Source organism: Hylobates moloch, unplaced genomic scaffold, assembly GCF_009828535.3.
Source record: "Hylobates moloch isolate HMO894 unplaced genomic scaffold, HMol_V3 SCAFFOLD_15, whole genome shotgun sequence".
Taxonomy (NCBI): domain Eukaryota; kingdom Metazoa; phylum Chordata; class Mammalia; order Primates; family Hylobatidae; genus Hylobates; species Hylobates moloch.
This window is the reverse complement of record NW_026652290.1, coordinates 54,512,271-54,655,734: the sequence shown is the minus strand read 5'-3', so window position 1 is coordinate 54,655,734 and position 143,464 is coordinate 54,512,271. Positions and strand designations below refer to the sequence as shown.

General features: G+C 44.9%; 4 protein-coding genes and 2 non-coding genes across 12 annotated transcripts in view; 5 read left to right on the top strand and 1 right to left on the bottom strand.

Annotated features, from left to right (window-relative positions):
* GMCL1 (germ cell-less 1, spermatogenesis associated) overlaps positions 1-1,339 on the top strand; it is a 54,306-nt gene extending 52,967 nt beyond the window's left edge. The window contains exon 14 of one of the 2 annotated variants that reach the window (XM_032178999.2): positions 1-1,339. This exon is cut by the window's left edge and continues 1,128 nt beyond it. The gene's annotated coding sequence lies outside the window, so the exon portion shown is untranslated. The other variant, XM_058428529.1, reaches the window with a different exon arrangement.
* Positions 1,340-14,069: 12,730 nt separating this feature from the next.
* Positions 14,070-25,114, top strand: SNRNP27 (small nuclear ribonucleoprotein U4/U6.U5 subunit 27). Of its 2 annotated transcripts, XR_004252355.2 has the most exons (7): positions 14,070-14,199; positions 15,278-15,398; positions 16,606-16,718; positions 17,556-17,635; positions 23,061-23,125; positions 24,135-24,306; positions 24,393-25,114. XR_004252355.2 is itself a non-coding variant. In XM_032178051.2 (6 exons), exons 1-6 carry the CDS (start codon positions 14,166-14,168, stop codon positions 24,187-24,189), a joined length of 468 nt encoding a protein of 155 aa, XP_032033942.1. In that variant the 5' UTR covers positions 14,070-14,165; the 3' UTR covers positions 24,190-25,114. The 2 variants fall into 2 exon arrangements, 1 of the variants encoding a protein (XP_032033942.1); XM_032178051.2 differs by having other exon boundaries at positions 24,135-25,114.
* A 7,296-nt stretch (positions 25,115-32,410) lies between these two features.
* Positions 32,411-32,515, top strand: LOC116484398 (small nucleolar RNA U13). The gene has a single exon (XR_004252569.1). It is a non-coding gene; the product is annotated as a small nucleolar RNA U13 (small nucleolar RNA).
* Positions 32,516-34,344: 1,829 nt separating this feature from the next.
* Positions 34,345-60,317, top strand: MXD1 (MAX dimerization protein 1). 5 transcript variants are annotated; one of them, XM_058428757.1, is made up of 6 exons: positions 34,345-34,463; positions 35,815-35,914; positions 41,407-41,436; positions 55,028-55,142; positions 56,910-57,069; positions 57,779-60,075. In XM_058428757.1, exons 1-6 carry the CDS (start codon positions 34,448-34,450, stop codon positions 57,964-57,966), a joined length of 609 nt encoding a protein of 202 aa, XP_058284740.1. In that variant the 5' UTR covers positions 34,345-34,447; the 3' UTR covers positions 57,967-60,075. The 5 variants fall into 5 exon arrangements, with proteins under 5 accessions (XP_058284740.1, XP_058284741.1, XP_032033941.1 ...); XM_058428758.1 differs by having other exon boundaries at positions 34,370-34,406; XM_032178050.2 differs by lacking the exon at positions 34,345-34,463 and adding an exon at positions 35,002-35,088 and having other exon boundaries at positions 57,779-60,317.
* A 14,968-nt stretch (positions 60,318-75,285) lies between these two features.
* Positions 75,286-75,389, top strand: LOC116484397 (small nucleolar RNA U13). Its single transcript, XR_004252568.1, has one exon. It is a non-coding gene; the product is annotated as a small nucleolar RNA U13 (small nucleolar RNA).
* A 4,313-nt stretch (positions 75,390-79,702) lies between these two features.
* On the bottom strand, positions 79,703-81,305 carry ASPRV1 (aspartic peptidase retroviral like 1). The gene has a single exon (XM_032178049.2). The coding sequence runs from the start codon at positions 81,303-81,305 to the stop codon at positions 80,274-80,276; it is 1,032 nt and encodes a 343-aa protein (XP_032033940.2). The 3' UTR covers positions 79,703-80,273.
* Between the last annotated feature and the right edge of the window lie 62,159 nt (positions 81,306-143,464).

Here is a 143,464-nt window from a genome sequence, read left to right as displayed (position 1 = left end):
AAAATGGAACTTATTTTTGTCAAAAATGAGATGTACACTTGTCATGATTTATGTATGTTGACCTTTTGTGTTTATTACTGTTTTGAAAATAGCCATGTCCATTTTCTTTCCAGTTAGAGTAAGTACTTCTGTGGTTAATGTATATTTTTATTATGGTTTTTAAAATGGGAATCATTTTTATGTATCTGTGCAAATAATAAATGCCCATTTGGAAAAAGAGTAAGTAAGCTCTTACATAAAATGGACCAAAAAATCCCCCTTAATTGAAACCAAAATTTTTTTCTTTCTAGTTAGGTTTTTTCCCCAACTCCTTTTAACTTTTAGAATTTATTAATAATTTTTTTCTTTCTTAATGACATGCCCATAGGTTCATAAATTGCTTTTGTTCTTTTAAAATTCATCCATTTGGTTTAACTTAAAGGAATCTTTTAAATGCCTCACCCTTGACTCTCAGAGCTGGAATTTAAATGTTTCTAATACAGTGATTTGGCTGTTATCAGGAGGTTACATTTCAGCTGGGCATCAGCCAGGTGTGGTGGCTCACACCTGTAAGCCCAGCACTTTGGGAGGCCGAGGCAGGCAGATCATTTGAGGTCAGGAGTTAAAGACCAGCCATGACCAACATGGTGAAACCCCATCTCTATTAAATACACAAAATAAAAATTAGCCAGACATGGTGGCACACGCCTGTAATCTCAGCTACTCAGGAGGCTGAGGCAGGAGAATCACTTGAACCCAAGAGGCAGAGGTTTCAGTGAGCGGAGATTGCACCATTGCACTCCAACCTGGGCAACAGAGTGAGACTCCGTCTCAAAAAAAAAAAAAAAAAAGAGGTTACTTATTTTTATATTTGACTATATTAGGTCTCTTTCACGGGAAGCTGTTGTTTTCTTTCTGTCTCATTACTGTATAAGAGTTTGCTTACCCTTTATGTATTGAAAAATATATAAATGCCAAACTTAAATTATTTGGATAATTAAGTTTTTGCAAATCTTGGAAGTAAAGATAATGTTTTGAGCATATTAATGAATAAAGTTAACTGTTTCATTTCACTTATATAAGTTAACTGGCCAAATTGGAATTATATGTGGTTTCATCCATTGGTTCTGTGCTGGCCAAGTTGCTTATGTCATCCATAGACAGGGTAATTCTTTCTTCAATCACAAGTAGGTTAATGTTCTTATTTGAGAAGTTGATAATTGTCAGCTAGTAATTCACATTGGTAGTAAAAATGTGCTTTTGTTTTCTTACCAAATATTTTTATGTGTTTGCAGAGTTCTTTTCAATAGAAATATTTTCAATAAAGTGTTAATAGTGTAAGCTAAAGTATTGTATAAACTATGGTTTGTGAAAGCTTTGTGTTTTGTCAGCTTTTGTCTTACAGCCTCTACTATTTTTTTATGCTAGAGCTAGAAAACAATATTTATATTTTAAGAATGATTTGTGTTTGTCTATTAGTAAGGAAGAGGTCTTTAAGAGAATATGTCCTAGAGTTTCACGCTAAGTTATTAAGAAGGGATATGAATACCTTTCCTTTAAAAAAAATGGTTTGGCATGGAAACTTAGCAAGATAGGCAAAACTGTGTGGAGAACAGTGGTAGTCACTGTTTTGTTTTGTTTCGTTTTTAAGGCGGAGTCTCGCTGTGTCACCAGGCTGGAGTGCAGTGGCGCGATCTCGGCTCACTGCAACCTCCACCTCCTGGGTTCAAGCGATTCTCCTGCCTCAGCCTCCTGAGTAGCTGGGACCACAGGCACGCACCACCACGCCCAGCATATTTTTGTATTTTTAGTAGAGACGGGGTTTCACCATGTTGGCCAGGAAGGTCTTGATCTCTTGACCACCATGTTGGCCAGGAAGGTCTCGATCTCTTGACCTCGTGATCCACGCTCCTCGGCCTCCCAAAGTACTGGGATCACAGGCATGAGCCACCGCCCGGCCTGTTTTGTTTTGTTTTGTTTTGTTTTGTTTTGTTTTGTTTTGTTTTTTTATGAAGTGTTTCACAGCTAACATTTTACCTAATTTCAAGTCTTTCAATAGGATTACCATCATATGTGAACAATTTTCAACATCAAATGCAAAAATAGGGTTACTAGGGGCCGGGCACAGTGTCTCACACCTGTATTCCCAGCACTTTGGGAGGCTGAGTCGGGCAGATCACCTGCGGTCAGGAGTTCAAGACCAGCCTGACTAACATGGTGAAACCCCGTCTCTACTAAAAATACAAAAATTAGCTGGGCGTAGTGGCGGGCACCTGTAATCCCAGCTACTCAGGAGGCTGAAGCAGGAGAATCGCTTGAATCTGGGACGCAGAGGTTGCAGTGAGCCGAGATCGCACCATTGCACTCCAGCCTGGGTGACAGAGTAAGACTCCATCTCAAAAAATACATTAAAAAAATAGGGTTACTGAAGATCACTGTGGCCACTTAAGTGTAAGTTAATTAAAATTTAAAGAAATTTAAAATGTACTCCCTCAGTCACACTAGCCACACTGTAAGTGCTCAGTAACTCATGTACCTGGTGGCTACCATATTGGACAGTACAGGTATAGAATATTTCTATTGCAGAAAGTTCTGATAGCTGATATAGAATATTGGACTGGTAATGGTTAAACTGTTTAAGATGAACCTGTGTAAAGAATAGAAAATAATAGAGCTGGGGTACAAATGATAAGCATAGATGACTTGTCAATCTCCTGAAATATGTTCAACCAATATGGACCCAATCATGTGACTGGATTAAAATAATTTTTAAAAAAAGGGCATGACACAAATTCTCCTCAACCAGAGAGTTTTAATTCTTCCCAAGGTCTAAGGTACAGGGGCACAAAGAGCAAAAATCCTCAAAGGGCATCAGTCATTATTTACTAGTGGTCAGACTATCTAATTATGGAGCAGAATTATTCAACAGCGTGCATTCATTTGTAAACTACAAAAGGCTGGGCATGGTGGCTTATGCCTGTAATCTCAGCACTTTGGGGGGCCAAGGCAGGAGGATCTCTTCAGGCCAGGAGTTCTGAGACCAGGTTAGGCAGCATAGCAAGACCCCATCTGTACAAAAAATATTTTTTAAAAAAATAGCTGAAGCCAGACGCAGTGGCTCACGCCTGTAACCCCAGCACTTTGGGAGGCTGAGGAGGGTGGATCACCTGAGGTCAGGAGTTTGAGACCAGCCTGGCCAACATGGTGAAGCCCTGTCTCTACTAAAAATACAAAAATTAGCCGGGCATGGTGGCACATGCCTGTCATCCCAGTTACTCAGGAGGCTGAGGCAGGAGAATCTCTTGAACCCGAGAGGCAGAGTTTGCAGTGAGCCAAGGTCACGCCACTACACTCCAGCTTGGGCAACAGAGTGAGACTCCATCTCAAAAAAGCAAATACATAAATATAAAAATAATAAAAATTAGCTGGGTGTAGTCCTAGCTATTCAGTAGGCTGAAGCAGAGGACTGCTTGAGCCAAGAGTTCAAGGCTGCAGTGAGCTATGATTGTACCCGCTATGCTCCAGCATGGGCAACAGAGTAAGACCTTGTCTCTTAAAAATAAACTAGAATGCTTTTGTAATGGCTGGTAATTTTATGTGAACTAGGACTGGCAAAGGTTAAAAAAAAAAAAAACTTCCTGGCTCAGAATAAAATTTCCTGGGTCAACAAAGACTTTGCTGTCAATCCCGCAGGTTAGATGTGCATTCCCTTTAACTAACATTTAAAATTGACCACTTTGCTCTCCTTAAAAGGGAATCTTCTCTTAAACTTCTCTGACATCACACTATTTCTATTTCTCTGGCCACTCCTTGGTCTCATTTTGTTTTCTTCCTCTGGCTGTTTCCAGGGTCTTTTCTCTCCTGAGCCTGCACCAGGTGATTTCATGTACTCATGGCTTCAAATGACCATCTGTATTTTGGTAATTCCTTTTCCTATAGTTCCATCCTAGATCTCTCTTCCAAGTTCCAGATACACATCTAATTGACATCTCTTGAGTGTTCAAAATAGCATCTCAAGTTAGCGTGTCCAGATCTGCATGCATCTGCTTTCCCCAGAATTTGTCTTGTATGCCTCATGTCAGCAAATCACGCTACTCAATTGTGCAAGCCAGAAACCTCGATGTCATTCTTGAATCTTCCAACTCCCTCATTCTCTTCATCCAGAAATCACAAAGTTCTTTTGGTTTTACCAACTGTATCTCAAATACAGCCACTTCTCACCTTGCCCACTGCCACCATTCTAGTATAGACCATGATAATTTCCAACCTAGATTCTTGCACCAACCTCCTGTGTTTCCCCTTCTAATTGAGTCTCCACATTACCCATTATCTGCATAAACTCAAATCTCTATGTATTCTCCTATCCTTAAAATTCTTTGAAGGTTCCCCATTTGCCCTCAGGATAACTCTGTACAATAGCTAACAAGTCTGTTTCAGCCTTGTCTTCACATCTCTGCACTCTGCCCCCAAGGCGGCTGTCATACTTTTCTTTAGTTCTGTAAAGAGCCCATCCTGTCCCTTGCTTCTCGCCCTTGCACATGCAGTCTTCTCAGCCTGGCCAATCTCTTCCACCTTTCCCCACCAAAGATGTCGCCCCATTTCACCTGGCTAGTGTCTGCTCATACTTTAGGTCTTGTTTGGACATTATTTTCTCCTGGAAACTTTTCTTCACAACCCTCCCATGGTATGTGCCATCTTAATACTCTGTTCTTTCCCCATTAATGCACTTTCACACTGTTTACTTGTTTGTATCCCCCACTGGACTGCAAGCTACTCATGACTTGTGTCTTTTTCATTGTTTAATCCTCTGATACATGCGTTGTGCCATAAATGCGTGAATAATGACAAACTGTAGTAACATGCCTTTTTATTTGCTGATGTTTTGACATCTGAGTTCTTGCTAAGACTTCTCTTCCTAGGACTAATTCCTAGAGATTGCAAAAGACTCCCATTGGAGCATGCCTTACATGTACACCCCAGCCAATCCAAAGCCTGTATCCCCAACTACCTCCTTTAACAAACTCTCATAAGCCAAGCCAATATTCCCATCCCCTAATCACCCCAGGGCCAGCCTCTCACCTGAGAGCCTGCTGAAATTATTCAAACCAGCCAGTCTTAGAAGCTGCTTAACCTGCCTCACCCATTCCTTCCCATGACAACCACAGTAAAGTCTCACCCATGCTTTCCCCTCATTCCCTTCACCTCCTGGTCAACCCTAGTGCTTCCCTGTGTGGGATGACATGCCTTCTGCTTCTAGGAAACTGTAATGTTTTACCCAGTTAAAAACATCTTCCTTCGTGACACTCATTTCTGTGTCTCTGTCTTACCATATGCTGTGGTTTGAGTGTGTCCCTCAAAAGTTCATAAAATGGAAATTGAATTCCCATTTTAACAGTGTTGAGAGGCAGGACGTTGGAGAGGTGATTAGGTCACAAGGGCTCCACACTCATGAATGAATTAATGCCATTACTGTGGGAGGGGGTTTCTGATGAAAATGATGAGTTTGCCCCCTCCCCCTCTTGCTCTCTGTCGCACGTACTTCCTCACCACACAATGCCTTCCACCATGGAATGACCCTCACCAGATGCTGGCAGCATGCTCTTAGACTTCCCAGTCTTTAGAACCACGAGCCAAATAAACTCTTCTTTGTAAATTATCCAGTCTGTGGTATTCTGATATAGCAGTAGAAACAGACTAAGACACCATATCTGATTAAAACATTCCAGATTTTTAAAACACACATTTACTAAGGGCTATGTGCTATTATTCCTCACAGCACTCTAAAGTATTAAACTTTATTATTCCTACTTTAGAGAAGAAAAACCTGAAAGCTTAAAGCCTAAGAACATTGTCCAAGGTGGTAAAGCTGTGGAGCAGTGGAGCTGAAAGTAAACTCAAATCCCACAGCTGTTTTCCTTTTAAAAAAAATTGTGTATGTTTAACGTGTAAATGATGTTTTGATATACATAGTGAAAAGATTAGGACATGCAGGCAAATTAATATATCCATCACCTACCACTGTTACCTCTTGTTTTGTGTGGTAAAAGCACCTAAAATCTACACTCTTTGTAAAACTTTAATATACAAGATTAATAACTGTAGCTTTGTGGCACATTGGATCCCTAGACTTATTGATCCTACATAACTGCAAGTTTGTACCCTTTGACCTACATCTCCCCATTTCCTCCTCCTCTCTGCCCTTGGTAACTACCATTGTACACTATGTATGTGACTTTTTTTGGATCCCATATATAAATGAGATCATGCAGTATTTTTCTGTGTCTGGCTTTTTTCACTTAGCGTAATGTCCTCCAGTTTAATTCATGTTTTTGCAAAGGAATATTTCCTCTTTTAAGGCCAAATAATATTCCATTTTATATATAGCACAATTGATCCATTCATCCATCAATGGACACTTACATTGTTTCCATATATTGACTCTTGTGAATAATGCTGCAATTGACGTGGGAGCCCAGACACCTCCATGGTGCTGATTTTATTTCCTTTGGATATATACCCAACAGAGGGATTCTCTGCGTCATGTTGGTTCAATATGAGCAATTCATGTAATTTACCATTTTAACAAACTAAAGAAAAATCACATGATCATATTAATAGATGCAGAAAAAGCATTTGACCAAATATAACACTAAGAGGTTTAGTAAATCTTGGCCTAAACCTTACACATTATACAAAAATCAAAATATCATTTAAATATAAAATGTAAAATTATAGAACCTTTAGAAGATTACATAGGAGAAAGTCTTTGGACAGTCTTAGTCCATTCAGTCTGCTAGAACAGAATCCCATAGACTGGGTGGCTTTATAAACAACAGAATTGTATTTCTCACAGTTCTGAAGGCTGGGAAGTTCCAGATCAATGCATCAGCAGGTTTTTCATTTGGTGAGGGCCTACTTCCTGGTTCACAGAACAGAATAGTGCCTTCTTGCTGTGTCCTTACATCATGGAAGGGGAAAGGGAACTCCCTGGGGTCTCTCTTATAAGCGCACTAATCCCATTCATGAGGACCCCATCCTCATGACCTATTCAACTCCCAAAGGCCCCACCTCCTAACACTATCACACCAGAGGTTAGGTTTCAACATATGAATTTTGGGGGAAACAGACATTCAACCTACAGCAGGATTCTGGGCCTTGGTGACAGTTCTTAGGCATGACACTAAGAGTACAATCTGTAAAAAAGATAATAAGTGGGCTTAATCAAAATTTAAAACTTTCCTCTGTAAGAGATCCTGTTAAGTGGATGAAAAGATAAACTACAGATTGGAAGAAAATATTTGTAAATCATATATCTGACAAAGGACTCATATCTAGAGTATATAAAGAACTCTCAAAACTCAACAATTGGCCAGGCATGGCGGCTCACACTTGCAATCCCAGAACTTTGGGAGGCTGAGGTGGGAGGATCGCTTGAGTCCAGGAGTTTGAGACCAACCTTGGCAATATAGGGAGACTCCATCCCTACAAAAAAAAAATTTTAATTATCTGGGTGTGGTGGCATGCACCCGTAATCCCAGCTACCTGGGAGGCTGAGGTAGGAAGATCACTTGAGCCCAGAAGGTCGAGGCTGCAGTAAGCTGTGTTCACACCACGTGGGTGACCCCATATCAAAAAATAAAAAAAAATTAAAAAACTCAACAGTTAAAACCAATAATCCAAACAGAAAATGGATAAAAGGCATGAAGAGACATTTCACCAAAAAGTATATATGGATGGTAAATAAGAACATGGAAATATATTGAGATAGCCATTAGGGAAATACAAGTTAAGACCATGATGAGATATCACTATCTACCTATTAGAATACCTAAAAAATAGTGACAACACCAAATGCTAGTGAGGATGTGTCGAAACTGGATTTCTCATACATTGCTGGTAGGCATGTAAAATGGCATAACCATTTTGGAAAATAGATTGACAGTTTCTTTAAAAAAAAAAAAGAAAGAAACTAAACAGGCACTTACCATAAAGCCCAGCAATCACACTCCTGGGCGTTTTTCGGTAGAAAAACCTGTATACAAATAGTCATAACAGCTTTATCTGTAATAGCTAAAAGCCAAAAACAAGCAAAATGTCCTAAAATTGGTGAATGGTTAAACTGTGGTACATTCATACTGTGGAATACTACTCCACCACAAAAAGGAACAGATTATTGATACAACAACTTGGATGATCTCAAGGGCATTGTAATGAAAAAAGTCCATTTTAAAAGGTCATGTATCAGCCAGGCACGGTGACTCATGCCTGTAATCTCAGCACTTTGGGAAGCTGAGGCAGGCGGATCACTGGAGGCCAGGAGTTTGAGACCAGTTTGGCCAACATGGTGAAACCTTGCCTCTACTAAAAATACAAAAATTAGCTGGGTGTGGTGGCACATGCATGTGAACCCAGCTACTTGGGAGGCTGAGGCAGCAGAATCGCTTGAACCTGGGTGACAGAGCAGGACTCTGTCTCAAAAGAAAAAAAAAGGTCATGTATCACATGATTCCATGTATATAACATTCTCAAAATGGAAAGCTACAGAAGTAGAAAAAAGGTTAGTGGTTGCCGCAGGCCTGGGGTGGTGAAGGAGAGGTGGATGAATGTGACTACAAAGAGAGATCTGCAGGCCGGGCGCGGTGGCTCACGCTTGTAATCCCAGCACTTTGGGAGGCCGAGGCGGGCGGATCACGAGGTCAGGAGATCAAGACCACAGTGAAACCCCGTCTCTACTAAAAATACAAAAAATTAGCCGGGCGTGGTGGCGGGCGCCTGTAGTCCCAGCTACTCGGGAGGCTGAGGCAGGAGAATGGCGTGAACCCGGGAGGTGGAGCTTGCAGTGAGCCGAGATCGCGCCACTGCACTCCAGCCTGGGCGACAGACGAGACTCCGTCTCAAAAAAAAAAAAAAAAAAAAGAGAGATCTGCTCACCTTTTCAGTCGTCACTTCTTTCACTGTGTTGAGTTGCCATTGTCTTAGGTATGATTTTTCTGGTTGGGAAATTCCTCAGCTTCTGGTCTGCTGATGGCATCTTCCCTAATGTCCCATGCTGGTATGGATTTCAGGAGTAGGAAAGATGAATGTAATTCTTCATAATTTGTCTTACCTACTCTCCCCAAAAACAACTTTCAGCAAGTTCACCAATGGCCTCTATAAAGATAAATCCAGTGGACAGTTTTCAGTTCTTATTTTAAAACAGAAGTCCCCAGCCTTTTTGGCACGAGGGACCGGTTTTGTGGGAGACAATTGTTCCACAGGACGGGGGCAGGGGATGGTTTTGGGATGAAACTCTCGACCTCAGATCATCAGGTATTAGTTAGATTCTCATAAGAAGCATGCAACCTAGATTCCTCGCATGTGCAATTCACAGTAGGGTTTGTGCTTCTATGAGAATCTAGTACCTCGCTGATCTGACAGAAGGCAGAGATCAGGGAGTAATGCTGGCTCGCCAGCTGCTTACCTCCTGCTGTGTGGCCCGGTTCCTAGCAGGCTGCAGACCCATACTGGTCCATGACCTGGGAACTGGGGACCCCTGTTTTAAAGGATTCCCTGCTGCATTTGACATAGCTGATGGTATTAGTTTCCTGAGGCTGATGCAACCAATTACCACAGACCTGATGGCTTCAAATAAGAGAATCTCTTACCATTCTAGAGGCCAGAAGTCCAAAACCAGTTTTACTGGGCCAAACCCAAAGTGTAGTAGGGGTGTGCTCCCTTCAGAGTTTCTAGAAGAGAATCTGCCATCATTCCTTGGCTTGTGGCTGCACCATCCAATCTCTGCCTCTGTGGTTACATTGCCTCCTTCTCTCATGTATGTATCAAACATCCCTCTGCCTGTCCCTTATAAGGACATTAGTGATGGCATTTAGGGTCTATCTGGATAATCCAGGATAATCTCCCTATCTCAATATTCTTAATCACATCTGTAAACATTTTCCCATAGAAGGTAATAGTCACAGGTTCCAGAGGAAAGAGCCAGCTATCTTTGAGTGGCCATTATTCAGCTTGCTACACTGACCATTCTCATTCTCTCTCAAAACTCCACCCCTCTGAATTCTGGCACATTGTTCTGTACTCTTGTTTTGCTACCTGACAATTGCATCTTGGCTTCTTTGGGCCTTTTCTTGTCTGTTTAATCCCACATGGGGGCCATCCTTGGCTCATCTAGCACACTTTTCTCACTGGGACAATTTCATGGACTCCTGTGACTCATCATTCCCCCATCTGTATCTTTTTTTTTTGAGACGAAGTCTCCCTCTGTTGCCCAGGCTGGAATGCCATGGCACAATCTCGGCTCACTGGTGCAAGCTCCGCCTCCCGGGTTCATGCCATTCTCCTGCCTCAGCCTCCCGAGTAGCTGGAACTACAGGCTCCCGCCATCATGCCTGGCTAATTTTTGTATTTTCAGTAGAGACGGGGTTTCACTGTGCTAGCCAGAATGGTCTCAATCTCCTTACCTCGTGATCCGCCCGCCTCGGCCTCCCAAAGTGCTAGGATTACAGGCATGAGCCACCGTGCCCACCCCCCCATCTCTATCTTTAGCCCTGATTGCTTCCCTAATTATCAGACTCAGTCTGTAGCTGGTCAGATGCTTACCAAAAATATATCTATCTGGATGTTCCTCAAGTCCCTCACACTTAATAATCTTCTAAAATGAAATTCATATTCTCCCTCTCATCAAAAGCAGAAATGTAACTAGGTTCTCACTCTTTGGAGCAAACGTGTACAAAAGGAATTCCCCTGAATGGATATGGGGGGATCTAGGGGCAGGGAAGGGTCCATACTAATCACGGACAGAGGGGCTCTCACATATTATTGCGTTCTCCACTGTCTCCCACATGGACTCACCATTGTGTCTCAGCTAAGTAGTAAACTGACAAATTGTGACTTTCTCACTTGAGTAGGCATCACTATGAGATACACTTTTTCCTAGGCCCAGTGCAAAATGGAAATGCAGAACCTCTTGTTCAAAGATTAGTAGGAATTTCAAGAGTAGCAAAAGCTGGGTATTAAGCCCTTCTATGCCCAGGATCCTGTGTGACTACACAGGTCACATGCCTATAAAGCTGGCCCTGCCTGAAAGTCGTTTCTTCTCTCTCTTCCCACTGCCTGGATCTAACTAGCTTCCAAGACCTGCCATCCTATTCCTCAAACATCTCCTGATTCTGTTCTTTCTCATTCTCTTCTATCATTGCCTTAGTGCAACCCCTCATTCCCTCCACTTGTTCTTTCTGGCTCAGGTCTTTAGATCTGGCATCCAGATAAATCATCTAAAATGCAAATCTGGTCAGGTCACTCCCTATCCTGAAATGCTTCAGTGGCCTCTCATAACCGTAAGGATAAAGTCCCAGGTACTTAGTAAGGTCTGCCATGATGAACTCAAAGTGATGATAATATCAAACCTCTTTCAGTGCTTATGTACATCATAGTGTGACACATCTCTGTGCCTTTGCTATTGCTGCTACTCCTACTCTTTACTTGGACAATGTATTCTTTTGAGTCTCACAGCTCAACTAATTGTGTGTGAATGTGTGTGTACATAAACATTTTTATAACAGTGCCTGGCATATAGTTAGCACAGTATGTGTTAGCTATTATTATTCCAGGAAACCCTCTTGGACAAATTAGGCTGAATAGCCTTCTTTCATGTCACCATAGCACACTGTGCATATTTTAGCTTACCACATTACCATGAAGAGGTGTCTTCCTCTGTATGCCTCCACAGCTAGAGTGCAAGCTCCTTGAGGCAGGGACCATGTCTTACTCATCTTTTCAATCTAGTGCCAAAGGGGTATAGTGTCCTGTGCATCATATGCATTCAAAAACTCTTTGTGTATTCAACTGATCCCCAGCATACCTTCCAATCATTTTTAGTCCTAGAAGGATTTCTTTTTTTTTTTTTTTGAAATGGAGTCTCGCTCTGTCGCCCAGGCTGGAGTGCAGTGGCAAGATCTCGGCTCACTGCAAGCTCCGCCTCCCAGGTTCACACCATTCTCCTGCCTCAGCCTCCCGAGTAGCTGGGACTACAGGTGCCCGCCACCACCTCTGGCTAATTTTTTGTATTTTTAGTAGAGACAGTGTTTCACTGTGGTCTCGATCTCCTGACCTCGTGATCCGCCCACCTCGGCCTTCCAAAGTGCTGGGATTACAGGCGTGAGCCACCGTGCCGGGCGAGGGGTTTCTTAAAAAGCATTTTCATCAGATGAGACCCCAGCCCTGAGGGGAGAAGGAGAAAGAAGGAGAAAGAAAGAGTGTTTTCAGCCACCACCTGAGGCCACCATGTTCTTCCTCTCTTACACATCTAGTACATACCCCCTTAGGCTTCCCATAAACCCCGTCTTTCCTGTGGACAATTTCTTCAATCATTAGTGGTGTGCTTCTTCTTTCTTTTTTTTTTTTTTTTTGTTTGAGACGGAGTCCCACTCTGTCGCCCAGGCTGGAGTGCAGTGGCGCAATCTCAGCTCACCGCAACCTCAATCTCCCAGGTTCAAGCAATTCTCCTGCCTCACCCTCCCAAGTAGCTGGGATTACAAGCATGTGCCACCACGCCTGGCTATCATTAGTGGTGTGTTTCTCCAATGATGTCCCTAAATCTTCTTCCCTGGGGTCTGCACCTCCCTTGAACCTCCCCATTCTACACCTAGTGCATGCTTTTCCAGGGTAATTCCAAAGGCATCTGGGGGTCTGGGCTGGTGGTAGAAATCCTAGATGTCATGGCTGGTTCTTTCCTGGAAGTTTGGGTTGGGACAGGTATTAAAGAGGCCACTCTGAATGTATAAATCTAATTAAAAATTTATGTGATTGGTGGGCATTTTTTCCAACCTAATAAAGTCCCTTTCCATCTCCCAGCTCTTTGTATTTTAAAAGCCAGGTCGCTAGACTTGATAATTCTAGAGAGAGCTGACTGAAAAGAGTTGGTTTGATTAGAAATAGAGGTTCAACACTTTTACACTGTTGGTGGGAATGTAAATTAGCTCAACCATTGTGGAAGACAATGTGGTGTTTCCTCAAAGACCTAAAACCAGAAATACCATTTGACCCAGCAATCCCATTACTGGGTATATACCCAAAGGAATATAAATCATTTTATTACAAAGATACATGCACGAATATGTTCATTGCAGTACTATTCACAATAGCGAAGACATAGAATCAACCCAAATGCCCATCAATGATAGACTGGATTAAAAAAATGTGGTACATATACACCATGGAATACTACACAGCCATAAAAAGGAACGAGATAATGTCGTTTGCAGGGACATGGATGGAACTGGAAGCCATTATCTTCAGCAAACTAACACAAACAGAAAACCAAATAGTGCATGCTCTCACTTATAAGTAGGAGCTGAACAATGAGAACACATGGGCACAGGGTGGGGAACAACACACACTGGGGCCTGTAGGGGGAGGAGCTGGGGAGAGGGAGAGCATTGGGAAGAATAGCTTAATAGATGCAAGGCTTAATGGGTTGATAGGTGTAGCAAACCACCATGGCACACATTTACCTATGTAACAAAACTGCACATCCTGCAAATGTACCCTGGAACAAAATAAAATAAAATAAGAAATAGAGGTTTGAGTCTTTCCTGGTAAGCATATTTATGCTCTACCACAGATGGTTCAGCCTTGGGGCAAGACAATCTTTCTCCTAATTTTTATAGTTTTGAACATTCTAAAGTTTTTGTTGTCGTTGTTGTTGTTTTCCCTGAGGACAGAGGCAACTTTGGGGAAGTACTTTGTCAGGTAGGATGGAATTTGGGGCCTTTAGTTTTCCTTCCAAGAGCCCATAGGAAGTTTTGGGTGCCTTCTCAATGCTGGCATGAGAAAATATAAAGCAGATGGACAGTGAACTTTGGTATATTCACTCCTTATGAATGTTATGTGGAAAAGTGGAAAAACATTAGCTGTTTGTCTATGCTAAGTTTACAATTGGTTTGCTGTATGTTGTGCATGTGGACAAAAATGGGGGAAAAATGAAAGCTGTGTTAGGATAATGGGTATACGGCTGAATTTTCCAGGAATTTCTATAATAACACCAAATCGCATGTTTTAACGCCCACCGTGAACAAAGAAGACCGGAACCCTCGCGACTCGTTTTGACGTTTTCTGGTCGGCGGTAAAAGCTCGGTTCCCGGCCCTCCCGGAAGTTGTTGCACAGTTGTTTCCGGGAAGCGGGACTCCAAATGGGTCGCAGTCGCAGCCGCTCTCCACGGAGGGGTGAGTCCTGTAGCAATTCGGAGGATATGGGGCTCTGTTGGAGGCCCGTCCCTTTTGTTTTATTTTGTTTTGTTTTTGGTAGCCGGGTAGCAGAGAGGCGGGCCCTTTTCCCAGGCGGAGAGCGAGGGGTGAATAAAGGAACGTAGACCTGGGCCCTGCCCTCTTCAGCCCGCCCTCGCCGGTTTGAAGGCAGTTGTTTGTCTCTGAATTAGTTTCATTAAGTCTTTGTCACCTTCATACAATAACTTTTATTACACTGTGGCCGGTGGGTTTAGAATTAGACCTCAGTTCCTTTGCTGAATTTCTGGGCGACGGTGGGCAAGTCACTACTCAGCCTTTCTGAATCGAATTCCCAGAATTAGTCATTGAGGGTAGTATTGCCAACTTTTAAAAACTGATGTGAGAATTAATGTCACATCCCATAACATAGAGTATGTGATTCTGCCTGCGTCTTAAATACTTAATAAATGTTAGATTCCTGCCCAGGTCATTACAGGGAAATCGATATTAAGAATTTTGAGTCCTGGGAGCTCACTTCGTAATGTTTTCTGGCTACCAGCCCCATAAATAAGGCAGCGCGACGTAAAGAACCCTGGACTTCCATTAGGAGATCTAACTTAGACCCTCGGTTCTGCCCCTGATTCGTTTTTTTTTTTTTTAATCAATTTATTTATTTTTAATGAGACAGAGTCTCGCTCTGTCGCCCGCCCAGGCTAGAGTGCAGTGGCTTATCTCAGCTCACTGCAACCTCCACCTCCCGGGTTCAAGCGATTCTCTTGCCTCAGCCTTCTGAGTAGCTGAGATTACCCGTCCGTGCCACTACGCCTGGCTAATTTTTGTATTTTTATTAGAGACGGGGTTTCGCCGCGTTGGCTAGGCTGGTCTCGAACTCCTGACCTTGTGATCCGCCTGCCAGCCTCACAAAGTGCTGGGTTAACAGGCGTGAGCCACCGCTCCCAACCTCTTTTTACCTTTTTAATGTGACTAGTAATGGTTTGCATTATTTTTCTACTGGACGGCGCAGCTCCAGATATTTGAGGTAATTATCAGTTCTGCAATTTGTGTGCGTTTGTATTAGAACGTAGGCGTTCCCGGTCCACGTCCCGGGACAGAGAACGCAGGCGCCGAGAAAGGTCCAGGTCTCGGGAGAGAGATCGGAGAAGGAGCCGCTCGCGATCCCCGCACCGAAGACGCTCCCGGTAAGGGCAGAAAATAAGCCAAGAGTTTTATTTACCAAAAGTCCCTAAGAAACTGGTCGCTGCTCTTAACTTTGTTTTCATCGCTTATAAGGGGATTTACGGTTTCCTGAAATGGAGGAAACTTAATCCAATCTTATTCTAAAGCTAACATTCACCTTGGTTAAATGGGGCTACATCACAAAGTTGTCTTGAAGAGTAAATAAGAAATAATGCATGCAAACCCCAAAGCATGGTGCTTGGCAAGAAAAAGAAATAAGTATTTTATATTTTTGTTTCTTTCTTCCTTTCCTTTCCTTTTCTTTTCCTTTTCCTTTCTTTTCCTCTTTTTTGAGACAGAGTCTCGCTCTGTCACCCAGGCTGGAGTGCAGCGGTGCAATCTCTGCTCACTGCAACCTCCATCTCCCCTGCAATCTCTGCCTCCCCTGGTTCAAGCAATTCTCCTGCCTGAGGCTCCCAAGCAGCTGGGACTACAGGCACATGCCACCACACCCAGTTAATTTTTTTTGTATTTTTAGTAGAGATGGGGTTTCAACGTGTTAGCCAGGATGGTCTTGATCTCCTGACCTCGTGATCCGCCCTCCTTGGCCTCCCAAAGTGCTGGGATTACAGGCGTGAGCCACTGCACCCGGCCTTTTGTTTCTTTTTTATTAACGTTTTGGTGATAATGATTTATTCAAGTATGTAATCAAGAATGGATGATCTTGGAAGAACGTTAGAAATGGGCTCTGAGTCTTTTTTTTGGTTTGTTTGTTTTTTGAGAGAGAGAGGGTCTCCCTGTGTTGCCCAGGCTGGTCTTGAATCCCTAGGCTCAAGCGATCCTCCTGCCTCTGCTTTCCAAAGTGCTGGAATTACAAGCATGAGCCACCAAGCCCCACCTGGCTCTGAGTCTTAATAACCATCAGTTGCCATTTAAGTCAGCTTTTTTGTATATTTGTGTGTGGTTGTTAGAAACTTTTAATTTACATTTTTCTGCCTTCCAGAAAGCTTTCTAGTCCTAGTTGTACTGAATACAACTGATGATTAAACAGTAAACTACATTAAAAAATTTTTTTGTTAACAATCAAGGCCTTGGCAGAACCTTTTTCCTCACTTTGCTATAGGGAATGACTCATGGTTCTCTGTGGAGCTCGGCTCATGTATATCTGTGCTGATTGATACAAAGTTGATATGTCTGTCTGTTTCTAACATCTTTGCTTATAAATATTAGATCCCCAAGACGACATAGATCCACATCTCCTTCTCCTTCTCGACTGAAAGAAAGAAGAGATGAGGAAAAGAAAGAAACAAAAGAAACAAAGAGCAAAGAACGGCAGATTACTGGTAATGTTATTAGATAAATAACTGTAGGAAAAGTACAGTGATGATAAAATTATAAAAGTTTAATCTTGAACATTTAAATGTTAAGGCTTTTATAGTATTCACTGCATATGGTTTTGAGTTTTGTTTTATTTTTGTTTTTTTTTTTTTTTTGAGATAGAGTTTCATTCTTGTCACTCAGACTGGAGTGCAATGGCACTGTCTTGGCTCACTGCAACCTCCACCTCCTGGGTTCAAGCAATTCTCGTGCCTCAGCATCCCAGAGTAGTTGGGATAACAGGCACCCGCCACTATGCCCGGCTAATTTTTGTATTTTTAGTAGAGATGGGTTCTCACCATGTTAGCCAGGCTGGTCTCAAACTCCTGACCTCAGGTGATCCTCCCGCCTCGGCCTCCCAAAGTGCTGGGATTGTAGGCATGAACCACCATGCCCAGCCTGAGATTTTGTTTTAATTACACCCTAGCAAGTTGCTGGTTATCTGTGGTGCCCCTGATACAGAAGGGTAGTTAAAAACATGAGAATATTCTATTTTGGAAGTGTCTTCAGAACTATATCGTGTCATGCCTGATATTAAATGTAGTCCTTAATATGAAACCCAGATTATTTTTTAAAAAGGTAATCCTGTCTAAAGGCTTCAAGGAGAGGACGTTTTTTTGTACCATAAGTTACATTCTGTCCAAATGTAAGAGGAATTTTTTCATTAGACTCATCTTCAGCTAATTGTTTTGTGTGTTCTCTGCTAGTGAGGTGGAATGACTATTAATCTGTTACCACCTCTCTTTTTATTTATGTATATATTTGAAATGATAGAGAGGTCACAAAATTATTCATTTTTGCAGAGGAAGACTTAGAGGGCAAAACAGAGGAAGAAATAGAAATGATGAAGTTAATGGGATTTGCCTCCTTTGACTCCACAAAAGTAAGTAAAACGTGCAACATTCTCATTTGCACTAATCTGTTACGACTGTCCTGTCTTTCCATGTTCTTTTCCATTTATACAAATTTATTTGGTTATAAGACAATAACTATCTGTTTGAAGGGCTTTGAGAATACAAAGGAGGAAACAGTGAACTGCCATTGGAATTCAGGGAGTGGTTGCCAGGGACGATGTTTGAATTAGATCTTAAAGGGCAAATAGAAGTGATCAGACAAAGAAGAGGAAGAAGATTATTTCAGGTAGAGGGAAGAGCTCATGAAAATGCCATATAGGTGTAAAGGAGCATAGTGTATTGTGGGAATTTCAGATTTGGCCAGGGATAAAGGGGTGCTGATGGGCTAGTGACTTAGGCTAGAAATAGAGGTAGGAGGCAAATCACAGAGGGCTTTTGATGCCCTTAGTCATGCTGAGGAATTCAGAGTTGATTCTTTAGGTGTTGAGGAGAGGAAGTAGTGATTTTTAAATAAGGGAGTGGCATGGTTATATGTGTGTTTTGGAACAGTGACTCTGGGGGCAGCATGGAGGACAGATGGGAGATGGTTAGACTGGAGGCAGGGAGAACTGCTGATTTGTGCAAGTGAAAGATGATGAAGTCCTGAACTGAGTTGAGAACGATTCAGGAGCTGGGGGAAGTGTGAGTGAGTAGTTAGTAATGCCTCTTAGGTGTCAGGCTGGGACCCTGAGTGATACAGTTAACCCAGAACAGAGTTTCTGGAAGGGGAACTGCTGGGAAATGGAAGAACAAAATCCATCTGCCAGATAGAGATGACATTGGGCAGCTGCATACATGTCTCACAGCTTAGAAGCGGGGTAGATAGGGGAGTGAATGCTGTCTAGCCTTCATAATAGCAGAGAGATGAGAGAAGAGGACAAAGAGGGAGGGATTATGTAAAGGAGGGAGACCATAGAGAGAGAGATGGGGGAAGAGAGAGATGGGTATAGAGAGAGGAAATGAAAGGAAGAGAGGAGAGGGGATGGAGAGAGGGAGGGTGTGTGGAAAGAAAAACTATATTTTTCAAAATCTCTTTTCTAGAATTTTAAGTCTTTCCATTTAGTTTTGCAAATGGAAATAGAGATGTTTGAGAAAAAATTGTCAAAAATAATCCACTTTCTCAAGTCTTGTATTCCATTGAGTTGCTAATGGAATGGGGTAATCGCAGTTGCTGTGAGTTTCTTTCTAACTAATGTGACTGTGTAGGGCTCACATGTTTTAAAATGACAGTGTGTAACTTAGGAGTACTGAGGCATGACTGTTTTGAGGTGAGAAATTAAGGACAAGCTCTTGTTCTTGCAATGGTTATGTGAACTCTGTTTTGGAATTTAATGAAGTTTATTTATCAGCTTTTTTTCCCTTGAATGCCCTAAATTCTTATTTATTTTCCAAAGAGTATTTTATAAATGAAAGTTTATTAATATATATGTTGGGTGAATAAAAATACATCAAAAGTAAAGCAACTGTAGTTTTATTGTCTTTAGAAGAATGGGGAGGGAACTTTTTCCCCAAAGAAAATGGAATTATTTTCTTTGTTTTTTGGTTTTCCTGTTGCTTGATGTTGGTTTAAAGTTCCTGAAAGTCAGATCTAAGGGTGGTGCCACCCATCACCTAAATGTAGTCAGTGATGAAGATGTTTGCTTATAAAGGAAAACTTAGGTGAAAAGTCATAGATCTTATAAAAATTATGGAGTACCATCACACTAATTGATGTCAGTTTTTTAAAATGACATCTACAAGGATGTTAATTTAGTTTATATGCAGTTGGCTTCATGGCTGTCAGTTATAAAGTCAGCTCATTTGTGTTTTTAAGTAACGTTATCTTGTGATGTTTCATCATTGATCTATTGTGGGACCTTTTCATATGCCAGTATGGTCACCCATTTTCCTTTCTATTTGATTGTATTTTCATTTTTTAATTTTTATTACTTTTTATTTTATTTTATTTTATTTTTTTGAGACAGAGTCTCGCTCTGTTGTCCAGGCTGGAGTGCAGCAGCGCCATCTCACTGCTACCTCCGCTTCCTGGATTCAACCGATTCTCCTGCCTCAGCCTCCCAAGTTGCTGGGATTACAGGCGCCTGCCACCACGCCTGGCTAATTTTCATATTTTTAGTAGAGATGGGGTTTTGCCATACTGGCCAGGCTGGTCTCGAACTCCTGGCCTGAAGGGATCCACCTGCCTTGGCCTCCCAAATTGCTAGGATTACAGGCGTGAGCCATTGTGCCCAGCCTCGTTTTTTAGAGACAGGTTCTTGTTTTGTCACCCATACTGGAGTACAGTGGTATGATCATGGCTCACTGCAGCTTGACCTCCTGGGCTGAAGCAATTTCCCTGCCTTAGCCTCTGGAGTAGCTGAGAGTAGGCACATGCTGCCATGCCAGGATAATTTTTTTATTTTTTGCAGAGATAGGGTCTTGCTGTGCTGCCTAGATTGGTCTTGAACTCATGGCCTCAAGAAATCCTCCTGCCTCAGTCCATTTTTTTTTTATTTTTGAAGAGACAGAGTCTTCCTATGTTGCCCAGGCTGTACTCAAACTCCTTGGCTCAAGAAATCCTCTTGCCTCAGCCTCCCAAGTAGCTGGGACTATAGCCTCACAGCAATGTGCTTGGCTTTTCCCTTTCATTTTATTAGATGGGTGTGAAAGTAATTACAGTTTTTGCCATTGAAAATAATGGTTAAAACTGCAATTACTTTAATAACATTCTTCTAGGTAGTTTCAAAGTTTGGTTTTGTTTATTAATGGATAATTTTCTATGCCAGCATGTAAATAAATGAGGATAGGGCTAATAATATGCAACTCTGCCAATAGTTTCCAGAAATCAGTAAACCTTTAGGAATCGAACTTTGTAAAAAGGTTATCATCATTTACTTTTTTGTGCCCAAGACCAGTCTTTCTAAGTCATGCTTACTTCCTATTATTGGGAGTTCAAAATCATATACCTCAAGTAATTTGTTCAGAGCATACCTTCCACCCCCCAAAAAATACATGAAAATAGGAATAGAAAAGTAAGACCAAATACATTTATTTTAGCCCCACTTCAGATATATTATTCATCTGTGTATGCCTCTTGGCCAGTGGGTCAGAATCGGTTTTTGCCCTGACACCAGTATCTAATTAAGTACACTACACAGATAGGCTAATCTTGCATAAGTAGTAATGGGAGAGGGAGGAGGTGGGGGTCACTTGTATGTGTCATGACGTTAGCTGATGATACTCATCTAAGTCATTTTCTGAATATCTGGGAGTGCAGTGACCTAGGATGTGAGAATGCAAAGGTGACTCTCAGACATATCCCTCCATCAAGAAGCTTGCAGTCTCTTAGGGAAAATAACTTTATGATGTACATCATGGTTTTATAGGGTAGAAAATAGAGGGTACACTGGGCTGGGTGCAGTGGCTCATGCCTGTAATCCCAGCACTTTGGGAGGCCGAGGCGAGAGATCACGAGGTCAAGAGATCAAGACCATCCTGGCCAACATGATGAAATCCCATCTCTACTAAAAATACAAAAATTAGCTGGGTGTGGTGGTGCATGCCTGTAGTCCCAGCTACTCAGGAGGCTGAGGCAGGAGAATCACTTGAACCCGAGAGGCGGAGGTTGCAGTGAGCCGAGATTGCGCCACTGCACACTAGCCTAGTGGCAGAGCAAGTCTCCATCTCAAAAAAAAAAAAAAAGAAAGAAAGAAATAGAGGGTACTGTGAGGAAAGCACAGTTAACATTTTTCAGCAGTCAGAGAAGAGGGCACTTCCTGGCAACTGGAATGTTTGAATTGGGCCTTGAACAATGGATAATAACCAGATAGTTCAAGTTGGAGGCAGGGAAGGCAATTCAGGCATGAGGAACAACATGGGGGAAAGTGGGTATGTTGAGTTGACTTGGCTGATCAGAAGACCTGAACAAGAATTTGTGAAAAAGAGGATGGGTGCTACATTCAGAAAGGTCAAGATGGAGTGACACATAACAACCTAGCATTTGTGTCTGTTATTCTGTTCTAATTTTTGATTTAAAGATCAAAATTGGGCTGGGCACAATGGCTCATGCCTGGGATTCCAGCACTTTGGGAGGCCAACGCAGGAGAATTGCTTGAGACCAGGAGTTCAAGACCAGCCTGGGCAACATAGTGAGATCCCATCTCTACAGAAAAAAAAATTTAAAAATTAGCCCAGCTTGGTGGCATGTGCCTGTAGTCCCAGCTACCCGGGAGGCTGAGGCAGGAAGATCACTTGAGCCCAGGAGTTTGAGGCTGCAGTGAGCTATGATCACGCCACTGCACTCCAACCTGGCGACAGTGAGACCCTGTGTCTAAAAAATAATAATTTTTAAAATGAACAAAAAATTGCAAGGGTTGTACAAGAAATGGGATTCCGATGAATGGCAACCTTTCCAGCCATGATATGAGAATATTATTAGCTAAGGTTGTAAGTTAAATTTTGTGTGAATGTGAGTTTTTCTGGAGATTATACCTTTTATCTGGTTTCAAAGTATTCTTTGACCAGAAAAGATTAGATTCTGCTACCCTACTTTCTCAGCATGCCTTGCACATAGTATATACACTGTGAATGTTTGTTGGTTTGAATATTAATTGCTTATGTACGACTGTAAAAATGTGAGGAGAGAGTTATACCACTTGGGAGCTCATAGGATCTGGAAATTATCTCTCCCTCATTGGACTCTCCTCCTTCCTCCTTCCTCCTTCCTCCTTCCTCCTCCTCCTTCCTCTTCTTCCGCTGCTGCTGCTCTTGCTGCTGCTTCTGTTTGTGCTGCTTCTGCTGCTGCTGCTCTTGCTTCTTCTGCTGCTCCTTCTGCTGCTCCTTCTGCTGCTCTTGCTTCTTCTTCTGCTTCTGCCGCTGCTGTTTCTGCTTCTTCTGCTGCTGCTGCTGCTTGTGCTGCTGCTGCTCTTCTTCTGCTTCTGCTTCTTCTGCTGCTCCTTCTGCTGCTCTTGCTTCTTCTGCTTCTGCTGCTGCTGTTTCTGCTGCTTCTGCTGCTGCTGCTTCTGTTTATTCTGCTACTGCTGCTTCTGCTTCTTTTCTTCTGCTTCTTCCGCTTCCGCTGCTGCCGCTGCCGCTGCCGCTTCTTCTGCTGCTTCTCCTCCTCCTCCCCCTCCGCCCCCCCTTCTCCCCTACTTCCCTCTTCCTTCCTCCTTCTTCCTTTCTCCTCCTTTCTTCTTTTTTTTTTTTTTTTTTTTTTTTCTTTTGAGACTGGATCATGCTCAGTTGCCCAGGCTGGAGTGCATTGGTGTGATTATGGCTACTTGCAGTCCCAAACTCCTGGGCTCAAGCAATCCTCCCACCTTAGCCTTCCCCCAAGTAGCTGGGAGTACAGGTACATGCCACTGCCACCACACCTGCTTTCGTATCCTGATTTAATGTATCCTTCCTGTTTTTTGTTTGTTTATTGTTTTTCTTCAGGGTAAGAAGGTGGATGGCTCTGTAAATGCCTATGCCATAAATGTCTCTCAGAAGAGGAAGTACAGGTATGCATAGCCCCCATTATTATGTTTGAACTAATCAGTTTTGTACTTCGAACTTTATTATGAGATAATCATGTTTGTAGGAAATGTAGCAGTTTTCCATACTGTTCCTTGTATGAATGAAATATTATCTTCATTGCTTATATTCTGGCATGTTAAAATTGTTTTCCCGTTTACATGTAAGCTAATAGCTATTAGAGAGAGGGTAGTTGGCTTAAATATTTTAGGACTATAGATAGTATTTCCTCAGAAAAGCGTAATTTCAAGTCTATGGGCTTTGATTTCATTATAATTTAGGTATAAAATAGATCCCTCCTAAACTAGATTGATTATGTAAGGATTTCAACTGTAAATATATTCTTCTGTCAAGTATAGGCATATTTTATTTGTATCACAGTTTTGGAATGAACCAATCCATACATGAAATCTCACTGAATTCCTAATGAATGAAAAAGTCAAGATATTTTCAAACATTGCCTTTCTCTCTAACTTTGTCACTGATAAAAGATTAATAGTCCAGTTAATTTAGATTATGAATCATGTGATTGAAAATACTATAAGCTAAGGTACTAGAATCATCTTGGACAGTCTTTTGTAAAATTACCTTCCAATAAGGTCTTATGGGGAGAATCATTACAGTGTGCAATTGAATTTGCTCAATGGGTGCCTGTTTTGGAACTCTTCTCTATTTCTAAATTATATGTTTCGTGTTACCTAAAATAAATAAGGATTTTCAATTGATTTTTTTTTTAAGTCTGTAAATCTTCTCAAATAATTTCAAAATTAAACTTCCATACTGCTATTTGGAGTTAAAAGAAATCTGAAAGTCTTTGGTTTATTTTGAAAGTAAAATAATCTCTAAATATACATTAAATTACCTTGAATAGTTTCTACCCTAGACTTTGCTATTATAAAGATGGTTTATAGGTTTAATCTCTGACGCATGTTTTTTTTTTATAAGAGGAGTATAGGATTAAAAAAATAAACAATGAATTTTCTCTTCTCATCATAGGCAGTACATGAATCGAAAAGGTGGATTCAACAGACCTTTGGATTTCATTGCATGAGAGTTGAAGTGTTGAAGGATGATTTTTTTTCCCCTCATCTTGGTCAGAGAGTGGATTTTGTATTTTGTATTTAACTTGCATTCAAAAAACAGGATCTCAGTTCTCCCTTCTTGTAAAGTAAGAAAATCTTATTTATGATGTATGCAGTTAACTTACCTTGCCTCAACAGAAGAAAGGTTAAATATTACATTTTTTTCTTCTAGGAAATATCATTTGTGGCAGGCGTCAACCCCATTTTATTTGTCCTTATTCCTGTGGAAGCAGTATATGTTTTCTTCTTGAATGCTCATTAGGACTTCTTAAAAAACATGAAAGTAATTTGGAAGTAAGTTTATCCAATAAAGCAGTATTTCTACCCTTTTAGATTTGATAAATATTTTTATTACCAAAGAATCTCCCTAGACATTTTCTTTTTTTCATGCATAGATTTAAGTATCTTGATTGTTAGTAGTCTAAAAATGGGAAGAATGAAAAAGCATAACTAGATTTTTCTATCTTCTGTGGTCGCCCCCCCCCCACAAAAAAATACCATTTATGGTTCTCTCCACAAGTATAAAAGCATTACATGCAAAAAAAAGATCTCAGAGAAACCAAAAAGTAAAAGAAAAGCAGAAAATCACCTGTTATCTACTCGCAGAAATAATCAGTTTCAACATTTTGGTATATGTCTTTCCAGGCTTCTTTGGGTTGATCCCACCTATGAGATCAGAGTATGTATGCAGTTCTTTCTTTAACCCTTTTTTCTCCCATGTACTGTGAACATTTAAAAAGTACTTTTAAATATTCTTTGGAAACTTAGCTTTTAGTAGCTACTTGGTTGTATCATAATTTATTAACTAATGTTTTATTGGTAAACATTGGCTTGCCTCCCATGACTTGCCATTATAATTAAAACTGTGACTACTATCTGTCTCCATTACATACATATTTTTGTATGTTTCATTATTTCCTCAGGCTCTGTACTTAGACGTGGCATTGCTGAGTGAGATTAAAAGGGCTATGTATACATGTTTTAAGACATTTGGTATCTCTGGCTAGAAGGTAACAGCCAACTCTATCCAGTAAAGCATGAGCATTCTTGTTTCAGATACATGTACAAATATTAAGTGTAAAATTTGTTTTAAAGTTTCCTACCTGATGGGTAAAATAATGGTACTATTTGGTTTTGTATTTTTGTTTCGTTTCCAGGGAGGATGAATATTTTTTAAATGTATTAGCCATATTTCTTTTGTGACATGCTAATTTTAAATCTTGGCTCTATTAATATTTGTCTTTTGGCAAGCTTTTCTTTTTTTCATTTGAAGAATGCTCTTTTTCTATTGAAGATAATAACCATCACCCATTCTGTTGTAGACTTTGCTGGTAGTTGAGGCTGTGTGGCTACGTTTTAACTTATTTTCCTGAGTAAGTACTACAAACGTGGAACAAAATTCAGATGATACAAAGAATATCTAGTGATGCATTAATTGTATATCCTTTCAGAGATATTCCACATATATACAACCATATATATATATATATATATCTTGTATATAAAAATAGAAGCAAACTCTTCATACTGTTCTGCACCTAGTCTTTGTTCACATTCATCTTACACATCTTGTGATGGTTTCTTATCAGTACCTGTAAAATTGTCTCAGTTTTTTAATTACTTTTTTTTTTTTCCTTTTTGAGATAGAGTTTCACTCTGTCACCTAGGCTGGAGGGCAGTGGTGCAGTTTTGGCCCACTGCAACCTCCCCCTCCAGGGCTCAAGCAATTATCCTGCCTCAGCTTCCTGGTAGCTGGGATTACAGGCGTGTACCACCACGCCCGGCTAATTTTTGTATTTTTGGTAGAGACAGGGTTTCACCATGTTGTCCAGGCTGGTCTCAAACTCCTGACCTCAGATGATCCACCCCCCTCGGCCTCCCAAAGTGCTGGGATTACAGGGATGAGCCACCATGCCTGGCCTTATCTCTAGATTTTTAAGGGCTGCTTTATAGTCAGTCCATTGTAGGATGGACCATAATTTATTTAATCCCCTGTTGATGGACATTCAAGTTATTTCTAAGTTATTTCTAATATTTTGCTACTTTAAGCAATTCTGTAATGGTTATCCGTGCATGTACATTTTACAAATCTTTAACTAGATTTTAAAATCCTTATTGTATCTGAAATTTGACCACCTATTGTAGTTCTTTTTTTTTTTTTTTTTTTGAGACAGAGTCTTGCTCTGTCGCCCAGGCTGGAGTGCAGTGGCATTATCTTGGCTCATTGCAACCTCCACCTCCTGGGTTTAAGCAATTCTCCTGCCTCAGCCTCCCGAGTAGCTGGGACTGTAGGTGCATGCCACAATGCCCGGCTAATTTTATGGATCTCACCACGGAAGGGCACAACTCACTCACTGCAACTCACCTCCAGGTAATGATTCTCTGCCTCAGACTAGTAGAGATGGGGTCTCACCATGTTAGCCAGGATAGTCTCAATCTCCTGACCTCGTAATCCGCCCGCCTCGGCCTCCCAAAGTGCTAGGATTACAGGCATGACCACCATGCTCAGCCTCAATTTTTGTATTTTTAGTAGAGATGGGGTTTCACTATGTTGGCCAGGCTGGTCTCGAACTCCTGAGCTCAGGTGATCACCCACCTCGGCCTCCCAAAGTGCTGGGATTACAAGCGCGAGCCTCCATGCCCGGCCTATTGTAGTTCTTTGAAACCTTTCCTGGCACGTTAGTTCCCTGTAAAGAAAATAATAATGATAATGACTACATTGCATGCTACAGAGTGCAGAGCACCTTGATTCACTTAATTCTTATGAGATACATAGAACAGGTACTACTATCTCCCATTTCCCAGATGAGAAAGCTAATGCTATTCAGCATAAAGGCAGAAACTCTTGATGTTTATTCTACCTACTGCCTTCAATGTTTAAATATTTGAATGTTGTACATCTTTGAAGTACCCATTGCACAACTGTCATCACCCTAAGCATTTGGATTATTTTGCTTGGACTTTTTGCCAGCTGAGCTAAATAGTTCCCCATGCCTCTACCCACCAAAATACTATATATCTGTAAATAATCCATGAGAAGGACTGTTTCTATTTTTGTGTACACCTAAGAAAAGCAGACCTAATTGTTGTCTTAATAGTGAAGCCAAATATTCTAGGATAAAATAATATACTCCAAACCAAATTATTGCCTTATCATTTTATTGCTGTTGTGTTACTAGAGATTTGACTTGAAATCCTTAAGGCAGCATACTTTGCAGATAAATAATCTGAGATAATCTGGCAGGTCAACAGATCTGCTGTCTTATGAGCTAACACTAAAGAAATAGAAGAAGAGTAAATCTTTGGAAAATGGAGAAAAGACACCTTTGATCCCAAAAATCTTGGTTTGAAGGAACTTTTTATCCATTAGATCATCTAATTCTGGAAGAATAACCAAAGTGCAGCATCCTTGTATTCTTCGTCTAAGAGGCTCATCCTCATAGGGGATGTAAATTGAGCCAAGTTTTCTAAGTGTCTAAATGTTAAGTGCTCCAGGGCTCAGTCCTTGGACTCTCCAGTCTCTTCTTTGGTGAACTGTCCATTTGTGTGGCTTCAAACACCTTCTGCCATCTCTCTCAAATTTATACTCTTCCTGTTGGACCATTTTACTGAGTTACAGTCATGTATATGCAACTAGACTATTAGGCACCTCAAATTTAAGATTAACTAAACTGAACTCTGTCCAGTCTTCTTTTTTGAGGCTTTCCCATCATAGTAAATGGCCCTTTCATTCACTCCTTTGCTCAGACCATGGTCCTTGGGGCCATCTTTGACTCTTTTATTTTATGCCTTACATCTGGGTCGTTAGCAGATTCTTTTGGCTTTAACATCAGAGTGTATTTTGAATTTGACCACTTTTCACCACCTTTGCTAACCTAAGCCATCTCTCTTGCCTGGACTACTGCAGTAGCCTCCTAACAAGTCTCCCTCCTTCCACTCTTGCTGCCTGTTTATTCTCCACCCAGTATCAGAGAGGAACCTTTTAAAATGTACATCAAGGCTGGGCGCGGTGGCTCCTGCCTGTAATCCCAGCTCTTTGTGAGGCTGAGGCCAGCGGATCACTTGAGGTCAGGAGTTTGAGACCAGTCTGGCCAATGTGGTGAAACCCCGTCTCTACTAAATATTCAAAAATTAACTGGACGTGGTGGCATGCGCCTGTAATCCCAGCTACTCGGGTGGCTGGGGCAGGAGAATTGCTTGAAATCTGGAGGCAGAGGCTGCAGCGAGCCAAGATCTCACCACTACATTCCAGCCTGGGCAACAGAGCGAGATTTTGTCTCTAAATTAATTAATTAATTAATTATGCGACTAGTCATATTGCTCCTGGGTCCAGTGATTTTTTTAAATCATTTAGAATAAAGTCCAGTCCTCAGTGTGGTCTACAGGGCCTCCATATGACCTAGACCCTGGCTTTCTACAGCCTCACTCCCTTGCTCACCACACTGAGCTATACTGGCTGGCCTCCTTGCTGTTCTTTCAAAACAGGCTTGTGTCTACTCCCAGAGTCTTCTCACTTGCTCTTTCTTCTTTCTGGAATGTTCCCCCACCTCCCCGATTTGCACGAGTAGCTTATTTACATTGTTCAGATCTCTGCTCAAACTAAGGTCATTCCTGACCACCCTATCCAAAATAGCAAACTTTCTTCCCCGTCTCTGCACCCTGCTTTACTCTTTTTTTTTTTTTTAACATTTAAAAAGTTGAGATAAAATTTATACACCATAAAATTTACCCTTCTAAAGCTTACAATTCAGTGGTTTTTAATATACTCAGAGTTATGCATCCATCATTCCTAATTCCAGAATGTTTTCATAACCCCAGAAAGAAACCTTATATCCATTAATAATCACTCCTCATCCCCCCCACCCCTAGAATTCACTAATGTACTTCCTGTCTCTACAGATGTACCTATTTTGAACATTTCATATAAATAGAATAATACAATAGGTAGCCTTTTGTGTCTGGCTTCTCTCATTTAGCATAATGTTTTCCAAGTTCCTCTGTGTTGTAGCATGTATCAGTACATCCATCATTCTTTTTTGTCTGCAAATAATATTCCATTCTATAGTTATACCACATTTATGTTTATAATTCGTCAGTTGATGGGCATGTGAGTTGTTTTCACTTATTGACTATTAAGAAATAATGGTGCCATGGCTGGGCGTGGCTGGGCGTGGTGGCTCATGCCAGTAATCCCAGCACTTTGGGAGGCCAAGGTGGGCAAATCACTTGAGGTCAGGAGTTCAAGACCAGCCTGGCCAACATGGTGAAACCTTGTCTCTACTAAAAATACAAAAATTAGCCAGACATGGTGGCGTGTGCCTGTAATCCCAGCTACTTGGGAGGCTGAGGCAGGAGAATCGCTTGAACCCAGGACGCGGAGGTTGCAGTAAGCAGAGATTGCACCATTGCACTCCAGCCTGGGCGACAGAGTGAGACTCCATCTCAGAAAAAAGAAAGAAAGCAGGAATGGTGCCAGAACATTTGTATACAAGTTTTTGTATGAACATGTTTTCAGTTCTTTTGGGAGTATGCTTAGGAGTGGAATTACCAAGTCATATGGAAACTACGTTTAACTTAAACATAAAGCACTGTCAAACTGTCTTTCAAAGCTGCTGCACTATTTTACAGTCCCATCCACAATATACGAGGGTTCCAGTTTCTCCGTGTGGCTCTCCAAACCCTCCTTTACTTGTCTTCACCGCATTTATCACTGCCTGACATACTCTATATTCTTTTATTATTGTCTGGTTCTTCCATTAGACAGCGAGCTCGGAGAAGTGGGGGATCTCTTTGGTTAGCTCTGCAGCCCCAGCACCACACAGTGGCTGGCACAGAGTGCAACGCTCAATGCATGTCTTGAATTTGTGAATATAGTTCTGTAACCTTTTTTCACTAACCTAGTCCCTTGATCTTCATTTTACATCTGATTACCTTTAGTTAACCAAGTACTTTATTTTGTATTTAACTTGCATTCAAAAAACAGGATCTCAGTTCTTCTTGTAAAGTAAGAAAATCTTATTTACGATATATGCAGTTGACTTATCTTGCCTCAACAGAGGAAAAGTTAAATATTATATTTTTTTCTTTTAGGAAATATCATTTGTGGCAAGCGTCTTTCTTGTAACAGTCTTAAAACATTGTGACAAAGCTAAACTCCTTTCAAACAGTACTCAGAATGATATTGCCCATTCTTACTGCTAATCCTTTGCTTTGTGTCTTTTGTCCATGCCTGTATGTATATAACAGAGTAGGAAATTGGGAAAATACATAGTTTGGGCCTTTAAAAAGAAAATGCTGTAAGGGTTATTTTACAATGTATTTACTCAGTGCTGTGCCTTAGGGATCTTTTCTTGCCAGTATATGTAAATCTACCTTTTAAAAAGCTGCTGCATAGTGTTTTGTGTGATGTGCATATGACAGTTTAGCCATTGCCTTTTTTTGTTTGTTTGTTTACCCACTCTGGCTGGAGTGCTGTGTGGTGGCGATCACGGCTCACTGGAGCATCAACTTCCTGGGCTCAAACAGTCCTCCTGCCTCAGCCTCCCAAGTAGCTGGGACTATAGGCCGCACCACCACACCCAGCTAATTTATTTTTTGAGTAGAGGTGAGGTCTCACTATGTTGCCCAGTCTGGTCTCAAACTCCTGAGCTCAAGTGATCCTCCCATTTCAGCCTCCCAAAGTGTTGGGATTACAGGCATGAGCCACGGCCCCTGGCCATTGCCTCATTTTCTAAATCACAGATTTGTAGAGTGACTAATTTTTGCAAAGCAGTGTTTTTAAAAGTTTTTACAATTTAATATTATGATGTTAGGTATCATATTAGTGTGTCCAAAATAGCCACAAAGAAAGAGATGATACTGTTGAACCAGAAACTTGAAATCCTGATTTATATACTTCGAGGAACAAAATCAATTCCTTAAAACCTTATAAGACAAAATTTATTTTAATATCATAGTAGTTAGGAGGTATCAAACTCAGTTATAAATAGGGGGCTTTAATTCCCATAGTGATAGAACTTTTTAGGCACTTCAGGATTATAATACGGTAACAGTTGTCTTCCCTGCCACTCTGGGGTGCTCTCTGAAGCGGCATCTCCGGCAGAGAACTCCATAGTGTGTGATGAGCCTGTTGCTTGCTCAGTATTGGCATTTACCTCTTAATATACTGTCCTATGCCCATCTGGAGTATAAGCCCCCCAGAGGAGACTGGGCAGAGATTTACTTGGCAGTAAAGATTATCTGACAAGTCTAATATTTTATGTCTTTGTAATTCCCCATTTTCAAGTATATATCTCAATTAGTTTATCTTGATATATGCTCAAAGATATAAACTATTGTCATCCCATGTTTATGCTATTACACATAGCTTTTTATTTAAAGTTTTGGTCATAAAATTCAGGTTCAAACATTCTAGAATTCCCAACTTCTATTTTTGGAGCTGTGACTCTCAGTCAGTCAATGCTTAGGTCATGCCTTTGAGGCACTAGGTATTGAAAGTCACCACTTCTTCATTATCTTAGGATTCTCAGTTCTTTCTTCAAAACTTATACTTTCAGGTTTTCTTAATTAACCAGTCATTCCATACATTTGTGTAAAATAATTTCTAGGAAAACTCCGAATCTCAAAACCTTTGTTTTATACTTACTACTTCATTTCCAGTAGATGGCACCAAATACCCTTTGAAGTTCTTCATTATACTAATTCCTAGTTGGTGTTGCTAATTGATAATTTCATCCACCACCAAGGAATGAACATGGTCTGTTCTTTAGTCTGATTCTCTAATTTTTATATAATGTAGTATTTTTGTTTGGAGTCTAAGCTAGACTTGTTGGCGTTTAAATTATTTGCTGTTTCTGGCTCAGATTTCAACCTTTTTTCCCCCTTTTTAAGACAAAAATGAGTGTGACTTTCCAGTCAGGGTGACTGTAAAGGAAGGGTCATGATACTGAAATAGGACTTGGTTAAAATAAAGAGTTGAGAGTAAGAGAATAAGGACATATGCCAAATGTTTGTAATAAAATCAAAGAGAAAATATAAATATATACAAAATCCAAAATGTTAGGATAATGAAATCAAAGCACTTTTAGTATTATCACTTTGGGTACTTTAGTAGAATTGCACTCATTTATGATTTTCAAGTTTGTTTTACAAATAATATCCAATTTAAAAATACTCCTTTAAAACTGTTAGATCCTTTTGTAGTTCATAAACATAGTAATTAGGTGTTCCCATTGCATGTGTGAGATGTGCCTCCCAAAGAGCTTGTTACAGCGTTGGTACATTACCTATCTGATGTGGAGAAAAAAACACTGTTATATTTCTACCTTCATTTCCAGCTTTGTATTGTGCTTTGAAAACCTTTACCTTCAGTGTGTTTCATTAGTATTTTCATAAAGAATCAGTTTTTAGATCCAGTTAACCACTGAAACCAGAATATGCCTATATGTCAGGCATGATTTACTACATGTTTATTCTATTTACTCTATTGAGTTGATTTAATTTTAGTGGGTTTGTGGACATTAAAAAATACATGTTTAATATTTCCCACCATAATTACATTTACACCTTTGTCTTTCTTTTTCTTCAGTACTTGAGTTGTCAGTGTTTTGTGACTCAGTCTGGAAATCTGTTTAAACTACCTTGTCTTTATACAACTACCAACAGGAGGATTAGTAATTTGGGCTCTGGGTGAGACATACATAAGTTCAGTTTCCATGTCTGCAGCTGAATGCGTGACAGGGAAAATCATTTAGCCTCCCTGGGCCTCAGTTTCTTCACGTGCAAAATGTAATTAACACAACCTACCTCATGGGGTTATATTGAAGATTGGAGATAATGTAGGTACGATACCTACACGTAGTAAGCTATTATATATTGGCAACAATAATAAACTTTTAAAAAAAGAAATATGTTCATGCTTTACTCATTTGTATTTTGGGGACTCAACCTACCAAGAACTTTATTTCTACTTTTAAAATTGGAGATGTCTGTCAGTACATTGGCAGTGTAGCTTGGTTTGCCAGATAGCTTTCATTTCAAAAATTTTGATAGGTTTAGGGACCGATCTTTAAACTTTTTAGTTCTGTATACATAACATTCTATTAAGCATTTATATTGGTATCACCTCATGCGGAAACACACCATTTGCAGACGTCTTAAAGAGTATTCTTGGCCCGGTGCGGTGGCTCACGCCTGTGATCCCAGCACTTTGGGAGGCCGAGGCGGGTGGATCACCTGAGGTCAGGAGTTCGAGACCAGCCTGGCCAACATGGTGAAACCCTGTCTCTACTAAAAATACAAAAATTAGCCGGGCGTGGTGGTGGGCACCTGTAATCCCAGCTACTCAGAAGGTTGAGGCAGGAGAATCGCTTGAACCCGGGAGAAGGAGGCTGCAGTGAGCCGAGATCGCGCCATTGCACTCCAGCCTGGGCGACAAGAGCAAAACTCCCTTTCAAAACAACAATAATCTTGTGAGTGTTTTCATCTAGAATTAAAAGGGAGGAGAAAACCCCAAAAGAGATTTAAGTCAAAGAATCTTAGGGTTTAATGCCATTCTGTAGGTTCAGGAAGTTTCTGAGCTTTAAAAAGCCGCTCGCGTGGAAGTAATTAATTATTCCATCACTTCCCGGGGGTGGAGGGGGGTGCGGAAAAGGCGCATGAGCTCAATGCTGTATACTGCAGCCCGATTCCAGCTCTTTCTTAAGGGCTGAAAAAACGCCGGGCGGCGAGCATTTAACAACGGCCAGGCTTTTCTTCTCAAGCCTCGCAGCAGCCACGTGGCGCCTGCCCCAGCTCCCGGCTCACCGGCCACTAGCCTGCACAGCTCTTCGGGAGGATTCGCGGCTGGGCCCTCGCCAGCCCGAGTTCCGCGAAGCCCGGAACCTCCAGGGCCGCGGCCACCAGACCCAGGGCTCCGGCCCCGAACCCAAGCGGGGCAGAGCGCCCAGGCGACGCGAGGTGCCAGCCTTCCATTCGAGGGACGCCTGGCAGGTCCCCGGAAGTTTTCCCCAGGGACAGGTCTTGGCAACAGGTCCGAGGCGAGGCCGGGTGGAGCAGAGCTCCGTAGCGGCTGGTGAATCAGCGCCGCCCAGCGCCAGACCGGCCCTCCCAGCCAATGCCAGACCTGGTGAGGAGTAGCCAAGCCGCTGACCATCAGCCACTTAGGGCTCGCCTGGCCTAGAGAAAGGTGACATCATCGTAGCTGGGAGGTTTCCGAAGGCTTCACCAATGGGAGACCGGCGAGGTGCTTGCCTTCTACAGCTCTTGGCCAATACTAACAAAGCAAAAGGGGGCCCGGGTTGTTGGTATAGAACCAATGGGAAACAAGGAAGGAGCACGAGGCGGAGTTGCAAATCCTGTCACCAATTGGAAAGAGGGGGTGGAGCCCGGGCCTTGTCAAGTGTGACCAACCAGCGAGAGGAGCGGACTTTGCGGGGTGGAGCCGTGAAGCCCTCTCCCAATCGCACAAGTGTAGGGGCGGGGCATTCCTTGGGGGGCCCAATGAGGAACGCGGCCGAAGCTGGGCTGTCAAGAGAAGGGGCTGGGGGCGGGGAGATGGTGAGTCGGGGATAAACACTCCGCGGCGGTGGCGGCTGCTGCTCTGCTCCGGGTTCTGTCACTGTGTCGGCGGTGCCCAGCTCACTGGCCCCCTCCCTCTCTTGTCGAGCGTGGTTGCCAGAGAGGCTCCCTCAGCCCTGCTCCGCGGGGTCCACAGCGGGCTCCACAGCGGTCCGGCGGCGGCAGCGAGCCCGTGGGCAGTGGGGGTTGGTCCCGTGGCTCCGGCCCCCGGTGCAGAATGGCGGCGGCGGTTCGGATGAACATCCAGATGCTGCTGGAGGCGGCCGACTATCTGGAGCGGCGGGAGAGAGGTGCACGGGGACGGGGAGGGGTCCACTCGAACCTAGGCCGGGGGTCATGTGGGGCCGGCCTCAGGTCCGGGCGCCCAGCCGCTCCGGGGGTGGTTGGAGGCGGGGAGACCGCGAGCGCTCCCAACGCCTCCGGCTCACCCCACGCGCCGTCCGAAGGGAGGCCGCCGCTGCCCCAAAGCAATGAATGGGGTGGAGAAGGGGCTGCCGCCCGCCGGGGTCCCGAACGCCGCCCCTTCCCCAGCCCTTCACGAGTGGGTGGCCGGGGCCCCCTCCGATAGCCTCCCTGGTTTACCTCACCCGGGCTGGTCCCGGCCGGCCCCCAGGTGGGCCTGGCGCCCCCCGTCTCCTGGGCAGAGTAGCAGCGCCTCCCCGTCCCCGGCTCACGGTGCTTGCCCCGCACCTTCGCCTGAGCTGGTCCCACTTAACCCGCACCAACCTGCTGGATGTAGCCAGTGGGGAACCCAGACTGCGTGAGCTTAGCCACTACTGTGGCTTTCTCAACAATGAGCAGCTGGAATCCTCCTTACACCTGCTCCGAACTGACGATATTCACACAATGTTGTTTTTTTTTTTAAAATCATTGTTCTCAGAATTCCACCTTACTCCATTTAATTATTTCCACAATATTCTTTTAAAGATAAATAAAGGAAAAAGGAAATACTGTAGAGAGGAGAGAGTATTAAATATTCTGGGCCCATTCATTAACTGGATCCTCCTGTTTTCTAGAAGCTGAACATGGTTATGCCTCCATGTTACCATACAATAACAAGGACAGAGATGCCTTAAAACGGAGGAACAAATCCAAAAAGAATAACAGCAGTAGCAGGTAATTTGGTAAATACTTCTTTCTGTCTTTTAGATTATATTGTAGGTGACACAAACTGCTGAATGTAAGTTGCCTGTTGTGATTATAACCCTATAAATTTACATTGTGGCCGTCACGATTCAGTAATGTACACATGGACTTAAGCCATTGCAGGAAGCTGTTTCTGTTTGGGTTGAGGGAACTGAAAAGAAAAATAGAAATGTTTTACATTTCTTTGTGAACTTTATTCAAAATTTAATTTTGCTTTTCTTCCCTTTTGGAACAAAAAAATCTGTGGAAGCTTCAAGTGAGATTAGCAACGGTGACAATATTTTCCCTTCAGAAGTTGCAGATTCAGGGCAAGTTTTCTATAAGTCAAAATGCTGGACATTATCCATTTCTTTTACTTTTCATAGTAATGATTTTATAAACACGTTAAAGTACCTGACTTGGCGTAAGTGATAGGATCTCATACTAGACATGTAAATTAAATACAGTAGTTTGTTTGATACTCTAATTTGTCACCTCTATTTATAATGGCAAAGAGGAATGATTAAGGTTAAAACCTACCTCTTTAGTGACAGAGGAATATATAATACCGAAATATTAATATGCTACAACCTTTCCATGTTAGCCTTATAGATTATCTTATACTGTAGTTCTTAAAAGCTGTGAATCTCACCGGAGATTTGGTTCATGGTCAGTTAAATCACATATTAAAGTCCTATGCATAGTTTCTGGTACATATAAATAGTCCATCAATGTTACTGCCCGTTTCCCCCCTTCTTTGCCCTTAAAATATAGTTGGCTAGGAAATTTGTTCTATTAGATCCCTTCAACTATACCTTTCCTGCCAGTAAATTAAAAGCATCGACATTTTCGTCACTGGTTTAGAATCCTTATCCCTCACCCTCATGAATAACTCCTTGCAAGTATCTACTTAGATATCCTCTGTGGCTTAATACAGACCAGGGATTTCCCACTTAAACCTAAAAATCACTTGTTCTTGCTGCGTCTTCTGTACTTGGTTCACCTCTTTAGTATCGTTAGTGGAACCACAGGATGTGAGCAGCATTACTTGTGCCATGCCCTTGAATAAAAATGGCACTTGAAGGATCCACCTGGTAATTACCTGGTGGGTGTTGCTGGTCCTCCCGCCTGAGCATTGCCTGAAGGTGGTAGCCAGTAGTTTTGTGCATGGGTATGAAGGCACTTTAAGAAAGATGTTAATACTGACTTGTAATATGCAATGGTATAAAAACAAGCTGTGTTGCATTTTGTTACAGTATTTTTTAAAATTTTGTTTAGAAGAATTTTGAGGCCTTTCAGTTAATTTTTCTGGAAAAGCATCATCCATTTTTGCTTTTATTATTGTCCACTAATTATTTGAGAGGAATTGTCCAAGTTACTTATTGAGGCTTAATACCTTAACACTTTATTTTTTTCCTTAGTTTCACAGGAAGGTTGTAGGGGATGTTTACTAGTGGGGATAAGAAAATGAGATGTTGAAGTGGCTTGGTCCCAAAAGATGATTAGGAAAGAAAAATAATAGTAGTTAAGAATCTTAAGCCAAGAAATGGATTCTTTCTAGTATCTTCTCTTTAATAATCAGTACTATGCCAAAAAAAAAAAAAAAAAGGCTACAAATCCTTCTGTTAATGGGTTGGTTTGCTTTCCATGGTTAGAGACAGGGGATTATCACAGTTGTCCATATACCTGACTGATAGTGAGTTAGTGTAATATATTCAATGGTGTAAGGATTTCTGAGAGACCATGATTAAACCTAGAGGTAGCACCAGCCAAACGTGTGAGGCAAGAGCAGGTAGTTTTCTTTCAGTGTGATCATTGCCTTCATGACTCATTTGGAATAGCTCCTTTTCTGAGGAACAAGCAATCATAACCGAGAAAGCAGCTTGACCCCATGATTTGAATCGGCTTTATATCCTCAGCCATGTATGGTCAGAATTTTGAACTGAGGTAAAGGATAGGGAGAGATTACTGCTGGTTTACATAACCCTTGGATAACAGTTTATTCTTGTTCATACAGGTTGAAATGCTATGCTTTTTGCTTGTAGAGTCTGGGGAAGTACTTTTCCTTGGACAATAAAAGATAAGATTTTGCCACATAGGAAACTTCTTGGGAACTGAAACTGCAGATCTTATTCACGTTTCTCTGGTTGCTTATTAAAACAACAAAAATGAAAATGAAATTGTGAATATCAATTGTTTTTTGAAATTATCCATAGAACTGCTGGAATATGGGAAGATGGAAGTTTATTTCCTACTGATTTTTGAAGTCAATTACTAACTATTTAGAATTGAAATCTAGAACTTTTTAAAAGTGTGTTTTGTTCAATGAGTAAAGCAAGCTTTGGCACTCATGTGAAAGAGGAAGTTCAGGACTTGCCACCCAGTTGTTTTATAAGACAGTGGCTAGAGTGACCTGACATGAGGAGTGTTTTTGAAGCCAAGGATTTTTCCTGGTTATCTCAGATATGCCATAATTTGGCTTAGTTTTTTTTATTAGAGTGTATTTTTAAATGGTGAAATTTGACCTTTATCAGTGATTCCAGAGTTATCCATTGTTTTCCGTAATCACATGGAAAATAGTTTTGACACAAGGTATCAGTGTGTTCTTACAATGCTTTAATTAAAAACGTAAATGTTTACCCATCAATGGAGGTGGCTGGCAGTCTCAGAACTGATCATTTTTGAAAGGGCTGCTTTTTGTTAATAACTCAGTAAACTAGATACACTTCAGTAATGCTCTAGCCGTTAGGTATAAGTCCCCTTTAAAAAGCACCATGTGTTTAACACTCAAGTAATCAAATAAAATCTGTAGTTTTAAAAATTTTGTTCAAATTTTGGAAGAAGTTGTGCCTCCTATGGAGTTTTTTTAAAAGTTTATTTTGGGGATTCAGAATTTTGTGTAAGTATATAACTCTATTTATTAGTTTATCTATATATTTTCAAAGAATCCAGAAATATTTGGTAAGAATTTCCTGTGTGCTGTTATTTTCTACTCTCTTCTCAACCTATTCACTTTCCTCTCCTCCACCTACAAGGGATGGTCCTTGTCTACAGTTAAAGAGGGTAATCTCAACCAACTCTTGGCATATACTTTCATCCATTTTATTTAATTTATTTATTTATTTTTAGACAGTCTCACTCTGTCGCCTAAGCTAGAATGCAGTGGTACCATCTCGGCCTACTACAACCTCTACCTCCTGTGTTCAAGTGATTCTCCTGCCTCAGCCTCCTGAGTAGCTGAGATTATAGGCGTACGTGACCATGCCTGGCTAATTTTTGTATTTTTAGTAAAGACAGGTTTTCGCCAGGTTAGCCAGGCTGGTCTTGAACTCCTGACCTCAAGTGATCCACCCACCTCAGCCTCCCAAAGTGCTGGGATCCCACTGTGCCCATCTACTTTCATCCATTTAAACAAATCTGTCAGGGTTTGAACTTACTAGTCCCGGTTAAAGTTAAAATGCCACGTGCTTTAGAGCCAAAGCTTTGCAGTATATGCCAGATTCTTGTTAACTATAGTATCCTGTTGGCCACTGAAGGCAATAAACCTTCAGAACAGTGTGACTGGAGAATGCTCAGGGATAACCAAGTGAATCAATGTAAAGCTTTTATTTTTTTTTTAATTGAGATGGGCTCTTGCTGTGTTGCCCACACTGGTCTCCAACTCCTGAGCTCAAGCAATTCTCCTGCCTTAGCCTCCCAAAGTGCTGAGATTACAGGTCTGAGCCACCATGCCTGACAATTTTAAAGTTTTGTTTTGTTTTTTTTGTTTTGTTTTGTTTTTGAGATGGAGTCTCCCTCTGTCGCTAGGCTGGAGTGCAGTGGCACGATCTCAGCTCACTACAACCTCCGACTCCCTCGTTCAAGTGAGTAGCTGGGATTACAGGCACGCGCCACCACGCCCAGCTAATTTTTGTATTTTGGTAGAGACAGGGTTTCACCATGTTGGCCAGGATGGTCTCAATTTTCTGACCCATGATCTGCCTGCCTTGGCCTCCCGAAGTGTTGGGATTACAGGTGTGAGCCACTGCACCCGGCCTAAAACTTTTAAATTAACCAATTTTGGCTTGGTTTGAATACATGAGGTCCATGTATTGTTTACCTAGAAAACAAATATTCTAAGCTTAAAATACTGTCATTTTCTCATTTATTTTTTCTTCGTGAATAAAAATTGCTTCCCAAGATCCCTGTGAAAGAGAAGTTTAATGCTAGGTTGGAAATTTCTCATTTCAAGACAACGTCCTCACTTCCACTGCCATCCCCCCACATTCACTGTCCTTACCCCCATTCTCTGATGAGTGAACTTGGTGGTGGTGCCCCTGATGTAAATGAGTGGCTGAGCACTCTTAAGGTGGTATTCCTCCATGATTGCTGTGAGAATTTATCTCCTGAGCCCAGTAAGGTGCTGATTATGGCCCCACAGAATTCATGAGCTGAACCAGGGAGTAAACTCCTGAGCTGCTTAAATTCTAGAGAATTTTCATAAGAAAGGTCACGATTCAGCTCCTTTATAATGCTGGTGACTTCTTCCAAATTTATAACTGGTTAGGAAGGGGTTGTGTGAGGAGGACACTAAAGGGGCCACATTGACTTCTTATGACTTTATGGTAACTTGTCCATAAAGTCTTAGGCCAGACCTTGTCTTTAAGGTCAGCCATAAATACACTAATCATATGGTTTCATATCCATCACACCTTTCATCCAAGGCTGTCTAATCAGTTTTACAGCTGTTACCTCATTGGTGCATACTTGTTCAGTACATAATTGGTAATTATTTTTATTCTCATTTTATAGACAGGTTAACCAGTAACAGGATAGTAAAGAATTTTATTCATTCCACAGTATATCAGTGGCAAAGCTGGACTTCACATTTCTCTAACTTCTGCTTTAACCAACTTATCATCTTTATATTGAGCTGAACTTTGGAAACCCCTTCCTAAAATCATTTGGTTGCTATTTAACAGTAGCATCTTGTACATGATAGTTACTTCAAGGAGTCAGAAGATTGGGGAAGGGGGTTATTTTACTATTTAAAACAATATAGTCAAGCAACTTTACACAAAATTTTGGTGTATGCTACCCCTAGGGAAAACTGCAGGGGTGGGGTAGGGATGCTACCTCCCCTTTTCTACCCTTAGCCTACAGAAAGCTTTGTCGTATTATATAACGCAAATTCACATTGCATCGTGCAGCTGTTTTTGTATAAATAGACCCCTTTTATTTCTTGTCTTAAAATGGATTATTTTTCCACTAGAGAAGGCATGCTTCTTGGTTTGTCGCTTTACCTTGAACTCTATTTTAGGATTTACATTTATCTAACTCTTCAAACGGACTAATTTTTTTAGTAGAGCCCAGTTAATTTTTCTCCCTTTCTACATCTCTCCTATCAACTTCAGAGAGAAAGAAGTTAAAAGAATTGAGTTGGTGTTGAAGTAGTTCTTTAAGACAAAAATATCTTATTCTTCTCTTATTGTTCCCTCTTTCAGATCAACTCACAATGAAATGGAGAAGAATAGGTGAGTTGGGGATTTGGGAGGTGGAATGCGGGGAGCTTTGTTGCATTCTCTGTTCATTAAGTTCAAACTTGGTTGCTCTTTTTGACTATTCCCACTAGTAGCGCCTGATTTCAGAATTCACCCAGCGCCCTCTAAGCAGCATTGCTCATAAATTACTTAGGTAGATGTAGAGCTTGCCAGTTAAAAGACCACACCCCTAACCCTCACCCCCACCAGCCCATTCCTGAAGAAGGCCTTTGAATGACCATTCCACAGACCAAAGCATTTTAGTCAGAGGCAACATTTCCACAAATAGTGTTTTTTAAAAATTACATGCTACTGAATATAATTGGCAGTGTTATCTAAAATATGTATAGACAGATATATATACACAAACATAATATACATGTATGTATATATTAACACGTGTATTAACATGTGTATGTATGTGTATTTGCAGTTTACTTGTGAATGAAGGGTCTCAAAATTCAGGCAAATGTGTGCATGACAGAAATTGGAGATGGTGCCTAACTAGAGGAGGCCTGCCGCCCTCACTGGGCTCCATCTTGCCGCAGCCTGAGTGGAATCTCTCTCACCTGGATTGCCTCTTGCTGCTTACTTAAATCTTTATTTTCCAAATCAAGTTACCCCTCCTTCAGTGAGGCAGCCAAGTGGTTCTCAACTCTGGTTGCACATTAGAATCACTTGCAAAGCTTTCTGTGTATTTTTGAACATATTTTTATATTAAGCACATTATACACATGCACTTGTATATTTTTCTGGTGAGGGTAAAGAACAAAGGTTTATTTCTGCTGATTCTATAAAATAACTTTTTATTATAGAAAATTTCAAATCTGGCCGGGTACAGTGGCTCACACCTGTAATCCCAGCACTTTGGGAGGCCAGCCTAGCCAACATGGCAAAACCCTGTTTCAACGAATAATACAAAAATTAGCCACGTGTGGTGGCACATGCCTGTAATCCCAGCTACTTGGGAGGCTGAGGCAGGAAAATCACTTGAACCCTAGAGGCGGAGGTTGCAGTGAGCCGAGATCCCGCCACTGCACTCCGGCCTGGGCAACAGAGTGAGACTCCGTCTCAAAAAAATAAATAAATAAAAAGTAGAGTGACTAATGTAATCAACTCCTATGTATCCATTACCCGGCTTCAGTAATTATCAACATTTTGTCAGTCTTCTGTAAGCAAAACCACCTCTTCCCATGAAGTATTTTAAAGCAAATTTTCTTGTATCTCTAGTAAACACCAAAAAAAAAAAAAAAAAAAACCACATAACACCCGAAACAACAACAACAAAAAAAACCGCTTGCTTTTACCATACTGAAAAAAAATTAATGATAACTTTTTGTGGAGCTTTTAAAAGCCAACAGACAAACAAAATTAATGCCCAAACGTTACCCTTAGCAATTCTGATTTAATTGGTTTGGGTTGAGGCTGTGCACTCATGTGTTTCAAAGGCTCCCCAGGTGATTCTCATGTGCAGCCATGATGGAGAACCATTGAACTAGCCTCATTCTGGTCTCTGAGCTCCCATCAATTTGAAATGCAGGCTACCCATCCAAATTGAGTGCTTTCTCAGTGCCCTGCATGAACAAGAAAAGGATGTGTAATGATGGCTCTGTAAAGACATGTGGTTATTTCCTGCCAACCCTCTTTGAAAAAGGAGCCTGACTCTGAAAGTCAGGATCTGAATGATATTTATGTTTAATCAGCGAAAGGGCAGAGTAAATTCCCAAGCAGGTAGAATCCGGGAAGAGGGCGGTTAGCTTTACTCCACTATGGAATTTTGTGTGTGTGTGTGTGTGTGTGTGTGTGTGTGTGTGTGTGTGTGTGTGATGGTGAGTGTGCCTCACTGCACATACGCTTCTGCTCATCCCTTCATCTTCCCTTTTAATTGTTCTGTGATTGTGACTGACCATGTTTTAAGCTGGAGCTTCCTTTATGCTTTAGCTATTTACATATCATGAACTAGAAACTCAAAAGTATCTCTTCTTAAAGGAGAAAGGTAGTCAGTTATGGCTTCTGTTTCTCATCTTTAGATTTTCTCTTCAGATTCTCTCCCTTCTTCCTGCCTTTGCAGTGATTTGGGTAAACCAGGACTATTTCTTCTGAAGAGTCTTCTAGTTCTTCACCCCTCTAATACTTTAGTTTGGTATTTATTTTTATTATTATTAAAATTTGATCCCTTCACATAAAGACTTACTAAAACTTTGTGACTTTTGCCTCTGCAGGAATGCCACAGAATGTCAATTGTATTATTAATTTTAGCATCTCAGGGATGTTTATTTTCTGTCTATGGTGGCCCCAGAACTTGTGCGTGTTACTGGGTATTAAATGCGTTCATAGTAGGGTATTAGATCAGCAAGGTCCCCATCCCAGATAAATGTGCAGTTGTCCAATGGGAAAGATGCAGAGACAGTTTCAGTTAATATACTAAGTGCTAAGATTGAGATGTGCAGAAGAAGCTAGAGGTAAAAATTCTGGAAAACTGGACATGAAGTCACCACTAGGCAAGCTGCCTATAATTGAGCTTGCTTCCATATGACCAGTCAACTTTTGCTTGTTGAACGGTTAGTTACCCAGTTTCCTTCTTTTCTTTTTTTTGGAATTTGGTCTTTTAAGGTCTTGATAAACTTTCTAGTCTAGAACATGTGAACAGAAGAGAAGGAAAATCAGGACTTAGTTTACTTAATTTAAGCAAGCATTGGTTGCTTCAGTTCAGGGGAGGTTAAAGTTGCCGGGCTCCTCTCTCTTATTAGTGTGGATGCTTAAGAACTTCAGGGTTTGGAGGTCAGTTGAACAGCTGTTTTTGTACTCTCCCTGGTTTTAGTAGCTGAGTTCTATAAAAGAATACCACTCTGGTAAATGCTAATACACTTTAGCCATTTTTTACCTGATAACATTGCATAAAAAGATTATCATGGCTTTCATTGCTTCTCGGCCTTTTGGCTAAAATCAAGTGTGAAAAGATTGCCATGGCTCTCAAAAAAAAAAAAAAAGAAAAAAGAAGACGAAGAAGAAAAGGCAACTTAGCAAAAGAACTTCTAACAATGGGATTTTCCCTTTTCTTGATATTGCAGAGTTGATTATACTTGGGTTAGTTTTCTTGAACGGAAACCTTTTCTATGGCACTTTAGAGATTCTAAATAGTTAGTGTTACTCTATGTTATCAGGACTCCACTGTAAGGATATTATACCCAACACCAACACTTTGAAATATCTTTGCATTGGTGGGACAATAAAAGAAAAGACTTCTGGAATGGTGGTGGTAGTATTTTCTACTCAACAGAATAGGTGTTGAGCATCTAAGATGCTGTGTAGTAGGTGCTGGGACTACAGAGTCCAGTAAAGGCTACACACTGCTGTGGAGGAGCTCAGATTAATATCACTCTGCAGGGGGTTTGTCAGTCAGCACATGGCCTGTGTTTCTCTGCATTTTAACTAATTTTCTGGGTCTGATCTCCTAAGAAAACACCCTTGGGAGGGTGCGGGGTGCGTGTATGTGGTTTTTCTTTTCTTTTTTTAAACTAATCTTGCAGAAAATTTTGAGAAATATAGAAAATAATGCTAAACATTTAAATTGTCCATAGTTCTAGCACTCAGAGAAAACCAATGGAACTTGGAAATATATCTTTCCAATTGTTTTGGAAAAGAACTGAAAATATAGTTTTGTGTAGAAAGTTAGAAAATTCAGAAAAGCACAAAGAATGTAAAAATCACCTGTAATAGGCCTCTCAGAGGTGACACCTGCTAACATTTGTTCTATATCCATCTAGACTTTTGTGTGTACTTTTTTTTAACCAACATGGGATCGTATAGTAATAATTTGTAGCATCTTTTCCAGTTATAAACATTTTCCAGTCATTAAATCTCCTTTTCCAACATTAATGTCCAATATTATATTATATGAATACGTTAAACCTCATATAATCAGTCCCCTAGTTTAGATTCTTCCCAGAACCTAAACAATGCTTTCTTAAACCACCTGTAGAAAAATCTCTGTCCAACGTCGTAATTATTTCCTTAGGATAAATGTATAGCTATGGAATTGGTGGTGAACACATTTTTAGGATTGCTGGATTGTCCACCAGGCAGGTTACAGGCAGTATTTTCCCTACACTTCACAAGTTGATGTTATAACTTAAAACCTTTATGAGTTTGATAAGTAAAAAATAAAAAAAAATACAGGCAACTTGTTTTAATTTGCATTTCTCATACTACTAGCATAGTTGAACAATTTTTATGTCTTTGACTCTGTGTGTCTCTTTGTGTGAATTGTCTATTAAATAGCCTTTGCCCAATTTTCTACTAAAGAATTTATCTTTTTATTTTAAAAAGTTTCCATAATATAAAGGACATATATGAAAGATATGGACACTTTTTCTATCACATAGCTGTCCAGTTTATCATTTAGCTTTACAGAATCAGTCTTCCCTCACTGATTCGAGTTGCTGCCTTTGGTGTATACTTAATTTTTGTTTATGGCTAAGTCTCTTTCTAGACTTATTCTTCCAGTCCATTGATCCATCTCTTCTTCCTATGTCAATATATACCCTTTCATTCTCGTTTTTTTTTTTTTTTCCATGCTCTTATCTATTTTCACCAGTTTATTTTTCCTGAAAAAAATTTTAATCTGTGAATTTCCCAACCCCTGAATTCTTTTGGGAGTTTAAAAATTGACATTGCATAATTCCAATATAAATTAACCTTTAAAAGTTCATGCTTATATATTAGATCTTTTCATCCAGGATTTGATGTGTGCCTTAATTTATTCAGATCTCTCTTCTGTCTCTAGCAAAGTTTTGTAGTGAAGTTTTCCACACAGGTCTTTTACATGTCCTGTAAAAGGTATTCCTGGATTTATATATTTTTAGATTGCTATTGGTTTCCCATTTTAGTTAACTAATTGATTATTGTTGGAATATAAACATATTTGAATCTTTTGTTGTTACATACCCTTTATTGATGATAATTCTGCTATTTCTCTTAACTGAGAATTCCTCCAATTTAAAATAAAGCCTTTCAATGAACCCCTCAGCAAATGGAGACTGAGCAAACACATGTAAGCTACAGCCAATAGGTCAGGAGCCAGGTGGTAGAATAGACTCTTTTTTCAAAAGATGGCTCTGGCATCTCCTTTAATAGTAGACATCCATTTTTCTGGAATGGTACATATGCAGCTCTTGCTAGAATTAGGTGCCTGGTCTAGAGCTACTACCTCTGCCAGAGTCTTCTGACCCTGTGACAAAAGATTTCCATGTGTGCTCCATGGGGAAGACTCCGCAGCCCAATCTAAGCTGTTATTTCCATTTGGTCAAACAGTATTTCAGTGGCATCTGGCCTGGCATGAGAAATCAATTCAGTCAGGTCTCTTCTGAAAGAATATTCTAATTGATTACAGGTCCCTATAGTTGTTCCTTTTGGGTTTTGATTTTTCAAATGACCAAGTCCCTTATATGGAAAGGGCTGGGGCCTGACTTTTGCGCTGGTCCTGAGTTGTGGTATGCATTGCATCACTCTTATTGTTTCTGAACTTTCTTGACCACATTCAGATTTCACTCTGGGATGTTGTAACAAGTCCATGTTTGTTGCAACACTGGGTAAGGTTATTACGAAGGAGAGACACAGCGATCAGTGTATAAATCCAATCTATATTGATGGTCTGGAGAAGAACTCACATTTGTACCACAAGAATCATCTTCCTTGTACTATAACCCTTGAGTAGATGACACCTGCCTTTGGCAAGACTTGGAGGAGAGACACATGCTGGTCATTTGACCAATTTCCAGTCTCCTATCTGAAACCCTGGGGCTATTCCCTTACTTTTTGTCATAGGCATTAATAGTCAAATAGTGGGATAGAGCCAACAGGTATGATTATAATATATATGTTGTATTTGAAAATTAGGCTCTGAAAAGGAAATATTAATGCAGTGTACTTATATATTTCATACTTTAATAATGAAGTGATCTTATCTCTCCAAAATGTAGCCACTGTGAACTGCTATTTATGTATTATTCACTGAGTATATTACTATCTTTGTATTTTCTACAAAGATTTATCAGCACAATTGTGAGAAATATTCAAAACCTTTTAGGATTCCAATTAAGTTGGTAATAATGATGCGCTTGGCAATTGTTTAGAAAGGGATCATTTTAGAAAAAGGAGGAAAGTATTTTTTCCCTCTTCAAAGCATGACTTGTAGTCTTCACCTGGATTTTTTTTTCTGTTTAACCCAGTAGGGCTTTGTTCTCAATGCAGAATCTCTTGTGACCCTTGACATTTTAAGGGATTAATTTTACAAGTCCCATTATTTAAACTTGTTCCTTCTTACTCTATACTAAATACCTGCTTTTCCTTATTATACAGCTCATACATACCCATATCTAAAATTATTTTTGTTCAACCTCCAATTATCTTATAGGATTTAAGATGCTATTTAATTGGGCAAGTCTGTGCCCACACCAAGATAGGTGATAAAATGGTGAAACCTCAGAGTTAAACAGGCTACCCTGTTGAGGGTGATCTATTTGGAAAGGAAAAGAAGGTTATGATAGGCTGTGAAAACTTGGAAAGAAGTTAAGTCAGATGGGATGTTTGAGGGTGAGGGAAAAGAAAGAACGTGTTTGGTAAGAGCAAAGGGGAGCCCATTCTATAACTTTAGGTGAGAGCTGGTATCTATCAGTGTTTGAATATAGCTCCTACAAGTCATTCTGCAATAATTCATCTACATGTTTGAGCACTCCAACTAAATTTCAATTACCTCAAAGGTAGGGACTTGATCTTACTCAATATTGTATCTCAAGACTTGCTGGGGGCGCTGGCTCACACCTGTAATCGCAGCACTTTAGGAGGCCGAGGTGGGAGGATCAGTTGAGCCCAGGAATTCAAGACCAGCCTGGGCAACATAGTGAGACCCATCTGTACCAAAAAAAAAAACCTGTAGTCCCAGCTACTCAGGAGACTGAGGTGAGAGGATTGATTGAGTCTGTGAAGTTGATGCTACAGTAAACTGTGATGGCACCACTACACTCCAGCCTGGTTGACAATGCAGAAAAAAAAAGAAACAAAATATAGCCTGGGACCTAAGAAAGCAGCAGAACATAACATAATAGTTCTCCCTTTTTTTTTTTTTTGAGATGGAGTCCTGCTCTGTCACCCAGGCTGGCGTACAGTGGCACAATCTCAGCTCACTGCAGCCTCTGCCTCCCAGGTTCAAGCGATTCTTGTGCCTCAACCTCCTGAGTAGCTGGGATTACAGATGTGCGCCACCACACCTGGCTAGTTTTTGTATTGTTAGTAGAGATGGGTTTCGCAATGTTGCCTAGGCTGGTCTCGAACTCCTGGCCTCAAGTGATCCACCCTCCTCGGCCTCCCAAAGTGCTGGGATTACAGGCGTGAGCCACTGCGCCCGGCCCAGCCTGTTACACTTTCAATAAAGAGAAGTAATCACAGATAACAGTGCTTCCTTCACACACACACATACCCACACGCCCCTCATTTGGTACCACTTCTGGTCTTGATTACATCCAAGTCAGGAAGAACTTTAAGGATAGTATATTAAATGCAGGAGGCACTATCTACAGATAGCACCATCTACCTAATAATCCTACTCTGTTGAATCTATTCCCCAATTTGCAGATCTACTAGCCTGAGAGAGATCCATAGATAGAATCAAGGAAGCATTGTCTGGAGGCAGAAATAAGAAGAGCTACAGTCAGAATTGTCTGAGACACGCAGGTTAGCCCAGGTGCCTTCTATCAGTGCCAAAGCTCTGGTAGGAGCTGGTGCCTCAAACAGCTCAGCACCTTCTTCATTAATAACTTCCTTCACTTGGATATTTACTTTCCATAATTCATGGCTGGCAAGAGTTAAGGAAAACTAACAGCAGAAATACGTGGTATCTGAATATATTTTATATTTAAATCTTTAATCTGTTTGGAATTTATTTTGATGTTAACCTCCTCACTCTCTTGCCATTTTCTGAATAATCCATTCTTTCCCCAAGGATTTACGGTGTTATCTCCTTTATGTGCTGAAGTCCTATCTATTCTTAGGTCTGTTTCTGGGGATTTCTGTCCTATTCACTTGATTTGTCTGCCTATTCCTGTATTAGTACTACACTGTTTTTAATTATTGAAGCTTTATAATACAATTTAATATCTGGTACAGCACATTCCTCCTCATTATTCTTCTTTTTCAAAAATTTTGGCAGTGTCACACACATCTATTCTTCTAGATGAAGTGTAGTCCCAGCGTTAAAAAGAACACTGTTGGGAGTTTTTTTCTTGGAATTGTGTTAAATTTGTAAACAAACTGAGGAACATTGACATTTTTTGTTTGGAGGATTCATATCCAGGAATCTGCTATTTTTTTCATTTACTCAAATTTTCTTGTATCTTTCAACAAAGTTTTATAGTTTTCTTCCCATAGATCCTTCCCAATCTGTTTTAAATTTGCTCCTCAATATGTTATACTTTCTTCTTGCTATTGCACATGAGATATGTGAAGATCTCTGTGCTTGGACTTCCCAAGTCAATACATATTTGCCTCTATTTTTATTCTCCTTTGGCCATTGCAGTCAAGATCAAGGAGGGAGGCCCAGACTCTTCAGGACACTTGCTCCTGCAGCAAGCAGAAGTGAGGCAGCTGCTTCCCTCCCAACCTTGGAATCCTTTCTACCCCTGCCTCTCCATGATTTGAATAGGAAATAAAGGAATCTTTTATTTTGCATTCATTGGCTTTATAAAACCCTTGCTAATTTTGTAAATGTAAAGAAATAGTACTTTTAGCATAAGCACTTTCTGTGTTTCCATAGAAAATGGATTAGATTTTCCATTAATTATTTTAATGACAAAAGATGTCCATTTTCTTCAAGAAAGTATTCAGAAAAATGGATTTTGCCAGATAGCCTCTGTCTGCCTAGTGAGACATTTTCGAGTACCCTATTGATTGTAAAAGGAATATGATAGTGCTATTATTATCTGTGTTTGCTTACAGCAATTCTCCTTCTACAGAGGAAGCTAGGATTGAAAGAATAACTGCTACCATATACAGAGTACTCCCTGTCAGACCCTGACCCAAGGGCTTCCATACCTTGTCTCAGTCAATACCCATGACGGCCCTCCCAGGGAAGCACTTGTCACACTCATTCTACTGATGAGGAAACTGAGGCTACACAGAGTTAAGTAATTTGCTCAAGGTCACACAGGGAGTAAGTGACAGAGCGAGGAACTCAAACATTTACTCTTTTTTTAATATTAACTTCATTTTTAATTTTCATGGGTATGTAGTAGGTGTGTATATTTATGGGGTACATGAGGTGTTTGATACAGGCATGCAGTGCATAATAATCACATCAAGTAAAATGTGGTGTTCATCCCCTCAAGCATTTATCCTTTGTGTTACAAACCATCCAGTTCTACTCTTCCAGTTATTTAAAAATATACAATTATTTTGACTATAGTTACCCTGTTGTGCTATCAAATACTAGGTGTTATCCATTCTTTCAAGCTATTTTTTTTTTTTTTTTTTTTTTACCCATTAACCATCCCCACCTCCTGCCCACCTCCACTACCTTTCCCAGCCTCTGGTAACCCTCCTACTCTCTATGTCTGTGAGTTCAGTTGTTTTGATTTTTACATCCAACAAATAAGTGAGAATATGCAATGTTTGTCTTTCTGTGCCTGGCTTATTTCACTTAACCTAATGACTTCCAATTCCATCTATGTTGTTGCAAATGACAGGATCCCATTCTTTTTCTGGCTGAATAGTACTCCATTATGTATATGTACCACATTTCTCCAGACATTTACTCTTAATGGCTACATTAGTATTTGGTTGCATAGTGACTGAAAGAGAATTTTTTAAAAAAATTAAAAATAAAAATCAACAAAATTTGGGATACTTAAAACTTACTGAAGAGAATCTATAGTTGTATCTAAATTTGTTATTACTAGTTATAGGCCATACTCGATTCAGAGCATGACTTATTATAGTTCAAAGATTGGTTTCTTTATGCCACTGTAGACCAAAGGTATATCAGCCTATTCAGAATAATTAAAGTTATATTTCTGAAGAGTCAGAAGGTGAAGTTGGTTAAAGTCCATGGCCTAGGTACAAAGCAGTGTGGATCAGTGCCAAAGGAAGAGGCAGCTGGGTGCCAGGAAGCTGGGAGGTAGCTCTTGGCAACAGAGGGAAGACCGAAGAAGATGTGACGGGAGGAGAGTCAACTTCCCGGGTCAGATTGAGGTGTCGGGTGGCTTCCTGTTGAGGATACATGGCAAAACCCCTGCTAGTTCCCCAAATGGGAGTTTGACCTGGTTTAAAATGGGACAGCAGGGCAGAGGAGCAGTCAGAACTGAGAAAAGAGAACTGAGACGGATGTTTGTTCTGCTTGTTTTGGATCTGGGAGCTCCGTGGGTACTCAGAGCTGGCAGAGGGATTCTGGATCCCAGGAGTTTGTGTGTCTGTATGTGTGTCTGTGTGTGTGTCAGGGTTGGAGAGCCTTGGTAGGAGCTGTACATAACAGAGGGGTCTGTTTGCTTTTTTATCTGGTTCGGGGATTGGATTTCACTACTATATGATGGAACTGAGTCTACTTAATATATTTCATTGCTCTCCTGTGGTTGGCCCGGGCACCAGTGTGGGGATTTCTGCAGGCAGTGGCATGTGGGCAGGGGGCAGCCATCAGGCTGCAGCAGTGAGGCGCCGGAGAAGGCCAAGGCAGACACTGCCAAAGACAGAGTTGGCTTTGGGTCTCTGCAAAAATTCAGAAAGAATTCTGGTCCTATTTTTGTAGAACTGGGCCAGAAAACACTGAATGAACAAGTATTAGCCTCAGCTGGAATTAGTCAAATGGCTTATTTCTAGTTTCACAACTAGGAGTGTTCTTTGGAAACCCACATTTGGGTAGTGAAAACTGCACTTTCTGGGCAAGACTCCTATAAGGCTAGAAATGACAATGCATCAAAAGATGACTTTATTATATTTTTATCAGTGGACAAACTTCCTAAAAAAATTCACACACTCATATCTGCGTATAAACCAACATTGTAAAAGTACTAATATGACACTGTTCTGAATCATGCAGTCTTTGCAAATAACAAGCTGGCTGAAAAATATCTAAATATAATTTTAATTTTTGAACTTTTTCTTCTAATTTGAAAATTAGCTCACATCTGTAATCCCAGCACTTTAGGAGGCTGAGGCAGGCAGATCGCTTGAGGTCAGGAGTTCGAGACCAGCCTGGCCAACATGGTGAAACCCCATCTCTACTAAAAATACAAAAATTAGCCAGACGTGGTGGCGGGCACCTGTAATCCCAGATACTCGGGAGGCTGAGGAAGGAGTATCTGTTGAGCCTGGGAGGTGGAGGTTGCCGTGAGCTGAGATCATGGCACTGTACTGCAGCCTGGGCAACAAGAGCAAGAACTCCGTCTCAAAAAAAAAAAAAAAAAAAAAAAAAAAAGGAAAAGAAAATTAGTCTATAAGTTTTATGGCAAGAAATAAATTAGACAAATTTATAAATGTATAAATTATACTTTCTCATGGTGTTTCTAATAACATGATCTATTTTCGTGGCTCTTTTTGAAGAATATTATCCAAGATGAACAAGTATATTTTACACACAAGTTTTCTTCCCTTCCCTTGTCCCACCACATGAAGTAGTGGGAGGAGCAAACCTGTAATGTGAGTCTTTGCTGTGACTCTGCCACATGGACAGGTTTTCAGAACAAGTGAAAGACTTACAAAATAGTAAAGCCCTTGTCCCATTACCTCTTCCTAGCTCAGAAATGAATGCTGTACTCCCCAAGCTTGCCAAGCCTTAGAGCACCCTTGGAGAGTTTAGGACAACTTCTTCATGACCTAGAAGAAGCAGGAGGCTCAGAAGGAAGGAAGTCTAATGCCTCGCTTACTAGCCCTGCCTTGGGGGAACATCCTGAAGTCTCCCTGGAGAGTGTGAATTGACTTCTTACATTAATATCATGCATATTCACCTGTCCTATAGCTTTCTGAAGCCATTTCCTTTTTTTGGTCTACATTTTCAACTTTTGCTATTACAGTACAATTCTTAAGAGGAAAAAGGGCAAACCTATAAGCCATTGCATTGTTTCCCAATTCAGCTGAAGGGGAGCCTCCTAGATTCCAGGGAGCTCTGCTCCAAGTAGGTTGTGTGTAGGCAATGAATGTTATCTAAAACCTGAAGACTCTGAGCACTGCTGAAGAGATGGACTCTGTCCTCTAGAAGCTTAAAGTCTAGTTGAATAGATGACATAATCCATTCAGCAAACACTTATTAAGCATGTGTGTGTTTGAGGCACAGTGGCAGCACAGCAATGATTAAGCTGCAATCCTGACTTTCTAAGGAGACTGCAATGAATGGTTAAGTAACAAATACAAAACAATTCAGGCAGTACAGTGAACTTCCCAGTGAATAGTATAAACAATTAAGTGGTGCTCAGAAAATAGAGGAATCACTGTGAGCTAGGATGGCTTGGGAAGGCTTTAAGGACGTGGTAAGCTTAAGCAAAAACCCCAAATCTCAGCTGCTGCTTACATTCACAGAAGATTCTGTGAATAAAGAATCCAGGTTCTAGAATAAAGCACAAACCATTTCAAGGAAATGTAAATTTCTAAATTGGAGCAACTCTCGTGCTCTCTCTTCAGTCAGTTGCCGTGACTGCTGCTTCATCCAGCCCTTCTCCTTCTCCCACTCTGTGCCATTGCATCAGTCTGACATACTCCAAGAACAAAAAGTATAAAAAATGACTCAGTAAAACCCCCCTCGCTTCCTTCCTTATCTCTGTCTGACTGTTCCTTGCCTTCTCCCTGCCCAGCCAGTTTCTTGTGTGTCATTCCAGAGTTTGTCTACATACAAGAAAACATGAATATAGATTGTTGTTTTCCTCCATCTTTAAGATAGCATGGTATACTCACAGTTTGGAATCTTGCTTTTCTCCACTTAACAATATATCTGGAAAATCTTTCCTAATAGGACATAAAGCACATTCTCATTCTTTTTGATAGCTACATAGTACTCCACGGTGTGGATGTAGCATAATTTATTTAACCACTTCCCTCCTGGCTGGTCATTTGAGTTGTTTCAATCTTTGCTATTACAAATAAATCTTCAACAAATAACTCCACAGATATATATGCGCCTTGACTTATGATGGGGTTATGTCTCAAGAAGCCCATCTTAAATAAAAAACATCCCAAGTCTAATATGCATTTAATACTTCGATAAATTCATTATAAATTTAAAAAATTGTAAGTTAAACCATCATGAGTCAGGGACCATTACTGTATATAGTATTTACACATGTGAATGACCATATAATAGCAGATATCATTCCCTACCCCAGCACTTGTATTATCAATAGACTTAGCTTCGAAAACCTTGGATTTTGCTTCTCATTGGTTTTCACCAGAGTTGTCTGGTTCAAAATATGTTTATTCAGCCAGAGGTCATTGGTAGCATTTGCCATCGCAAAGCCTGAGCAACTTCACACTCTTTTAGAACTCATTCTGCCTAGGGTGCTTCTGGCCCACTGTGAAGCTCTCAAATGCTACTGTGGTCTTGTTTTCATAGACGGGCTCATCTTCGCTTGTGCCTGGAGAAGTTGAAGGGGCTGGTGCCACTTGGACCCGAATCAAGTCGACACACTACGTTGAGTTTATTAACAAAAGCCAAATTGCACATAAAGGTAAGTGTATTGTTGGGATGCTGCTCTATCTTTACCTGTTCAGTGAGGGTTTGTCTGTTGTTACATCTCCAGGACAGTCCTCTCCCCTGAACTCCTCCAGTCTGGCTATTGGATGAATCACAGGTACCTCAAATGCAACATATTCAAAACCCAACTGAGTGTTTCTCACGCCCATGCACCAGAGGTTAAATGGTCCATCCAACTCTCCATCCAGTTGTACAAGCCAGAAACTCAGGAGTCCTTGATAGCTCCTGCTCCTTAACCATATATCTAGGCCATCTCCAAGGCGTAAATATTTTACAACCCGGTCTACTTCCATCTTCACCCCCACTGTCTACTGCAATAAAATCCTCAGAGGTCTCCTTATATCCCTCTGGGTCCCTCCCATCTGCTTTCCATGCTTCCTGAGAACAGTCCTTCCAAGGCACAAATCAACATGTGACCTTGTTTAAAATTCTTCTGTGGCTCAGGACAAGCTCTGTCACCCGGCCTGCCCCAGGCTGTGCCTTGCCTGGTCCTCACTTGCCTCTGCAGCACCATCTTGTTCCCCAATTCCCCTTTCTCCAGCCCTTCTTCCAGTCCCTGGCACTGTCATATTGTCTTACTTTAGGGCATTTGTCCATGCTGTTCCCTCTGCTTGGTACACTTTCCCCTCTCTTCTTCACCTAGAGGACTTCTACTTATTCTTCAGATCACAGTGCAAGTCTCTGTAGCTCTGAGAATCCTTCGCTGACTTTGCAAATCAGTGACCTCCTTCCTGTGACAGGTGGTCCCGTCACTGGCTATCTCTTAGCCCTGTCATAACTGACATTTGACAGTGGTTTTGTGACCATTGGGTTGTCTCAATCCTTAGACTGTACACTCCACGACAGAGGGGACTGGGTCTTTGTGCTCACCTCGCAGCCCCAACACCTCCTAGGGTGTCAGGCACAGAGTTGACACTCTCTATGCTACCTGAATAGCAAAGGGTAAGGGGAGTTAGATTCAAAGTCTTGAGAGCCACAGCCAAAATCCCTGTTTGGCATGTTTGTATAATCATATTATAGTTGGACAAATGTTACTTTAATTATGGTTAGAAGCCTGCATTCATGACAATTCTGGGAGAAAACCTCTATTTAAAGCAAAACAGCTACAATTAAACAATCTTCTTAATTATCTGAAGAATATGAGAAGCTAGGGGGCAGATTTGTAAAAATGAGTATTCTATGGAAATGTGTTTTCTAAACTCTTCTGTTGGACAAATTAGAATCAGGACATCAAAAGGGACTATTATTTCCTGCTAACAAACAGAAGTTAATTGAGATTTGGCATGACACAAAAAGTGCTTGTGTAATTGGGACATGTACTTGAATAAACATAGTTTTAAATGGAAGCGTGTTTCTTAAGCTCCCATCACGTGCAGTTTTCTAGTTCAGAGATCAGGTGTTCAGGAGATCGCTGCAAACAAGGGAGATCAGGTTGGGGGCTGCTGCCTGCAGTCTTTTTGATACTAAAACTGAGGGCTACCAGGGTGCCAGCGTGTGAGAGCTCACCCCCAGAATCCCTGTGACAGGACAAGTACCCCCAGCACTGGCGATGCTGAAGAGTCAGACGAAGCCAGGAGTCACTGGCCAGTTGACTTCCTGTCTCAGGCAGAAGCTTGACGAGTGGCACCGAAAGGCATCTGAGGAAGTGTGGCGCATTCCACTGCTAGAGGGAAGATGCAGGGGCCATTGCCCATTTAGAAATCTCCCTGTGGGGCCCAACAACTACCCCTTTAACTTGCAGAAACTTGAAGATTGTGACAGAAAAGCCATTCACCAAATAGACCAGCTTCAGCGAGAGCAGCGACACCTGAAGAGGCAGCTGGAGAAGCTGGGCATTGAGAGGATCCGGATGGACAGCATCGGCTCCACCGTCTCCTCGGAGCGCTCCGACTCCGACAGGGGTGAGCCCTTCTCGCTCTCCTCCCTGTCTCCCTTGTCCTCTCCCATCTTCAGAGCAGGGGTTCAGTGCTGCAGACAGGAGGCAGAGTGTAAGAAGAACTAAGACACTGGGTATGATGTAGAGAAGTCGAACAGTGTGACCTCCAGTGACAGATTCCTCCTCCCTGCTAACACTTAGGTGACAACCCACAGAAGAGTTTGATTGGGGTTGGTTTTCAGCCTAATTTGTTTTGTTTTGTTTTGTTTTGAGACGGAATCTTGCTCTGTCACCCAGGCTGGAGTGCAGTGGTGTGATTTTGGCTCACTGCAACCTCCGCCTCCCGGGTTCAAGCGATTCCCCTGCCTCAGCCTCCCAAGCAGCTGGGATTATAGGCACGCACCACAATGCCTGGCTAATTTTTGTATTTTTGTAGAGATGAGGTTTCACCATATTGGCCAGGCTGGTCTCGAACTCCTGACCTCAAGTAATCCACCCACCTTGGCCTCCCAAAGTGCTGGGATTACAGGCGTGAGCCACCACGCCTGGCCAAATTTTTGTATTAGTAGAAACAGGGTTTCACTGTGTTGGCCCAGCTGGTCTCAAACTCCTAACCTCAAGTGATCCACTCGCCTCTGCCTCCCAAAGTGCTGGGATTACAAGCATGAGCCACCGCGCCTGAGTTTTCTGCAGAGCGCTTTCATCAATGTTCTTCTCTCTTGTCCTCCCTGCAGAAGAAATTGACGTTGACGTGGAGAGCACGGACTATCTCACGGGTGATCTGGACTGGAGCAGCAGCAGTGTGAGCGATTCTGACGAGCGGGGCAGCATGCAGAGCCTCGGCAGTGATGAGGGCTATTCCAGCGCCAGCATCAAGAGAATAAAGCTGCAGGACAGTCACAAGGCGTGTCTTGGTCTCTAAGAGAGTGGGCACTGCGGCTGTCTCCTTGAAGGTTCTCCCTGTTGGTTCTGATTAGGTAACGTATTGGACCTGCCCACAACTCCCTTGCACGTACACTTCAGTGTCCCACCTTGACCAAAATCAGCTTTGTAACTGTTTTCAAGGAAGTGCTTAGGACTGTGGGTTTCTGATTGCATCCACTAGCTTCTCTTTTTCTCGCCATAAAAATTTGTCTCTGAGAGACTATACATTCCAATCAATTTGAAGCATCCAAGAATTCTTAGACCGAATAAGCAATGTCCGCATCTCAGCAGTCCCCCTCTTTGCTCTCCTCGTGTCCTCTCCCAGACCTTTCTTCCAGTTTTCTGGCTTACTATGTTACTTGCCTAGGAGGAATGTCCAAGTGTGTCTTGTACTTAGGAAACTGAAGGAAACAAACTTTTGAAATTGAGATCCTGATCTCAGAACTCCAAAGTAAGCTTTGAAAGCGGCATTTAAGAGCACTTAACCATGGACCTCACCACCAGTGAGGAAGTCAGGAATACCTCTAGAAAACACGCCCTTCACAGCGCGCATGCTCATTCCCCCGACGCACCGCGTGTGGATGGGAGCAGTATTTCTCACTTTAAAATGGACACCTTGATAGTGTGTCTTTGGAGTTGCACAGCTCATCAAAGTTCCAAATTGTTTGTTCTCACAAACAAAACGGTACAATCTATTTTTGTGCGATGTTCTTGGGACCTCGCTGTGTTCTGCTATCTCGAGGCACATTCTCCCCTCCAACTTTGTTAATGCTACTTGTCTCTGGAACATTTTTTTTTCCTACCTCAGAGATAAATGAGATCTCCATTTCCCACTTAACACAGTGATTATCCTTTTTTCCCCCCAAAATAGTGACATTTGGTCCAATTATAATCTATTTTCCTATTGAACTTTCAGCAATAACTGAGCTGTGGCACTAGCAGAGCTAGTAGCCATTATCAGTGAAAGGAAAAGTCCACGTTTCTACTCTCTGTTGCGGGTGAACTGGAGAGGATGGTACACCGTTACTAGAACTCCTCTCCTTATTGATTATTTTTGGACACACCCAGAAACTTCTTTATGGAGGCTTTTGGGTTGATAGTTTAAAAGGCTGATTTTTCTTTTTGGTTATGATTTCTCCCTCAAGTGGTCTCCGACTTTGTAGCATTTTTATTTAAGCTAAAACAGAGCACATGTATATGTACATAAGACACATTAAATCTATAAATACTATTTATTCATTTTATATAAACTAATGTAATGGAAAATAAATTCTTATGACTTTGTGCTTTTATAGATGTTCTAGAAACTTTGTATGTAGGTATCTACAAAATTAGTTCATTCCCCTGAATATTTTTGCATTCATATTTTTGAGGTCTTGATGTTTTCAGCCTCTGGCGAATCTTTTTCATTGAATTTGAACCATTTGTAAAATCTGTGATGCTGAAGCAGAGTGTGTCACAAAGTGATGAGAACATTCCTAAAATCCATGGACGCACTGCGACCTAAGGGCTCAACGGCTGACTCGGCAACGGGCAGCCACCCCACGCTCCCCTGTGGTCACTTGCACACCACAGCCTGAAGCTCCCCCAGCGCCTGCACCTCGCACACAGCTAAGGTCAAAGTTCAAATGCACTCCACACGGAAGCTCATTCTATACCCGAAGAGCAATCTCAAAAAGCAAGATTACTTTTGTGTTTTTTTAAAAATGATTCTTTAAGGTATTTTTCTAAATGTTCTAATTGGAAGTAGCGGACTCCTAAATGATTCCAAAGTCATCTGTAATTCTTCTGTTTTTGTTTTGTTCTGTTTTTGCTTCATTTCAGCTTTGGGTGGGGGGAGGGGCAGGTGACACAAAGGATTTTTTTTTTAATTTTTGGAATCTTTTCCAATAACCAGCTAGAGATTTGCACTGAAATACAACTTGTATGCCTTTTGCATTTTTAAAGCCTGCTTCCTGGATTTAAGCAGAGTGATAGTGTTCAAAGAGCCAGTTCAGCCTGTAACATATTTGAAAAAGATATGCCTGCACTTTGAGGTCCCTTTTGAATGCCATTCACTAGACCTCTCAAGCGTTTTGTTTCACTGCTACATCCAAGCGCCTCACAAGTCCACGATGCGGGACAGCATCAAAAGCTCAAGACTTTGGAAAAAGCTTGTGGGCTTGCACTGGGGGAGGGAAGGGAACAAAATTTGTGTACTTCTTTGTTTAATTTAGAAATAAGGCATCCAAGAGATGCCATTATTTTCTGTTTCAATTGTTGTGCCTTTGAGTTAAACTGCATTTTTGTCTTTTGGTTGAAATCTGAAATGTACTGTCCCAATATAAAACAGTAATTATTTGACCTTTGCACTGTTTGTCTGGTCCTTTTCAATTTGATTGCATATAAATGTGGAACTTGATCTCTATATTTTTAATGCACTTGTGATAAACTGGCAGCAGGGTTAGACATTACTTTCAAAGCTCGAGGTAGACCGAGTCAGCATGCTAGACAGGCTTCTCTCTCTAACCAAAACTGTAATCTTCAGGACCAGCAAACTCAGCCCAAGGCAGCTAATTCCCCCAACCCCATCCTCCGCGCCCCCCGTGGCTGATCGGCAGCCCTGATTCGCCAATTTGTCCTCTCTCATTCACTGATCCACCAGCCTGACTGCTAAGAGCTATAGTCTTTTTAGTTGTTTTGTCTTTTTAAGCAAGATGAAAACCTTTCTATTAGGGATTTGGGGTTGGGAGGGGATGGGCAGAGATATAAACCCCAGCCTTTAAGACTTTGACAATTGTACGTAAATACAGATGTGTATAAATATAGGCACATGCATATTTTTATGTGAAAGTTGATTTTAAAAAGCTAAAAAAAATCTAAACTGCACTCTTATTGATACCATCATAACGCCAAGTGGGAAAAATAAGAGTACGCAGTCTAATTTAATTTCATGAAGTGAGAAAATATATATGTGTGCTTCTGTAACATCCTGAAAACGTAGCTTTCCATCCCCTGTTGGCTTTGAATGGTGGGCCGAGCACCCAGGTCGTCGTTATTTTGGTTTTCTTTTGCTAAGCAGAGATCTTGAATTCTTCAAGGTGCTGATAGCAACTGCTGGCTCCTTTCTGTAGTCACACACCTAATGCTAGTTTAGTGATTCAAAATGCATCACATTTTTAGGCAGGACCTAGATTCTCCCTGTCAACCCAAGATGAAAATAATGTCAGTGTTGATTCTGAACTGAACATTAAGTAGGCCCTCATCCTGCAGTTGGCCACTTGAGTGTTTTTTGTTTTGTTTTTATTTTTTAAGGTGGGCATTTTCCTTTAACCTCTACTTTCTCAAAAGCAACAAAGGGGCCTCAACCTGAGTTTCCTATGGGCCTCTCTTCTGCATCCCCAAAGTGGCCAAGAGCAAATCCTGGGGGGTAAGAAAAAAGAAAAAAGTGTAAACTAGGTAGGATTGTGATGCTCAAAATAACCGTCTAGCAATATCTGGGAGCTTGAGAATAGATTTTGTGGGCCTATTTCTTCTTGCCTCTTCCCCATCCTTTCAAGAGAGAACTTATTTTTGAAAAGTATCTATACACACACACACACACACACACACACACATACACACACATTATTATTTAGGTTTTTATACCATACTGTATTGGCAGGAATACCACTATCATTGTCCTTTACAGTCTATTTCTTCCCCCAAGTCTTGGTCTTTTTTTATTTTTTATTTTTTCATGAACCACACAGGAGACTTTAAAATCCTGGTCTTTTCTGTTTCTTCTTTGTTTCCCCAAGTTTGTCTGTCCGCCTTTGCTTTCCCTGAGTGTTGAACATCAGGTAGTAAAAGGCTAAACGCAATTTCCTGCATGTCAATCTATTTTTCTATGTTTGACTCCGATGCAGTGTGTTTAGCGTGTCTAGTAGCTGGCTACTCCTATTTAAAAACTCTTCCTGGTAGAAGACAACCCAAAGACCCTTTTCGATGAGGTGGTTTTCTCATTCTGCATCTTCTGATCTCTATAGACTGTAGGATGCTTTGCTTTCAAAGATAACTGGGTTAAAGAGTGGGGTGTGCAATAGGTGATTTATCATGATTTTTTTCATTATCAATATTATATGGATGATTTTCTCAGATTCTTCTGAAAGAAGAAATTGACAGGCACTGCTAGATTCAGCTATTGAATGGCTGAAGAGATTGAGTATTTGACCTTCTCTCAAAATCATAAAGTAAGAATTCATAAGGCAGCCAATGTTAAGATTTATCCAGATTTTTACATTTTGATTTCTTCTCTCTGGGGGGTGGCAAGTTGAGGGAGCATTCTTCATTTTAGCTTTTACCTGACAACCAAACTTGCCTTTACCCCATCCCTAGAATTGGTGCTCTTGGAATATTGCTGTTACCATCATTTTTGGGGGGCCATCTTCCTAATGCTACACACAGCCTGACAGGGGAGCAGCAGATGGAAGGGTATGCTATTCTGTTTCCAGATGTTTCTTTATGTAAATATGATGCCAATGTAAATCCTGTGTCAAGACCATAGAGAATGGTGCTTTTTACTACAGTTAGCACATGCATTTTTAGAAACTACTACATGTTTTAGAGAATCTTTGCTGTGTATATGTAAACTGTATTGTTCAACTGTTAACAAATAATAAATTATTTCATTATTAAAGAAATTTTGGTCTTTCTGATGTTTTGTATCCCAATTTACCCTTTCATGGTTGTCCTTGCAGAACTGCGTTCATCAGATTTCTTTTTTTCTTTTAATTTAAGGGAAACTTGACTAGCTAAAAGTTTTCAGCCCTTGGAGCCTGTGATGAGGATTGAGATTGTGTGGCTCCAGTTGAGCCCATTTGTTGATCAGAATTAGCCACAGTCCCACCCTCTCCACTGCCCCATCATCCCACCTACCGGTTTCACCTGCTTGTTCACTCATTCTTGGCTGACTTGCCCTTTGTTTTGGGTGCCTCTAATGATGCAGGCTATAAGCACTGCCAAGACTTCTGCGTCTTTCGAGCAGCCTGTAGCCTGCTGGGAAAGATACGCACACAATTTAATGCAGTGTAATTAGTTGTGGAATAAAGTTGTACGGGAAAGCTCCATGAGAATTTAGAGGTGGTGCATTCGAGCTGGGCCCTGGAGGAAGAGTGTTTGCTGGGAAAGGAGCATTACTGGGAAGGAGAACATCCAGGGCAGTGAGGCAGGTGCTCAGGCAGGGTCCAGCTTCGTGGGGCTGCGGTGTGGCCTGGAGGCTGGGGCATGTCAAAGGAAAGACCTCGTGTATTGCACAACTCACTGAGAGGAGAGAGGCATTGGCTGAGGATGTCCGTTCCTTTACATACTAACCCATCTGGTTAGTATACATTTATTCATTCACTGAACAAATACGGCTTGAGCACCTGCTCCATATCAGGCTGTGTCCTAGAGGTGAGGACACATCTAAGAACAGCACACAAACCCCTGCCTCATGCTGCCACCTTTCCAGCATGAGTCTCACTGGTGCTCAAGTCCTCATCTTGGCAGGTTCGCCAAGTGCAGTCTGTCTTCCTGTTTTTGTTACACCAGAAGAGCACTTTTTCAGAATCAAGAGAAGGAAACAGTTGTCTTTCTCCTTGTTGACCAATGACTTCTTATTCTAAAAACCACCTACAATTTTTGAAAGGTTTTTATGGTGCCCTATAAGTTAACTGCATTGGCATTCTGCCTGCAGGTCTGATGAAAAAGGAACTTTCTGGTACTTCTACTTTGGAAAGTGGCCTACCTTGTCTGCTTTCTCCAAAGAGTAGGGGTGGCAGCTGGGCCCTTTTAGGATGTGTGATTCTAGGATCCATCACTGTGGACAAGCTCCAAATGGAACCCACCTAATAGTGCATTGGTCACAACCTCAACAAAAGCTATGTTCTCTAAAGCATCAGGATCCCTTGTTTACTGTGGTTGCAGAGAGGAAGCTTTGAACTGTAGATGATTAGAAAGACAGCTTTCACATAAAATAGCCTCCCCCACAAGATGACAAATCTTATTTCCGAAGTTTCCTGACTTGTTCACAGTAGCTGGATGAAAAAATATCACTTGTTATGCTGTATGGGCCCATGTCATAACGAGGGTCAGCCCACATTTACTGAGTGCTGACTAAGGGCTGGGTGCGCCACTGCAGGGCCTCCGTGAACCTTCACATTGGCCCTGGGAGAGGAGCGCTAGCATTATCCAAACTTTACAGGTGAGGAAGCTGAGGGAGAGAGAAGTGAGGCATTTTGTCCCAAACCCACAGAGCTAGTGAGGGTGGGACTGGAAGCGTCAGCAGCCGGGCTGCTGAGCCCCACACTCCCTTGCCCCAATTTTTGCAAGAGCTGTGCCGAATTGCCATCAGTCTTCCACATATGGCATCTTTTCCTTTTTAAGCCTTTGAACGAGGCTACCTATTTTCTTTGGAGGGGACCTTAGATTCCAGACAGTGGAGCAGAAAAATGGGAATTCACAATACAATTACTAGGTCATGGCTCTCCTCTCAATCTCAACTTCCCTCTGTGCCTATTGTGAAGAAGGACCCCCCACTGCTGATCCTCCTGGGGATCTGGTGGGAATAAGCCAGCATGCTCTCAGACGAAGACACTCTCTCTATCCCATGTCTTCTTGGTGGCAAACCCTGTGACATCACTTATTTATTCAACCAGTATTTACCATACACGACTTCTACTTAGGCTTGGAGTCCCCATTACCCACTGCAGCTTTGACCCGCCTCTTCGATGTCACTATGACCTAGATGAAGAGGGCCACACCAAGGCTCTCTGCCAAGAGACTATGGAAGGCCCATTGCCCACTTAGGCCTTCCCATCAATAAAGGACACATAGGCCTGTCGTCCCAGCTGCTCTGGAGGCTGAGATGGGATGATGGGAGCCCAGGAGGTCGAGGCTCCTTTGAGCTATGATTGTACCACTGCACTCCAGCCTGGGCGACAGAGAGAGACCCTGTCTCAAAAAACTAAAACTAAAAAAACAAACCCTTGTAATCTGCACATGCACCCCCTGAATCCAAAATAAAAATTGGAATTATTTTAAAATATATATAAAAGTAAAGGACATTCAGCTTCCAGTGGCCAAGGGTCCCACAGGCAGGGTCTCTGCAGGAAGTATTGTTCAGGGCTCAGCCCAAAATGGGTGGCAAGGCAGCTCCCTGCCCACTCTGTTCCATGCACAATTCTGGGGTCATTGCCTCTGCGAGTGCCCTTGTGGAGACTAGATGAGGTAGATGTGGCTGTTAGCTGCTGGCTGGGTTGAACATGTTGCCCAGAGGAAAGGGAAGCTTTATGTTGGGACAGAGTGACTTACCCCCTTTCAGGCAGACGGCAGGGTAGGCTCTAACTGGCTGAAGCTTCCGGGAGCCTCCCTGGCTGTGGGTGAAGGCAGCGTGTCTGGTGACGACAGGCTAGGGATGTAATGGGACAGGCGAACCATCTCATCCAAAGGGATGACCACAGGAAGAGCCAGGACGGAGGCCAAGGGCATGCACCTGAGGCCAGGTCCGAGCAGGTGGACTGGGGGTATTGGAGCTAGAGAGGCCCACTCAGGCCCTGGAGAAAAGGGCAGGGGCTTTTCTAGGATGCTCTTGGCCTTGCCTGGGGGCAGAGGTGAGGAAGACAGTCAACGCAGGGAGCTCTGTGTCAGAAATACGTCTGCCTTCAAAGAAAGCAGCCATCCTGGAGGAGAAGGCACCTGGGAGGGCCTTAGGGATAGGGGAAAGAGAGAAAGGCACTGGCCAACCAACACCATTGGCCAGACAGATGGCCGGGCTGGGTGACACCTGGAGATAGCCCCCAGCCATGCACAGGGGCCAGTGGGCATGGGAGAACCAGCATCTGTTTAGTTACAAGCAGAACATCCAACACACTCGCCTTGCCACACTGATACTGTCATCCCCCAGAAGGTGGAAAACACCATTGCTGTGACGCATTCGAGCCAATACTGACCAACAGAGATGAATAGGCTGGCCAAGTTTCTACTCGGGGGAGTGCCCATGTCCCCTAGGTACCCCGGAAGACGGTCCTGGGTGATGGTCACGTGCACAGACTCTGGTCAAATGGAGCTAAGGGTCGATGCCAACTCCACCCTTACACCCTCGGTGACCCCAGGCAAGTATCTGGGACTCTACTGACCCTGTCTGTAGAGTGAGGATAATAACAGCATGTACTTCCCAGGGCTGCTGGGGGATTAAGTAAGGTAAAGTATGCAAACAGCTTTTCCCCTTGCCTGACATGCAGAAAGCATTCAGTACATATGAGCAATTATGATCATTTTCCCAGCCAAGGAGAGAACGTTCGAACACTGTCTGGCATGTGACTTGGATTTTCAGAATACAAAATTCCAACACTCAGAGAAGAAATAAGCTTGGAAGGGAAAATTACATTAGAGGGTGGGGAAGTGTTAAATATGTCATTCTGACTGTGCTGTTTAGACAACAAACAGTGGGCAGGAAGTGGTCAAACCAAAAGGGGGAGCAGAGGGTGATTCAGGGACAGAATGTGGGCATTGACAGTGGAGGGGTGGGTATTTTCCAGGTAGTACCTCACCTATGTGCTGTTCGGAAGGTCAAAACGACCTTAAGTCCCCTCCAGCCCTACAGGGCAGCTCCTCTCATAGGGAGACCCGGTTGTACAGACGTGGCTCAGAGAGACAGACGGAGGGAAGCCCTTGCTAAAATGCCTGTATGTTGCAAGTATCTCATCAGAAGAGGGCAAGATGACTTCAGTTCCAGCATTCACATGCACCTTTGCACTGCAAATTCAGAACAACCGTAGCTAGAGTTCTACCCAGACAGGGACAACTCCACACTTCAAGTATGACCTCTGAGCAACTGCAGAGGTTGTGACAATTCTTGGCTACTTTGCGGTTAATAACTTTGGTCGAAGGAGCTACCAGTCAATGCAGACTAGCACAGGGCATGGAATAGCATGTGGCCCAGAAGAGGTATCAGTGGAAGTGTAAAGAGATAATCAGGATAGAACCTGGCCCTGCTTTCTCGTCACCACACTTTATAATGTCAGGGAAAAGTATTCTTTTGGAACTCATTGCAGCAATCCCATTGCTTTCCCCTGAAAAACAGGTGTGTTTACCTCAGGGAAACAGTGAATCATGCAACAGATCATCTTTCTCTTCTTCCTTTGGCTGCCAGGAAACTCAGAGCCAAATTCACACTTCATCTTTAGTAATTTTGTGAGAACCTGTAATTTGCATGTTTGTGACCCGGTTTCCCCTTAGTCTCTTCTCTGGCCTTGGCTTTTACTCAACATTTTTCCTGTTTTAGTATTTGTAATTTTGGAAGTTACTTCTGATCCACCTTTGTAGAGAACAGGAGGATACTGCCATGCGGAATCACTGTGTAAAACAAAAAATGCTTTGCAAGCAGAGGGAAGTGAGGTTGAGTAAGCAGGAGTGAGGTTATTGGGGTCAAGGGTGTGGAGAGGGAAGGTGAGTGTGACGGAGGGGTTTTGGGGTTTTTTGTTTGTTTGGTTATGGAAACAAACTTGCCAAGGACTAGGAGGGAGCTGCCCCAGGGCTGGAAATAATCCCTCCTGTCTAGAAGAACTGGGGCTCCTCTGGGGATTTCTGCAGAGGCCAGAGGCAGTGGCAGTGCCGACCTGGGTCTGAGTCCCCTGCCAGAAACAGGAAGGAATGCCACCCATTCTCCTCAACTGGAGAACGTTCATTGGATTGCAAGTAAATGAGAATAGTGGTTCTATGGAACTAGCTTTGAATCCGCTGTTACAGATTTTTTAGGAGTAAGCCTGGGAGACAGAGGGAGACCACATCTCTCAAAAAAAAAAAAAAAAAATTAGCCGAGGTGGTGGCCTGTGCCTGTGGTCCCAGCTACCTGGGAGGCTGAGGCGGGAGAATTGCTTGAGCCCAGGGAGGTGGAGGTTGCAGTGAGCCACGATTGCACCACCGCACTCCAGCCCGGGCCACAGAGTGAGACCCTGTCTCAAACAAACAATCAAAATTAATTGCTTGCAAATTTCAGTATTTTATTACACCATCCTCGGCCCCACCAAGGTTTGATTAGCAGAGACAGGTCACGGTAGGAAGCTGTCCAGCGGCATGGAGGGGACCCTGTCCTCAGCCTGTTCCACTCAACGCCAAAACAGCCATTTGCAGTCGGGTATGGATGGCACATTCTCTACATCTAGGGATGAACCCGTGGTTGCCAGATGGCACTGAGGGCCTGACAGAACCAGGATCCAAAAGTGCTTGACAGGCCGCAGTGAGGGCAGCTTGGACCAGATGCCTTTAGGAGGGATCAGTGGAGGCTCCGGGCTGGCCGGGAAGGCTTGCAACCACGGAGGGCGGTGCTGAATACGGCAGCTCGCCCTGGAGGAAAGGCGGCTGGCTGCTCCTACAGAGTGGCGCCCTTTGGTCTCAGGAAGAGGCCCCGAGGGAGGGGGCTGCCCTGCCTCCGGGGCCACCGGCCCCCACGGAAGCCTCCGAGCTCCTCTCCCTGTCTCCTGCTCTGCCCACGCCCCCCGCCTCCCCTGTAAACCCTGCCCTCCCGCGAATGCCGTCCCGCTGACAGCACTCAGGCCTCCCCCGCGGCGGGTGCCCACCTGATCAGGCCCTGGCCACCCCCCACCCCTCTCTCACTCACTCTTCCCTGGACATCTGGGGGCCCCCACTTGGGGCGCCTTCCTGGCCGCTCCCCCGGCACCCTCGCGGCGGACTGCGCTTCACTCAGGTCTCAGTGCAAACGTCCCCGTGTCCTTGAGGACCCCCGACTCCACCTGTATAAAATCGCAGCTCCCTGGTCACTTTCTATCCGCTGTCCCCGCAGTGATGCATTTCACTTTCTCTTACCACCACATTACACCTTGTATTTTACCTGCTTGATGTTCACACGGAGCTCTGCTAGAGCAGATCCTGCAGGCCCCCTGCGGCTCTGACCCAGTGCCCAGGACCATGCCTGTGGGTGCTCAGCGATGGCCACTTGCGGACGGATGCGCGAATGAATGAATGAATGAATGAAGGAATGAATGAACAAATGAACGCTTTTTAAGAGAGACAGAGGAGAACTTTAGGCTCAGAGATAAGGCAGGACAAGAGTCTCCAGTATCATATGGCCCCAAGCAGAGGTGATGAAACACAGCCAGTGAGGTTTTTACTAAAAACTAAGGACTTGATCACCATCGGAGTTGTACAGTACAGTGAGGGCCACAGAAAATGCCTGCGTTTTGGAAGAATCCAGGTGACTGGTTCAAAAACAAAAGCAACTGGACAGAAAACAATTTGGTTGAGAACAAGTTGCAGAGGAAACAATTCAGCCCAAAGGACAATTTGGTCTAAAAGTATACTCCACATTATTTTTCAAAAATTAGAATTTTAATGCAGCATGAAGGTGAATTGCATCGTTTTGTGCCTTTTCAAGTATTTTGCTTACATTTCGGCATATTTACTTTTACCCTGTGCTTTAAATTTCTAGTTAATTTTTTAGTTAACTATTTTCATTCTGTTCATTTTTAACGTTTTTTATCATGATTTGGCACATGCATATATATTTGTTTGTTTGTTTGTTTTTGAGACAGAGTCTCACTCTTTTGTCCAGGCTGGAGTGCAATGGCACGATCTCAGCTCACTGCAACCTCTGCCTCCTGGGTTCAAGCAATTCTCCTGCCTCAGCCTCCCGAGTAGCTGGGATTACAGGCGTCTGCCACCATACCCAGCTAATTTTTGTATTTTTAGTAGGGATGGGGTTTCGCCATGTTGGCCAGGCTGGTCTCGAACTCCTGACCTCAGGTGATCCACCTGCCTCAGCCTCCCAAAGTGCTGGTATTACAGGCATGAGCCACCACGCCCGGCCAGCACATATAGATGTAAAAGTGCATAAAACATAAAGGTGCTGTTTAATAGTTATTATAAAGTAAGCACCCACAAAAACACAACTGGTGAAGAGCCAGGACATCACTGGCCCCCAGGTACACCTGAGTGTCCTTCCGAACACAGCATCCTTGTTAGCCCTGAAGGACACAGCCACCCTGCTGCTAGGGTAACCGTGTCCTTTTTGCCTTTGTCCTTTTGCCTCCTAAGAATGCATCTCTAAGCCTGGGCTTTAGGTTTGCCTATCTGTTTGAGAATACTACACAAATGAAATCATATTGTGTATGTTTTGGGTCTGGCTTCTTTCATTCAACACTGTGACATTCGTTTTTCTTGTGTGGTTGCAGTACATTCCTTTTCATTACCATACTGTGAGTTTTATAACAGCAAAAACGATCTAAATGTTAAAAAAAAAAAAAAAAAAGAGGGGGGGAGGCTGGGGGCAGTGGCTCACCCCTGTGATCTCAGCACTTTGGGAGGCCAAGGTGGGTGGATCATTTGAGATCAGGGGTTCCAGACCAGCCTGGACAACATGGTGAAAACCTCGCCTCTACTAAACACACAAAAATTAGCCAGGCATTGTGGCTAGCGCCTGTAGTCCCAGCTATTCTGGAGGCTGAGGCTAGAGAATCACTTGAACCCAGGAGGTGGAGTTTGCAGTGAGCTGAGATCACATCACTGCACACCGGCATGGGCAACAGAGTGGGAATCTGGCTCAAAAATAAATAAATAAATAATAAAAAATGAAATAGGGGACTGGTTTAGTAAAGTATGAAAGTTTACAAAACAGAAATTACCATGTAATCCTATTTTTGTTAAAAGGAAAGAAAGAACAGGCAGGAACAAGAGAGTGAAAGAGAAAGAATGAAAGAAAATACATTCATATGAGTGTATATAGAGAAAGGTCTGGAAAAATACACCGTGTTTGACCTAAGCAGGGTGAGTGGGTTCAAGTTTCTGATATATGTATACAAAATATGTGAATGTGTGGCCCAGGCCAGTGGCTCACGCCTATAATCTCAGCACTTTGGGAGGCTGAGGCAGGCAGATCACGAGGTCAAGAGATCGAGACCATCCTGGTCAACTTGGTGAAACCCCGTCTCTACTAAAAATAAAAAATTAGCCGGGCATGGTGGCAGGTGCCTGTAGTCCCAGCTACTTGGGAGGCTGAGACAGGAGAATCACTTGAACCCGGGAGGCGGAGCTTGCAGTGAGCCGAGATCACGCCACTGCACTCCAGCCTGGGCGACAGAGCAAGACTCTGTCTCAAAAAAAAAAAAAAAAAGGTGTGTGTGTATATATATATATATATATATATATATATAATATGTAGATCTAGATATAGACTGACCAACGTTTCTACTTTTCCCGCAAGGCTCACTCATTGCTTTTGTAATTAAATATATATATATATATATATATATACTGAAGGAATTTGAACCATGAAAGAATAAACAAAGCAATAAAAATGAACAATCAAAAAAGGATTTGGAGTTTTAGGGGGGTTTTAGGGGTTTTTTTCTCTCCTAGTTTATTTTCAGCCAATTATGTCTCCTCTACTTATTTGATGATTTTTTTGGTGAGTTTTTTATTTTCATAAATTGATTTTTAGAATGAATATTTCCAACCACAGTTAACTGTTTTTGAGTTTTGTTAATAACTTAGGCACTGCTTAGTTAACCAAGACCTAGTTGTTGGTTACTTTAGCTTTTCAAATTCATTTTCATCCACTTTGTCTTGCCTTGCTCTGTTTAGAATAGATGAAAACAACCTAAATTCATTTTAATAAAATCTTTGTTTGACCAAACTGTTCCAGCTAACTAAATTGAGTGCTCCAAAGTCAAGCCAGCTTAAATTCCATTCTCAGTTCAGCCACTTACCATTTGCACAAACACTGGGCAAATTAACCTCTCCCAATCTCGATTCCCTCACCTACTAAATGGGGATAAAACCTACTTTGTAGATGTTTTGTGAGAATTAGAAAGAAATTGCCTGGCCGGGTGCAGTGGCTCACGCCTGTAATCCCAACACTTTGGGCGGGAGGATTGCTTGAGCCCAGGAGTTTGAGCAACATGGCAAAACCCTGTCTCTACAAAAAATACAAAAATTAGACATGGTGGCCCACGTCTATAGTCCCAGCTACCAGGAGGCTGAGGTGAGAGGATTGCTTGAGCCTGGGAGGTCTAGGCCACAATAAGCTGTGATCGTGCCACTGAGCTCCAGCCTGGGACGACGCAGCAAGAGCCTGGAAGAAAAGAAAAAGAAAAAGAAAGGAAAAGAAAAGAAGAGAAAAGAAAAGGGAAGGGAAGAAAAGAAAGAAAAGAAAAAGAAAAGGAGAAAAGGAAAGAAAAGAGAAGAGAGATTGCTCATAAGCAAGCTGTGAGTTACTTCATCTGGGGCTGGATAATTCTTTGTTGTGTGGGTTGTTTGGTGCATTGCAGGATGTTTTGCAGCCTCTGACCTTTACTCACTAGATGCCAATAGTCCTCCCCCCATCCCCCGGCCCCTGGAAGATGTGACAACCAAAAATGTCCCCAGACATTGCCAATACTGCCTTAGACCTGTCCCTCTCCCACCTCCATAACAAATGCCCCCAAGTCCTGTTGGTTCCTCCTTCATGTTACTTTTGGAATCAGTTCCCCTTTCTTACTAGCTGGCTTAGCCCTTCAGCCCGTACCAGAGCAGCACAGAACCCCCGGGGCAACCTCCCTCCATCAGGCCTTCTGCCCTGCCTCCCTCCAGGGGCTGCACAGCGGGGTGAGACATGAAAACATGAAGGTCTGCTTTTGCTCTTTGATTTTCTCCTGTTTCTCCCCGCTCAGGCAAGTAGCCAGGACTTTCATTTTACTGGGCCAAAAGCCAGTGTTGCGTGTAAGACCCAAGACACTTTTCTTCCCCATCTTCTGTACCTGCCTAAACCATGGATCAGTGTATGTCCCAGTGCTCTAGACAGGGAGTCGTGGGTGGTCTCAGGATGAGTAAGGGAATACGCAGAGGGCAGATCTGGCTTGACAGGCGATGGACAGTGGTCAGTCCTGGGGACAACTGGCACCCACACACCTCTCAGCAGCCTTGCTCCAAGCAAGTGGCAGGACATCACAAGGGGTGGGTGCCTGGCGTCCCTAGAGAGGGAGGACCTAAGACAGGGCCTCCTTGTGCCTGTGTATGGCACAGAAGGCAGCACAACCTTGTGGCCGGAAGGGCTCACATGTGCAGGGATGCTGGGCATTTCCATGGACACAGTGTGACTGCGACTGGGCAGTTACAACCTGCAGGGTCCCCTTTCTCCAATGCTTCATTGCTGCATAAGTTTCTGGGACCTTTCCCCCAATCCAGGGTAAAAAGAGCTCATCAAAGTGACTGAGAATGAATTTCTCAAATGCCTGGCTGAATGGGGACTCAGAGTTGGACTTAATTTTCTTTCTTTTTTCTTTTTTTTTTGAGACGGAGTTTCGCTGTCGCCCAGGTTGGAGTGCAGTGGTGTGATCTCGGCTCACTGCAGGCTCCGTGCCCCGGGGTTCACACCATTCTCCTGCCTCAGCCTCCCGAGTAGCTGGGACTACAGGCACCTGCCACCTTGCCCAGCTAATTTTTTGTATTTTTAGTAGAGACAGGGTTTCACCATGTTAGCCAGGATGGTCTCGATCTCCTGACCTTGTGATAAGTCGGATTACAGGCTGACCACCGGCCCTCCTTTTTTCTTTTTTTTTTGAACAATTTCATCCTGTTGCCAAGGGTAGAGACAGGTTTCACCATGTTGGCCAGGCTGATCTCGAACTCCTGACCTCAGGTTATCTGCCTGCCTCTGCCTCCCAAAGTGTTGGGATTACAGGCATGAGCCACCATGCCTGGCCAATTCACTTTAATTATGGAAAACTTTCTTAAATGACATCTCTCACATCAGCATCTATGAGTTTGTAAACCGAGGTTCAGATGCATCTCATGATGCAGATGCCATCAAGTCACTTCCCTGCCTCCAACTCTGCCCTGGCTCCCCATTACCTGAGAATGAAGGCTCCTCATGGCCCACCACAGAGGAAGCAGGGGCTCAGCTTCCACTCCTGCTTCCAGGCCAGACATCACTAATCGATCACGGCATCTTGCTGGCTGTGTCTGAAAACAGTCCCAGAATCCTTTGCAGCACTGCCCACTAGGCAGCCACATGGGTCTGAGCTGGTCCTTGAGAAGTCAGGAAGTTTCTCTATTTTACCCCCATTTCCCCATTTTACTGCTTCTTAGATCCAGAAATACCATTGGCAGATATGTTTACATTGCAGAGGTGGTGGTTGTTTCCTCCAAAAATATTAATAAACCTAAAACACGTTTTTGAATTGAGTGCATTTTAGAGCTGAAATAAAAGCAGCATCTCCTTCCCTGGTCTCCTGGAGTTTCCTCAAAGGCCGTATGAGAGGACCCATGCTGGCCCCTGTCTTCTCCTCCTGTCTCCGTTAGCCGACACCAGCAGGCTGGTCCTTGCCTCCCTGTTTTCTTCCCTTTCCTCCCTCTACCCCAAATATTCCTGGGAAACATCCATTCATTTGTCTTTCAAGACTCAAAGATCTCTAGGGAGCTGTCCCTGACCGCACAATGTCCCACCCAGCACAGGAGTGGGGAGGAGGTCACAGCACGGGGTCACTCTAAGCCCTGCCTGCCTCCCTCTCCCAGACTGTCCTAGAGGACAGGGCTCCCTTCACATCCTTCCTAGTGCAGGGAGAGGCTCTGCTAGGAGCTCCTAGAGACAGGAAGAGTGCCACATGTGCCTTGGAGAAGTCACCACAGTCCATCTCAGAGTTACACAGTTCTCCAGGCTTGGGGGCTACTGACCCACAATATCAAGCAGTCAAAACTTGAGAGCCAATTGATTAGCCCACAGTGAAAAGCATAATAGCTTTTCTTGCTACCCAGCCAAGAGGCTTCCTTACCCGAGGTTACTTGGCAACAGTGGACTCAATACAGGAGCAGTGACTGATGGGCCTGGAACGTGGGGTGGCATCAGCTCTGACAGCTGCCCCAGTATCCCCTCAGTGGTAGAGGACCAGGTGGGCAGACCAGGTCACCTCCCTGGAGCGTGGAGGCTGGCCCTTCCCTCGCATGGCCACAAGGGCAGGACTCATGGCCTTGACTCTGTGACTCCAGCTGCCCTCTTGATGGACACGTCGTGTCCTCAGATAAGGACACACCTTCACACTGGTCCTCGAGGCACTCCCTGCACACCTGGGAGGCCTCCACTCTCCCGCCAGCGGCTGCCCTCGGCTTCCTCATTTGTCTTTCTCATTTGCTGCCAAGGGCCACCCACGCCTGGCACTGGGTGGGAGATCTGAATGACTGGGTGCTTCTGGGCTTCCCTTCCGTAGGTGCCTGGGTTAGCAATTCAGAAACAACTTTCTGGGTATTTTAGAACTGGCAAATAAGTAACCTGGAGCCAGGTTTCTCATTATTAGAGAGAGAAGTCGCAAATCTCAAGGGGAAGGTTACCATCCTTTTGCAGCTTGTGAGTGTGATGATTGGGTGTTTGGGAGAGCGTGTGTGATGTGCCACCCTCGCATCTTGTTACAACATTGGCACATTAGCCGTGTGACTTGAGAAATAATAAATAAAGGGGAAGGTTAGACTAAGCCCTAGAGTGTGGGGTTGGAATTGGAAGTATCAGCATGAACTCATATTTTAATATATAGAGAGAGGGAGAGAGAGAAATATAGAGAAGTGTACTCTATGGTTTTCTTCTTAGCTCTGACCACTGAGAGGTCCTAGGAGTGATGGCATGCCAGTAGCAAGAAGCACACACACCTGACACCCAGATCCTTGTTTCTGAATATCAGACCCCACTCAAAGGAACCAGGACTCCTGGAGAAATGGCTGATCCCAGGGCTGGTACAGGGAAGGGACAAGATGAGCCTGGAACATCTTCTGCCAGAAAATAAGGAAGGGCTCTTATGATGATGGGGACATGTCCCAAGGAAACAGGAGCCAGTTTGAAGCTGCTCCCATGGCCAAACCTAAAACAATCTGAGCATCAAAATAAATAATGATTGTAAATGAGTATAACTCATAGAAAAATAAGAATCTCTAAGTCCACATGGTATAAATCAACCAATAAATGAGTAGGGAAAGCTCTTCTGTAGAGTTAAGGGCCAGCTAATAGGTATAGAAGGATAGAATTAGTCCTGTAAGCCCAGCTACTTTGGAGGCTGAGTCAGGAGGATCACTTGAGCCCAGGAGTTTGAGAACAGCTAGGGCAAAAAAGCAAGACCCTGTGAAGAAGAAAGAAAAAAGAAAGAAGGAGAAGGAGAAGAAGAAGAAACAAAAAAAAAGAGGAAGAAGAAGAAAAAGAAGGTAGAGGAGGAGGAGGAGAAGAAGAAGAAGGAGATTAGAAAATCACCATCATTTGGTAATTTGGTAATATCACCGTGATAATTCAGGCAAAGATCATCAATGGATGCTGAGGCTAGTGGTGACAGTCTTATGAGAAACAGGATATTTATATGGCTTCAGAGTGTCTCCCCACAAGACACTTACTCATGACGGGGGTAAAATAGTTATTTATGGAGTAAAAACCTGGCAAACAGCACTTTGACCAAGTGATGAAACAAGTCGGCAACATGTGCCTCCTGATACGATGTACTGAGGACACACCATCACTTCTGGGTATTCCTGCCCGAAACACACAGCCCGAATCTCACCACAACTGAACATCAGATTCAGCCAAACGGAGGAACATTCTACAGAATAACTGGCCAGGTGTCCTCAAAACTGTCAGGGTCATGAAAACAAAGAGAGGAATTATTCAGATTAAAGGAGATGAAAGAGACATGGCAACTAAATGCAATATGTAGCTGAATTCGGTCCTGGACTAGAAAATAATTTGGGGGCCAACGATGTTCTTGTTGGGATAATTGGAAACATTGGAGTAAGGTCTGAAGATCAGATGATAGTGGTATTACATCCGTGAACTTCCTGATTTTGATAACTGCATCATGGTTATATAAGAGAACGCCCTTGTTGTTGTTATTGTTTTCCCCTAGGAAATATACACTGAAGTATTTAGAGATAAAAGTGCATCATATTTTCAGTTTTCGAAGGTTCCTATACATATAGATACAGAGAAAAAGAATGAGAATGAGAGAGATGATGAAGTTAATTGGTAAAATGTGAATATTTGGGGAAACTGGGTGAAACGTGGAAATTCTTTGTACTGCTCTTGCAACTTTCCTGTTAGTCTGAAATTAAGAGTTAAAGGTTTGCTGGATAAAAGCATGAAGAATTATCTAGTATGGTCTGGGGAACTGGCATGCATTCAGTTTGTGGTGGTCATTATTAGAGAAGAAGGCAGCTTGTAGGGGACCCTTAACTAGAGGTATTACAATGTTCTAGGCCAGGGCTGTTCAAACTCATGTCCCCTAGAATCACCTGGGGATCTTGCTCACTGCAGATTCTGGTGCTGGTCTGGGTGAGGATGGAGAGTCTGTATTCCCAACAGGCTCCCAGGTGATGCTGATGCCACCTTCCTGCTGGTTCATGGATCACCCTTTGGGCAATACAGGGGTAGATGCCACTGGAATTTAGACCACGGGTTTCCAAGCCTGCTGCACTTTGGGACCACTGGAGGAACTGATATTCATGGGTCTTCTCTGGTGATTATCATGTGCTCCAAAGGCTAAACCTTCACATTGATCCTGCATCCTCCTTTCCATCATCGCAAAAGCAGACCTTAAGTCTAAGGACTGCCATGGTGTCCAAGCAGAGCCTTTGCTGCTGCTTTACTCCCTCCTATACCCAGAAGCCAGATGAATCTTCCTGCTCTCCCATGGTTCAAACACCCACTGTGGGAGGCAGGTGTGAACTCCTCACCCAGGCAGCAAGCCCTCTGTGGTGTGGCCACAACCCACTTTTTCTGGCTTCTCTCCTGGGCTTCTCTGTTTTTGATACCCGACTTCCCAGAGAGCAGCTGCTCACAGTCCTGCAGCCGGGTTCCACGCTGATGCATCTGCAGCTGCGATCACTCTCACCCTCATGCAGCAGCGGTCTCAGCCTCACTCGGGTCTCCCGGTAAGAAGCACCACATGGTCCCTTCCTCCATCGGGGCCATGCTTCGGATATCACAGACCCCACTCCTCACTGTGCCCTCTCGGGGGGCCCACATTTCTCTAGGAGAGAAAACTGGCTGAGAGCTGGAGACCTGGGGGCTCAGACAGGCTCTCCTCACTCAGAGCAGGGGAAGAAGGTGTCTGCTGCTGGGACACAGCATCCCATTCGCAATCACCCAGGACAGGGCTCCGCTCCATGTGGTGTGTGGCAAAGGGCAGGGAGGCTGGGGTATTGCTCTGGGATTCTGGCCTGGCCACCAATTCCTTAGTCCCCTCCCCAGCTCTCCACCCACCCACTTACAGACTCTTTGTCCTCCCTCCTTCCACCCAGCACGTGGCTGGGATCCAAAGGACCTGGAGGAAAATAGGTCACAGGGAGGTGCCACCTGCATTGTTCCCTTGGGAGAAGACTCGGCCCATGAGAGAGCAGCATGTGTTAGGCCACAGAGAGTGGGGCTGAAAATCAAATTTGAGAAGGGGGATGCAGGACCTGGGAGGCATCCAGAGACCACCCCTTCTCCAGTTCGCCCATCACCTTCTCCAGTTCTCTCATCCCCTTCTCCAGTTCTCCCACCCACTTCTCTAGGCATCACTTTTCTGGAAACAGATTTCCTCCTGATCCCACACCTGTCCTTCCCTCCACGTGCCCTGGGGCTGATGGAGCTAATTTCAGTTAAGATGCTTGGCTGCCCAGGGAAGGGGCCTCAGTAAACCCCTGGGATTAGGGGCTGAGCCATGCCTCAGTTCCCAGGAGAATCACAGCTGGAATTGGAGGGAAGAAGGGGCCAGGGAGGGGCAGTTGATCCTGGCTCAGATCAGCTTCAAAAAGTCCAGGGGCTTCACTCCTGCCTTCTCTCTCTCCCTCAGGAGCTGTCCAGGTGGGAACTTCAAGAGGCTCATTCCACCCTGGAGGATGGAAAACCTCCTTTACGGCTCCATCAAGAGATCCGGGATCCCCGCATGTTCGAGTCTCTGACCTTGCGCCAATCTTCCTGGGCCCAAAGTTTGGAGGGTGCAGGCCACCCTCCCCTGAGAACAGGCTCGCCTGATGTGCTTGGTGGGGAGGCCTGAGATTTGGAACAAATTGGCTCCTCTGTGGAGACTTTTGTCCACTCAGCTTCTCCCTTTGAGTTTCAAATTCCCAGCCCTGCTGCATTCCAGAAAAAGAAACAGAAATTTGGAAGCAAATACGAGGTGGACCCCTAAAAGAGATGCACACCCCACTCCCAGATCTGGGAATGTCCTCCCCTCCATCAGGTCGCTCTAGTTTCAGGCTCTGTTCCAAGTCCCTCCAGGAAGAAGCTGACCTCCCACCGCCGGGACTCTGCCTTGCTGCAGCCTCCCCTGTCCTCCAGCACGCCCTTGAGCTGCCCCACGCAGGTCAACACTTGTCTCCTGGCCCTGCTTTCTGCCTCCAAGTTCTCGCTCCTGGACAGCTGTAAGAACCTATTTGCCCAGCAGACACTTTCCTGTTTGTTTATCCTAACCATAATTTCCCAATCCCCAATCAAGACATCTCACATAAAACTTTAGGGTCACTTTTGGGTATAGGGGCAATTTGTATGCTAAAATACTACAGATTGAAATAAGTAGAGGAATTATGACGATTCAAAATTATAAGAGTAGTTCTGGAGGGAATCAGTCAAAATATTTTATGCTGAGACTGTCTTAGAAAATCCAAGACCTGTCATCCCTGTGGGTATGTTCTTCTACCTCCCGCTAGGCACTCATTACACACCTGAATCTCCCTTGTCTTTGACGTCGACTCCCTCTCACATTACTCTCATCCTCAATCAACACATTACATGGTTTTTCCATGAATCAATCTTTATTGGTGTTTGCAGCAATAGAATTATTGGCACAAAGCACAATGGGCTTCAAAGCAAATGACAGAAAGAAAATACCATTGTACAGGTGGAAAGGCTCTTCAGGGAGGTGTCTCAGAGCAACTGTGACCCTCACAAAGACCCTGCAGCTAGGACCCAGCCCAGCTAAGACAGGCTTTGAGAACCTGAGAGGGACCAAGCCATACCTCAGGGGATCTGAAGGGGTCCCACAGTTCCTTCAAAGACAAGCATTTCTAGCTTCCTTGGGAACTCTTCCAGCCTTCGAGTCTTTGTCATCAATAGCAGCTTGATGACCATGGGGACCCTGTCCCTCTAAGCCAGCCTGCTCTCCCTCACCTGTGCCTGTTCAGTGGAAGCCTCCCCAACCAGGGGCAGATTAAGGCCCCTGCAGAGGGAGGCAGAGTGGAGGGAAGAGCAAGAGTTGATAAGCAGACTGGCCAAGCCCAGTGACCCCCATAGGATATGCACCACCCCCCCCCCACAGCAGTGGGTCTTCCCACCAATATTTAGTAGGTTAAAGAAAACGTGGCTTCTCAATGGGATAGCTCCTGCCGCCCTTCTTCTGAGGAGGGGTCCTCCTCTATGAGCTCCAGGTCAAACTCATCTTCCAGGGACCCTCCCACAGGCAGAAGGCGGAACTTCTTCCCTTTCAGGGTGCATGTGCGGTGCTCAAAGTCCAGGACAGCATTGTGGTCCTGGAGCACATCAGTGCCAATGATGGCTTCCTCGGCACTCGCGTTGGCCACTAGGAACTGTGCTTTCAGCTTCAGCTTGCCTAGGGACACCGCTGTATCCCAGACACCCAGGATCTTCATTTCAGCACCATTGGCCACCTTTACCACGTTCTCAAAGGGCCGCAGGGTGTCCAGATCGCCATCGGTGACCTCCTCCCACAAGTTTGGGTGGACCACAGAGACCTGGGCCCCAGAGTCCACCAGGAACCTCACGGGCACTTTGCCAATCTTCCCCTTGAGATAGTAGCCCTTACCCATGCTGTTGGCAAAGACGATCTCTTTGGGCAGGTGGCTGGGGGCAGCCCCAGGGACCCCAAAGGCCTTCAGGAGGGTCTCTTTCACAGTCCCATAGTCTCCCTGGTCCTGGGGACTGAGCCTATGGTAGACATCCAGGGCCTCTCCTCTGAGGGACTCTTTCAGGAACCTTAGCTTGGTGATATGGTCCCAATGGTTGAGGTCATTGATGACTTCAAAGCGGTGCAGCCAGAGGTTTGGGACAACATTGGCCCCATCAAAAGGTTCCAGGACAAAGGCATGCTGCCGGCGGCCTTCCTCACTCCTAGCTCCGCTCCCGGCCATCCTGCTGCTCTCCTCTGGAACCTCAGCAGCAACCCACACCAAGAAGAGAAACCCACAGAGCAGTGTCGGCGCAATCACGCTGGAAAACGGGTCCTCTGGAAGCAGATCGGGGATGACTTGCCCGGCCTTGGGCAAGCAGGAGGGAGCAGGCACCGTCGGCTGGCTGACTGCTGGGGCAGAGGCAGGCAGTGCTGTGGCCTGTTCACTCTGCAGAGCCTTTTTGATGCCTAGGCTGGCCCCTGGGCTCCCCATTCTCCTTTGTTCTGGAAGCTCCGCCCCTCCCCACCCCGCCCTCCTGCCAGCATCCGGCCCGACTAGCAGGATGGGTGCCTCACCCTCTGCATCCATCCTTGGACCAACACCAGCCAGCCCACATCCCAAGAAAGGCCAGCCTCTGTTGAAGGGGGACTACCCTGTACCCTCCCCAGCCTGTGTTCCAGAATAACAGATGAGGACACGGAGGATGTGATGACATTCAGGTATTTGTCATCAGCCAGAGAAGGAAGGGGGAGGCAGGGACCAGATGCCCATCAGCTCTGAGACTGGGGAAGCCGCTGTTGGCCTCTCCAACAAGTGACTACTTTGAGTGGTCAAAGGAAAAGAGTTTACATGTACTGAGCTCCTACCACGTGCCAAGCACTGGGGAGTGTCTCACACACATTCTAAAGCAGGTATGGGATCCTACGGGATTTCCTGGAGAGGGAGGCAGAGGAGGGTCCCAGAATAAAGAATGCACAGAAATGGTCTTTTTTAAGTGAGTGAGGACACACACACACACACATGTGCACAATCATTTTACGTGGACTCAGTTGCTGCAATAATTTTCCTTCATTGATCACCCCTGATTCAGAGGCAGAGGGGTGGCCGAGCAACTCTGGGTAGGCCCCATCCTGGACTCCACGAGCATTGTCTCCACCCTCTCCACCCCTCTCCGTTTCCAGGATCTGTTCCAAGGGTCCCTTCCCCAGGCACTGCAGCCCTTCCTCTCCCACTCCCCAAGCTGGTCATTTGTGGAAAGATCATGGAGAAATTTCACTCCCTTTTCATTCTGAGAGAGAAAATGTCCACTATGTTGGTGATGCCAGTGGTGAGGACCTGGGGGGCTCTGGCTCTGTGCCCCTCCACTGCAGGGGTAAAGGGTAGCACGGGAGGACCTCCAGTCATCTACGGAGGAGATCTGTGAGTCCAAGGGCTGGAGGACTGACTTGGGGCTGTGCAGAGGCTGTTGAAGGAATCCACTTTTATGTCCCCATTCAAAGATCACTCCATGAAGCCTTCTGCTTGTGCCTAGAAAGGGCACCCACTCCTGGTTGAGCGTGTTTTACAGTGTGATCTGGTGGTTTGTTCACAAGTCTGCCTCTTGCTATGAACCAGAGTCTGGGGCTCACAAACCTGGCATTTGTGATTGTCTCCGGCCCCCAGAACAACTTCCTCTGGGACCCAGGGGCTCTTTGCTGGGCTCCAGGCCTAGCTGTGTGCTGTCGCCAAACAGGAGTGATTAAGGATGGGAGAGGAGGAAGACTCGATGGCACACCTGTGGCTCTGGGGCTGTTTTCCCTGGCCAAGAGCCTGTCCCTCTCCAGCTCCCCATGCCATGCATCACCCAGTGCCTGGCGGAATCCCAGCAGTACCCCGCCTTTGGACAGTCCTGCCTCTGGATGGCCCAGGTCCCCAACCACAATGCAAGACTGTGCTGTCTCCAGCCCCTTCCTCCTGATTCAGTGAGCCAGCGGAGAGGCAGTTGGGTCAGCACCTCTCATCACAGCTGCCTGGCTAAGGTGGGGCCATTGTGGCATTCCAGGAGCACAGAGGAGGGGGAAATGGAGTCACTGAGAAGGTGTTGAGAGCAGGTGGTTCTTTGAGAAGATTGTATAATGAAAAACCTGCATCCAGAGAAATGGCCCAGCCACACACAAGACCAGGAAACCCTTTCTGCAGATGGACTTTTGCAGATAGCTTCCCAGCTGCTGGGATGAGTGTTGTTCTGTGGCTCAAAGAACTGATCCAGTGGTTTCCTGATTTCCCTGGTATTCATTACCTCTGCACATCTGGTCCTCCGGAAGTGGAAATGAGTGAGGAGGTTAGCATGCGACCAAGGGAGGAGTGAGGCAGGTGGCTTGTCAGGTGACAAGCTGAGACTGCCAAATGCCCTGAACCGGCTTTTCAAACCATAGTGGTGGACATTGAATTCCGATCTCCCCACTGCCCTTAGACTAGAAATCGGTGGTCCCTTGGGACCTCATTTGAGTGGGTTTGGTGTTCACTTTGGCAAAGCATTTCACACACATCACCTCCGTGAGCAGTAGAACAACCTGGGAAGCAGACCAGCTCTGCTCCAGGACCCTGGAGCACAGGAGCTTCAATGGCCTCAGGTCCCAGGCTTTCCAGCAGCCAGAGAAGGGCATTCTGCAAGGACAGGGAGGTGAAGGGCTCGGCTGGGAGAGGTATAGCATAGGCGCTGGGGCAGGGGTCTGGTGGGCAGTGGAGAAAGAGCTGCTTGTTAAATATTCAGGAATTTGGTCAGTCAATTGTTAAACCAATTGGTACTTGAAATCAGACTTGGTGGAAGTATTTACATCACCAAAATTGGCAAATGCTAAATCGAGACATTTTCCCCCTCTGGAATGCCAGTTCCATCACACCCCTGCATGGAAGCCTTGGTCACACTGACTCTCTAGGGCAGGCAAAGCACTGTGGCTGGTGATGAACAAGTTTATAGTAACCTCCACCCCTGCTTAGCTGCTTGGGCCCAAATCACCTCTCTCACCAAGGAGCCCAAGCCCACCTTGGCCCCATCCTTCCCCAGAATATTTAGACTGCTGTGCTGCTGTGGCTTGAGGCAGATGGCCCTTCAGACTGTGTCTGTCCACACAGTTCCCTCTGGGACCTCCACAACGGAAGCACGCAGGGGCCTCATGGTTACCGTGAGAGCTGGAAGGGGTCGGCATCAGCCTCTGGCCGAGTCTGGGAGTCTGTCTCTGGTTAGGATCAGGGACATGGGTAACGGTCAGTTCTCAAGTTCCCCTATGCCTTGGGAGGTATCCATCCCTAGAACAGCCTGGAAGCACACAGAGACCTTGAAATGGCTATGCCGGAGGTGCCCCATGAGTTAAACCAGCCAAGGCAGGCCAGGTGCCACTACCTCCTCCCAGAACCTAGGAAATTGTGGTTAATTATTGACAAGTATAGGTATTGGGGCGGGACACCCTCATTATCACCCATTAGCGTCTCCTGGGTGTACCCTGAAGCAGGCACACCGCACTTAACCCTGGAGGAGCAAAGCAGGACAATAAACAGGAAGGAGTGGGGCTCCCTACCCTCCACACCTCCTCACTGAGATTTCTGGGCTGTGAGCTCAACCAGCCCAATTCTTTCTCAGCTCCCTGGTTCCCTTTTGCCGTTTCTTTTCTGTTGTTTATTTGAAATTGTTTCACTTCGGATATTCACCTGGATCCTTTGCCTGCTTTAGTCTCCCTCAGGCCAGTTGGGCAAATCAGGACAAGCCCAAGACTGGGCCCATCGGGCCTCCTGAGACCTGAAGCCCTTGGTGGGCAGTGAGTTCACTCCAAACACTTTATTATTTATTTATTTATTGAGATGGAGTCTCACTCTGTCACCCAGGCTGGAGTGCAATGGTGTGATCTCGGCTCACTGCAACCTCTGCCTCCTGGGCTCAAGCAATTCTCCTGCTTCAGCCTCCTGAGTGGCAGGGATTACACCACCACACCTGGCTAATTTTTCATATTTTTAGTAAAGACAGGTTTCACCGTGTTAGCCAGGATAGATCTCTTGACCTTGTGATCCACCCACCTCGGCCTCCCAAAGTGCTGGGATTACAGGCATGAGCCACCACGCCTGGCCCACCCCAAACACTTTAGACCAGGGGTCCAATCTTTCGGCTTCCCTGGGCAACACCAGAAGAATTGTCTTGGTCCACGCATAAAATACACTAACACTAATGATAGCTGGTGAGCTAAAAACAAAACAAAACAAAACAAAACAAAAAAAACTCATAAACTCATAATGTTTTTAAGAAAGTTTACAAATTTGTGTTGGGCCGCATTCAAAGCGGGCTGGACACGTTTGCTTTAGATTGTTCCTGCGGCCTCACGACTTCCCAGAACACAGTGGCAGCTTGCAGAGGAGACTTTTTGAACCAATAGCCCAGGGCAAGAGACACCTTACAGACTGGGGTTCCCCTAGTGAGGCCCAGGCTGGAAGAGGAGGGTCGGGAAAGGGTAAGACCAGCACAGCCCTCAGCCACTCTGCCAGCCCACCTTGGCCACTTCCCCACACTGCCAAGGTCAAGGCCACCCTGGGAAGCTGGTGGGGAGAGAGCAAAGGGGGACCCAGGGGCCTTCCAAAGTGGCATGGGAAGGTTGGAGGGAGACAAAGAGGTGCGCTCCTCCGTGGGCGTGAGACCCACCCTGTGCTCAGAAAGGCCCCAGTTTGGGGTGATGCTCTGTTGTTTCTGTCTTGAAATTCCTGGTAATTTTGAATGAGGGCCCCATGTTTTTCTTTTACACTGGGACCCTGCAAATTAAGTAGCTGGCTCTGTCCCCACCCAATCTGGTGGTGGAGTCTTCTCTTCACACACATGCACGTACACGCAGACACACATGCTCCCTACTACACACCACATACATGTCCATCCGCAAAAACACACTCTCCCACACTGTACACACATCCTGCACCTGTAAAACACACATGGTACCCACAGTCACACTACAGTTCTCAGAGCAAAACGTCTGAGCAATTGTGTAACCTGCACATATAATTCAGATCCCACCTTTCTTTTCATGTATTTGCATCCATATTTACATCAAGTATTAAAATCCTGTTTATTGGAGGCACCTGCTGTTTATTAGCCTCTGGACACACTTGCTGCTTCAGAAGACCAGGCAGGTCCCCATGGCCATGGCTTACAAGCTAATGAAAACAGGATCTAGATGTTTAACAGCCAAGTTTTGAAGAGTTTAAGACCAATGTGTATATGCGGGCTGACCCACTTAAAGCAGCCCTCGTCACAACCACGCTGCTTTGAAAGGAGCCAGTCTCTAAGTGGGTCAGCCTGCCTCCTGCTCCCGCCACCTAGTGAGGGCAGGGACTGAGGCCTCCATCCCCCGACCCCCCCAACCCCCCCACCTCTGGCCATGGCAGCCAAGACCAAGGCCCCGGCCATTTGCCCGCCCCTCTCCTGCACAACTGGGCCCCCCAGCCCATCCGAGGCCCCCGGCCCAGAGCTGGTGTGAGTGTGTCTGGGGTTGGTGGCACAGCTCCTCCGAGCACCGTCCATAGCTGCATTCTGCTTCCAGCGTTCCACATCAGTAGGCTTATGGCACCAGGTCTTCAAACTGAAAAGAGACATAAAGAGGTGAATTTGGCACAAAAATCTGGTCAGGAATTCAGATCAAAGCTGGGTGGGCTTTGACCAAAGCAAGATACATTCAGAAATCCAAGGCACCTGCAGTTTCCTTATCCCCAAACCTAAACCCCCAGACCACCCATGCCTGCTCCTACCACGCGGGTACCACCCAGCATTCACAGTCAGTCATGGCCAAGGGCACACGGGCAGGACAGCTTGACCTTGCCTGGACCCCCATCTTGGTCCCTGCCAAACCTCCCCAACATGAGCGTTCCTGCCACACGCCTCACCCAGTAGGCCAGTGTCGCTGCCGAAGGACAGAGCTCTCCTGCCTGCAGGGCCCTTCCCCAGCTTGCCACTGTTCCAGAACCTCTTCTTTCCATTTGGGTCTCCCTCCTACCCTTCTTTGCCCCTAGCTCAGAACCCTGCTAATCGAAGTGGCCCAGTGCAGCCCACCAGCCAAATCCACTATGTCAGGAGGCAGCAAAATGCTTAATGCGAGTCCCAACCCTGGGGGGTCCTGGAGGTGTTTGGGGAGCAGTGGTCCTGGCCCCAGTGCCATTGCAAGCCTCCAGGCCTGGGGTCAAGGCCAGGACCAACCAAGAGTTGGTCAGACCAAGTTTCTGACTAACTCCTAGAAGTCCAATCTGCCAAAACTGGTTCTCTCCTGTTTTTATCTTTCAATCAAATATGAAGATTACTAAGATGTCCTGAAGACCTTCTCAGTCGCCTCCTCAGGACCCAGCCCTCCAAATTGGGTTTCTGCCTTTTTCCCAATTGCTGGTGCCCCCACCCTAGACCAAGGCTTCATCCCTTCCTGCCCCATCCTTGCCACGGAGGGCCAGGGCCCTGCCTGGCAAGAGGGGCTGGCTCTAAGGAAAGACCCTATGCAGATTCCCTTCCTCCCATCCCCTCTTCAGGGTCCCCTCCACTTAACTGAGGTTGGGAGTGGGACTTGTAACACAGGTCCAGACAGCTTTGGGGACATTAAATCACTTTTGACAAACACCCCTGCAATTAGTGAAATATTCAGGCAATCAAAACATACAGATTGGGTAATCTCCAACTACAAGTGGGCTTCTAATGACACCAGGAAATTTGGCTTAGAGCTGAACACATGGAGGGCTTCTGTACAACTTACATACCTCAAAGGCAGCTTTGAACTAATCTGGAAATAGTTTGAACTGTCTCTAATGATAACTAGTACTGTGAGCAATTAAAACCTATCAAATATCCTCAGGGCAGGAAGTTGCATCTTTTCAATCAACTGCCAACCTAGCTTTGCTCTTAACATACAGAAGATGGGGGGCAGCGGCAGAGAGGGGGTACCTTCCCTCTAGCATGTCAAAGTGATCCAGAACATGTGGGAGAGACAGGAGAGAGAGAAAGGGAAAAACAGCAGAGCCCTTACATGTATAGAAATCTCCAGGTGGCTGGGCGCACCATCCACACACATTTATTGAGCACCTACTGTGTGTCAGACACCATGCTCGTGGCTGTAAATTAGTGTCAGGCACTCGGACAGTCTGTGGCATAGACAGGAATGGACAATGCCAAATAGGTGGGTTGATTTAATTCCATACATACTTACTGAGGCCAACACCGCCTCACTTTGAGAGATGAATCAGACCTGCGCCCTACCCTCACAGAGTTCACAGATAAGTAAGAGAGACAGACTCGAACCTAGCTACTCAGGGATGAGCATAGGAGGTGTGGGGCACACCGGAGGCTTCCGGGCAAGATGGCAGCCCAAGGAGCCTCAGGCAACTCCCGCAACCAGATATCAGCCAGTATCACCAGAGAAAAACAAACATGAAAGGAATATTACAGGGGAAACCTGCAGTAGCCCTGAAACCAGGGAACGAGGGCATCCACAGACCAAAATCTTGGGTTAATTTTTGTTGCTAAAGGCAAACCATCTGAGGGGGGGATGTTGATAGTGAAGGCCCTGAGAATGAGTCAGTGCACGTGGACACACAGGATAGAATGCCTCGGGGGGATTGGGATAGTCTCTGGGTAAAATGGCAACTGTGTCTATGAACACAGAAAAAAGACTAGGAAGAAAGACACCAAAACAATGACAGTGGTTATTTTGGGGTAGTAGAATCATGAATGATCTTAACTTTCTTCTACAGATATTCTGTAAATATATCCTCTAATAAGAAAAAGTTATTTCAAATTAAGAAAACTTGTTCTTGCCATTTTCTGTAAGCTTAAAATTGTTTCCAAATAGGCCAGGCATGGTGGCTCATGCCTGCAATCCCAGCACTTTGGGAGGCTGAGGCGGGTGGATCACCTGAGGTTGGGAGTTCGAGACCAGCCTGGCCAACATGGTGAAACCCTGTCTCTGCTAAAAACTACAAAAATTAGTTGGGCATTGTGGCACATGCCTGTAGTCCCGAATACTTGATAGGTTGAGGCAGGAGAATTGCTTGAACCCGGATGGCGAAGGTTGCAGTGAGCCAAGATAGAGCCACTGCACTCCAGCCTGGGCGACAGAGCAAGACTCCGTCTCAAAAAAATAAAAAATAAAAATAATTTCCAAATAAAGTTTTTTAATGGGAATAAATAGGAAACTGTACCTTTCACTCAGTTTTGCTGTGAAATCTAAAACTGCTCTAAAAATAAAGTCTACTAAAATTTTAAGTTTTTTAAAAGGTGCTTTAAAAACTGGTACATTGACCAGGCATGGTGGCTCACACTTGTAATCCCATCACTTTGGGAGGTCAAGGTGGGTAGATCGCTTGAGGCCAGGAGTTCAAGGCCAACATGACAAAACCCCGTCTCTACTAAAAATACAAAAATTAGCAAAGGATGGTGGCGCATGGCTGTAGTCCCAGCTACTTGAGAGGATGAAGTAGGAGAATCACTTGAACCCAGGAGGTGGAGGTTGTGGTGAGCCAAGATAGCACCACTGCACTCCAGCCTGGGTGACACAGTGAGACCCTGTCTTAGAAAACAAACAAACACACAAAAAAACTGGTCCATAAATAAGATTGGCAATATTAATCATTGTTAAAGCTAGAAAATAGATCTAAGAGGGTTTAACTGAGTTTCTCACCACTTTGAGGTGTGTTTGAAAATTTCCCATAGTAGAAAGTAAATAATAAGTAAGCAAAGGCTCTGCGCCAAGACCCTCCCCAGCCTGGTCTGCTCAGCTCTTGGCCCACTCCTGGGCAGTCTGCATGGGCCTGAGTCTCAGGCACTGGAACCCCTGGTCGCTGGGGACAGGCAGTCCCGACTGTGGCTCAGTGTCCCTGGTCTGTGTGGCAGCTGCTGAGCGGACTCTCCCCTGCAGCACAGGCCTCTCCCAGGGCAGCCGCTCCAGCCTTGCACCCTCCCGCCTCGTGTCCTGTACTCTCTTTTCCTGAATCTCCAAATTCTCACTCTCCATGGATTCCCTGCCTTTATCCAAATTAGCACACACGAGACTTTCACATCTTAAAAAAGAAAACCCTCACATGATCCTGTATCTCCTTGGTCAATGACCACTTGTCGCCTTCCTTCCCAGGCAGTTTCTAGAAGTGTTGGTCCACACTCACAGGGCCAAGGTGCACAGATGCCCCACTGTGGGGCAGGTGGAGGCTGAGGCCTAGCCTGCACTCCTCTTGCCAAGCCTATGTGCCAGAATGAGGGGCTGAATCTGCCTGGAGGAAGGGGTGCCCCTTTCTAATTTGCACATGGTGCGACATGGTCCGGGGCAGCCCGCTTACACTCTGCCTCGTGGTGATACCTCCGTTCACTCACAAAGCCCCACTGCCCTCTGCCATCAGCCTTGCCAGGGACATCCGCGGTTCCCTGAGGCTGCAGTCTGGCCCTCTCAGCCTCAAGGACTCTGGCCTTCTGAAGCCCTCGCACTGCTGCTTTCCTCCTAGGACTTCTCTGCGCCTTTGGTTTCTGTGGCCCAAGTTTCTGGGTCTTCCGCCACTACGACCACTCCCCTCTGTCCTTTGTGGGTTCCTCTCTGCCTGGATACTCACAGATGTGGCTCCCTGAGGCTCTGTCTACAGGTCCATTCCCCCTCATTCCACACACTCTCCAGGCGAGTGACACCCTGCTCTGCAGCGCTTACCCATCCTCTCCCCGCTGCCCCAGCTGCCCACCTGACATGCCTGCCTACAAGCCCACTTCCAACAGTGAACGTGCTCTCTTCTCACCAGACACCCTCTGCCTCCTGTTTTTTTTTGTTTGTTTTGTCACCTAGGCTGAAATGCCATGGCTCCCTGAAGCCTTGACCTCCCGGGCTGAAGCAATCCTCCCACCTCAGCTCCAGTTCCACCTTAGAGGGGATCACAGGTGCGCACCACCACATCTGCCTAATTCTCTTAAATTTCTCTTAATTTTTTTTTTTTTTTTTTTTTTTTTGGTAAAGACAGGGTCTCCCCACATTGCCCAGGCTGGTCTCGAACTCCTGGGCTCAAGCAATCCTTCCGCCTTGGCCTCCCAAAGTGCCGGGATTACAGGCATGAGCCGCCACACCTCGCCCACTGTGTTCTTTATCTGGCAATGGCACTGCTATCTAGCCAGCCCTCAGAGACATAGACACAGGGGACTTCCTCACGTCCACCCCTTTCTCATGGCCCCACCTGGACTGGTGGGTCACCAGTGCCCTCAGCTCTTCCTCCTGAGTCTCTCTCCCGCCTCCATGCCTCTTCACACCCTGGCCTCAGGGCACCCTGCTGAGGTCGGTAGTCATCCTACAGGTCTCCTTGCCTCCTGCCTCCTCTCCATTAATCCACCCTCCTCAGGCCACCAGTCATCTTCCAAAGATGTAAGTCTGCTCATGCCATTCTTCTGCTCAAAATTCCTCCATGGCTCTTCATCCCAAAATAAAATTTTGACACCCAACAAGACTCACAAAGTCCCCCTCCCTAGTTCATGCTCTACCCACACAAAATGGCATGTAGCTCCCCAAACAGGACGGGCTTTCTCGTACCTTTTCATAAACCACTCAGCCAGATGAGCCCTCTCCAAACCCCTGTTCTCCTGGCAAACGCTGAGAAGTCAACTAAGACACTACCACCTCCAGGAAGTCTCCTTTGATTTCCCTAGCAAACTCAGGGTCTCCCTCCTCTAAGGTGCTATCACAAGGGACTGCCTGGCCCAGCTCCTCTCTGAGTTGCAGCACTGGTACAGTCTAAGCATGAAAGTCCTGGTGTTTCTTGGCCTTTGGTCTCATCCACAACCTGCACATCCTCCAGCCCAGCCTGTCCTCACCCCTTTCCCATGAAATATTGCCTGATCTTCCTCAGCAATTGCTTCTGCCTGGATGGCTTTGAATGTCAGGCCTGGCAGTGCTGTCTTTATCTGCAGATAAGCAGCATTCAAAGTTGCCTTTTTTTGGCCGGGCGCAGTGGCTCACGCCTGTAATCCCAACACTTTGGAAGGCCGATGCGGGCAAATCACCTGAGGTCAGGAGTTTGAGACCAGCCTGGCCAACATGGTGAAACCCTGTCTCTACTAAAAATACAAAAATTAGCCAAGTGTGGTGGCAGGCACCTGCAGTCCCAGCTACTTGGGAGGCTGAGGCAGGATAATTGCTTGAACCTGGGAGGTGGAGGTTGCAGTGAGGTGAGATCATGTCACTGGACTCCAGCTTGGGTGACAGAGTAAGACTCTGCCTAAAAAAAAAAAAGTTGCTTTTTTTACTGTACTCATAGTAAGAAAGACATTTTTCATCATAATCCAGTACACATATGCATGAAAATATATGTAGCTAAAACAAAATGTATTTACTATGTGTAATATATTCTGATATTTTCTATCTGGGGCCACTTCTTTTTTAACTCTTTTAATGACGCTGAAAACTAATCTCCCAACCCACTAATTGATCCCCACCTACCATTTGGAAAACTGCTGTAGCCAGTAGGGATCACTAAAGACTCCCAGCAATGGATCAGCGTGATTAGAATAGCACATTAGGACCCTGCCTCTCAAATGTTCTAAGGCGCGCCGGGCGCGGTGGCTCACGCCTATAATCCCAGCACTTTGGGAGGCCGAGGCGGGCGGATCACGAGGTCAGGAGATCGAGACCATCCTGGCTAACACGGTGAAACCCCATCTCTACTAAAAAAAAAAAAAAAAAAAAAAAAATACAAAAAATTAGCCGGGCGAGGTGGCAGGCGCCTGTAGTCCCAGCTACTCGAGAGGCTGAGGCAGGACAATGGCGTGAACCCTGGGGGGCGGAGCCTGCAGTGAGCCGAACTTATGCCACTGCACTCCAGCCTGGGCGACAGCGACAGTGAGACTCCGTCTCAAAAAAAAAAAAAAAAAGTGTTCTAAGGTGTAGGATCGTTTTGTAAATTTCCAATCTGTCACGTACTTTACTATTTAAAAACATAATAAGAATGAATTATCTGAAGGTAAAATAACAAAGATATTTAAAAATGCAAGTCTAGATTCATTATAATTAGATTCAACAGACAGTGCAGCGTGCTAAGAGCATCAAGTGCAAGAACGTTTGGGGAGACCAGAGATGTGAGGCGGCTTTGCCAGCCTTAGGATGCCCACGAGCCCTTGACACGTAGCCACGCCTGCCCTGCCAATCTCCATCCTGGAGCATTTGAACGTGCATCATCTGGGGGAGCTTTGCTGAGGAGAAAGGTGCCTCTGTGCAGTCTTTTGCCTTGTCAAGAGGGCCAGGCTGCCTAAATTCAACTCCTGACTCAGCCACTAACTGGCTGCAAGCTGTGGATAAAAGACTTAATTATTCCAAGCCTTGGTTTCCTCCTAGGATTGTCCTGGGAGATTAATCAAGCAATCCGTACCATGGGGCTTAGCCAGTGCTGCACCTGGTTACACTCGACCCTCTTGCACTCATGGCTGTGATTCGGTTGCTGTCTTCTGGGTTTTCTTTCTTTACCATTTTTTTTTTTTTTTTGAGACGGAGTCTCACACTGTCACCCAGGCTGGAGCGCAGTGGTGCGATCTCAGCTCACTGCAACCTCCGCCTCCCGGGTTCAAGAGATTCTCCTGCCTCAGCCTCCCCAGTCGCTGAGATTATAGGCGCCCACCACCACACCCGGCTAATTTTTTTTTATTTTTAGTAGAGATGGAGTTTCACTATGTTGGTCAGGCTGGTCTCCAACTCCTGACCTCGTGATCCTCCTGCCTCAGCCCCCCAAAGTTATGGTATTACAGGTGTGAGCCACCATGCCCGGCTCTTTTTTTTTTTTCAAGATGGAGTCTTGCTCCGTCGCCCAGGCTGGAGTGCAGTGGCACGATCTCAGCTCACTGCAACCTCTGTCTCCCAGGTTCAAGTGATTCTCCTGCCTCAGCCTCCCAAGTAGCTGGGATTACAGGCTCCCGCCACCATGCCTGGCTATTTTTTGTAATTTTAGTAGAGACGGGGTTTCACCATGTTGGCCAGGCTGATCTGGAACTCCTGACCTCAGGTGATCTGACTGCCTCAGCCTCCTAAAGTGCTGGGATTACAGACATGAGCCATCCACCGGGCCTGCCGTCCTCTCGGTTTTCACGAGTGTTCTGCAGTCCTCCTTAGTCTTCCTCGCCCTCCCTGATCCCTTTTCTTGGCCCCACACTGACTACTCAGGCCAAACCTTCACCCTTCCTCACTTCTCCACCTCCTGCTTGCAGAAGATGGCTTGTGTCCTGCTTGGCAGAGAAATGGCGAGCTCTCACTCCACCCTACCCCAGGTTTTCTTCACTCCTACATCCCTTTTCAGGGACTCTGTGCCTGGTCAGGCTAATCCTTCCACCTGAGGTCCCTCCAACCTCCTCAGTAGCCTCTTTCCATCAGCCATTCCCACCCTCTTCTGTGAATCTTTCCAAAGAGTCAAATCTCTGGCCACTCTTCAGACAAAGGCAACCTGCCCAGTAGTATGCTGGTAGATGTTTAATTAACAATGAGCTCTCTGGGGAAAATGCATGCATATATACACATACATACATTTATGATAAATTTTATTGACATAAAGGATGGCTAATAATTTACAAATAATAAAAAATATATACTACTCTTTATTGTAAATTGCACATAGCCAGTTGGGTCTTACAGAATGCTTTCATTGACTTTTGCCAACCTGCTGAATCTATAGCCAGCCTATAGCTGTAACTGATAAATGAATGTAGTTCCAACATGAATGTTAACTGATATTTTTGTTTGTACCAACTAGCAAGAAAAAAGTGAAACCAGAAAGACAGATGTTGGAACTTCACTTGTTTTTTGTTTTTTGTTTTTTACAGAATGAGTTGCCCAGACCTTGGAGTGCAGTGGAATGATCATAGCTCACTGTAACCACAAACTCCTGGGCTCAGGAGATCCTCCTGCCTCAGCTAGTGCACACCACGCCCAGCTAACTTTTTTATTTTTTGTAGAGAACTGGTTTAGTTATGTTGCCCAGGCTGGTCTTGGACTCCTGGCCTCGAGCAATCCTCCTGCCTGGACCTCTCAAAGTGCTGGGATTACAGGCAAGAGCCACTGCACCTGGCCAGAACTTCACTTGTTTGTCAATGGTGTTAGCAATTGCTTTACTGAAGCAGAGAATAGTTTTTGAATACTAGAAGAATATTTGCTTCATTTTTCTGTGCCATTTACAATGCAATGGCCATTGGCAAAACATACATTTAAGTTTAATGTGCATTATTAGCATTTTCTCCATAACTTTCTTAAGTCTAGATAGTCAACCAAATAATGAATAAAGCCCTGATTTGTGGTGGTTGCTGCCCATTTCTGTGGTGTAAGTATTCCCACTATGGCTGATTTCAATCCACCAATATGATGTCACTGAATGCAGACTTGGGGAAAAAGCACAGTAACACAACATTATATAGTATTTCCACAGACGTAATAGATGTACATAATCTTAAATGAATAAATAATAAAAAAATATAAAATTATTGCCAGGCACGGTGGCTCACGCCTGTAATCCCAGCACTTTGGGAGACTGAGGCGGGCAGATCACCTGAGGTCAGGAGTTCGAGACCAGCCTGACCAACAAGGAGAAACCCTGTTTCTAATAACAATACAAAATTAGCCAGGAATGGTGGTGCATGCCTGTTTTCCCAGCTACTCAGGAGGCTGAGGCAGGAGAATCCCTTGGATCCGGGAGGCGGAGGTTGCAATGAGCTGAGATCGCGCCATTGCACTCCAGCCTGGGCAACAAGAGTGAAACTCCATCTCAAAAAAAAAAAAAATTATTAGGAAGTGATGGTTTTTGAAAATTTATGATTTTTGCCTTAATATAATTCATTTAATTGTAAGTTTATATAATTTATAATTTAATTTTTCATAATAGCTGGGTTTAACCATTGGTTCACGAAATTCCTGAAGATTTAACAATCAGCTCATAGGAACTGGTATAATCTGAGCACACCTGGATCTGAACCCCAAGCCCAGCTCTTCCTTGAGGAGGGCCCTCAAAAGGCTCTCCAAACACCTGATGGCCCTGCCCAATGTATACTTTTCAGATATGTCCGCGAAACTGAACTCATTTTCTTTCTCTCCAGTCTGCTCCTCTGTGGGCTGCCATGTTGGTGGAGGGCTTTGCCATTCACCCTGGGATGGCAGGAGTTGTGGATGAGAACTCTGGACAGGAAGAAGGCTGGGATCAGAAGATGGGATTTTGGAATTGTTTAGAGCAGAGGTGAAATAGTTTCGGGTAATGACAATGTTAGGTGGGTGAAGAGTCCTTGGGCTGAGGAGGGCACGGAACCGTAAGGCTAGGCTGTTCCTGAAGGTCGGGGCATGGGCTGATGGCATGTTCACACTCCTGTTACATCTTCTGTCAACTAGCTTCCCTGCAACAAGCTGTGTCTGACAGTCCTCCAGAGCTCCTGGGGCAGGGGTCCCAGAACGGATTGTGGGTCACACGCCTGACAACCTCCCACACCCATATTCCTCTGGGATCGCTCCACGCTAAGGCTGGATTCTCAGGCAGGAGGAAGGAGAATCAGCCTTGGCCAGAGGCACAGAAAGCTGCAAAGCCCCCAGCCCCTCCCTTGAAGAGCAGAGCTCCTTCTGAGGACAGAGAAGGATCTGGAGGGGATGTGGAGGCAGGTGTTTAACGGAGGACTTGACCGTATCTGGGATTTCCATGGCAGTGATGCCTGGACGGAGGCCAGAGTGTCCTAGGTGAAGTGGGGGATTCTGAATGGAGCCCACAGACAGCAAGAGCCCAGCCCGCAACCCACCTTTCTTTTCACATCACCTGACTCCCTGTCCACACTGCTGCCCCTCGGCCTCCCTGCCTGTGCCGCTCCTCCCCCGAGAAGCCTCCCTGCCTCCTCCCATGTACTTCAGGGAATTGGTAAGTTTGGAAAGCACCCAGAATTACTTGAGGAAAAGACTGTAGCAAGTATAATTTGAATTTGCCAAGAGACTTTGCCACCAACTTCACTCGCCTAGAGAGAGAGGCCAAGTCCATGGGTTTCTCCCTGTGGTTCTGTGGCTTCACTGGGAAAATGTGGGCCTTGCTGAGCTATGGAGGGGAAAGGAGTGGAGCGTGAAGGAGACAGGAGGCAGAAGCCCCTCACAGTGCCCAGCGCACAGTACAGGCCGAGATGATGTGCTGAATGACGGGCCTCATGGCCATGTGAGTGGAAGGCCAGGCAGAGCTGCTTGTTTAATGTCCCCTACTCTTTCCCCCATAGTCAGTGAATTTGCTTTTGGTTTTGAATTTGCTTTGGCTGAACCAGGGACGATTTCTACATGGCCTTGAGGCCACAGGCATATGTAGTCAACTGCACACCTCAGGGTGCAAGGGGTTACACCTGTTCCTTGCTCAAAAGTCATGGGAAGTTGCTAAACAGACCAAAAGAAGAACCAGCACGCTTACTGCTCTCCGTCCTCCCCTTCCCCACCCCACCCCCAGCTGTTAGCTCACAGAGGGTCAAAACAGGCAAGATAAAATCTGTCCAACTCACAGCTTCAAAGGAACTCAAGTTAGACATGTGACCCAACTGCACCCAGCCTTGTCCCTCCCAGGTGCATGGCCCTGGAAGACCCAACCCTCCGGCCACGTGGCCCATGTAGAGGCCAGGTGAGCAAAGGCTTCCGTTCCAGACCCAGTGCTGCCCTCCCATGAGATCCCAATCTGATTTTGGTCTTCCTGTAGTTCTCCTTGGAAGCCAGGCCCAGCCCCACAGTGCCTCCTCCTCACGCTCACCTGGCTCCCTCCAATCCGATCTGGGGCAGGAGGCGATGCGGACCACAGTCTTCACCGCAACCTCGACCCTGAGGGCCCAGAGTCAGTGCTAGAGCCACCTACCAGGAGTCAATTCCATAGCCCTTGAGGGTGAATGAGAGCCCTCGGTTTCCTGGATAGCAGAGAACACAACCCAGACATGGCCCTGGATATGAAACAAATCCTTTCTGAACCTGACACCAGACTTTTCCCCAGAGGTGATTTTTAAAAATTATATTTTGAATGCTTTCCAGATTTGAGTGAATGAATGAATGGGTGACAATGATCCTAAGTCATGAGCCTTCAAGGCCTGTACACTTGTGGGTTAAGAAAGCCCTTTCTCAGCCTGGCATGGCTGGCCCCCTCCCTTTCCCCCTCCAGGCACAGAGTGTCCTGGTAAGGTATGATGGCACAATACGGCCTCTCCACGCCTTATTTCCACCATCTCCTGTTGCTGTGCCCCCATCAAAGCACACACAGAGAGAGTCCCATATCAGACCAACCTATAGGAACAGAGTGCCCCCCACAAAACACACACACTCATACACTGAGGAGACACAAATTGGGCAAAAATGGGACAGGCAAGGTGACTCATGCCTGTAATTCCAGCACTTTGGGAGGCCGCAACAGGTGGATCACCTGAGGTCAGGAGTTTGAGACCAGCCTGGCCAACATGGTGAAACCCCGTCTCTACTAAAAATACAAAACTTGGTCAGGCATGGTGGCGCGCACCTGTAGTCCCAGCTACTCGGGAGGCTGAAGCAGGAGAATCACTTGAACACGGGAGGAGGAGGTTGCACCACTGCACTCCAGCCTGGGCTACAGAGCGAGACTCTGTAAAAAAAAATTAAAAATAAAAAAAAGGAAAAAAAATTGGGCAAAAATGTAGAAATTCAATTTTACTGAACTTTTTAAAAAAATTATGGGAATTCCCAGTGTCTCAAAAGAAAATGACAACCTCCAGACAAGCACATTTAAGTAAACAACATAAAGGCACTGGCAGCCACTGTGGGTGGGAAGTCACCAGCAATGGGAGCCCTGCCCCCTCAGGGTTCCGTCTTGTTTTGCAGGTGCGATTCCTGCTTCCCCCACCATTCTGTAAGTTGTGTAAGATGCTGTTGAAAGAGCACGGGGCTGAAGGGCAGGAACCTCACGTTCCAAACCCAAGACCAGCCCGGTATCTGCGTGTCCTTGGGCGAGGTCCTCTTCATATCTGGACTATCGTGTCTCCATCTGTAAAATGAAGGTTGACCTTCCTGTATAATTTCATGTCTTGGGTTTCTACTGTACTCTCACTCTACCTGGCCCATTAGCACCTAGGAGGGGCCTAATAAATACAAATGAAAAGAAGTGGCCCCAAATGATTTTTTAGTCAATATAACCCCAAATCTGGTTTCAGCTAAGATTTGGATACAGAAAGTACCATTTCCCCACTAGTTCAATGGGAAAGTTGGGTGGAATGCATCTTTGGAGGGTCACAAAGTGGAAATTAGAAGTTAAGAGTAACTCCAGAGGGGGGAGTGAAGAAAAGGAGGTGACAAGGTAGCCAGTGGGACCTGTTGGTGTCACCCTGAGTTGTATCATTCCAGGCTGTCTGGCCTGTCCTCTAGGTCATGAGCCCCAGAAGTGGGTCCCTGCCCTTGGGTGGTGAATGACAAGTGTAGGTATGGATCCCCTAGACACTAAATTCAAACTCAGACATCCCCTACCCTGCCCCAGCCCATAAAGGAAGCAGGCTGGGGCCCTATGGGCTTCCTTTGCACAAATGCAACTGGCCAGGTGCCTGTTTCTAGTTACAACCCTCTGCAGGGCGGGCGTGCTGGCAGTCTTGGGCCTTAAGGCCAGGCAGTGATCCCAGCATTCTGAGAAATGCTTGCTCCAACCCCCAGAGAAGCCTCTTCCCCAGGGGGCTCTGTACTCTCCCAACACTCTCTCCATCCCTCCAAGCCTCCAGGGGAGTCTCCTTGGGGAAAGTTTTCCCAGGCTGGTTCTGAATGTGGTCACACACTCATCCCTGGATAGTTGCCCCACAGAGGGGACACAACCCGGAGGGCTAGGGAGCTCAGTCTGAGAATGGGACCAGCATTGCCTCACCCACCAGGCCACCTTAGGAAAACAACTTTGGGCCCCATTTTCCCCTTCATAAAATGAAAACACAGGCCCAGCCCATCAAGCAGTTATGCGGATTAAAGGAGATAACGCATAATAGCCTTAGGCCAAACCCAGAGCTAGCTCCCATTCACCCTGATGATTACCCGGAGCTACAAAAGCCTTCACAGATTACACCAATGACAGGCCACAGCAAGGCATGACAAGGTTAAGAAAGCCCTTTCCCAGCCTGACACAGGTGAGGGTGTCCTGGTGAGGCAGTGACTGGGAAAGGCCCCGAACACCGGAAGCAAACCTCGCGCTCTCCGAGGTGGTAGCAGCCCGTGGACAGGAGAGCTGGGCTGCTTCAGAGGTCATGGAACCCTCCCCTTCATTGCACAACTGAGGAAACTCCCAGACGATGGGTAACTTGTCAGAGGCCACATGGCAGGTCTGTGCCATTTGGACAAGAGGCCGTATCTTCTTCATATTTCTTCTCTGTGTGGCCAGATTATTTCCTTGGATACTCGTGTGTTTCAATGGTTGCGTTTTTCCTCCTCCTCCCATTCCAAGAAGGTCTTGGACCTGTCCTCTTTTGGGTGTCCCTGTTGCAGGGGACATGTTTTTTGTTTGTTTTTATTTTTTTGAGACAGAGTCTCATTCTGTCGCTAGGCTGGAGTGCAGTGGTGCGATCTCGGCTCACCGCAACCTCCACCTCCTGGATTCAAGCGATTCTCCTGCCTCAGCCGCCTGAGTAGCTGGGACTACAGGTGCATGCCACCGCACCCAGCTAATTTTTGTATTTTTAGTAGAGATGGGGTTTCACCATGTTGGCCAGGATGGTCTCAATCTCCTGACCTTCTGACCCACCCACCTCGGCCTCCCAAAGTGCTGGGATTATAGGTGTGAGCCACCACGCCCAGCCAGGGACGTTTGAGTTTCAGGACCAGGCAGAAGCCACCCCAGGCCCTTCTCTCCCTTGTCTCTTTGTTCCAGTGTCTGGGCTCCTTGTAGTCTCTGAGGGAAGAGTCTTGGGAGAAAATGAGAACAGAGAGGGGAGGAGGAACTGGGGAGTGGGAAGAGGGCAGAGGCCTGTACTATGTCCCTCTGGAAGGAGCAGGACACAGAGGTGGGGAGGCCAGCCCTGGACATGGGACCTCCCTAAAACTGGGCACAAAGGCCCCCAAAATGGCCTGGGGGCAGAGTCTCAGCCTCATGAGGCCCTTGAGAGTGACAGGCCCCTTGCCTGTCCACATTTCTGGGCAACCTCCTGGATTCTGGGGTGACCCTCACTGGATGGGGCCTAAAAATGACCAAGATGAAGTTTCCTCCTCCTCAGGCACCATGGGAGCTCAGAATTGGAGCTGAGTTGATTTCAGGAGCATTTCCTGCCACCTGGGTTGGTGGACTGAGCTCCACGCTCTCCACATGAGGCACTGCTCAGTCCCCTTAACCACACTGCTCTCCACAACACCATCACCCACTTGTACGATGCTTTACATGGTGACTTCACGATCATCTTCTAGTATGTGAACAGGCCTAAATTGTGCCCATTTAATGGGTGAAAAAACTAGGGCTCAGAAAATAGAATGAGATTTCCCCCTAACGTTGGCCTGCCCCAGAGAGCAGGGAGCCTAATTGTTGCCGGGTTCTGCCCTGAGCAGGCCTCCCAGAGAGAAACCAAGTCTGTGTACAGGGAGCACGTGGGCAGCCTGCCCTCCCCCATGGCCCCTTCAGTGACTTAGTAGGATGCAGCACCAGTCACAGCTTCTAGATGCTCACCTGACTCTGGCTGTGTGTCACCTTGAGTGGATGCTAAAGATCTAAACACTGACAAAAATTCCTGCAGGTGACTGAGAAATCAAAAACAAAGAAAAGCAACTGGCCACCAAACAGATGAAAAAATCCGTAAACTTATTAGCAATGAATTAATGCCCACTAAAGCCACACTGTTATTATTGCTGTTTCTCTTTTAAGTTGGCAAAGTCTTTTTCTCATCCCCTGCAATGCTATTTGTGGGAATATAAATTTATATGAGTTTCATGTATACATGCACACACATACATACAAATGTGTGTGTATGTGTATATTTATCTAAGAAGTCTCACAAATATTCACACCCTAAATACAACATGCTATCCTGGAATGTATCCCAGAACAGTAAAGGACATTCATGGAAAAAATGATGAAATTCCAAAATATCTGGAGTTTACTTAACAGTATCATACCAATGTTAGTTTATTAGTTTTGGCAAATGTACCCTGATTAGGTAATATAGGAACGTTAGAGGAAGCTGGAGAAAAGATATATGGGAACTCTCTCTACTATCTTTGCAACTTTCTATAAATCTAAAATTATTTTATTTATTTATTTACTTATTCATTTTAAGATAGAGTTTCACTCTTGTCGCCCAGGCTGGAGTGCAATGGAGAGATCTCAGCTCACTGCAATCTCCCCCTCCTGGATTCAAGTGATTTTCCAGCCTCGGCCTCCCAAGTAGCTGGAATTACAGGTGCCCGCCACCATGCCCGGCTAATTTTTGTATTTTTGGTAGAGATGGGGTTTCTCCATTTTGGCCAGGCTGGTCTCAAACTCCTAGCTTCAGATGATCTGCCCACCTTGACCTCCCAGAGTGCTGGGATTACAGGCGTGAGCCACTGCGTCTGGCCTAAAATTATTTTAAAATAAAAGGTCTTTTTTAAAGTTCACATTCTTTTACCCGGAATTTCACTTCTCAGATTTTATCTAAAACTTATCAGAGAAATAGATGGACATCTTTTACTTGCAAGGATATTGTACCACTTGTGATAATCACAAAAAAGTATGAAAATTCTCTATATGTCCAAGAACAGTAAGTAGATTAAACAAATTATGCTGCATCCAATGATGATAGAAAGTGGCCAGAAAGTATTACATTATAATATTTATTGATGTGGAAAATGCTTACAATAGAAGGTTAAGTGAAATAATTAGGACACAAAACTAGATACACTTTAAGCTCAATAAAATTTTTTAAACTATGTACCATATATTAAGAGTAGTTACAAATGGATCATATAATTAGAGTGAATCATAGTTTCTTCTAAATGCATTTATAAATTTTTACACAAAGAAATATGTTTATAATCAGGAGAAAAGGTTTTCTTTGTTGTTGTTGTTTGTTTGTTTTGGGATGGAGTCTTGCTGTGTTACCCAGGCTGGAGTGCAGTGGCGCAATCTCGGCTCACTGCAGCCTCCGCCTCCCAGGTTCAAGCAATCATCCTGCCTCAGCCTCCTGGGTAGCTGGGTTTACAGGCACATGCCACAATGCTCAGCTAATTTTTTTGTATTTTTGGTAGAGATGAGGTTTCACCGTGTTGGCCAGGCTAGTCCTGAACTCATGACCTCAAGTGATCCACCTGCCTTGGCCTCCCAAAGTGCTGGGATTACAGGCATGAGCCACCGCGCCCGGCTATTTTCTCTACTTTTAAATGATGCACAGATTGGTAGAGCCCAGTTGCCTGTACCCCCAGAGCCAGGTCTATGTAGGCAGAGCAGGTGGCCATCTGCATGATGGAAGGGGCCTTGAGGAAGTGATCATAACTGCAAATCTCTCCCTACGAGCTCCTTCCTCTCTCCCTCCCTCTCATCTATCCATCCATCCATCCATCCATCCATCCATCCATCCATCCATCAGGCACAAGAGCTGCAATGCTCAGGAGGCCTTACAACAAGGATCTACTCTTCAGAGCTACCCTTTGAAGTGGACACTCTGTGATTAAATCTCTTTTATTAAGGCTAGGTATGGTGGCTCACGCCTGTAAAGGAGGATCATTTGAGCCCAGGAGTTCAAGACCAGCCTGGGCAAGAGAGAGAGACCTCATCCCTACTACAAATAAAAAATAAAAAAAAAACAGCCGGGCCTCTTGGCACATGCCTGTAGACCCATCTACTTGGGAGGCTGAGGTGGGAGGATCACTCAAGCCCAGAAGTTCAAGGCTGGAATGAGCTGTGATCCTGCCACTGCACTCCAGTCTGAGTGACAGAGCAAAACACTGTCTCAAAAAATAAGTTTTCTAAGATTTTTAAATTGACCACCTATGTGGGAATTAATTGATCACAGCTTTCTGGCCATATGGGAAGCTGAAAGGGGAGGAGGCACAGGAGGTACCAGCTGTACTAAAGAAAAAAGAAAGGGAGAGGTTGGCAGCAAGTGGCGCCTCATGGTACAGACGCATCTGGGTGAGGACAGGAGGACACTGGGCACTAGGAGTCATCAAGCAGAGCAGGGAAGACAGAGTCATGCAGGCTGGGCAGTCCTGGGGGCTGCTTCCCCCCTTTTCAAGCCTGCAGCTGGTCACCACGAAACCTTAGGCCTCTGAAGTGTGGCCCCTCAGACCTGGAAGCCCTTTAAGATGCCCTGAGCAGATGGCATTGCTGCGTCAGAACCCTGGAGCAGAAAGGGCTAGCAAGGCTGGCAGATGGGCCCCTCCCCTCACCCTGTGGGGGCCTCTGGAACCCCGAGTATTTATTTATTTTTTTGAGAATGGAGTCTTGCCCTGTCACCCAGGCTGGAGTGCAGTGGTGTGATCTTGGCTCACTGCAACCTCCATCTCCAGGGTTCAAGTGATTCTCCTGCTCCAGCCTCCCGAGTAGCTGGGATTACAGGTGTGCGCCACCACGCCGGGCTAATTTTTGTGTCTTTAGTAGAGACAGGGTTTCACCATGTTGGCCAGGTCGGTCTCGAACTCCCGAGCTCAGGCAATCCGCCCACCGCGGCCTCCCAAAGTGCTGGGATTCCAGGCGTGAGCCACCGTGCCTGGCTGGAACCTTGAGTATTTCTGTCTTCTTCTCATTGGAGCCTCTTGTACTGGATGCTCAAGTTCTAGTGGCCTCCCCATGAACACAGTTTTGCAGGATTTGGCCAAGGGCGAAGTAAAAAGAAGAGCTGGTTTTGAAAAGGCAGAAGTAGGAAGAAGCAAATGGGGATTTCAGCACTGGCCTGAGTTCTGTTCCCTAGGGCATAGGGAATTCTGTGAAGAGCAGGTAAGGATTTGGCCTGGGACTCTGAGGGAGGGACCAGAAGGCAGGAGGCCTCAGAGCAGGGCAGCCCTTTGGGCAAAGCTGCCACCTCCTGCTCGGGCCCGGCGAGGCTGGGCTGGGCTGGGCTGGGCTGGGTGCGGCAGGCAGGGAGATTAAAATTGGTGGAGGGATCTGAGGAATGGGGGACGGTAGGGGAGCAGTAATTACACAGTTCTGTGCATGAGGGCTGACCTGGAGGGCCTAAGCGCGCACTGGTGTGGAGGTGGGAAGGTGAGGGATTCTCATGTGCAGTGGTCAATGGTTCTGCTTGTCCAGCAACTTCTGCTTCCCTTCTTCTGGACAGCACCTCACTTTTCTGAGGGGGAACTACTTCTCCCCCAGTTCTATCATGGTCCTGGTGGGGCTGTCAGCACAGGATCCAAGCCAGCCAGTAAGACTGTCTGAGAGATTTGAACCTGGAGGTCACACAAGGAGACTAGCACTGCCTCTGCCCAGAAGCAGTCTTCCTATTCCTGAAACCCCAGTCCCTCCTTTCCCAGCCTTCCTGAGGTCTTGGGATTCAACCCTTTCTTCAACTCTATGAACTAGGAGGTTTTATTTTTATTTTTATTTGAGACAGAGTCTCACTCTGTTGCCCAGGCTGGAGTGCAGTAGTGTGATCTCAGCTCACTGAAACTTCCACCTCCCAGGTTTAAGCAATTCTCCTGCCTTAGCCTCCTGAGTAGCTGGCATTACAGGCGTGCACCACCACACTCAGCTAATTTTTGTATTTTTAGTAGAGACGAGGTTTCACCATGTTGGCCAGGCTGGTCTCAAATTCCTGACCTTAGGTGATCCACCTGCCTCAGCCTCCCAAAGTGCTGGGATTACAGGAGTGAGCCACCACACCCGGCCAGAAGTTTTTAAATAAATGCTCTTTTTGGCTTAAGTTCATTAAATCCAAACTGATACCTCATGCAAAACCTGAGCTATGGTAATAATAATCCCCATTATTTACAGCATGAATACACTGAGTTCTACCATGTGCCGAGAACAGTGTGGAACACATCACGTACATTAATCTAATTCTCGTTTTACAGATGCGGAAACTAGGACATAGAGACAGAGACCGTGTCTAGAGATCCACACTTAAAAGAGATAGGGGATTCAGGTCCAGGGTTTTTTTTTTTTTTTTTTTTTTTTGAGACAGAGTCTTGCTCTGTCACCCAGGCTGGAGTGCAATAGTGCGATCTCGGCTCACTGCAACCTCTACCTCCCAGGTTCAAGCGATTCTCCTGACTCAGCCTACCAAGTAGCTGGGATTGCAGGCGCCTGCCACCACGCCCAGCTAATTTTTTGTATCTTTAGTAGAGACAGGTTTTCACCATGTTGGCCAGGCTGGTCTCAAACTCCTGTCAGGTCTAGCTTTTTTTTTTTTTTTTTTTTTTTGAGGCAGAGTCTCGCTCTGTTGCCCAGGCTGGAGGGCAGTGGCACAATCTTGGCTCACTGCAAGCCCCACCTCCCGGGTTCACGCCATTTTCTTGCCTCAGCCTCCCGAGTAGCTGGAACTACAGGCACCCACCACCACGCCCAGCTAATTTTTTTGTATTTTTAGTAGAGACGGGGTTTCACTGTGTTAGCCAGGATGGTCTCGATCTCCTGACCTTGTGATCTGCTCACCTCGGCCTCCCAAAGTGCTGGGATTACAGGCATGAGCCACCGCACCTGGCCTAGGTCCAGCTTTATCTGGCTTCCAAACCTATGCTCTCTCTTTTCTTTGCTCTTCCCTCTCTTCCTTCCTTCCTTCCTTCTCTCCTTCCCTTCTTTCCTTCCTTCCCTTTTTTCTCTTTCTTTTGGAATCAGACCTCAGGGACAGACTGCTGAGTTAGCCACACTCCTCATTTCCTGGCACCTGATCGCCACTGGTTCATGCGAAGTCCTTCCCTTGTTTCATGACGCACATTCTTCCCATCTCACCAAACTCCCCTTCCCATGGCCCCATGATCATGGGTCACATGTGATGGGGCCTGGCCTTTCACCAACAGGCACTCCAGACACTTGGTTGAGTCAAGCCTTTGGGTTTCTTTGTGTTCTTGGGGATCAAAATCCACTTTGACTTAGGAAACTTTTCAGCAGTCCCATCCATTGGCCAACCCATCAGCCCTGTTATGGGCTCAGCTCCGAGCTGGGCTGAGATATAGAACTGGTAAGAAAGGGAAACTTCAAGAAGTTTAAAATTCCTTCCATTCAACAAATGCATATGGGGCACTGACTTCCTCTGCAGGTCCAGATAGAAAGATGAATATAACTTTCTGGCACCTGAGAGCCATGAGCAATTTAGCAATACTACCTTGGGTCACAGACTGCTGTAGACGAGGTGGTGGAGAGCTCAGACAGACATGGAATCCAGCCCTGGACATGAAATAGATGGCAGTGTTAGCCGCAGAAATCACGAAGAACCACGCACCTACGTAAGCACAACCGTTTCTGCTCACCTGTCTTGGTGTTGTGCAATCACAGTCGGCAAACTGCTCATCGAATTTGGAGGGGAAGTTTGGAATGGCCAGACTTAAAACGCAGACTATGTGGCAAGCAGTAATAAAAACTCACTGTCGGGACGGGGGAAATACCTCAGAGAAGGAAGCAGTCATCCTTGACTTATGGAGACTCAGAGCAGGGGGCCTGTCAGACCGTCGAGTGGGACACAGATGTCCCCATCCATATATGCCTGCCCATAAGCAAGCAAGCAAGGCATCTAATATGAATCCCAATCAAAAGACACAAGTGCAGAAAGCTCTGCCCTCAGGTAGATTCATAGCTGAGCCTGCTTCCTGCACGGGCAACTCTATCTACATGAGGCCCAGGACACATGGCAGTGGGTAGTTTAGCTAACAGGGGGAACGGTCCTCCCCAGCAACCCCTCTGCTCAGCAGCTGAGAAGGCAGCAGTGAGCACTCCCCTCGCCCAGAGAGACACAAGTGTGCCCAGAATGGAATCTGCTCATGAGAGGCTGCCCTCTGGGGTAGGTCAAGGCCTCCCAAACCAGCACATCCACGTGGGCACACCTACAAAGCCTCTATAACTCAGGTCTGTGTCCCCAGCCCAGCAGTGCTGAGCAGGAGGGAGCCCACACTGGAAGTGGGATGACAACTTCCCAGACCCTCGTCCATGCATCAGACCACAGGCGCTGCCCTGGGTTCTGATAGCAGTACTAGCTTCTCTTCAGGACCTGGGGACCCTTTAATCCAGATGGTGGGGGACAAGAGAACCATGAGACCCCTTTCTAGGGGGCCCTCACTGCTGCCCTGCTGGGCCAGGTGTCACCTTGCTCTGTCTGCTTTGATCACACCCATTGGGACACCATTTGGGGTTCCAGCTGTGTACACCTCTCACTGTGAGCCAGGAGAGTGGGAAAAGATTGGGAGGTCACTTAGTGGCAGACTCTCAGCCTGCTCTGGCTGGAGCTGAAAAGGTGTCCTGTCGCACAGTACACAACACATACTGTGCAATGCTGTCCACCCCAGCCTTGCCTTGTGGGGTCTGAGGCCTGGCAGACAGGGGGCTTAGAACTGTGGAGAAAGCCCTGCAGAGGATGTGCACCTTCCTCTGGGCTTTGAGAGATGAGCCATTTTGGGTTAGGAAGGAGGAGTAGGAATGCTGCTCCCAGAAAAGGGATCAGGCAACAGCCGGAACGAAGATGCAGGGGTGGGAATGGGTGAGAAGTCTGGCCTGAGTGAGGGGAAGGCATTGGGAAGAGGAGTCCTGAAACACAGCAAACCCCTAGGCCAATCGCCAGCCCCTCCTGGTTCTTTCACTACAGCACCAGACACAGAAGCCGCGATGTTCCCCAAGGCTACATCCTTCTGGGCATCTCCTGTCTCCCTTCTCCTATCCCTCATCCCCGGTCCAAACAGCCAAGCTCCAGGATCACAGGAAACCCACGGTGGGCTGTCCTTGGCCCCTGACACTTCAGTCCCATTCCTCTGGACCTCTTGACTCTTACCTTTGCCCTGGATGGACTTTTACATTCATGTTTTAAAAAATCGGTTCGGGGTGGTGGCTCACATCTGTAATCCCAGGGCTTTGGGAGGCCAAGGCAGGAGGATCAGTTGAGGCCAGGAGCTCTAGACCAGTGCAGGCAACAAAGTGAGACCTCATCTCTACAAAAAAAAAAAAAAAAAAAAAAAAATTTAGCTGGGCAGCACATGCCTGTAGTCCCAGCTACTTGGGAGGCTGAGGTGGGATGATCACTTGAGCCCAGGAGTTCGAGGCTGTAGTGAGCTATGATCTTGCCACTGCACTCCAGCTTGCACCACAGTGAAACCGTTTCAATAAATAAATAAATAACAAATAAAGGATGGTTGTCTCAGAGCTGAGCAGGGACTGGAATGGGAAGGTCTTGGGACCCTGTGTGGGTAGGACACTTACTGACTGGGTGCCACCTTCAGGTAGGAGAGTTCCCAGGTACAGCTGCTCTGAGGCCAAGGCCTCCCATTCATTCATCCAACAAATACTTATCAAGCACCTACAATGTGCCAGGCACTGCCCTAGTCTCTGGGGGTGCACCCGTGATGAAGAGGTTTAAAACCCCTGCCACACTGGGGAGAATGTGGAGAAACTGGAATCTGTGTGCATTGCCAGTGGGTATGTAAAGTAGTATACAGCCACTGTGGAAAATGATATGGTGGTTCCCCAAGAAGTTAAACAGAGAATTACCATATGATGCAGCAATTCCACTTCTTTAGGTATAGACCCAAAAGAACTGAAAGCAGGGATTCAAACAGATATTTGCACACCCATGTTCACAGCAGCATTATTGGTTTGCAATAGCTGAAAGGAAGAAACAACCCAGGCACCCACGCATGGCTGAACAGATGAACATGTGGTACAGTTACACAATGGAATATTATTCAGCCGTAAAAAGGAATGAAGTTCTGACACATGCTACATGGATGAATCTTGAAAACATTATGCTAAGTGAAAGAACCAGACATAAAAGGACAAATACTCTATGATTCTACTTACATGAGGTGTCTAGAGCAGTCAAGTTCATAGAGACAGAAAGTAGAGCGGTGGTTGCAGGAGCTGCAGGGAGGGAAATGTTTGGTGGGTAATGGGAGTTAGTGTTTAGTGGGTAGAGAGTTTCAGTGTGGGAAGATGAAGAAGTTCTGAAGATGAATGGTGTTGACGGCTACATGATATTGTAAATATACTTAATGTCACTGAATTGTACACTCAAAAATCATTAAAATGGTCAATTTTATGTTATATATATTTTACCACAATTAGAAACAAACAAAAACCTTCCCCATGGAACTTATGTTCTTCTGAGTTGCCCCAGACGAGAGCTTATAACAAAGAGTAGTGTTAACTCTGCCACCTCAAAGCAGGGGTCAACATGGGGTTCTGCAGAAGAGTCTGGAGTAGGATGGGAGGGGTCAGGAAGCAAGAGGTCACACCAGGTTCCCCTCACTCTCTGTACCCAGAACAGCTCTCCTGTTACCAATTTAGAGTATATTCTGATAAAATTTTATTTGACAAAAAGGCTGCCACCACTAAATAACATTTTTTTTTTTCCTAAACCACTGCCTTCCTTCTCTGAAACAACCACTGACCGGGAGATGCTTCCATGAAGAGTGAGCAGGCAGGGGCCACTTTGCAAGAATCTGCATGGGCAGGGGATAGGGCCCAGAGGGCGGGGCTCTCACAGCCAAGCCACCATTCCCCCGGACTGGAGGGTCAGTTATCAGATTTCTGGCTCCATCTCCTCCTGGAGGGCAGGGTTCTCGGCTGAGTCACCTCTGGTCTTGCCCAGGGTGGGGTATGGAAACGGCACCTGATTTTGGCATTGGAAACCTTGGCTCCAAGTCCTGGCTGGGCCTTTTATAAGACATTTAATGTCCCAGCCTATTTTCTTAGCTGTAAAATGAGAATAACCCTGACACCACCCATCTCCCAGGATCAGACACAACACTACAGCACAGCACAGGACGGTGCTTGGCACAGAGGGGGTGCACGTACATGGGGGGCCTCAGAGTTCAGGCCTTAAGGCCCAGGAATGGAGGGCTGTGGGCCCCAGGTGTGCCCAGGAGGCCCTGGGGCGGGTCCCTGAGCCCTTGGACTTGCCCAGCCAGCCCTGCCAGTCCTGGCCAGTCCCGGCACTCATTTGGGGCGTGGAGGGGGCACTAAGTGCACAGCCGCCCCCAGAGTAAACAGCCTGATGAGCACGGGAAAACAAGATGCTGAAATGCTTCTGAGCCACGTCATGGTTTCAGAGGCCCTGGCCCGCCAACCCCAGGAGCCTTCCTGGGCCCCACCCAGGTGATGTGACCACACCCTGTGCTGCCCCTAACCCATCTCTGCGTGTGACAATTCTGTGCCTTCTATGCTGGGCTGTGACTTCTTGAAGGCGGGGACCCACCCTACTGGTCTCTATCCCCCGGCACATAGACAGGGTTCAGTAACTGCATGTTAAATCAGCGGTGACGATGATGATGGTGACAATGACAGTTGCAGCAGCTATCCAGCACATAGCCCTTGCCATGGGTGTGGCCACAGTGCTAAGAATCTTCATTTAACTCTTTTAACCCTCACGGAAATCCTCACAGGTGTGTCCTGTTGCCATGATCCTCATTTTTAACGAAGGCGCTGAGGCGCAGAGAGCTTAAGCACCTTGCCAAAGGTCACACAAAGTGACAGAGGCAGGGCTTGAACCCCAGTGCCTTGGTTTGACCTTTTTATTTTTGTTTATGTATTTTTATTTTATTGTATTGTATTTTTTTGAAATGGAGTCTCACTCTATTGTCCAGACTGGAGTGCAATGGCGAGATCTTGGCTCACTGCAACCTCCAACTCCTGGGTTCATGAGATTCTCATTCCTCAGCCTCTCGAGTAGCTGGGATTACAGGCCCCCACCACCATGCCTGGCTAATATTTGTATTTATATTAGAGATAGGGTTTCAGCATGTTGGCCAGGCTGGTCTCGAACTCCTGACCTCAAATGATCCTCCCACGTCAGCCTCCCAAAGTGCTTGGATTACAGGCATGAGCCACTGTGCCCAGCCTGTTTATTTATGTAGAGACAGGGTCTCACTCTGCAGCCCAGGCTGGAGTGCAGTTGTGCGATCAGGGCTTACTGTAGCCTCGACATCCAGGGCTCGTGTGATCCCCCCACCTGAGCCTCCTGCCACACTTGGCTAACTTTTTAAAAAATGTTTTGTAGAGGCCGGGCGCGGTGGCTCACGCCTGTAATCCCAGCACTTTGGGGGGCTGAGGCGGGTGGATCACGAGGTCAGGAAATCGAGACCATCCTGGCTAGCACGGTGAAACCCCATCTCTACTAAATATACAAAAAATTAGCCGGGCGCGGTGGCAGGTGCCTGTAGTCCCAGCTACTCAGGAGGCTGAGGCAGGAGAATGGCGTGAACCCAGGAGGCGGAGCTTGCAGTGAGCGGAGATTGCGCCACTGCACTCCAGCCTGGGCGACAGAGCGAGACTCCACCTCAAAAAAAAAAAAAAATGTTTTGTAGAGATGAGGTCTTACTATGTTGCCCAGGCTGGTCTATAATTCCTGGACTCAAGCCATCTCCCTGCCTTGGCCTCCCAAAGTGCAGGGATTACAGGTGTGAGCCACCACACCTGGCCTCCCTTTTAACCACTCCTCCCAGCCACCTGGACAAGGGCACCTTCTCTCCTACTGACTCTTCATCCATGGTAATCATCAACGTCTGGGGAAGGGACATTAGGTGCCCTTGGGCCACCTTCATACGCAGCCTCTATGATCCCTTCTGAGGTGTACCCTGGCAGAGAGGCCATCTTGAGACTGTGTAGACCCTCCTTTGGCAGGGAACTCCGCACCACACCGGCACTCATCTCAGATGGGACCCCAGCCAGCCTCCTCAAACATGGCCTGCTGGACGTAAAGAACGGTCCCTCTCTCACCCTTGGTGGCTCTTCAGCTATATAAATTCACCTCTCCTCTGGCTAACAGCCTCGTCACCACTGCTCTGCCCCTAGACCCCCTCCCTCTTGGTGACCTGCCTGGCGAATTCCTACTTGGTTGGGATCTGAGAGCTGCACCCCACACACGGGTACTTGGCCCAAGGAGTGGGGATGGAGAAGGGCTGCGGTCCTCCCTGTGGCTAGGTCCTTGCCTCCCATGTGTGAGGGGCTCTCCCGATCTCCACGCTCTTGGTCCATAAGGAGCCCATGGAAAACTAGTCCCCTTGGGCCCCCAGGCTCCTCCACTATGTATTTGAATGAATCATTTTAGTCAACCCAAATGAAAAACGTTACATTTTCCCTTGTAAAATGTCTTCTTTTTTCCACCCTGACAAGACTATTTTGAGTCATGACTTTGTTACCCCAAAGTCATTTATTGTTCCTCCGGGGGCTGGGTCACCTGCAGCCCAGAGAAGCCTCCCTTCAGGGGCTTTGTTATTTTTTTGAGATGGAGTCTCACTCTTGTTGCCCAGGCTGGAGTGCAATGGCGTGATCTCGGCTCACGGCAATCTCCGCCTCCTGGGTTCAAGCGATTCTCCTGCCTCAGTCTCCCAAGTAGCTGGGATTACAGGTATGCGCCACCAGGCCTGGCTAATTTTGTATTTTTAGTAGAGAGAGGTTTCACCGCGTTGGCCAAGCTGGTCTTGAACTCCTGACGTCAGGCAATCTGCCCACCTCGGCCTACCAAAGTGCTGGGATTACAGGCGTGAGCCACTGCAGGGCTTTATTAAAAAAAAAAAAAAAGAAAAAAGAAAAAAAAAATCACATTGCTGAACAAGTTTCTCTTCTCTGTCTTGAAATCTAGGACTAATAAATGGATTTGTCTCTGGTCATGCCACCTCTCTCCAGAAGTGCTGCTTTGGGGGCTCTGGCCAACCTGGATGACCACCCGTGGGGAACATGACCACCTGTGGGGAACGTGACCACCTGTGGGGAATGTGACAAGTGGGTCGTTTTCTAGGACAGAGTTGAGAGAGCTCTATTTTACATTTTCTCTACTGTTAGGGGCTTCATTTCACTCCTAATGATCTTTGTTCCACTTTTTTTTTTCTGCCAGTGTGAGGACTATTCTTAAGGGAGGTAGAGTTGGAAACAAAATGGGAATTGGGCACTTTTTTGTTCTCTCTACTCTGCGTCTTCCCCTAGCCGAGGGGAGTCGCTGCCTTGTCCATCCTCTTGCTCCAAACAGACCAATAAGGAAGCAAACAAACAACTTTGGTGCCGACCAGGATTCCTTTACAATCCTTGCTAATTCTAGACTTTGGTCCTTCTGGGCATTCTGACATATCACAGCCAAGGCATCAGGCAGTGTGAAAACCCAGCAGGTTCATTGAAAACCTACACTCATCTGTCCTCCTTGGCTGCTGCCCACCCCCTTCCTCCCTATTAAAAGCATTTGCAATTTCATCATCAGAATCTAATTTCCACTAGGTGGAATGCTTATGCCTGGCAGGTTTTCCTCCACCCCTCACATTATTCTAACCCCACTGAAATAAGAATTCCTTTAGGCAGCTTGTTGAGACCACCATTTTGATCAAGCCCTACTCCATTCTCGCCTTGGGGACATGTCACAGACTGGCTTGTCTAAAATCTTTTCCTAGAACTTTGATATTGTTATTTTAGGTTATTATTGTGATTTCATGTTATCCTCCCCCTTTGGGAGAAATGGTTTCATCATTTTGTAATTAAATTAGATTTGCAAAATGTCAACAATAGGATGTGCAATGCATTACACGTGCATTATGTAGTACTCTATTGTCAAGACAGAGACCTCCTGGTGAGGTGACAGAGCCCCGGGCTCCACTGCCTTCTACTAGACCGTTGCTTTCTCAGGTGGTGAGGAATAAGTCATCCTTATCTAAGAATTCTTGTCTAAGAAATACCTGGCTTTTCTTTGAGATCCCCTCACTGATTGAAGCACCCCTGCAGTCACTCAGGGTGACTCACAGAAGCAGATCTGGGGACCATGTGGCCAGGGAGCGGGGAGGGATCAGGCTACCAAAGAAACAGGGACCTGGCCCTGCCTCGGCAAGTGGGCTGCCCTGGCTCAGGCCACGTAGCAAAGAGGGCAGAATTTGTCCTCAAGCCGACACCTGCCTACCCCTCCACCACTGCTCCCCAAACTGCACCCCTAGCCCAAATCTGAGTTGCTGTGTCCTGTCCCATGGCTATTTAGGCCATCCCACCAGGCCTGCCATCCCCAGGGAGTGTCCAGCTCAGAGTCTTCTCTCCATACCTGTCTCCGAGTGACAGCAAGCTTTCAGACTGGAAAAGATTTATTCACAAACTCATGTGGGTGAACAAAGGAGTCCAACAGTAAGGGAGACATTTTCAGCTGTGAGGCCAACTAGGGCTGTGTGGAGAGGACTTGCCCCCTGAACCTGAGATCACAGTGGCCTCGGTCTCCAAGGTGTGAGAAGCATGTGTGAGAAGCACGGCCGGCCCGAGTCAGAGCCACTCAACAGCATCTTATTCATCCAGAGTCACTGAGGTTCCCATCAATTACATTTTCTGAAAATGAAACTTGAATTGCCCAAACACTATTTTAACCACTTTGAAAATAAATCGTCCTAAAAGGTGGCCCATAGTCCCTAATGCCTTAAAACCTCTCCTTTTCCCACTGAAGTGGTCATCATTATCCCTGTGGAATGGGACAATAATGTGATTGTGTTTCCATGTGCTATTTAATTACAACTTTCCTTACAGTCTTCACTTTTCTGTTATCTACAAGTCTCTCTCTAAAAACCACCTTCCACCAGCCACCCTTCCAGGCTGTTTCTTTTGCAGAGCGTTGGGAAATCAGACAGCACTCCTGTTAGGACAGACAGTGTGCTCCACAGATGTCAGCGAAGCTTGAGGCCCACAGAGAAACAAGGCACTTGGTTCAGACGCAGGGATTTTGATTAAGCTATTTCTGAGGGTCTTCTTTCCAATACCTTCCAGTTCACCGCTAAAATCCAAAGGCAGATGGGGCCAAGACTCATTTGCACGTGGAATGCTCCTTGAATCTATTTCTCATGGTCCTCTGACTGGTAAGATGTTTCTGTCGTCATGACACTGTCAGGCAGGCATTCCAGGGCTTGCTCTGCTTCTATTTGTTATGTGTGGCCCTGCTAGATGAGCAGCGTTGGTGAGACCCCTAGACCTGAGAGGTCCCATTAGAGGGATCAAGAGAGGTGAGATGTGCAGCCTGTGTCCCTGACCCTGACCTGGCATCCTTCTCTTAGGTGTCTAGTGTGTTCTATAGACTTCAACCTCCTGACACAGCATCTGTGGCCATGGCCATTTTACGGCATGACCAACAGAGCAGTGAGAGTCTGTGGAAAGAGCAGAGCCCCTCAGGGAGACCACCTGGATGAGATCACCATGTGCTAGCTCTTCAAGGAACCCAGGGTGCAGCGTGTGGGTGGTACAGTAACAGGCAGCCTGGGCTGTGTTTGGAGCTGCTCTGAGTTGGGAAGGGCTGGCTGTCACAGCTGGGGCAAAGATGCAGCCAGGATCTCACTCTGTGTTGCTCACCTGGTGGGTTGTGACTCGCTACTGGGCCATGAAATCAATTTAGTGGGTCACAACCAGCCTTTCTCTTTAAAAAATAAACAGAATAGGACGGGTGCAGTGGCTTATGCCTGTAATCCCAGCACTTTGGGAGGCTGAGGCAGGCAGATCATGAGGTCAGGAAATCAAGACCATCCTGGCTAACACGGTGAAACCCTGTCTCTATTAAAAATACAAAAAAAAAAAATTAGCCAGATGTGGTGGCAGGCACCTGTAGTCCCAGCTACTCGGGAGGCTGAAGCAGGAAAATGGTGTGAACCTGGGAGGCGGAGCTTGCAGTGAGCCGAGATCGTGCCGCTGCACTACAGCCTGGGCGACAGAGCGAGACTCCGTCTCAAAAAATAAATAAATAAATAAATAAATAATTAAAATAAATAAATAAATAAATACATACATACATACATACAGAATAATATCCAAGTGCATCACGTGTAGTCAGGGTGAATATTATTTTGACAAAACTTTTGCGGCTGGGTGCAGTGGCTCACGCCTGTAATCCCAGCACTTTGAGAGGCCGAGGTGGGCGGATCACGAGGTCAGGAGATAGAGACCATCCTGGCTAACACAGTGAAACCCCATCTCTACTAAAAATACAAAAATAAATTAGCCGGTCGTGGTGACGGGCACCTGTAGTCCCAGCTCCTCGGGAGGCTGAGGCAGGATAATGGTGTGAACCCAGGAAGCGGAGCTTGCAGTGAGCCAAGATCGCGCCACTGCACTCCAGCATGGGTGACAGAGGCAAGGCTCCGCCTCGAAAAAAAAAAAAAAAAAAACTTTTGCTTCAGTGCTATGTATCCATACATCGAGGTGTGTCCTGATTGGGACAGGAAATCTTTCTCACCATGAGCGGTGGTCGAAGAAGTTGGAAATACAGTGGTTACACGCACATCCATCCTGCAGTTGATCTTCCTGAGACCCATCCCTGCCACCTTACCCTCAGTTGGGAAGCCAAATGGAATTTGTTCAGGGCCCTAGAACTAGCCTCACCTGGAAGGGACAGAGGAGTCTGGGAAACCTTCTAGGAGGAGGTGGGGCTTGCTGTGGTGGGAGCAGGGAGAGGGACGCAGGGCAGAAGGGAGGGCAGGGGCAATGGTCCCAAGGTGGGAAGAGCAGGAAGAAGGAAGCCTGGAGAGGCCTGGGAGGGGCAGTACTGGACACTGCCTTCTCATGCAGGCAGAATGAAGGCTGAGGCCAGGGTTGGGGGGAGAAAGAAAGCCCATTTGGTTTCGATGTGGAAACAGCCAAGTAATCTTCTACTTGATGCCTGCTTTTGCAGATGGTTGGAATCATCCTTAGTTAAGAACCAAGGCTTCCTTCTCCTTTATTCCAAATCCCTTTGGGGAGCACTTGGTAGTGGAGCAGCCAGGTGGGGTATCAGCCTAACATCCCTAGCTCTCACCAACCCAGAGAATACAACTTCATAGTGCCTGCTTTCCTTTTTTCAGTTTAAATTACAATTTTAAGGTGGGGTGTCGAGGTTCACCCCTGTAATCTCAGCACTTTGGGATGCCAAGGGAGGATCACTTGAGCCCAGGAGTTTGAGACCAGCCTGGGCAATATAGGGAGACTCCCGTCTCTCAAAAAAAAAAAAAAAAAAAAAATTAGCTGGGTGTGGTGGCACACACCTGTGCCCCCAGCTACTTGGGAGGCTGAAGTGGGAGGATTGCGTGAGCCCAGGAGGTCAAAGCTGCAATGAGCCATGATCACAGCACTGCACTCCAGTGTGGGTGACAGAGTAAGACCTTGTCTCAAAAAAAAAATTCAATTTTAATTCATTAAAATGAAAAAATCCAGTTCCTCAGTTATGCTGGACACATCTCAAATGTTCAATAGCCACATGTGGCCAGTAGCTACTTCATGGAACAGCACAGAGAACATTACTATCATCATGGAAAATTCTAGTGGGCAGTGATGTTCCAGAACAACGAAATGAATAATTTATTCATTCCTTCAGGAATGCAACGTCTTTCATTACTTCTATGACACCTGAAATTCTAAATGCAAATGCTTCTGAGAGACCCACTGGAATGACTTAAGTTCTTACCAAATAATAACTGGTTGACATCAAGGGTCCAAAGAAAGCCACCATCTACAGAAACCATCTACCTTAGGCTGAGTCTGTGTGACAGCATGGGGGCTGCAGGGATGTCGAACGGTCAGATACTGTCCCTAACCGGAGGTGCTGTCTGAGAATGCTGATGGATAACGGTTAAGCACCTCCATCAAGGAGTGTGGAAAATTCTGTGACCTGTGAAGAAAGAAAATGACCCAAAGTTATTATTCATCTTCAGATGAGGGGACAGTTTATTTTCCAACAGTCCTCAGCAGGGGTTAGTACATGAGAAACAAGCTCTTCTCTATTTCTAGGTAAGGCAGAATAAGAAGTGGACACATAAGGAGGCTGGGTGTCGGGCTCACGCCTATAGTTCCAACACTTTGGGAACTTAAGGCAGGAGGATGGCTTAAGCCCAGAAGTTGAAAGCTACAGTGAGCTACGATCGCACCACTGCACTTTAGCCTGGGTGACAGAGCAAGACCCAGTCTATTTAAAAACAAAAAATGGATGCAGGCCTTTGCAGAGTAGGATGCTTGTGAACTTGGCCCTCCTCTGCCCTCTACATTTTACTCAGTGACCAAGTCCATGGCTTTATCCGTCTCCTGCACACCAACACCTCCCAGAACCATAGTACCAACCTAGGCCTAGAGATCTAAATACTAACTTATCCTCACCAGGAGCCCAAAAGGAATTGTCACAATCTCTGTGCCCTGCCCCCACCACTTCTCTTCCTGTAGTCCCTACCCTGGCTCATCCTCCACCACCCTCGTCCAAGTCAGCACCTGTGAGTCACCCTGGGCTTCTCCTCCTTCCTCCCTCCCCTGTGCAAAGTCACCATGTCTTGGCCACCTCTCCTGTCCGCCTCAAGTCAGCCCTGCTCTCCTCCTCACCAGCCCTGCCCCACTGCATCCTCCTCCTGCCACACCTGCTCTCTGGCAGGGGCCGCCCGCTGGCTTCCCTGCTTTCCAGTCATGGCCACCTCCAGCCCGGTGGCGCTGAACCACAGATGAGCAATAGAATGACCTGGGGAGGTGTTTAAAATCTAGATCCTGACTCAGTTGATCTGGCTGGGTCAAGCATGTGTATTTTTGCAAAAGTGCCCCAGGTGATTCTGACACATAATCCTAGTTAAGAACCACGGTTACGGCCGCCTCTTCCTCATCGTTATTAATAACAAGAGAAACAACAATTGATATTTTTTGTGCAGTTACGTGCACTGCCTCATGTAATCTTCATGACAACCCTATGAGACAGGAGCTGTCTTCTACTCCCATTTTACAGTTGTTGAAACTGAGGCATAGAAAGTCTCATGGCTAGTGAGGGGCAGGACCAGCTCATGACCAGCCTGACTTCTAACCGCTGTGCTCTCCATACCCCTTTATAAAGCCAAAATTCGTATGTGGCTCCCCTCCTCACACCATTTCCTGATGGTTCCAGGAAAAAAAAAAAAAAAGCAGTGTGGGGACACATTTATGATTTCCCTCTCCACCCAACCTCCCACCAATAGCTTCTTAACGCTAAAAGACGTCTCTTGATCAGGGTAGTGGGGACATAGTGAAAACCTACGTAAAAATCCACTGAGATGTATGCTTAGGATTTGTGACTTTATGTTTGTTATTCCCCAATAAGAAAAGATCCTTTAAAAAGTCACTTAAAAAAAAAAAAGAACCTAGCAAATCTGAAACAGATAAAAATATGCATCTGCTAAAGAAACTGGGGAAAGGCCATAAAAATGCCAGCAACTGTGAAGAATTCTTTCTGGCAATAACACAGGTAAGAACAGGCTAGGAAAAGACCCCCAGAGCTAACCCACAGGAAATGCTCAAAAGAGACCAGGCTGGGAGAGGGCACTGGCTAGAGGCAGGGCCCCGGGCGTGACTGACAGGAAACCCCAACACAGTGGGCTTGACAGCAGTCAGCAGTCAGGCACAGGCCAAGAGCCATAGCAGTAACAGCAGCAGCAACACAGGGACTCTGAGGGCCCACAGGACTGTCTTTGGGCCAGGGACTGGGAGCTGCCCCAGGTGGAGGTCAATGACAATGAGTTAACTCCTTAACTTTCACAATTCACGAAAATACTACAGATTCCATCTAGATTAATATTTTATTTTTTGGAAACAGGGTTTCACTATATAGCCCAGGCTGGAGTGCAGTGGCTAGTCACAGGTGTAATCGCAACGCACTACAGCCTTCGGCTCCTAGGTTCAAGCATTCCTCCTGCCTCAGCCTCCCAGGTAGCTGGGACTCCAGGTGTACACCACTGTGCCCAGCTAGATTAAGATTTAAATTAAAAAAAAAAAAAAAAAAACTCACTAAAGTATTGAGATAGTTTGTGTGAATATATTAATATAAATTATGTAGCAGAAGTATTCCTGAAACTGACATAAAGACAGAAACAATGCCTATAATCCCAGCACTTTGGGAGGCCAAGGAGGGCAGATCACTTGAGCTCAGGAGTTCAACACAAGCCTGGCCAACATGGTGAAACCTCGTCTCTACTACAAAAATACAAAAACTAGCCAGTGTGGTGTGGCATGCCTGTAATCCTGGCTACTTGGCAGGCTAAGGCAGGATAATCACTTGAACTCAGGAGGCAGAGGTTTCAGTGAGCTGAAATCATGCCACTGCACTCTAGCCTGGGTGACAGAGCAAGACTCAGTCTCAATAAAAAAAAAAAAAAAAAAAGAAACCAGCCCAGTCCTAGCGATCCAAATACCAGTGACTTATCCGGCCAGGAGCCTCCACGCAACAATCCCAAAGGGAATTGTCACGATGTCTGCACCCCACCCCCACCACTCCCTTTCCTGTCGTCCCAATCCTGGCTCATCCTCCACCTGCTCACACCCTGCCCTCCTCCAGGTCAGCAACTGTGAGTCACCCCGGGCTCCTCCTCCTTCCTCCCTCCCCCGCCCAAGGTCACCACATCTTGGTCCCCTCTCTCATCTGCCTGGAGTTGGCCCGCTCGCCTCCTCTCTAGCCCTGCCCCACCTTCGGCCTCATCCTGCCACATCTGCACTCTGGCAGGGGCCGCCTCCCTGCTGGCCTCCCTGCTTCGAGTCATGGCCACCTCTAGCCTCATGGTTTGGAAAGCCTATATAGACTACCTTGATTACATGGATATTTTAGATTCATGAATGCTTTAAAAATGAACAAGACTAAATGAAAAGTGACAATCTAGGATAAAATATTTGTAATATATGAGAATTGGGCAAGGTGGCTCACACCTGTAATCCCAGCGACTGGGCAGGCTAAGGCAGGAGCATAACTTGAGGCCAGATGTTTTGAGGGCAGCCTCGGCAACAGAGTGAAACCCTCATCTCCAAAAAAAAAAAAAAACCACACATACACACACACATACACACACACACACACACACACACACACACACACGTAATACATGACAGACAAAGAGTTAATAGCCTGAATACATCTTTAAAATAAGTAAGAAAAAAATAATATACCACACTAAATAATAATAATAAACTACACAAATGAAGTGGGAAAAATGGAGAAATATATCAATAGAAAACAGAAAACTGACTGGGCTCGGTGGCTCACACCTGTAATCCCAACACTTTGGGAGGCCGAGGTGGGCAGATTGCTTGGGCTCAGGAACTTGAGACCAACCTAGCCAACACGGCGAAACCCTGTCTCTACTTAAAATACAAAAACTAGCTGGGTGTGGTGGCATGCACCTGTAGTCCCAGTTACTCGGGAAGCTGAGGTGGGGGATCACCTGAGCCCAGGAGGTTGAGGCTGCAGTGAGCTGTGATCATGCCACTGCACTCCAGCCTGGGCAACAGAGCAAGACCCTGCCTCAAAAAAAAAAAAAAAGAAAAAGAAAAGAAAAGAAAACTAGATAAAGCACATAAGCAGATAATTCATCAGAAAGAATTACCAATGGCTGGCCTGTAAAAGAGTCCAAGTAATAAAAAGAGAAAAGGAAAAGGAAAGTAAACTAAAGCAACAATGATATACTATTTGTTTTTGCTTATCAAATTTGCAAAATTTTCAAAAATGCTAATCCCCAGTGTTGGGAAGGACATAGTGAAGGAGGCACTCTCATAGGATTGGTGACAACAGCCTAAGTTGATACATCCTTCCTGGAAGGCAATTTGACAATACGTACCAAATCCTTGAAAGTGTGCATACTCCTTGATCTACTCTATTTAACTTTTTAAATTAAAAAAAAAACTAAAGTATTGAGATAGTTTGTTTGAATATATTAATATAAATTCTGTAGCAGAAGTCTTTCTGAAACTGACATAAACCATGCCTATAATCTCAGCACTTTGGGAGGCTGAGGAGGATGAATTACTTGAGCTCAGGAATTCAAGACAAGCCTGGCCAACATGGTGAAACCCTGTCTCTACTAAAAAATACAAAAGTTAGCTGATGTGGTGGTGCATGCCTGTAATCCCAGCTACTTGGGAGGCTAAAGCAGTAGATCTCCTTCTACTTAAGGGGATCAAAATAAGGATGTGGCTGGGGTTGGTGGTTCACACCTATAATCCCAGCACTTTGTGAGGCTGAGGCAGGTGGATCACCTGAAGTCAGGAGTTCAAGACCAGCCTGACCAACATGGTGACACCCTGTCTCTATTAAAAATACAAAAACATTAGCCAGGCATGGTGGCACATACCTGTAACTCTGGCTACTCAGGAGGCTGAGGCAGGAGAATCACTTGAGCCCGGGAGGTGGAGGTTGCAGTAAGCCAAGATCTCACCATTGCACCCCAGCCTGAGCAGCAAGAGTGAAACTCCATCTCATAAAAAGAATAATGATAATAATAATAAGGATGTGCACAGAGTCAGAATTATATATAATGGCCACAACCGTTAATAACCTAAAGTGGCAATAAGAAGAGATTCGTTAAATCATGGTAAATTCATAGTGAAATATAAGCGATCAATAAAAATTTCATTGACAAGAAAAAATGTTCACAATGTTCTGCTAAGTATAAAACGCAAGTCATAGAACAGACGTACAGTATGAACCCATTTATGTAATAAAATATATATGCACAGAAAAAATATCTTAAAGGAGATAACCAAAACCATAGCAATGTGTATCTCTGACAAATATTAGCATGATTTTTAATTTTTTCTGTTTCCTATAAGAAACATGGCAGTGGGCCGGGCGCAGTGGCTCACGCTTGTAATCCCAGCACTTTGGGAGGCCGAGGCGGGCGGATCACGAGGTCAGGAGATCGAGACCACGGTGAAAACCCGTCTCTACTAAAAATACAAAAAAACTTGGCCGAGTGTAGTCCCAGCTACTCGGAGAGGCTGAGGCAGGAGAATGGCATGAACCCGGGAGGCGGAGCTTGCAGTAAGCCGAGATTGTGCCACTGCACTCCAGCCTGGGCGACAGCGAGACTCCGTCTCAAAAAAAAAAAAAAAGAGAGAAACATGGCAGTGTGCACTGGCAGAAACCCCGCAGGTAATGCAGACCCCACCATACCCCCACCTTTCCATCTACCTGGTGGGGTTCCCTGTCCAGAGCTGCCCTGTGGCTCTGAGCATTGATACCCTTTGTATGAGACATAAATGCTATTTCTTGTGCTGCTGTTTAACTTTTCAAGCTTAATCTTGCCTCCTCAATTTGCTGTGGTAAGACTGGGTAAGGTTTGTGTCTCACATTTCTTGTGTGTTCTTCTCACTGCCTACTACATAGCAAGTTCACAGCAAACAGCCTAAAAAAAAATGTGTCATTTCTGTGCCCAAGATCCTGTGGGCGGGCTGGCCCCACAGGTGTGGCATCTGAAAGAGCCCAGTTCTAGGCCAGCTTTAGGTTGCATGTTGTGGGCTACCTGTCAATCTAGTTCTATGAAGATGCCTATTGTGCTGCTAATTACTGTAGAGTGATTGGGCTGCTTGTTTAAAGCATAGGTTATTGCCCTCACACCAAGAGGCAAAGCCAATCCTGTGGCATCCTGTAATTAATGAGCCCACAGCATTTCTTCCTGCCTCTAGTGCAAAGTTGGCTTTGATCCAAGGGAGTGCTTCCCCTCCATCTACAACTTCACATCTTTGCTGTTGGAGGCCTCTTCTGAGAAAGTACCTCCTTTCTTAAACTGGGGGGCTGATCAGAATAGCCCTATGTCCCCAGTGTTCAAAGTCAGCTTCACCAGCTCCCCCTCGTCCTTCTGAGTGATAGAGTATGCTCTTAAGTCCAAGCAAATTTACTGCCCTACCAGCTCAGTTTATAGGCCCAGAGGCCAAAAGAACCCTAGAGACCACTGCAGGGGTGACAGACGGTTTGTTCAAATTCAAAAAGTAAATGTTTACAGTTGTCGATAATCTCTGCAATCAGCACTCACTTCAGTTAAATCCTCTGTAGAAAAATGAGTTAAATCCTCTGGAGAGGCAGTCAGAATCAGGGAGAGGCCAGACAACTGCCTCTTTTTCTCCTTGTGTATGTGTGAATGTGTCTGGTGCTCACAAGGTTCTTGAAGGAGTGGATGGAGGAGAGAAGTCCTGAAGCCTTTGCCATGAGCACATGTGAGAGGCTTTATGGAGGCCAAGCCCAGACTTCCATCATGGGGACCTTGGCCAAGGTACTTCACAGCTCTGTGCCTTGGCTTCCTCATCTATAAAATGGGATGACCACAGAGGACCTGGCTCACAGAGTGGTTGTTAATGGATGTTAAGCACTTAGAACAGTGCCCAGCCCAAGGTGAACAGGACACAAGTGTTTGCCACTGTTAACAAAAGCAGAGGGAGCCTTTTGAAAATGTCATCTTTTGAGTCTCCTGAGCACTCTCTTGCTCTCTCTGTGAAGAAAGATTCCACATAGCCTGGCATGAGAGCAAGCTCCCTTCCCAGTTGCTTTAGAAGCCAAAGAAGTGGCTGTAGCTGAGTTGGAAGACAGCTACTGGCCACAGAACATTCCTTTGGAAACTCTTCTCCAAGCAGCCCACCAAGGGCCTTGGGTGTTGAGAGAGCCCAGCCAGCCATGACGACTGCCACAGGCCTAAAACAAGGGTTGTGCTGTGGTTTCAATGTTTCTCCCAGAAAGCATGTGTTGGAAACTTAATTCCCAATGCAAGTGCTGGGATGTGGGGCCTGAAAGGTAATCAGGCCATGGGGCAGAGTGAATGAATGACATTATCATGGGAGTGGGTTCCTCACAAAAGGACAAATTTGGCTCCCTTTTCTCTCTTCCACTCTTTTCGCCTTTCCACTTTCCACCATGGGATGATGCAGCAAAGCCCCTCGATCTTGGACTTCCTAGCCTCTAGTACTGTAGGAAGTAAATCTCTGCTCATTACAAATTGCCCAGTCTGTGGTATTCTGTAATAGCAGCACAAAATGGACTAACACAGGGTGTTTGAGAGGAATCCCACACTGGCTTACGGGAGGGCCATCTGCCACAAACGGAGTCTTCTAAGGGTGAAGGCTGGCCAAGGCTCCAATTCTTGGAGGAAAGGTTTCTTTTCTGTAGTCTGAGACAGAAAAGCAGAAGAGGAATAGGGACCAACTCCAGATGGAGTTCTTGTTTTTAAGAGGTGGGTTAGGCCAAGCATGGTGGCTCATGCCTGTAATCCCAGCAATTTGGAAGACTGAGGCGGGCAGATCACGAGGTCAGGAGATCCAGACCATCCTGGCCAACACGGTAAAACCCTGTCTCTACTAAAATACAAAAAATTAGCCAGGTGCGGTGGCCCGCACCGGTAGTCCCAGCTACTCAGCAAGCTGAGACAGGGGAATTGCTTGAACCTAGGAGGCAGAGGTTGCAGTGAGCCGAGATCATGCCACTGCACTCCAGCCTGGCAACACAGCAAGAATCCATCTCAAAAAAAAAAAAAAAAAAAAAGAAGTGGAGTAATTGAGTGCTAGTCAGTTGGTCTCATGGCAGGACACTACTTCAGAAACATCAGTATTTGGTAAGAAGATAAGACTACCTGAGTCATTAAGAAACATTCATTTTCTTATATGGTAGAATGTGTTCTTCCCTCTGAACCTAGACTTTCTGAAAGGAAGTTAAACCTCTTCTCGTCTCCTGCTCTATCTCCTCACCTAAGCCTCAGCATTTTCTTGTTCAATCAACAAACATTTTGGTTCCAGGCACTTGAGCTAGCCTTGGGCCTTAGGTGAATTGATGTCACTGGTCCCCGTCTGTTGTTACCTGCTCACTGGGGCTCAGAATGCCACTGCCTTTTGTCTATTTTGTTAAATGCTGTACCCCCAGTGTTTAGAATAGTGCCTGGCTCACAGTATGTGCTCAGCAAATAGCTGTTAAATGAATGCATGAAGATGCTGCAGCGTCCATCGCCCTCCCTCAAGCCCATGCCACCCTCACACAGAGAGGTTCCACTATGGTTTCTTCTTATTATTATTATTTTGAGTCAGGGTCTCAGTCTTGTTTCCCAAGCTGGAGCGCAGTGGCAATCGCAGCTCATTGCAGCCTGGACCTCCGGGGCTCAAGCAATCCTCCACCTCAGCCTCCTGAGTAGCTGGGACTACAGGCACAAGCTACTATACTCTGCTAATTTTTAAACTTTTTGTAGAGATGGGGTTTCCCTATGTTTCCCAAGCTGGTCTTGAACTCCTGGGCTCAGGCAATCTTCCCATCTTGGCCTCCCAAAGTGCTGGGATTATAGGAGTGAGCCACCATGTGCACCCAGCCTGTGGTTTCTTTTACCAATGTTTTTGTTCCACTTCTACATCCACTTTTATCTAATTCTGTTGTCTTCTTGACAAGCATGCCAAATTGTCAATTTTGTCTTAAATGTATGTATTAAAGTTACATATTTTCTTGTTTTCTAATTCATCAACTTCTTCTTTTAATTTGTTCCAGTTCCTTCTTGTCAGTTTATTTTTTGTTGTCTTGCTTCTTGAATGTCCAACTTGCTCAGTTAAATTCTATCTGGTTTAATAATAAAGCATTTAATTCCAAGCATTTTTCTTTGAGAATAGCTGAGCCATATTTAGTAAACTTTGTAGTGTCTTCAACATCCTTAATTTCTCCATAGCTTGTGACTGCAAGTAGAGAATGACAATCTATCCCACTACCCAGCCCCAAACTTCACCAGCCATTCTCCTGTTCTTTGAGAGGGAAATTGGTATCTACTCATTGTTTATAAAAAGCTTTTTGTAAATACACCTTCAAGCCACTTCTCTTCATCCCAGATACCACCCACCCCTCAGCCCCTGTTACACAGAGACTCAGGAGCCATGGGGGAGAGCCATGTGCTGGGCACTGTCTGCCCTTCAATAGCCCAGGGTTTCTCAATGTCAGCACTACTGACACTTTGAGCTGGATAATCCTTTGTGGCCAGGCCGTCCTGTGCATTGTAGGATGTTTGGCAGCATCCTGGCCTCTTTCTACCCACTAAATGCCAGTAGAATATGCACACGTGCACATGCCCATGTGCGCACACACACATACACCCCAAGTTGTGACGACTAAAAATATATCCAGACATTGCCAGATGTCCTGTGCTGGGGCTGGGGGGTAAAACTGTCCCTGTTTGAGAACCACTGATACAGTCCTATAAAAGCCACAGCCATAGAGAAGCCAGTACACACAATCTTACCTCCCACCTCCGCAAAGGTCTGGGAGGACCAAGGCCTGGAGGTCCCACAGTGGGGCCCCCTGTGGTTAGGTGTAGGAGCTGCAAATGAGGAGGCGAAGGGGGCCAATTCTGTTTCCTTATGTGGGTGTAAATTTTCCCTCTTGCAGATGGAAAGAAAATGGGATCTAGGTGGCTTCTAGCTGGGAGGTACCTTCAAACTTAGGAGACCAAGAGGGTACAGGGGCAGGCTTCTCCAGCACCCAGTGGCCTTGGCCTCAGTTAGAGGGCATAAGAGGACACCAAGACTCATGGGAGCCCAGTCCAGCCCAGAGGGGAGAGGGCCAGATAGGATTCAAAGCTGAAGCCCTGGCCAAAGCAGAGAGAACACCCTTACTTCGTAGAGCCTCAGGGTACAAGACCATCAGCAGCCCCTCTGTTCTCAGGAAGCAAGTGGGAGCTGCACTTGGTCATAAAAAGAAGCCCATTACTCTTTACATAAAATAACATCCTGATCATTTAAGGCTATTAACATGTAAAATGCACATACCTTGACCTAGCAGGTACATTGCTATGAGTGTATTTTATGGCTATACCAGCACAAGTGCTCGGGGTCTACAGAGGGGCTGTGGCATACTAATCCAGAGTGCAGCCTTGGGGCCTGGCTGCCTGGGTTCAAGTCCCAGATCTACCACCTACCAGGTATGTGATCTTGGGAAAGTTATTGACCTCTTTGCAACAGAGTTCCTTCATCGTTAACATACAGGCAGTAAAAGGACCTATCTCTTGGGCTGCTACAAAGATTAGGTAACTTACCATATTCCAACAACATAGTCTGTAGTCAATAAATGCTAGCTAAAATCTGGGAATTTAAATGCCAATCATTGGTTAAATATATGTGACATATCCATTCTGTGAAATACTGGGTAGCCATTAAAAGAAATGAAGTAGAACTGTATCTATTTAAGCCGGGCACGGGTGGCTCACGCCTGTAATCCCAGCACCTTGGGAGGCTGAGGCGGGTGGATCACCTGAGGTCAGGAGTCCTAGACCAGCCTAACCAACATGAAGAAGCACCGTTTCTACTTAAAAAAATACAAAATCAGCCGGGCGTGGTGGCACATGCCTGTAATTCCAGCTACTTGGGAGGCTGAGGCAGAATTGCTTGAACCCTGGAGGCGCCGGTTGCGGTGAGCAGAGATTGCACCATTACACTCCAGCCTGGGCAACAAGAACTAAACTCTGTCTCAAAAAAAAAAAAAAAAAAAAAAAAAAAAGAACTATATCTACTTAAATAAGTAGAGCTTATTTAATAATAATAAATAAGAATATATATAATAGAAAAATTGTGCTAAATTTTATAATATAGATACACATGCAGAAAAGTATATATCATGAGCTTATTTGCATATAAAAAGAGCTATGTAGAAATAGCTACGTGACTTTAACTGCATAGAAAGTTTCTAGAACCCTCAAGAAGCTCATTATATCTAGGGAGTGGGACTGGAGGACCAGGGAACTTTTGCTTTCTCCTTTGGTATTGTTTGAGTCTCCTACTATAAGTATGTATTTTTATTTATTTATTTAGCAACAAAGAGTCTCACTTTGTCACCCAGGATGGAGTGCAGTGGTATGATCTCAGCTCACTGCAACCTCTGCCTCCTGGGTTCATGCAATTCTCGTGCCTCAGTCTCCCGAGTTTATGGGACTACAGGTACACTCCATCACGCCTGGCTAATTTTTGTATTTTTAGTAGCGATGGGGTTTCACTATGTTGGCCAGGCTGGTCTTGAACTCCTGACCTCAAGTGATCTGCCCACCTCAGCCTCCCAAAGTACTGGGATTATAGGCATGAGCCACCATGCTTGGCCTATTTTTTAAAAAATAATAATATTCATCTTTTTGAAAAGAATGAGATAGATTTATCTCATTCTTATTCATTCATTTCCGCTGCTGTGGAAAATTTTTCAAGATTTCTTATTAATTTTTTTAACTGGCAGAATACGAGTAATGTAATACAAGCCATAGGAACGAATCTCCATTCACAAATCCAGGTGTGCAAAAAATCAAATTTTAGTCTATGACTCAACTCATTGATTATGGTAAGCTTCAATCCTGACAATAGAAAACTTAATTTCAGGTATGTCTGAATTATCCAGAATATTGAGAAGTGCCAGGCATGGGGCTGCCGATGAAGTCAGCAGAGGCCAGGTCTGGCAGCCTCTGCTGCTCTGTGCCTCTTGGGGCAGCCAGGAACCTTGGATCAGGTTGCCTGTGTCTTCACGGCCTAGTCCAACCTGGCCACATGCAACCCAAGACAGCTATGAATGGGGCCCAATGCAAATCTGTAAACTTTCTTAAAACATTATGAGATTTTTTGTGCGATTTTTTTTTTTTTTTTAGCTCATCAACTATTGTGTTAGTGTACTTTAGGTGTGGCCCAAGACAATGCTGCTTCTTCCAATGTGGCCCAGGGAAGCCAAAAGACTGGACACCCCTGGCTAGCCCTACCATATGACTGCCTCTTTCTGGGATTGTAGTCCTGCCCCCAGCCAGCCTGGGGAGGACAGGGCTAAAAGGGTTGGGGTTCTTTCCACTCCCAAGGAAATCCTTCTTCCATCATTTCCGGTCAAGGCATTCAGTCTACGCAAGAGAATCCTCGTCCTTTGATGAGCTACTCAGCAAATCCTGGAGTTGCCCTAAATGCCTAAGCTTTCAGCACACAAAAGCCAGAGATGCCTGAAGATTAATTCAGTTTTCTAACCTGAAAAGCTGCTCTGGAGGTAATGAGCTCCATAAATGTGAGGGCAAAAAAAGGGAAAATTCAGGGGAGAAAAAAATTAATTTCTCAGATACTATCCCTGCCACTCATGTGTAAATGCAAAGCAAAAAGTGTGAACATTTCCACCAAATAATTAACAATGCCTACCTGTATGGTAGGCTTTAGGATGGAGGAAGGGGTGCAAGAAGAGCATTTATATACCAGTCTATATATTTCCAAACTGTTTGGATTTTTAAATGATGAAGCTGTATTCGGCACTGCTTATATAACTTATTGTCTTATTTATATTTTTATTTATTTATTTATTTAGAGATGGAGTCTTGCTCTGTTGCCCAGGCTGGAGTGCAGTGGCACGATCTTGGCTCACTGCAACCTCCGCCTCCCGGGTTCAAGCGATTCTCCTGCCTCAGCCTCCCGAGTAGCTGGGATTACAGGCATGCACCACCACGCCCGGCTAATTTTTGTATTTTTTAGTGGAGGCGGGGTTTACCACGTTGGCCAGGCTGGTCTCAAACTCCTGGCCTCAGGTGATCCACCCGCCTCGGCCTCCCAAAGTGCTGGGATTACAGGCATGAGCCACCATACCCGGCCATAACTTATTATTTTAAATAAATACCCACCCATCCTTTGCCTCCAGGGGACAATGCAGGCCACATCTGTCTAGTACGCTGGTGGGCAGACCTTTGGGAAGCCTATTTGCATGAGGGGTAGAAAGGTTCTGAAGGAAATAACTCTTTCTAAGGGAAGAAGGAAAACAGGCACAACAAGCTGACCCAGAGACAGTTTTGTTCAATAGCAAGAACTGATTCTGGGCTGGACTGGTATTTGTAATTTAGATGTATCTGTGGGGCGAAGCCCCACAGCTCTATAAGGCAATGCAGGGACCAGCAGCCCCACAGCACTGCTGCTATAGGAGTGTCCGTGACTCCCAGCAGGTATGGGGTGCCTGATGGGTGTGGCTGTGTCCAGCAAAACTGATAGCTACGTGAGGTGTGGTAGGGGCAAAGGGAAGTCACAGAGCTGGAGGAAGGGAAAAGACGGAAAGGTAATGGTAATTGTCTAACCTTGTCCACTAGCACAGTGGAGTCACACACCCTGGGGATGCCCAAAATGTTCATGGGATGAGGGTATGTGAACTAAACAGGGGTCTAGTTCCCACACTGGCAAGTAGGGGCAAGGGAGACGCACTAGTGGACAAGCTCTAAGGACGTGACAAGGGCACAAGAGTCCAGTTGTGTGTACAGGTGGGAAGCACAAGAGAGGGAGCCACAAAGTCTACAGGGGAGGGGCCAGGAAGGTCTCCTGAACAGCTGACATGGGGTGATTCACAGTTGGATAGATAGGCAGTAGGGATTTGCGTGGCAAGGGTGGAGGGCACAAGGAACTGCATGTGCAAAGACCTGGAGCTGAGAGAGTGAGCAAGCAGCGTTTGGGGGAACTGAAAGCAGTTCGAGCTGATGACAATGAATACAGGGGAGTAGTAGACAACGAGGCCACAAAGGTTGTGTTTCATGATAAGGAATTTGGACTTGATCCTGCCGGCAGTGGTGAAGCTCACGAGAGAAGTATTTAACAAGGAAATTAAATGATCAAACTTTCCAGTAAAGTTTTTCACCACAACACTCCCATCTCTTTCAGTTAACTCCCACCCAGGCTGCAGTCTGAACATGAGAGCTGCTTCCTCCAGGAAGTGTTCCCTGAACACCCTCAGACTCAGCCCTCAGTCAAAACTTCTAGGGGTTCACAAGCACCTCTGCCATCTTTCCCCACTGCACTGGGTCCTAATGACCTGTGCCCTGTCCTTTTCTCTCTTCCTTCATATGCTGTGAGTGCTGGAGGTCAGGACAGTATCTGTTATGTCCTATGTTGTATTCCCACAGCTTGCACAGAGCCTGGTATGATAAGTACTCGATATGTATTTATTTAATGAAAAACACATTATCCTTAGCAAACTAACACCGGAACAGAAAACCAACTACCACATGTTCTCACTTACAAGTGGGAGCTAAATGATGAGAACTTATGAACACAAAGAGGGGAGCAACACACATTGGGACCTCCTCGAGGGTGGAGAGTTGGGGGGTGGGAAAAGGGAAAAGAGCAGAAAAAATAACTCTTGGCTACTAGGCTTTGTACCTGAGTGACGAAATAATCTGTACAACAAACCCCTGTGGCACGAGTTTAACTATATAACAAACTTGCACATGTACCCCTGAACCTAAATTAAAAGTTAAAAAAAAAAAAAGTGTGAGAAGATAACTCTTCTGGTTTCCAACCAGAACTGTAGAGTACAGGTTGAAAACAGGGGGCAGGAGGCCAGGGAGAAGACCCTTGCAATCGTTTAGGTGAGAAGGGATGAGCGCCTGAGCTGAGGCAGTGGTGGTGGGGCTGGAGAGCAGGGAGAGATTGGGAAAATGTTTAGGCGGCAGAACTGATAGGCCAGGTGAGCAGATGAGGGAAGGGAGGGAGCCAGATAAGGGGAGGAGGACTCCTGGGATTCTGGTTTAAGCATTTGAGCAGATGATGGATAAACCAAGACTGTCTATTCTGGAAGAGGAAGCAATATGTAGGGGAAGATGAAGAAACCAGTTTAGACATGCTGACTTTGCCTTGCCTGTAGAGCATATAGGTGGAAAGGTCTCAGATGGAATCACAAAACTGGAGCCCGGGACAGACATCTGGATTGAAGACAGAGATTTGGGAGCTGTCAGCCTGCAGGTGATGGTTAAAGACCAGGGAGGAAATAAGATCACCCAGGGAAAGGAGGAGGAGATGAACAAGAAGAATGCCAACCTGTAAAGAGTGAGCTGAAGAGGAGCCAGGGAGAGAAAGGGAGGCATGAGAGAGGGAGGAAAAGCAGGAGCTGAGAGCAGCATCACCGCTAAGGGAGGAGCAGCTTCAGGGGCTAGCAAACAGGGTCCGACAGTGTGGAGAAACAGCCTGCCCAGGCCTCCCTTTACAACTGAGGAAAATGAGGCTGAGGGAGGCTGATCGAGGGTGTTGGAGGCATGTGCTATTAGTACCCATGGTCATATCGGCCATGGCTCTCAAATTATGATCCCTGGACTCCTGGGTCCCCAAGACCCTTCCCAGGGGATCCAAGTGGTCAACATCATTTTTTTTTTTTTTTTTTTTGAGACGAGTCTCGCTCTGTGGCCCAGGCTGGAGTGCAGTGGTGCAATCTTGACTCACTGCAAGCTCTGCCTCCCGGGTTCATGCCATGCTCCTGCCTCAGCCTCCCGAGTAGCTGGGACTACAGGCACCCACCACCATGCCCGGCTAATTTTTTGTATTTTTAGTAGAGATGGGGTTTTACCGTGTTAGCCAGGATGGTCTCGATCTCCTGACCTCGTGATCCGCCCACCTTGGCCTCCCAAAGTGCTGGGATTACAAGCGTAAGCCACCACGCCCAGCCAAGGTCAACATCATTTTTATAATAATACCAAGAGTTTTTCTGCAGCATTCACTTTGCGGACATTTGCACTGATGATGCAAAAGCAACAGTATTTGGTGCCTTCTAGAGCCTTAAGTCAATGAAGAGGCACCAAACTGCACCAGGAGTCAGTCTTCACCCCCATGTACTTGCAGTTCAACAGAAAGGCAAACTTCATGTAAGAATGTCCATGATAGAGTAATAATTATTAATTTTATTAAAACTTATCCATTGAATACATGTCTTATTAATACTCTGCACACAAAGCACTTCTGCCGAATACCAAAGTACTAGAAGCATTACCTGATTGTTTGAATTACAAGCTGACCTACCTGTTTTTTCATAGAACATCATTTTTATTAGGAAAAAAATGACTAACAAACTATGATTATTCAGACTTGGGTATTTGGCAAACATTTTCTCAAAAATGAACGAAGCAAACCTGTCACCTCATAGAAAACAACTGACAGTATTTGTTGCCAACTGTAAAATTTGAGCTGTCAAGTGAAGATTTAAAATTTTGGAAAATGTGTATCCATGCTGGTAGATACCTAAAGACTTCTTAACACCTCAAGACTTTTCTGATAAAATCAGTGGTAACACTGACAAATATGTTTTTGATATTATAGACTGAAATGTGCCTACATTTATAAGATGTGTGTAATTCACTGAACCATTATTTTCAAAATGACCAATGCATGATGTTACAAAATCAGGCATGAATAAAAGACCCATTCAAAGTGCAAGATAGAGCAATGAAGTTTAATATAGAAAAGTATGAGTTCATTGATATGGATTCAACTAATGTTTTACACACATTACAACCAATTTTTCAGAAACTGCCATTTGTCTAATTTTGATGACATACCAAAGAAGAGTATCCACCATGATCTAAAAAGGTTATTAAAATACTATTTTTTCCAACTCCAAATCTGTATGTAGCTGGATTTCCTTCATCTACTTCAATCAAAACAACATACACAACAGACTGAATACAAAAACAGATACGAGAATCCAACTATCTTCTATTAAGCCAAACATTAAAGAGAGTTGCAAAACTATAAAATGATACTACTATTATCTACATTTTTTTTTTTTTGTTTTAGAGAAGACAGTTGTTTTTATAAAAAGTATGTTGGCCTGGTGCAGTGGTTCATGCCCGTAATCCCAGCACTTTGGGAGGCCAAGGTGGGTGGATCACTTGAAGTCTGGAGTTCAAGACCAGCCTGGCCAATATGGTGAAACCCCATCTCTACTAAAAAATACAAAAACTAGCCAGGTGTGGTGGTGGGCACCTGTAATCCCAGCTACTCAGGAGGCTGAGGCATGAGAATCACTTGAGCCTGGGAGGCAAAGGCTACGGTGAGCTGCAATCGCGCCACTGCACTCCAGCCTGGGCAACAGAGTGAAACTCCGTCTCAAAAAACAAAAACAAAAACAAAAAAACGGTATGGTCACATGTAATGGATTCATTGTTGTTACTTTTAAATCATCAGTTTCTAATATGGCATTTTTCTAAAATACTAATTTTAATGTTTATCATCTTTTGGACATGGTTAAATACTGTTTTGTTTTGTTTTTTTGAGACGGAGTCTCACTCTGTTGCCCAGGCTGGAGTGCAGCGGCGCAATCTCGGCTCACTGCAAGCTCCGCCTCTCAGGTTCACGCCATTCTCCTGCCTCAGCCTCTCCGAGTAGCTGGGACTACAGGCGCCCGCCACCACGCCCGGCTAATTTTTTGTATTTTTAGTAGAGACGGGGTTTCACCGTGGTCTCGATCTCCTGACCTCGTGATCCGCCCGCCTCAGCCTCCCAAAGTGCTGGGATTACAAGCGTGAGCCACCGCGCCCAGCCTACATGGTAAATATTGTTAAAACCACTAAATAAAAGTTATTTGGGGTTGTCTGTAATTTTTAAGAGTGTAAAAAAGCATATCATTGGATTTGTCAATGATTTCTTGAATATAACACCCAAGGCACAGGCAACAAAAGAAAAAATAGATATATTGGACCTCATGAAAATTAAACACTTTTTTGCATCAAACGGCACTTTCAGCAGAGTAAAAAAGGTGATGCACAGAATGGGGAAAAATATTTGAAAAGCATATCTCTAGTATGGTTTAACATTGAGAATACATAGAGAAATTTAAATATTCCATAACAGAAAAACCAAACAACCCCATTCAAAAAAGGGCAAAGGACTTGAACAGACATTTCGCCAAAGAAGATATACAAGCACAATAAGCCCACAAAAAGATGCTAGAAATCGTAAAAAGCATGGGGGAAAAAAAAGGAGACATATGGGACTACATCAAACTTAAAAATTTCTGTGCAACAGAGGATACAATTAGGAGTGAAAAGGCAGCCAGGTGCAGTGGCTCACGCCTGTAATCCTAACACTTTGGGAGGTTGAGGCAGATCACTTGAGCCTAGGAGTTCAAGAACAGCCTGGGTAATATGGTGAAATCTCATCTCTACAAAAAATAAAAAATTAGCCAGATGTGGTGGCATGTGTCTATAGTCCCAGCTATTTGGGAGGCTGAGGTGGGAGCATCCCTTGAGCCAGGAAGGTCGAGACTGCAGTGAGCCACATTCATGCCATTGTACTCCAGGGATAATAGAGCAAGACCCTGTCTCGAAAAAAAAAAAAAGAGTGAAAAGGCAACCCACAGAATGGGAAAAAATATTTGCAAATCTTATATCTGAAAAGGACTTACTATCCAGAATATATTTTTTAAATTCCTACAACTCAACAACAAAGAGCAAATGCCTTCATTTTTAAAATGGGTAAAGACTTTGAATAGTCTCCAAAGAAGGGACACAAATGGCCAACAATCATATGTAAAGATGCTCAACATCACTAATCATTAGAGAAATGCAAATCAAAACCACAAAGAATTATCATCTCACATCCATTAGGGTGGATACTATCAAAAATTTAAAAACAGACCCAACTATATGTGGCCTATGAAGATTAACTTCACATTTAAGAACACACATAGAATGAAAGTGAAAGGCTAGAAAAAGATATTTCAGGCAAATGGAAACCAAAGAGCGCAGGGGTAGCTATACTTAGATAAAATAGACTAAGTAAAAAACTGTAAAACAAGACAAAGAACATCATTACATAATGATAGAGGATCAATTTATCAAGACAATATAACAACTGTAAATATACAGTTGACCCTTGAACAACACAGGTTTGAACTGCACAGGTCCACTTATACGCAGATTTTTTCCAACCAAATGAGGATCAAAAATACAGTATTCACAGGATGGGAAACCCACGTACATGGAGGGCCAACTTTTCATATACGGAGGTTTCTCAGGGCAACTATGGGACTTGAATGGTGCAGCTTTTGTTATACAGAGGTACTGGAAGCAATCCCACACCAAGGGACAACTGTAAATACACCCAACATCAAAGCTTCTAGATACATAAGGCAAATATCAATACATCTCGAGAGAGAGAGATTATAATACAATAATAGTAGGGGACTTTAGGCCAGGTGTGGTGGCTCACACCTGTAATCCCAGCACTCTGGGAGGCCTACGTGGGCAGATCACTGGAGGTCGGGGGTTCAAGACCAGCCTGGCCAACATGGCAAAACCACGTCTCTACTAAAAATACAAAAATTAGCTGGACATGGTGGCTCCTACCTGTAATCTCAGCTACTCGGGAGGCTGAGGGAGGAGAATCACTCGAACCCAGGAGGTGGAGGTTGCAGTGAGCCGAGATTTTGCCACTGCACTCCAGCCTGGGTGACAGAGCAGGACTCCATTTCAATAATAATAATAATAGTAGGAGACTTCAATAGTCCACTTTCAATAAAGCCAGAAAATCAAAAAGGAAACATCAAACTTGAACTACACTTTAGACCAAAGAAAACTAACAGACATATAAAGAACATTCCATCCAACAGCAGCAGAAAATACATTCTTCCCAAGTGCACATGGAACATTCTTGAGGACAACTCACATGTTAGGCCACAAAACGAGTCTTAATAAACTTTAGAAGACTGAAATCATACCAAGTATCTTTTATGACCATAATAGTATGAAACTAGAAATAATAAAAGGAATTTTGGAAAATTTCACAAATACAAAGAAATTGAACAACATGCTCGTGAACAATAGCCAGACAAAGACACTACAAGAAAAGAAAATTACAGACCAATGAGACTACATCAGCATAGATGCAAAAATCCTCAACAAGGCCAGGCGCAATGTGGCTCACACCTGTAATACCAGCACTTTAAAAGACTGAGACAGGAGGATTATCTGAGCCCAGGAGTGTAAGGTTGCAGTAAACCAAGATTATGCCACTGCACTCCAGCCTCGGTGACAAAGCAAAACCAGAAAACCAAATTCAACAATACATTAAAAAGATCATCCAGGCCAGGCTCACGTCTGTAATCCCAGCACTTTGAGAGGCCAAGGCAGGCAGACCACTTGAGGTCAGGAGTTTGAGACCAGCTTGGCCAACATGGTGAAGACCCATCTCTACTGAAAATACAAAAACTAGCTGGGCATGGTGGCAAATGCCTGTAATCCCAGCTACTCAGGAGGCTGAGGCATGAGAATTGCTTGAACCTACGAGGCAGAGGTTGCAGTGAGCTGAGATCACACCACTGTTCTCCAGCCTGGACAACAAGGCAACAGAGTGAAACTCTGTCTCCACCAAGGGAGAAAAAAAAAAGATCATCCATTATGATCAACTGGGATTTATTCCTGGGATGCAAGGATAGTTCAACATATACAAATCAATAAATATGATACACCACATTAACAGGAGGAAGGACAAAAGCCCTATGATCATCTCAATTTTTTTTTTTTTTCTTTTACATGGAGTCTGGCTCTGTCACCCAGGCTGGAGTGCAGTGGCGTTATCTCAGATCACTGCAAGCTCCGCCTCCTGGGTTCATGCCATTCTCCTGCCTCAGCATCCCAAGTAGCTGGGACTACAGGCACCCACCACCACGCCCAGCTAATTTTTTTGTATTTTTAGTAGAGACAGGGTTTCACCATATTAGCCATGATGGTCTCCATCTCCTGACCTTGTGATCCACCCGCCTCAGCCTCCCAAAGTGCTGGGATTACAGGCGTGAGCCACCACGCCCAGCCTGATCATCTCAATTGATGGAGAAAGGTATTCAACAAAATTAAACATCCTTTCATGATTAAAAACTCTCAATAAATTAGGCATAGAAGGAATGGACCTCAACACAATAAGGGTCATATATGATAAGCCCACAGCTAACATCATACTGAATAGTGAAAATTGAAAGTTTTTTTCCTAAGATTAGTAATAAGACAAGAATGCTTATTTCAGACACTTCTATTCAACACAGTATTGGAAATCCTAGCCAGAACAATTAGGCAAGAGAAAGAAATAAAATTTGTCCAAATCGCAAAGGACAAAGTTAAATTGTCTGTTGATGACATGATCTTTAGATAGACAATAGTAAAGACTCACCAAAAAACTGTTAGAACTGATAAACATATTCAGTAAAGTTGCAGGATACAAAATCAACATGCATTTGCTTGTCTGTTAGTATTTTTTTAAAAAAGAAACAAAATCAACATGCAAAATTCAGTAGTGTTTGTATATAATAACAACAAACTATCAAAAAAATGAAGAAAACAATCTCATTTACAATAGCTATTTAAAAATACTTCGGAATAGGCTGGGCGCAGTGGCTCACACCTGTAATCCCAGCACTTTGGGAGGCCAAGGCGGGAGGATCACCTGAGCTCAGGAATTTGAGACCACACTGGGCAACATGGTGAAACCCCATCTCTACTAAAATACAAAAAATTAGCCAGGTGTCGTAGTGCGATAGTCCCAGCTACTCAGGAGGCTGAGGCACGAGAATCACTTAAGCCCGGGAGGTGGAGGTTGCAGTGAGTCAAGATCACGCCACTCCAGCTTGGGCTACAGAGTGAGACTCCATCCCAAAAATAAATAAATAAATAAATAAATAAATAAATAAATAAATAAATACTTAGGAATAAATTTAATCAAAGAAATGAAAGATCTGTACCCAGAAAACACTGTTGAAACACTGATGAAAGAAACTGAAGAGGACACACACAAAACATGGAAAGATATGCTGTGTCCATGGATTGGAAGAATTAATATTAAAATGCTCATATTATCCAAAATGATCTACAGATTCAATGCAATCTCTATCAAAATACTAATAAAATTCTTCACAAAAATTGAAAAAACAACTCTGAAATTCCTATGGAACCACAAAAGACCCCAAATGGCCAAAGCAATCTGCAGCAAAAAGAACAAGGCTAGAGGTATCATACTATGTGTCTCCAAAATATACTACAAAGCTGTAGTAACCAAAACAGCATGGTGCCACCATAAAACAGACACATAGACTAATGGAACAAAATAAAGAACCCAGAAATAAATTTATGTATTTACAGTCAACTGATTTTCAACAAAGGTCCCAAGAACATACACTGGGGAAAGGACAGCCTACTCAATAAATGGTGCTGGAAAAACTGGATATTCAAATACAGAAGAATGAAATTAAACATTCATTTCACACCATATACAAAAATCAAATAAAAGTGGATTAAAGACAAACATAAGACCTGAAACTGTAAAACTACTAGAAGAAAGCATAGGGAAAAAGCTTCATGACATTGGTCTGGGCAAAAATTTTGGATATGACTCCAAAAGCTCAGGCAACAAAAGCAAAATAGGATTACATCAAACTGAAACCCTTCTACACAGTAAAGGAAACAATACAGTGAAGAGAGAACTTACAGAGTGAGAAAATACATTTGCAAACCATGTATCTGAGAAGGGGTTGTTATGATCTAAAGATAAGAAACTCAAACAACTCAGTAGGAAGAAAACAAATAACCAGAGTTTTAAAATGATCAAAGGACTTGAACAGACATTTCCAAAAGACAACATACAAATGGCCAACAGAAATCTGAAAAGGTGCTGAACTGCACTAATCACCAGGGAAATGCAATTCAAAACAATGACATATCACCTCACTCTTGTTAGAATGGCTATTACAAAAAAGAAGATAGATGAGTACTGGCAGAAATTGGAAGAAAGAAGAAAGACAAGTATTGGCAAGGATGTTGAGAAAAGGAAACCCTTGCACATTACTGACGGAAATGTGAATTAGTACAGCCATTATGGAAAACACTATGGTGATTCCTCAAAAATTTAAAAGTAGAACTACCATACGATCCAGCAATACCACTGCTGGGTATATATCTAAGGGAAATGAAATCAGTTTGTTGAAGAGATATTCACACTCCCATATTCATTACAGCATTATTCACAATAGCCAAGATATAAAATCAATGTTAAGTGTCCATCAGCACTTAGGTTCAATTAACCTATTGAACATATGCATTGCCTCATACAGTTCCCATTTTTTGTGATAAGACCACTTAATTCTCTTAGCAATTTTCAAATATACAATATATTGTTACTAACTGTAGTCAGCATGATGTACAGTGGATCTCTTGAACTTGTTCCTCCTGGATAAAGAAAATGTGGTACATATATACAACAGAGTACCACTCATCCTTTAAAAAGAAAGAAATCCTGTCATTTGTGACAACATGAGCGAACCTGGAGGATATTATGTCAAGTGAAATAAACCAGGTACAGAAAGACAAGAACCACATGACCTCACCTATATATGGAGTATAAAATAGTTGAACTCATAGAAATAGAGAGTAAAATGGTGGTTACCAGAGGGTGGGGGGGTGGGGAGATTGGAAGGATGCTGGTCAAAGGACACAAAATTTGTTAGACAGGAGGAACAAGTTCAAGAGATCCACTGTACATCATGCTGACTACAGTTAGTAACAATATATTGTATATTTGAAAATTGCTAAGAGAATTAAGTGGTCTTATCACAAAAAATGGGAACTATATGAGGCAATGCATATGTTCAATAGGTTAATTTAGCCATTCCACAATGTGTGTGTATATGTATCTCAAAACATCATGTTGTATACCATAAATCCATACAATTTTTACTTGTCAAAACATACATTTTTTTAAAAATCAAAAATAACAAGTGTCACAATGATATGGGGAAATTGAACCCCTCATGTAGTGTTACTGGGAATGCAAAATGGTGCAGCTGCTGGAGAAAACATGGCAGTTCCTCAAATAATTAAAAATAGAATTAGCATATGATCTAGCAATTCCACTGTGGTTAGATATCCAATCGAATTGAAAGTAGTCCTGAAGAGGTTATTTATTCACTCATGTTTGTTGCAGTATTATCACAATAGCAAGCAAGGTACAAGCTACCCAAATGTCTATCAGTGATGAATGGATGGACAAAATGTGGTGTATACATACAATGAAATGTTGTTCGGCCATAAAGAGGAAGTTCTGAAACATGCTACAATATAAACATTTAAGACGTTGTGGGCCGGGCACAGTGGCTCATGCCCGTGATCCCACCACTTCGGGAGGCAGAGGTGGGCAGATCATTTGAGGTCAGGAGTTTGAGACTAGCCTGGCTAACATGGTGAAACTCCATTTCTACAAAAATACAAAAAATTAGCCGGCATGGTGGCACGCACCTGTAATCCCAGCTACTTGGGCGGCTGAGGCAGGAGAATCGCTTGAACCTGGGAGGTGGAGGTTGCAGTGAGCTGAGATCATGCCATTGCACTCCAGCCTGGGCAAAAAAAACAAAAAAGACATTGTGCAGGGTGATGTAAGCCACAGAGGGAGATGTGCTATATGATTCCACTTACTTGGGGTGCCTAATCAGATTCATGGAGAACAGAGGGTACTGGTGGTGATCAGGGGCTGAGGGAGGGGAGAATAGGGAGTTTTCATTTAATATGGAGTTTCAATTTTCAAGATGAAAACAGTTCTAGAGATAAAGAGCAGTGATGGTTGCACAATATAAATGTACTCAATACAACTAAACTGTATACTTAAAAATTTTACGTGTATTTTACCACAGCTTTTTAAATTTTTAAATTATATAATGGAAGCTGTATGTCCACTGAAAAATGCTCACCATTGCTCCCTCCCCCAGTCCCTGGTGGCCACCATTCCATTCTTATGTATGTGGAATATGCATCACATAGGTAGAATCACATGGTGTTTTTCCTTCTGTAACTGGCTTGTTTCACTTGACACAGTATTCTCTAGGTTTATCCATGTCGTCACAGATTAGCAGGACTTTCTTCTTTTTTAAAGTTGTCTAGTATTCCATCGTGTGTACATACCATTTTCTTCATCATCCATTCTTCTGTATGCAAGATGAATAAATTCTTTTTTTTTTTTTTTTTTTGAGACTGAGTCTCGCTCTGTCGCCCAGGCTGGAGTGCAGTGGCGCGATCTCTGCTCACTGCAAGCTCCGCCTTCCAGGTTCACAACATTCTCCTGCCTCAGCCTTCCCAGCAGCTGGGACTACAGGTGCACACCGCCACGCCCGGCGTGGCGTGTAT

What these genes read in the sequence shown, in the direction of transcription:
- SNRNP27 (XM_032178051.2), top strand. Translation starts at nt 14,166, where the DNA reads ATGGGTCGCAGTCGCAGCCGCTCTCCACGGAGGG. An exon ending in CAAAGAACGGCAGATTACTG is followed by an intron (nt 16,719 to 17,555) that starts GTAATGTTATTA and finishes TCATTTTTGCAG; the next exon opens with AGGAAGACTTAGAGGGCAAA. An exon ending in TCTCAGAAGAGGAAGTACAG is followed by an intron (nt 23,126 to 24,134) that starts GTATGCATAGCC and finishes TTCTCATCATAG; the next exon opens with GCAGTACATGAATCGAAAAG.
- ASPRV1 (XM_032178049.2), bottom strand. Translation starts at nt 81,305, where the DNA reads ATGGGGAGCCCAGGGGCCAGCCTAGGCATCAAAAAGGCTCTGCAGAGT.
- MXD1 (XM_058428755.1), top strand. Translation starts at nt 35,273, where the DNA reads ATGGGGTGGAGAAGGGGCTGCCGCCCGCCGGGGTCCCGAACGCCGCCC. An exon ending in TGGTCCCGGCCGGCCCCCAG is followed by an intron (nt 35,412 to 35,814) that starts GTGGGCCTGGCG and finishes CCTGTTTTCTAG; the next exon opens with AAGCTGAACATGGTTATGCC. An exon ending in AATGAAATGGAGAAGAATAG is followed by an intron (nt 41,437 to 55,027) that starts GTGAGTTGGGGA and finishes TTGTTTTCATAG; the next exon opens with ACGGGCTCATCTTCGCTTGT.